The 144179-nt window shown below is 41.5% G+C and overlaps 1 protein-coding gene across 5 annotated transcripts; it reads right to left on the bottom strand.

The window, feature by feature from the left end:
* Positions 1 to 122865: 122865 nt before the first annotated feature.
* On the bottom strand, positions 122866 to 125242 carry LOC148031333 (uncharacterized). 5 transcript variants are annotated; one of them, XM_087684855.1, is made up of 5 exons: positions 125005 to 125242; positions 124867 to 124928; positions 124291 to 124382; positions 123710 to 124117; positions 122866 to 123576 (listed from the first exon to the last, which is right to left on the bottom strand). In XM_087684855.1, the coding sequence occupies exons 1-4, from the start codon at positions 125192 to 125194 to the stop codon at positions 123721 to 123723; spliced, it is 741 nt and encodes a 246-aa protein (XP_087540981.1). In that variant the 5' UTR covers positions 125195 to 125242; the 3' UTR covers positions 122866 to 123576; positions 123710 to 123720. The 5 variants fall into 5 exon arrangements, with proteins under 5 accessions (XP_087540981.1, XP_087540980.1, XP_087540982.1 ...); XM_087684854.1 differs by lacking the exon at positions 122866 to 123576 and having other exon boundaries at positions 123601 to 124117; positions 125005 to 125241; XM_087684856.1 differs by lacking the exon at positions 122866 to 123576 and having other exon boundaries at positions 123601 to 124117; positions 124873 to 124928; positions 125005 to 125241.
* Positions 125243 to 144179: the final 18937 nt, after the last annotated feature.

Genomic DNA, 144179 nt, shown 5'->3' with positions numbered 1-144179 from the left:
CACTGATATTAGCTACAGATAAACAAAAGGTGCGGTTATAAATCGGACCAGACTGGTTTTTGTAAGAAGCCAAGAAGGAGTAACAAAGTTTCTTATCCACAGATGGCAATGTGAGGGCAACAAATGGACGAAGGCCTGCACGTCAGATGCAATCCACCCCTAAAAGGAGGGAATAATCATGGACTATAAGGGGAACATGCTGTACCACAATCGGAGGGGTAGAAGTAGGTGCCATTCAGACTATAGCAAAAAACCCACACACACAAAACTAGGAAGAAAAAATTCCACATGACCTACGTACATATGCGACCGAAAGCTTCGTGCTATGCAACAAACATGCACCCAAGACCCCGTATCAAGTATGCAAAATAAAACAAAAATGGCACACATATCGTAGCCCAGACACGGACTTAAAAATCATGATTGAACCAAATATTTGAACAAAAAATAGAATAAACAACATATGGACCAAGGTCAGATCAATAATCCCAAATCCCACATAACGTTCAACATCCTACAGTGCCATGAAGTGGGTGGGTGAAACTAATGATTCATTTTTAGTAAATAATCCATTAAACACAATTCATTGTTAAGTTAATTCGTTAATGCATGGTGAGTCGGAAACGTAGCCTAGCCCCTCTCAGACTTGACACGACTTGACTTGACTTGGTCTCTACTGATGCAGTTCATTGTTACAATTACATGATGTGTGTCACTTGAGTGCATGAATGCGTGACTTTGGGGGGTTTATTTTAATTACAATTTAATGTGTGTGTAACGCGTGTGTGTATGCACTTGTGAATGGTTTTTAATTTACAAATTACATGACTTCAATTGCAAAGGTGTACGTTCAACGACGAGATTCCTTTTATAATTAATGTCCGGTTCATTTTAATTATAATTTTATGATGTGCATTCTGTTAATTGGGTATGTGCAACGGTCAATGGATTTTATTTACAATTAATGGTGTGTTATGGTGTAAGTGAGAGAGGGAAAAAGAAAGAAACTTGGCAATGTGTGGGTGGACACTTGCAAGCTCTGAAACCACATCCACCAAAATGGAATGCACAATCCACGCAAATCCACAAAACCGATGACTGACAATAGTCATCTTGTTAGATAGAAAAAAAAAAATGAAAACTAATTAATACCTTGGCTAAAAAATAATAATGATACACATGACCAAAATAAAGGAGAAGATGTGGATTGGAATTTTAGTGGGATATTTTGATTTGTATAGTTTTTTTGTTTTTATTTTTATTTTTATTTTTATAAATTTTATTTTTTTGGTTTGTTGTTGTTATTGTTTAAAAAAAAACAGTAAATTAAAAGGAGGGTTTGTTTTTGTTTGTTTCATTGGTTTGGTTTGTGTTGTTTTTGTATATTTTGTTTTGTTTTTGTTTGATTTTCTTTTTCAAAGAATAACCAAGAAACCAATTTGTCCCACTATGAGGGTTGAAAACCATTCTGTTTCAATGTGATGGAATTGTTATTATCATGTTTGGGAGTTTCAAAGGATGTGTTTATGATAATTATATTGTCATAAGATTTTTCCAAAAAGAAAAAAATTTCAAAAAATATTTTAGTAATTTTTTATTCAAAAAAATCCAAAATATGAAAAAAGTAAATGTGATTTTTTGGATTTTTTTTATTTTTAGGTTTTTTTTGGATTTTTTATCAATTTCCATCATTTTGTGAATATTTTTAGGCAATTTGGAATTTTTAGTAATTAATTAATGGCTTTTTCCACGAGGAAAAAGTTTTAAACTGTGGAAAAAAGTTTCAGTGATTTTTTTGGGGTACTTTTGGAGAAATTTTTTATGTTTTATGTTATTATTATTATTATGTTAAAAAATGATGTTTTGTTTTTGTTTGTGGAATGATTTGCGGGATCTTAAAAAATGAATACCCGGATGTGTGGGTGAACAATCCCGTCTGAACAGCAGCAATGACACATGCCCATGAACGAGTCCTCGTGCGTGAATGCCCGCAACAACCATCAACACCACAACCACGTAAAGGGAACCCACTCCAAAAAAACACGGCTGCAACCACGATACACGAAGGGGGGCTGAAGAGGGGTGAGGGAAAGGGGGGCTTAACAGGGGGTAAAGGAGGGGGGGTAGGAGAGGGGGCTTAGAAGGGGGGGCTTAGAAGGGGCATAGGAAGGGGGGTTTAGAAGGGGGGTAGGAGGGGGGCTTAGAAGGGGCATAGGAAGGGGGGTTACAAAGGAGGAGGGAGGTGGAGGAGGCAGGTGGTGGAGATGGAGCTGAAGGGTGGAGGCGGGGGGTGGAGAAGGAGGTGAAGAGGGAGATGGTGGAAGAAGACGGCGATGGCGGTGGAAGAAGGTGGTGGGGGAAGAAGGGAGGGGGGAAGCGGCAGAGGCGGACGTAGGAGGGACCAGGGCGTAGGGGGAGGCGCAAGGGGGGAGGGCTGAGGGCGGAGCAAGAAGGAAGGAGGGCGGGGGCAAAGGCGTATGGGCGGTCGAAGAGGAGCCGCAGGGAGAGGAGGGGCGCAAGGAGGCAGGGAGGAGGAATGAGGAGGAGGCGCAAGAGGAGGGAGGTGGGGGAGGAGAACGAGGAAGAAGAAGAAGAAAAGAAGAAAGAAGAAGAAGAGGAGGCGGTTGGTGCCCGGGGGGGGGGAGGGAGGGCCAACCGTTCTTTTTTTGTGTTTTTAAAATTGCTATTTGTTTGTGTGCGATTTTGTTTAAATATTATTATTATGATTTTTTTTGAAAATGAAAGAAAAAAAAGGCCCGAAAAAAAAGAGGGCGCCCTCATTCTATGCATATGCACAGGGGGGTAAATAATTTGCAGTGACGGGATTGAACACAGCTGGGACAACGGTACGAAAGGGCGTGAAGGCTATGGGGTGTCGCGACGCAAGTAAATTCAAAAACGTCAGTGTTCACGCGCGAGGCGAGGCACGTAGGAACACGATAAAACAAAGAAAAATTAACGACTCTCAAACTGTTCACCAGAACACAATGCCATAAAAAGAAGAAATGTGCCGGGCGATAAGGGGGAGGCTGCAAAAAAGTACAACAGGGTGTCTGGGATCAAATTAGGGCGTTCCCATGGGAAAAAGACAAAAAGTAAGCTCGAAAACCCATACGACAATTAATATCAAAAAATCCATGCACCAAAATGAAACATGAGAAAAAGGAAAATTATGAGAAAAGTTATATCAGACAGGCCTATCATGTCAAAACACAGTTCCGAAGGAGATAAGACACGTTCACATGGAAAAAACCCAAAAATCAACCCTGAAACGGAATACAAAAATTAATATAAAAAGAGCGGGGCACTGGAACAAAGGGTAGTTAAAATGAAAATCAACACGTAGTTTTGGGGGAATTAGGAGGGGTTCACATGCAAAAAACACAAAAAAGACACCCCGAAAACACATGGAAAAATTAATAACTAAAAATCCGATGGTTGAAAAACGGGGGACAAAAAATAAAAAAGGTGGGGAAAGGTGGGATGGACACTGTTGTCAAATTAAACTCAAAGGCTGGAGCAAACAGGGCATGTGCACATGGAAAGAATGTGAAAATTACGCACGAAAAGGACCCGATAACCCGCAAAAATTAATATCGGACCAACCTTGCATCGGAATGACATAGAGTAAAGACAAAAAATGTCAAGAGGAAGGGGGTTGTCAGGGTTGTCATGTTAAATCACGATTGTGAAGCAATAAAGGCGCGTTCACATGGAAAATTGTCGAATTTATGCGAAATGCGTAAGGGTGGATTGTGATTTCAATGAATCTAGGATGTGTTCACATGCAAAACGTCAAAACAAGGGGGAAAGGGAAAGAGTGAAGGAATGGCCCCAAGGGTGGAGTAAAGTTAGACGGGTGGGTGGGAAAGGGATCCCATGAGGTAAAAATAGGTTATGGCATACATGCATGATCAACTTGAGGCATATGCAGGGGGTATGCATATCAGACGTGCAGGGATGCGTTCCCATACTTAAAATCTTAACGAATAGAGTAAAATGCATCAAGAGAACCTAAGAATCGTAAACCGACTGGACTCTAACATCCCCACACTTAAAACATTACATACACTTGCAATCATAAAGATAGGGTTAGAAAAATTGGGCCCGTTTCACCGAGCATTGTAGTTGATGATTGATGTCATGTCCTGTGTCGCAATTGGCTTTGCAGGAGGTACCAAGGTATCTTCATAGCATACATCCAACATGGCAGGGACCACGCAACAACACCCAGGGAGGTAGCTGATTGATAAATCCCGTCTGGTAGAGGTGTCGTGGAAGAAGGATAGTCTCTTAGCTCACAGTACTCAGATGGGAATGAACGAACAGTCACTCGTTCCATTACTGACATCACACGAGATAGTATTGATGGTAACCCAGATTTCACACCCGGTTTAGAAATTGACAAGGGGTATGGTGTAGAGGGAGTATGCTAGGGTGCACAGTTGATGGTGCATTAGTGCGTCCAACCTTGTTTGGCATAAGTGCAAGAAGGAAGGCTAGGGAGCCTTGTAGTGTAGAGTGTATAGAATAGGGTGATGTGTCCTACAATGGCAATAGAGACCCATCCTATGTGTGCATAGGGAAACAGAAACATACCTGACTCTAATTATTGTAATGTCCCTCAATCTCACCTCTCGGAATTGATTGAGGAGAAACACCAGTCACACTTAGCCCACCATCTGTCTCACACTCTATTGAAAGATACAGAGAGCAACCCATTCCTGAAACCCATTGATGTAATCCTCACATTCACTTGTGCAGAGGTTGTATGCCTTGTGTACATTTGATGGTGCAATAGTGCATCCCGCCTTGTGCCGGCATACGGAGCAAGAAGGAAGGCTAGGGAACCTTATGGTGCAGTGCACACCAACAGATCGTGCGTTGTGCATTGAGAGGCCCAACTCATGCATGCAACACTCCATTTACATATTTCACCTCTCATTTGATTTGAAGGGAAAGACTAATCACTCATCCCACTCTCTGTCTCTGACTCTTTTGATAGATACAAAGGGTAGCCCATACTCATGTCCCCATCTTGTTAGGATGAAAGCTCGCATCACTTAGGGGGTTGTCGATGAAGATCACTTCATTTGTTGATGAAGAGGCATACCCAGGGAGATAGTCAACATATTGGAAATGTGTATCAGATATAGAACCTGTCGTCTGCTAGAAGACCGTCAGACGCTCTGCAGAGAGGCACATGACACAACGTACTAATGGAGGTAGCTTTGGAACTAGGTCCTAGAGATATCAACTAATGGATCAACTTTTTGGACTGATGGGTATTACCACCTTTTCCACAATGAGCTTCCCGCCCAAGGATGTTTGCCACCTTTTCTTGGAATGAGGCTTGCTATGACAGGGAATTTTTGCATTTTCTCTCATAACAAAAAAAATTAAAAATAAATAAATAAATAAATAAATAAATAAATAAATAAATATATTTCTCTTAACCTATTCTTGAGTGTGTCTCCACCTTTTTTCAAAGAAATAGGCCGGCATGGCAGGGACCACAGTCCTTTTCTCCCATAATCGTTATACATATATTTTTCCTCTTTTGTTTTTTTTTTTGGTTGCTTTCAGAAGGGAAATGGTAGAAACACCATTTGTCAGAACCATCCTCTCCATCGCGGCTGATTGAAAATAGAGGATAAGAGATTAGGGGCAGGAGGTGGGCCGGAGGGGACAGAGGGTTGCATGCATCTCTTCAAGAGTGGCAGAAGAACGGCTGTCAGAAGTAGCATTAGAAGAATTACACTGCCACGCCAATGGGGGAAAGAATGGGGTGATTGTGATTATCAAGATCCCCAAGGAGACAAGTACTTCTTCAGGCGACAACCATTAATCAAGAAGGGATCATCAGAGGCATAATTGGTCTGCACTTGAACAGAGCCATTAGGGTTGACAGGAAGCACCTTGTATGGGCCCATTCACCATTGTTGAAGCTTGCTAAATCTCAAATCATAGGCCAGAACCAAATCACATTCGTTGAACTCGTGCGCTTGATGAAGCTGTCATGATAGGCCTTATGCCATGCTTGAGTGGTTTCCATGCACTGCAAGCCATCCGCCGAATCTCGTCTAAACATTCCAAGTGTAGGATGTGGCATTGCAGTGACTCATAATCTCCCAAGCATTCTTTAACTGCCACTCGCAAAGAGGGCAACTCTAGCTCAATAGGAAAGTTAGCTTTTGTGCCATACACCAACTGGAAAGGGGTGTCCTGTAGCTGCCTTATAAGAGGTTCTGTATGCCCAGAGGGCCTCTGCAAGTTGATCGTCCCAATCATGATGATGTGCGGCAATCGTTCTTGTCAAGATCGAGGAGAGAATGCGGTTGGTGACTTCAACTTGGCCATTGGCTCTGGGGTAGTAAGGAGTCGACTTATGATGGGGGATCTTATACAACTCTGTCAGCTCTTCCATGATTTTGTTAAGAAAATGAGTACCTCTATGACTTACCAACTCTAAGGGATTGCCAAAACGGGTGATAATATTCTCGTACATGAACAGGGCTATGCTGTTACCATTGTCCTGCTCCAGAGCTTTAGCTTCACACAACTTTGTGATATAATCTGTACATACCATGATGTATATGTTTTGCTTCCGCTTGGTGGGTGGATCAATGGGACCCATAAATCAATCTTCCACTTCTCAAAAAGCTTTAGGGAAAGAATAGGTTGCAGTGGCATGGCACTTATTTTGGTAGGTTTTCCCATTCACTGACAAGCATCGCATCTCTTGCAGTAGTCATAGGCATCCTTGTGGAGGGTTGGCCACCCATATCCCGCTAACAGAGCCTTTCTGGCTGTTGCTTCTCTTGCGAACTATGCACCACATGGTTTGTCATGGCATACTTTCAATACTATGCCGATTTTGTCTCTTGCAACATATCTTTGCAACACTTCATCTTTGCCTCTCTTGTACAGTGCACCACCTAGCAAGGTGTAGGGGGCTGATTTCAACAAAAACTTCTTTTTCTCACGGCTTGAGATGCCAAGAGGATACTGTTGAGTTGCAAGGAGGTTGGCTATGTCTACATACCAGGGAGTAACTGTGTCGACTAGAAACAAGGAAGCATCAGGAAGGTCTTGATCATCTTGTTTCTCTTCTGCAGTTTGAGAGATCCGTGATAGATGATCGGCTAGGACATGGGGATGGCCAGGCTTAGTGACCACTCTAAAATCAAACTCTTGGAACAGGAGCAACCATCTCATCATTCGTCCTTTAACATCTGCTTTATTCATCAGGAAGGACAGTGTTGAGAGTGGAAAAAGACTGAAATTTTGGTTGACTTTTATTATTTTTGAGGTTTGAATGGTTGATTTTATGGATTTTGAGTGATGTTTAGTTGTTTTTGGAAGTGTTTGAGAGTGTTTTGGATGATATTGATTATGTTTTGGAAGCTCATGATAATTCTTAGTAGAAATATGAGGCTCTGTGATGTTCTGATAGGTTCTGTTGAGGTTCTTATTGGTTCTAATACCTTTTGTTTAGCTTCTGTTGTGTTTTGTTTTTCTTCTATATGAAGCATGGATTAATGATTGATGAATGTTGAAATATTTTGAAAGCTTATTGAATAGTTTTTGATAGTTTGGAATGGTTTTAGTATGAGTTATGAGGTTCTACTGTTCTTTGATGACCTTCTGTAACCTTCTGTAGAGCCTTTGTCTTTGCTCTCTCTCTATTCTATTCTGTAGATCTTCTGTAAGTGTTCTATAGAATGTATATGTGACTTTGGAAAAGTTTTCTAACTTTTGAAAAGGATGAATCTAAGTTCAAAAGAGCTAAAACAAATGGAAGAAGAAGCTCTGCTAAAGACTGAAGTGATAGTGACGATAGTGAGCTATGAAGATACACTGTAGTGGCTCTGGTGCCCTTTCATACCTTCCATACCTCTTGGGAGGTGCATCGATGACCTAAGAAGGATTATTAAGTGTCATTCTTGAGTACTGTAGTGAGGAGATGATGTACTATTGGTAGAGAGAGAGCTAGAGATAGTCAATTCTATCAAAATAATGTATATTTCTATGAGAGATTGAGAGAGAAAACTATGAAGACAATGAAGATGAAAACTATGTGATTGATTTCCATTCAAAAGTGGTGTATTATTTTGTGTTCTTTGTTCTATTGATGGATTCTATAAAGATGTTGAAGATTATGGTTGATTCTATCAAATCCATGGAAGATATCTACTATGATGGCACATGAAGATTTACTGTTTTCCTTATTTTGGTCATCAAAATAATGAATAAAAAGCTTGTTGATGTTATAAGATAGATTTTCTTGTAGTAGAATTTCCTTTTCCTTGGTGTCTCTCTTGGAGCTCCACGTTTTTGGTGCACAACCAGGGAAACTTGCCATCAACAAGTATTAGAAAAGGTTGAAAATGAAGGAAATGGCATTGCCAAGAAGAGGAGAATTCAATAGATGTTTGCAAAGTTTCTCCCTAAAAGCACTCTTTACAGAAGTCCCCATGGCGACTCAAGGTCCCCTTCTTAGTCAGATTTGTCTTGGAAATATTGATGACAGGCTAGTAAATGTAGTCCCATTGCCAATTTTTAAGGGAGAGTACAATGAAGATCCTGATCTTCATGTAGCAGAGTTTATGGTAGCATGTGTGGATAACAATGTCAGAACCCCTGAGCATTGGTTAGCGATATTCCTCGCAACTTTCAAGGGCGCGGCGTTTCAATGGTATGAGGGACAAGCAATAGGAACTTTTGGCACATGGGATGACTTGAAGTTGGCATTCCTCACTAGATTCAGGCGTGAAGGTTTTGAAGAGCGAATGCAAGAGGAGTTCACGAACCTAAGTGTCCTTTGGAGAAAGAGTAGAAGCTTATGTCTCGTGAATGGAATCCATCTTGAAGAGATGGACTAACCATCATTTGGACGAAGGTATCCAGAAAGGAGTGTTCCTCAGAGGCCTACAACCAGAAGTTTGCAAGTTCATGGAATTGAGAAGACCAGTCAATCCACAAGCTATAGTGGAAGGTACAAGATTGTATGACGAAGTTGAAGCAAGGTTGTCAATGACTCCAGGAAGAGGAGTCTTACCTCTTCCCATGCCAAGAAGGGTATACCCACCAAATGCAGTCCCATGGACAGTTCCCTACCCCTATTCCCAGATGCAAATAGTGCCACAGTACAGTGCACCTAATCCACTGTGATCGCTACAAACGATAGTGCCTCAAATGATGGTTCAACCACAACAATAGTGGCCTCAAACAGTTCCTCCAATGGCAACTCAACAACAGTGGAACCCTACCAACTCAAATCAACAACCCCAAGTCTCAATAGTAGCTCTGAATCAGAACAAGGACACAAGACCCTCTGGATCAACCCAACCAATATATGCAGTAATTACAGAAGCTTCCCAAAACCCTATTACAAGTACTCTAGGAGGTGAAAATCTGAAGGACTACTTATCCAACTCAGTCGCAAGTATCAAGAAAGAGCCTATGGATGTGATTATAGACTAATACAGACGCTGAAGGTAAATACTACAAATATATCCATTCCCGCGGGAGTTGGGAGAGATGTGATGTGCTCTAATACATGGTGTAGAAAGTGCCATCAAGTGGGACATTTAGCTGCTGAATGTACCCGAAAACCAACCATTCTTGAAGCCTTCTGTTCATACTATTTGAGGAAGAACCATACAGAGGATATCTACTCTCTGAGAGAGATGCATGAACAAAGACAGAAATATGAAAATGCAAGATTCAACTTGCTAGAATTCAAAATGACAACATAGGACATTGGACCAAAGCCTAGGGAGTTTGGTCCTAATTTTGGTCTAAGGAGGTTTCCCTCTCAAAGTTACAAAGGACGACAATCTGGCACTGGTCAGAGATCAGAGGTGGAATGTTACAGATGTGGAGAAAAGGGTGACATCTCCCCAAATTGTCCAAAGCCTAGTAGATCTGTGGATTACAAGCCCTTATGCAGTAGATGCAAAGGAGAAGGCCGCACTACAAAGGATTGTCCAAGTCCAGCCCCTGTAAAGGCCAATGCCACTGATAGCCAATAGAAGGCACAAGAGCGTGCCTCCAATTTGGTAGAGTTGGAAGTTTTTGCTATCACACGCGCTAAGAAGAAGGAACCAATTTTCCAAAAAGAGAACAACTCCTCTACCAAGACTGTGAAGTTCAACTTGCCTACAGAGAGACAGAGCAGCACAGGACAGAACAGTGCAGTACAGAGCACTGCAGTGCCACAAAGAGTCACAAAGACAGTCCCAGAAGAAATAGGACCAGAGGTCCAGGAGATAGACGATACACAAGCACCTCTAGAAACAGAGGAAGTACTGATGCTGCCATGCTAGAAGAAAAATGAAAGATGAAAATGGGTGTAGCCCCATTCCCCAGCAGGTTGGAGAAGCCCCTGGATCCTATCAAAGAATATGACTTGATAAAAGACCTAGATACTTTTAAACCAAACTTAATGTTCCAACAGTTGCTGATGTTTTCTCCCAGCTGCTGCTGAAAGAAATTCAAAAGCATCTTGACTCGAAGACGTGGATTAAGAATTGCTCCTTCAACAGTGACCAAGACTAATAAGACCCCAGAGCCTGTAAAGGAAGTAGATGTGGCTAACGCCTTCCTAGATCCTGGAACCCTAGAGATTAGTGTATGGATAGAAGGATGCTTTATTTTAGATGCATTGATTGATAGAGGCTCATCAGTAAACATAATGACGGATGTGATAATGAAGGACCTGGGCCTACAATGTATGCAACCTACACAGTGGCTTATCAGATTGGTAGATCAGAGCAGAATCAAGCCATTGGGCACCCTCCCGTACGTAAAAACAACCCTTGCAAGAAAAGATTATTGGCTAACCTATCTGGTGGTCAAACCAAAATCTTATGGGACCTCATACCCTCTACTATTGGGAAGACCTTGGCTTTTTGAAGCAAGAGCCAGGACGGATTAGTTCAAAGGCACCCAAACCCTAGACAGAGGACCCAATAAAGTGGTGTTAAAATTGTATGGATCTCAAAAAGGCAATGGATCCACATCCATCGAAGTCATAACCGACTCCTCCGATGAAGTAATAGATGGTACATCAGGAGATGAAGAGGCTGTTAAATAGATCTTTCCCAAGAAAACAAAGGCACAGTCTCTAACAATGGGCACTGTAAGTCAACTACCAAAGGAAGCCAAGTCTTTGTCCATGGGAGAATACCTCCTGCCTCAAGTAGAATTGACTTTTGAAATCACCTCTGATAGCAAAATAGAAGCATGGATATAATGTTCTCCCTATTACATGGCAGTCGCGCAGAGTCAGAAGCAAAGATAGAGCTAGAGACAGAAGCAGAGGCTGAGCCAGAAACAGAAGTAGATGCAGAGGTGGAAGATTTGTTCTTCTCCTACAGAGTCTCTACAGAAGCAGAGACAAAGTCTCCAAAGGAAGAGGATGGAAATGATGACGAAGAAAACAAAACAGATTATGAAAGTGCAGATGAAGAAGTTTCTCTAGTAGTGGGCGATCTTATTGATGTCCCTACAGAGACCTCAGAGGCTGAAGATCTTGAGGTGTTGGATAGAATGACCATGGTTCCATTTGGGTTGACCAATGGACCACAAAGTATGCAGAATCTGCATAAGGAATGGATCAAAGGCATAAAAATTAAGTTCACGAGTGGCTCTTGTTGCCTTGACTAGTCATTTTGGAGAAAAGATGATGATGATGCCCCTTGTCAATAGAAGCCAGAGCCATCAGAGCCATGACTTATAGAGGGTCCGTGCTATGTGACATTCTTGGATGCATCCTTTGAAGATGAATCCCTAAATCTAGAAGAATTCACCAATCACAAAGAAGCAAATAAAGCTCTGATACCCTTCCAGTAATCTCAACAGACAAATGAGTCATCTGTTTAGAAGGACATTGGTTCTAGTGGAATATCAGACGATGGCACTACTCCCTTGAAGGGGTCAAACCTTTATCCAGAAGCAATCCGTGGGATATTTATCTGTGAAGTAAAAGATGAAAGGCAAGTGATGTTCTTGGGTACTGACGATACTGAACGTCACCTGAAAGTGGGTCTTAATCTTCCAGAAGACAAACTAGTGGTCTTGGAGACCTATTAAAGGAAAACTTAGACGTGTTTGCTTGGTCATACAAAGACTTAAAGGGGATTGATCCCATAGTATGCCAATATCGCATTGACCTAGAGCCTGATGCCAAACTTGTGAGGTAGAGACAACGGCACATGAATCATAATTTTTTTGCTTTGGTGAATGTTGAATTATTGAAGCTTCTTGAAGCGGAGTTCATTTATCCCGTGGCTAATAGTGAATGGGTTTCGCCCATTGTGGTTGTATCCAAGAAGAACGGGAAACTTCGAATATGTTTGGACTTTCAAAAGTTGAACTCGAAGACGATTTCCCTATCCCGTTGATAGACCAACTGTTGGACACATTGGCACGCAATGAGCTCTATTCCCTCTTGAATGGATTTAGTGCATATAACAAAGTCCAAATTGTAGAAGAGGACCAATCCAAAACAACCTTCACCACAGAATGGGGGACCTATGCCTATAGAGTGATGTAGTTTGGTCTATGTAATGCTCCTTCCAGCTTCCAACGAGTAATGATGGCTGCCTTCTAGAATCGTCTACATGATTTCATTGAGGTGTATCTCGATGACTTCTGTATCTATAGCTTAATACATGAGCATTGGGAACACGTAGAGCAATGTTTTGACGAATGTCGTGAGTATGGGATTTCTCTCAACCTTGACAAATGTGTCTTTGGTGTCTCATTAGGAGTTCTTTTGGGCCATATTGTCCCTACACAAGGGATTGCAATAGACCCAGCGAAGATTACCACCTTGACAGCACCAACAAACCTCAAGTAACTGAGAGGATTTATTGGCCATGTGGGCTACTACTACAGAAGATTTATTGCACATTTTGCAACCAAGGCAGCTCCTCTACACAAGCTCTTAAGGAAAGATGTGGATTTCCTTTGGGTTGATGAATGCGAAGAAGCCTCTAATACCCTAAAACAATGACTCATTAGAGCACCCATCTTGCAGCCTCCTGATTGGACGAAGGAGTTCCATGTGCACACAGATGCATCAGTTGAAGGGCTAGGTGCTGTCGTATGTCAAAAGGGCCCCTCTAAATTAGATCAACCAATATATTATGCAAGTTGAAAGGTCACTGATAGAGAATGGAACTAGACAGTGATAGAGCTTGAGTGCTTAGCATTGGTGTTTGCACTAGAAAAGTTTTGACACTTTCTACTGTCAACGCATTTCAAGTCCTACGTGGACCATAAAGGCCTGTCCTTCTTGATGAACAAAGCAAATGTCAAAGGACGACTGATGAGATGGTTGCTCTTGTTCGAGGAGTTTGATTTTGAAGTGGTCACTAAGGCTGGCCATTCCCATGTCCTACATGGACCATGAAGCCCTATCCTTCCTGATGAACAAAGCAGATGTCAAAGGACAACTGATGAGATGGTTACTCTTGTTTTAGGAGTTTGATTTTGAAGTGGTCACTAGGCTTGGCCGTTCCCATATCCTAGCCGATCATCTGCTACGGATCCCTCAAACTGCAAAAGAGGAACGGAATGATCCAGACCTTCCTGGTGCTTCCTTGTTTCTAGTCAAAACAGTTATTCCATGGTATATAGACATAGCCAACCTCTTGGAAACTCAATAGTATCCTCATGGCATCACAAGCCATGAGAAAAAGAAGCTTCTAATAGAATCAGTCCCCTACACCTTGCTAGGCGGTGCACTATATAAGAAAGGCAAAGATGAAGTGTTGCGAAGATGTATTGCAAGAGATGGAATTGGCATAGTATTGAAAGCATGCCATGACAAATCATGTGGTGGACACTTCGTAGAAGAAGCAATAGCCAGGAAGGCTTTGTTAGCAGGATATTGGTGGCCGACCCTCCACAAGGATGCATATGACTACTGCAAGAGATGCGATGCTTGTCAGCGAATGGGGAAACCACCAAAACAAGTGCTATGCCACTGCAACCTATTCTTCCCCTAAAGCCACCTCCCTTGGTGCATTGTCTCTGCACTATCAGCCTGTCCGCCCTCCTTAACGAACGACCTTTCATATAAATCATTGAAGTACCAGACTTGTTGGCTGCCTCCCTAGGTATGTCTCATCTTCAACATCCTGATGACAACAACAGCTGACGTGATGTTCATCATCAATCCCTTGAGTGATGCGAGCTTTTATCCTAACAGGATGGGGATGTGAGTATGGCTACCCTCTGTATCTATCAAAAGAGTGTGAGATAGAGGGTGGAGTGAGTGACCAATCTTCCCCTTCAAATCAACTGAGAGACGAGATGTGTGAATGGAGTGTTGCATGCACGGGTTTTTGGACCTCTCAATGCATAAAGCACAATCTGTTCCTATGCACTGCCCCATAAGGCTCCCTGGCCTTCCTTCTTGCATTGTGTGCCGGCACAGGGCGGGATGCATTGTTGCACCATCAAATACATACAAGGCATACAATCTCTGCACAAGTGATAGTGAGGATTATATCAATGGGTTTTAGGAACGGATTGCCCTCCTGTATCTATTAACAAAGCGTGAGACAGAGGGGGAGTTCCGCATGATTGGTGTTTCTTTAATCAATTATTGAGAGATGAGGATTGAGGGACGTTACGACAATTGGAGTTAGATACGTTTCCATTTCCCTATGCACCCACGGGATGAGTCTTTGCCATCAGCACATGACACATCACTCTGTTCTGTACACTCCCTTGCAAGGCTCCCTAGCCTTCCTGCTTGCACCTATGCCAGACGGGTTGGATGCACTGATGCACCATCAACTGTGCACCCTAGCATACTTCCTCTATACCACCCCCTTGTTGATTCCTAAGCCGGGTGTGAGATCTAGGTTTCCATCAATATTCACTCGTGTGATGTAAGTTATGGGGCAAGTAATTGTTCTCTCATCCCATCTGAGTGCCCGTGAGTTGAGTGACTATCCTTCGTCGACGACACCTACTCGATGGGCTTTATCAACCAGCTACCTCCTTGGGTGTTGCAGTATGGTCCTTGCCATGCTAGCTAAATGCTGGAGCAAGCTATGGTACCTCCTACAGCCGACTCCAACCCTTATGTAGCAGTGGCAGTTCCCTTCGACCATCTATGAAATGGGCCAATTGTTCCTAACCCTACTTTTTATGATTGTAAGTGTATGTCATGTATTAAGTGTGGGGACGCCAAAGTCTAGTCGGTTGACGACTCCTAGGCTGTGTTGATGCATCTAACCCTGTCCATTAAGGTTTTAAGTGTGGGAACACATCCCTACGCGTTTATGATGCATACCCCTTGCATATGCCTCAGTTTAATCATGCATGTATGCCATGACTCGATTTTACCTTGATGGGGTCCCTTCCCCACCCACCCATCCATGTTCAACCCACCCTTGGGGCCGTTCCTTATCTTTTTCCCTTTATTTCTTGTTGTGATATTTTTCCATTTGAATACATCATACGTTCACCAAAATCCACATCCAACCTTATAGCTCTGTTCATCCTTTCGACTTGACCATTTTTCCTTTTTACAGCCCCTGTTACGGCCGACGGTTCTTGAGTTATCAAGTAGCTTGTTTATTCTTGGGATCGAATGCTTATTCTTGATTTTTTCTTGGTTTAGACCTCAGTAATCAATGCAAAGGTGAAGAGTTCCATCTTTTTTCTTTTGAAAGAATATTGGGGCTCCCCATGGCGAACTACTGGGTCTGATATCCTTGATCTAGTAACTGCTTGAGTTGCTCTTTCAACTCAATTGCTTTAGTGATAGATATTTTATATGGACTCTTAGCAATTAGAGCGGCTCTTGGTTCAACTATGATCTCATGATCAACTTCTCTTCAAGGTTGTAATTCAATCAGCCCTTCTAAGAAGATGTCATCATATTCCTTCAGTCAATATGGCTCTTCCTCGTCTTGATTATTCTACTCAACCTTATTTAATTCTATGAGATACACAAGTAATCCTTTTCTTAACCCTTTTATTATGCAAGATGATTTGGCTAGTTGAACCTTGGGTTTTCCTACCTCACCTTGGATCATCACTTTTTCCCCCTTTGGGTTTTGAAAAGTCACTTGGCCTTTTCTACACTAAATATGTGTGTCATTGGGGATTAGCTAGTCCATACCTAATAGACATTCGCATGCCCTTAAATTCATGATCCTAAATTCCATTTCAAAGAGATTAATTTCTAGGATAAATGTCACTTTGCAAATTTGCTGAGTAGATAAGATTTCTTTTCCATTGGCAAGTTCCACAAGCAACCTAGATGTAGGTATTGTGCCTATACCTAATTTATTGGCACACTTTGGTGACATGAATGACTGTGTGCTTCCACAGTCAATCAGAATTTTAAAGGACTTACCCTGATATTCTATTGGTGTTTGAGTCACCGAAAACTAGTGATTTGGGCATTTCTTATGGGAGGGTGGCATGAACTGATACCCTCTCCATATCGACTTCTATAGTTGGGTTTTCCTCTTCTTCAAGCTCTTTAAGAATTACAACAGATGCTTTTCCTCTTGCAATTGAAGCTTGGTTCTGACCTCTGTATTGTCCTTGGCGAGAAATTTGGCCAAGATTTGGGCACTATCTTTTAAAGTGGCATGGCTCATTACAATGGAAACACCTAGGTACTCCTCAATTACTTCTCGTAGGTATGAAGTTTTCAACCGCATTTGTTTTGGCCCTCTTTCCTTGACTAGGCGGACACTGACCTTGGGCTCACTTAACATAGCCCTGTGAAGTCCCTTTGTTTTGATTCCAAAGCCTATTATTCCTTGGCTTTGACTGAATCTCCTAAACAAGAGGTGTTACGTAAATCAAAGCATCTTGGAGATCAATTGGGTGCATAGATTCAAGGCATGTGTTCAGAATGTAGAGAAAACCGGGAACTTGTAGATAAGAGAATATTGTGCACAATAAGAGAAAGAGATAGAGGCAAGATAGAAATGGAGTGAATTGCAATTGAACATTTCATTACTAGTAGTTGTATAAATACATGGTACATTAAATGAGGTAGGTGAGCTTCATTTCTAAATATCTGAGATATTTACAAAGTGGATATCTATGAGATCCTTTTGTCTCCACATATTGACTTGTCCCTATCTTATCCAAACTTTTATCCTTATCAACAACTTTATCTTTCATTCCCCCTCAAAAGGATTTCATAGGTATTTGTAGAGAAATAAAAGATTGCATTTAATTCATCAATTCAGCTAGAATGTTTTCCTCTCCCCATCAGATCATGCAAAGGATTTGCATGGTAATTTTGTGCTTCAAGTGAGGAACTGATTTGGTGAGGAAATCAATAGCATTATCACATGATGGTACATATTGAAGGATGATATGGAAATTTTCAACTAATTCATGTACAAAATGATATCTCATACCAATATGGCAGAGTTTAATACTTAATTTTGAGCCTTGAATGACAGAGATTGATGCTTTATTGTCGGTGAAGATTGTAATTTGCTGAGGCCGATATCCAAAATTAATGTCTTCCAAGAGTTCCTTCAGGTAAATTATTTCTTGGGCAGCCATGCTGCATGACACATATTTGGCTTCAGTTGTAGAAAGTGCTACGGAGTGTTGTTGTTTGGTACTCCTACGTACCAAATTTATGCACGTCTAGTATATATTTTCCTATACAAATTTGCATTGATTTAATATATTGATTATTTCATGATATTATCTAAATTATTTTTCATAAATTATTAAAAAATTCATATTCGTCTATTTATCATTAGAAAAATAAAATAAAGATAGTCACTTTTAGGGAAAATTTGTAAAATATTCCCTTCTCTAACAATGTCTACCTTTTTTCTATTATTATGATCACATGCATCATTAATGAAATAACAATAAATATCGTGAAATAAACCATAATTAATATATTTTCTTAATGACATATATATATAATTTTTTTAAGTGAAAGAATCCTTTTACGAAATAGCTACTTATTATATTACTTAAGTTATTTTCCCAAGTGACAGTTCATATGCATTTTCATTAGAATGTGTTTATAATCATTTAAAGCCAAATATATCGATAAGATTATAAAACATTAATTTTTTCCAAACCGACGATATATTACCTCTCTTAGGTTTGTTATAATGGGGGTTTCACCAATTCCTACTGCGTCATTTTCTCCATCGACCGCGTTCCTTGCTTCCCTTGCATCAAATGGGCTTTTTGAATTTCTATAGCCATGGATGTTAGGTGAAATTAACTTCGTAGTTCAAAGAGAGTTGGTGGTCATCCACAAAAAATTCACCAGTGTTTCACTTAACAGTATGGTCGTATGGGGCAAAGGCATAACAGGGGCTAGAGAAAATAAAAATGAGGTAGAAGTTTAGCAAGAGGGGATCAAAATGTCCTCTTCCTCTAATGTTTGAGAAGGCCTATCTCTCTCCCACACTTTCTTACTCTCCAATTTCCACAATACGATGGCCTATGAATCTCTCTCTCTCTCTCTCTCTCTCTCTCTCCATGAAGAGGAGGGGGTATTTTTCTCTTTCAAGCTTCAAAGCTTCAATGGTTAAGAGAAGTAGAGAAAATTTTCCATCATCAAGAGGTATTCCTTCTTACTTTTTTTGTGAAGGAGAGAGGGTGTATTTATGGGCATGAGGGGAAGCATGCAGTTAACTCATTCTTTTAGCAACTTGTTAAGAGCCAATTGAGCTTTATTAAAAATGCATTTTGATTGCCATGGGGATGATTATTCTATGCTTTCTCTCCCTCCAGGCATAAAAAATTCATGAAATTTGGCCTATTTTTTCAAAAACTTCTTTTTTCTTCAAAACAACTTCATTTGGTGGTTTTTTGTCTAGTTACCTCATGACTTATCTAGTTTATAAAGTCATGTCATACTGTTTGACACTTAACTTACTCAATATCATGCTCATTCTTGTGTATTCTTCATCTACCGATTAAGGTTTTTGCGATTTGTCTTGGGGTTACAAAATCAATGTGATCTTTGATGCATTAAATGAAATTGGGAATGCCAAATCAAACATAATGCAGGAAAATTATATGATCAAGCCGTCATAATATTATTTGCGATGCATCTTTGCTTTTTGTTAGCTGGGAACATTGAGGTGTCTTCTTGTGTTGGATTGTGGAATTGATTTAATGCAAGACTCAATATTAAGAAAATTACGTGCGGTTACTTATGTGATGGCTCAATGAGTAATTTTTAATATTTCTCAAGTTCGAATTTGTTTCTTGATATGAAGCGCTATGGCGAGAATATTACAGAAATTCATAAAGTATGTAAATACCCTATTTGGGAATGCCTTCACAATCTTGATAACCATCAATGGGGAAATTATAGACTCCTTCCCCTCAGGAGGTCTATTAGACAAGGTTGCCCTTTGGCCCCTCTACTCTTTGTCGTTATTGTGCTAATGCACTAGGCTAGTTGGTGCAAGATGAGATAGAGAAAGGGAATGTTGGAGCAATTAAACTCCCAAAAAACAAGGATATGGCTCTCAATCTGTTTGCAAGTTGACACCAATGGTTCAATCATCAACAATGACTGAGTGTCACTAGTGGCCTTCTAGAATTGCCTATAGGCATTCTATAAAGCTTCAAGATCTCTCGTTAAATTAGCCAAAATAGGAATTAAATCCCTCATTAGACTATTGGGTATCCTTATGGGTTTTGATATCACCATGAAACAAAGGTGAGAATGGGTGCTTGAGAAGATTAGGAGTAAGCTCTAGAAAGATGAAAAGGAATGTAGGTGAATTTGGCAGGGAGATGCCTAGTTTTGAAACAATAATCATTCCATCCACCATATACTGCCTAAGCTACTGGCAAACACTAAAAGCTAGTTTTGAAACAATAATCATTCCATCCACCATATACTTCATAGTCTTTTGGCAAACACTAAAAGCTAGTTTTGAAACAATAATCATTCCATCCACCATATAATTCCTAGCCTACTAGCAAACACTAAAAGCTAGTTTGAAACAACTAGATCAGTTAAGCAAGAATTTTTATGCAGCACGGATGGAGGAGAAAGCTTTAAAATCCGTAAATTCTCCTAAGGTAGTTTCCACCCCCTTAAAAAATTTGGAGGCCTAGGTTTCCTAAATTTGCAAATAATGGCCATTAAACTAGCAATCAAATGAGTTGCTAGGAAATTAAGCAGTGAAGAGGAGTGCTAGATCACTCTATTGTATATTGCCACTAGGAATTTCTAGGTTGATGGATGTCCAAGATGGAAAAATCTAGATCCACCAACTATTATAATCATCCATATCAAACACAAAGCCAAGGATTGCTTAGCCTCGACCAAAGGGCTTTGGGAGGCCTGGTTCAAATATTTAAAAATTTTGATACTATCCCCACATCCAAATCAAACTCTCCCCTAATGTGCCTTAAACTCAATGTGGTTCAATTTCTTCCACAAACCAATTGCAAAATAAGATCCTAAGAAGGCATATAAACTTTATAAGAAAGGCATTAAAAAATGAGGGGACTTATGGGACTATGAAAGTAAAATTTGGCAACTTTGAAGAGCATCTCAAGCAATTATATAAGCTGAAGTAGCAAGAAGTGAAATTGTTAAGAGAAAGAATGGATAGTGGGGTCCCCATCTCTTATCAGCCACATTACTTTGCACCAACCCTTCAATCAAAGAGGAATATGTTTAGTGGGGGACAAACCTCTTCTCTCCATTCCTTACCTAATCAATAGTAACTCTCCCCCCTATGCAACAAACTCAATGAAAGATGACATATCCAATGGAGGCAAAAGTAATGCAACTACAAATTCACCAATCTATGTTCCCAAGCTATCCAACCTAGAATTCATGTCTAATGTGGCTAATAACTTTAAAAGGACTTTGGGATAATGATAAAGATCTAAATACTAGAATAGGTAATGGTCTATGCCCAAGATGCAACAATTAGGTAGAAACTATTCCCCACCCATTTATGAATTGCCCACATAATACTTATGCCTTTTGCTTTCTACAAATCTTGATAATACCTTATCATCCCACTAGGCTGACATGGAAATAGATTTTGTTAGGTGAAATTTATGGGATTCCCCCCACCTATGTGGAACTTGATGAGAAGTTACTACCTATGGAATATTTGGAAATGTAGAAATAGAAAGGTATTTAGTAACATTAATGAATATCACATCATTGGTTTTAAATCTAATCTTTCTTTGCAGATTGAATTGGATGCTAATAAACTCCAAAAGCTCGATGAAGCTACTCAACAAGGCAAAGCAAGTGGCTACTATACTACTAGAGATCAAGAAGAAGTCATATTTAAATGGCTAATAAGCCTCATAAAAAAATAGTTGTTTCTATTTTGTCACCTTTTGATAAAGGAGCTTCCTTGTTTTGAAGCATACTCTTCCTAAAATTAGCAATATAATATTTTTTACACTTTTTCAATATAATTTCATGGTTATGTTCTTTTTTCAAAAAATTCATGCAAAAGATGACAACATGGCCACTATCCAACCACGTGTCAATCATCTCAATATGTGTTAGGTGCTACTACATGGCAACACAAGGAAGAAGATACATGCAAGTTGCAACAGAGAAAGGCCCTTGATAAAAATTGCCACATAACTAAAAAATTACAATAGAGCTTCTTGTGGATGTCAATTAGAAAAGATAGAGAGCAACAAACATGCTACATTGTATAGTCATTTTATCTTGAGTGATCTATTTGCCAATATAGACTGTGAGTACTTCAGAATATCATCTCCAATTATTTTTCTCATTATGACCACAATTTTGAGCATAAGTTTAAAGAAAACATATATGTATTGTGTTGCTTGAAGCAACATAGATCAAGTTCATATGGTTCCTTGTGTGTGAACTTCTCATTAGCATTGCTCCAATCGCTCTCCAAATTCCAATGCCATGTGCTTCAGTTATATTTTAGAATAGTAATAAGTGTTCATATCATCTTGTAGATGCAAGATGGCACTAAGCCAACTCTCTTAACTTCTTGCAAAAGAGTCTAAATACCCAATGCATGGGCTTAATGGGACCTAGCAAAGCCAAAATTTCCACTTTTAATTGATTAACACCAACATCTGGGTGTCCCCCCAAGGGCTTCTTGAATACCATAGTGTTTCTTTTGATCCAAATGAACTTGAGAATTGCCCCACATAACAAAATAACTAATCTCCAGTTGCTATCATCCATGCCTACTTGATCTACAAAGAAGGCTATGGTCATGCCAAGTTGTTCCCCAAATTAGTTGATTTAAACTATCTTCCTCTTAATTCTTACCAAAGTGGGATCACATGGATGCAATTCCAAAATAGGTGCTCAACAAAGACAAATTGTCACACAAGTGAATTAGGTTCCAAGATTGAGACTTGGACTCATAAACACAATCTTGTGTATTGACAATGACAAGACACTTTACTCGAAAGAAAAGAGTACTATCATTGCATTAGAAAAAGAGTGCAAGTACAATGCTTTATAGGAATTGTGTGGTGGTACTTTCTCCTACTGTGCATATGGGATTCTGGTCTTGAGTCCTTAGTGCTCCTCACAAAGGGACTGAAGTAAGTGTGATTGCAAATATCTCAACACCCCTCCTCAACAATCATAACCAAAAGTACAAAGCTCATAGAGGCTTTAGCAAAAGCAACACCTGCAAAGTGTGGGCACACCATAAACATGGCAAAACACCAGAGGCTGTGCAGAAAAGGCTAAGTGTGGGTACCACAAACATGATGGACATCCAGAGGCTGTAGGAGGGACCTCACAAAGTGTACATAGGCTATAGTACAAGGCTAACTGAGGAGTTTACAAGTTTATGTCTAAGGCATTAGGGCTAGGAAATACAAAACTAAAAAATTCTATCTGAATAGAAGGACTGATGAGTTTTTTCATTCTCTTGGTGGTCTTCTTCTTCTTCTTCTGCTCTATTTTCTTCTTCTTCTTTGACTGCAACTAGATAGGCCTTTTGGGACCTCTTTCTAGCATGGCAAAACTTCTCAGTGTGTCCAGCCCTTTTGCAGAAGTCACAAAAGAGTTGATCCTTCTTGCCTTTGTACATGTTTCCAACATATAATGCATGTTCATCTCTAGAGGTACTTGGTTCTTCCTTAGTTTTTAGCTTATTTTCCTCCTCTAACAGTGATGCCTGGATATCAACAAGTTCAGGGTTTGGCATCTTAATTAGAGTTGTTGATATATTATCATATTCAGGAGGCAAACTCTTAAGTAGAATACCAATGCAAACATCTTCTTCCATTTTAATATTGATTCTTGCAAGTTCGGTTAGAAGTCCTTCCATGTAGTTTAGTTGTGTGGCAAGTGATGTGCTGGACTTCATTTCAAGCTTGAAAAACTCAATTAGGAGACCATGCTTTGATGATTTAGACTGTGCTCCGAACAAAGTGTCAAGTCTCTTCCATGTATCTTGTCCAGTCTCACAATTATCCACATGGTGGATATAATTGTCGTCTAGCTCTAGTTTGATAATGGCATGTGCTTTGTCATCAGCTTTCTGCCAGGTAGCTGCTAGGGCAGCATCTTGGGGCTTCTTCTCTTGTCCATTAGTAATGGCCCAGAGACCCTTCTTCATTAGGATGAGTTTGATGCAGGTCTGACAGGTATGAAACCCGACTCCTTTGAAACAGGTAGTTGGAGAGTCTTTTCTCATGTTAGACTTGCGGGAACAACAGCAAATCAGCTTCAGAATTATCATATTTAAGCAGCACAAGAGATAATCTTGAGTATGCTAACAAGCAAAAGTGCCAAAAAACACTAAGTGATCAGTATCGAGAGATAGTTGTGGAGCCAAATGCTTGGTAAATTCTCAACAGGTCTTCATTGGTCTTCTATTCCCCTCCTTGATTTGCTTGTTTAACTGCTTGTTGGGAACTCAAAGTGACAAAACTTTGAGTAGGGTAAGAAGAATGGGAAGAATAAGATGTTTGACTTCTTCAAGACCTCAAAGGATCTTCAAGCACTTCCCCTCCTCAATGATTGGATGGCCCAAAGTTTTGCTGAGACCTCTATTTTGAAGTAGATCAGAATGACAAGATGTTAGTTTTGCCCAATGGGAGTGAAGGAAGAAGTGGAGAATGAGCTTATGATAGAGTGGCTATATGGCAAACTGTTTCTAGGGTTTCAAACCCGTCTGTATTTTTTATTGCAGCGAGTCGCAGACGAAGGCATTTGCCAAAACACTTAGTGGTGGCCAAGGAGATTAAGCCATGGGCTACAATTGCCCTATGGTCAGTCGGGAGATTGCGCCTTGTAGTTCCATCAATAGGGCGCAGATCTGGGCTGCAGTGGAGAATGTCGCTAATGTCGGACCAAAACGGCACCAATGTCGTGATGTAATGTAATAGGATGATGTTCCCTGAGTAGAAGAACATATTCATAGAAGAAATCATGATGTATTACCGCCCCTAGAGTGAGAATAAGAGTCTCCAAGCAAGGTAGGTTCTATAGGCTATGGCTGCCATGGAAGGTCACTTGGAGATAGGGATAGAGATGAAGTTACATACACACCCTGAGCTTGGATTGAGCTGGAGAGGGACAAAGAGAATAGATAAGAAGCTTTTCCATGCCCAACTGGGCTCTGATACCATGTCACAATATGTAGGATCTAGAGCATGGCAGATGCTGAAGCTATGGGGGTTGAAAGAGAAAGAAGAAACTCATGTAGACATTGACCTCAACAAAGACAAATTGTCACACAAGTGAATTAGGTTCCAAGATTGAGACTTGGACTCATAAACACAATCTTATGTATTGACAGTGACAAGACACTTTACTGGAAAGAAAAGAGTACAATCATTGCATTAGAAAAAGAGTGCTAGTACAATGCTTTATAGGAATTGAGTGGTGGTACTTTCTCCTACTGTGCATATGGGATTCTGGTCATGAGCCCTTAGTGCTCCTCACAAAGGGACTGAAGTAGGTGTGATTGTAAATATCTCAACAAAAGGAACTTACTCTTGAAGGAGTTGGAAGCTGGAGAGTGATGGTGACTTGCAGCCTATGAAGAAGATTGCTCTGCAACATTAGTAGCAAGAGCTTGCACTTGATGTGGTATGTATTAATGATTTTTTGTGTCTACTCCTAACAAAGCCTATTGAGGCTTGCAAAGTTAGCTTATTTAGCATCCATTGGAGCTTCGAGAAGTGATTATAGTGGTCAACATCAGTAGCATCAAATCAGTGGGATGATCTGTCCTGATTTGCACCCTAATTTTATCTTAAAGCATTTTGCTAGAACAGGCAGCAAGAATTGTGTAGTTATTGCACTTCTTTTACTAAGCAACAACCTTGGCCATTGACTGAAGATTCTAAGCACCACTAAGTTCATAATATGCATCAATTAAATAGTAGGTTAAAATCCCTTCCAAACCAACATGAGTAGGCTAAAATTGTGTCTATGTCTCTACATAGAATACTTAGTTTCGGTACTCATCTACTATGTCTAAACAATACAAGCATGCTTGTCATTGAGTTTGGTAATATACTCATGCATTTTGTTGCTATTAAAAGGATTTGAAGGTTAGCTACTAACTAGATATATAGGCAGGGTGGTCTTAAGTCTGTGACGAAGCTTGTAACTTGATATTTGGAGCTCACTAGAGCTTATGCTTGGATGATGCCACAGGTCTATAGAATGGTTAATGGGCTGATTAAACACTGAATGCTTAGTTCTGGACTAAGCTACATTTGCTTCTACTAGAGAGCTGGCTGGTCTCACAGCCTATTTGCAGTCCTTTCTCTCGCTGCCACTTGAAGAGTATACAAGTATTGATGATCATATGTACATGTGTTGACATCTAGAGGTCATGGATGTAATATTTCCATGCAATTAAAAGTTAGTTGGTTACTTCGAAAGTTAGTTAGTCAATTAATAAGTTAGCAAGATTACCAACTAAAGACTACAACTACGGTCAAAACTAACTAACATTAATAACTAACTATTTTTATTTAATTAAAAATGTATCTTTAAAAAAACAAGAGTTGTAAATCTGATATTTTTCTCGGATTGACAAGGATTGTAAACACCCTTCACGGAAGTTACAACGTGAACAAGAGTTATGAGCCATATTAATCACTAGTGTTAATATGTATAGTATGGATGGTCCAAAAATATTAGATTTTGGACAAAACTAGCATATTCTAGATATTTTAGATATTATCCTAAAAAGATATGGAGATTTCTAGAACTGGATGCCATTTAAAAGAAAAGATAAGTGATGTTTTAGTTAGTTTTGGAGATTTTATAAAAAGAAAAGGTAAAGAGAGAAACTGGCGAAATCACGCATGCCGCGATCGTAGTCTACAGCAGTAGACAACACTTCGAACATGGAGAGAAAGGAATTATCTAAAAGATTTCTAACCAAGTGTCCTGGTGTTCTACCTCCCCTTTCGGAGCCAATGGAACCATCAAATTTATGATTTGAGCATCAGATCGTTGATTTTTCCAAGATCCCCTCCACAAAGAGCTCCTCTTCTCCACCACAATCCTTCTTCTCTAATTCACTATAAATATGAGGCATGGGAGGCATAAGGAAGCACAAGGAGACCCCGAGAGGATGCGAGAGAGAGGTAGAGAGAAGGATATCCCTCTAAGATATTGCAAGAAGGATCTTGAGAGAGAGAGAGAGAGAGAGAGAGAGAGAGAGAGAGAGAGAGAGAGAGAGAGAGAGAGAGAGAGAGAGAGAGAGGAGTTATCCCGAGAGGCTGCAAGGGAGAGAGTTAGCTCAATTCTCCCCTATCTTGGTCTTTGACTAAGCCATCTTCTCTTACACTCTCCTATCTCGAATCCATTCTGCCTTCTTTACCTCTTGAATCTACTTGCGGACGATGGCCTCCAAGCGAAGAATGTCATGTGCATATGGCAATCCTACAACTAGCAATAAAGCTTCGGGCAAAGGCATCACTGTTAATCCAACTGTGGTACTGGTCATAAGTAAAGTATTTCCAAATTGATAGATGCTTGTTTTGATTCTTGTATGAGATACATTAGGCCCCATACTATGATGCACGAGTATAGGTCATTGAAAATGATAAATTTCATCTCACATATTCAAAAGATGGAGCTAGCAAAGTGCATATATCAAGGGAAGTTAATTGCACCTAGTTGCATATGGCTTATTCATTGATAGAGTTATTAGAAGGAAGAATCGGTCAGGGGTTATGAATGGTATAATTGTAAAAAGAATGACATTATAAAAATTGTGCATATAAGTGTTAAGTAAATTTTATATAGAATTGCTATTTGATCCCAAGGGGGAGAGCATATATGAGATGAAAATGTTATCACAACTATTCTTGCATTAATTGGGAAGAATACAATTGGTTTTTTGTTGGTTGATCGAACAAGATCCTAAATGCTTTTACATTCAACTGGTTGTTGATTTGTTGTTTGGATGATTATTCCAAGTGCTTGTGATTTATGGTGAATGTATGACAAGGGTTTGTGATGACAAGTTGCCATGGGGATAAATGAATATTTTCCTGGAAGATGATATTAGGGCTGAATTCCTTGTTGTGCTTGATTCTTAAAGGATTTAATTAAGGAAGGATATATTGCATGAGTGGATCACCTCCATGATCGCACCACGGATTAACCCGATGATGGCACTGGTCAATTCATGGGCCGAAGGTCGAGTGGTGAAAAGGCCAAACCATGGGAATGATGTTTCGCTCCTAGATAGCTTGTGGGTCAAGTGGAGCTCTCGACACCCCCTGCTAGGTCTAGAATGGAGTTGAAGACCTCCATGGCCCCCAACGTTTGGCTATGTTGGGAGATCCTATTCTAGATACTGGATAGAATTTGTGGTGCCATGTGATTTGGAATAGTCTTAAAAAACAAGAAAAAAAGAAATTAAAGAACCACTACCACTACAAACAAGAAAATAAGAAATTAAATAACTGCTACTACTACCACCACTACTACTACCACTACAAACAAGAAAAGAAGAAATTAAATAACTACTACTACTACTACTACAAACAAGAAAAGAAGAAATTAAAGAATAAGATCTTACCCTCTCTTTGTTTTTTATCCATTCATTCTCCTCTCTCCCTCCCTCTCTCTCTCTTTCTCTCTTTCTCTCTTTCTTTATTATGTTTCATGTTTATTCACTCTCTCTCTTGTTCCTTCTTTCTTTTTCTCTCTTCCTTTCCCTCTCTCGTTTCCTCTTTTTCTCTCTCAATACAAATCATTTTTAACAAAAACAAGCAAAATAAAAGCATAAAAAATAAAAACAAACCAAGAGGGAGCAACGCACTCACCCCAAAGGTCTGCGGATGGATTCGGTGGCTCCTCTTCGCAATGGTGGCTCCTCTTTGCCCTTCATACACTTCCTTCTCTTCTTCGCAAACGGAGATGGTGGCGGTGAGAAGCTCTCCTTCTCCCTCTCAAACACACGATACAGTTCACTCCCTCTTTCGCTCTTACGCGCAAAATGCCACGCTTTGGTTTTGACCCACTTTTTTTCGTCTAAGTACCGTCACTATTTGCATCGCAAATAGCGACGCCACTAATATGCATCGAAAATGGCCATCGCTATTCTCCTATATCCTTGTAGTGTAAGAAAATATTTTGTCCTCTATCTCTCTTCTTATGTTCTTGAGTGAGCTTTATCTTGTGTGTATAGTGTGTTTAGTGTAGCAACTCAAGTAAGTCCCCTCACGATATGATTGTTGACATGGTATCAAAGCAGTGCCAGTGAGAGAGGTTGGTTTTGAAGGCTAAAGTGAAGAGAAGAAGCAAGAATTCAAGCAAGCAAGCAAGTGATAAGAAGCTCTCCCATTCTTCCACTCTTTCTCTTGGTGGATAGTGCTCGTGGAGGAATCGAAAGCAAGGGAGAGTGAAAATCTTAGATTTCTATGAGATTTGGTGTGTGAGCACATCACTGTATATGATGAAAATTGACTCTTTATTATCGCATAGGGTTTTTGTTCATATGAGGCTATTCTAGACCCCATTTTAAACACACAAGGTTGCGGATAGTAGTTTCATGGAATATTGCAATTTCAATTATGTAAAAGTGGGTGCATAGGTTGTAGATTCAAATCTGTAATTTTTGTGGTGTTTGCTAAGAAGCAAACATAAGTTTAATCTACAAACAATTGCAGATTACATGTACTATTAAGTAGTTAGTGAAAAAGGCTGCTTGGTGTATTACTGTGTACTGGTTGTGAAAGGTTGTAGAAGACTTGCTTGCTATTTTGTATAATTTTTGTGATACTGGTAGAGAACAACAAAAACCCTATCATTGAGAAGCTAGACAAGGACAACTATCCATCATGGAAGTTCCATGCCACGAACTTTCTTATTGGAAAATGACTTTATGAGTTCATTTCATCTTAGGAAAAGGAAGCTAGAGCCAAGTAACCATGTGACTACAGATGAATTAAAGGCAAGGAAAGAATTGAATGAAAATGATAAAAAAGTGATGTATTGGCTATCTACAAATAATATTATGCTGGGGTCGTATATCGGGAATGTCAAGATTGTGGGAGAGAAGGAAGGAGTCTCACTTGTAGCTTTCTTGCTTGCACAATGGGGGAATACACACACAGGTGGAGGCTGAAAACAGTTTTCCTCTTCTTAGTTGTGTAAGCCAAAAAGAAATCTAGTACATAGAAATAGAAGAACCCTATATATGGGTCTCAAACCAAACTCAACTAACTAAGGTTGCATACTAACTGAACCACGAACTAGAGTAGATAAGGATAGTTGTCATCTAGCTATTATTCATGGGCGGTGTACCAACCGCATCTGCAACTAACAAGTCGGTGACATAAATGCACAACGGTCACCCTGGCATATCACAAGTGGAGCTTGATATCTCAACACTCCCCTTCGAGCTCAATCCCAATTCTTGCACACCAAGCAGGTCTCTGAACTTGCGCAGCTTCTCTGCATCCAATGCCTTCGTAAATATGTCAGCTACCTGATCCTCTGTGCTGACATAAACTAGATCAATAAGACCTAGTAAAACTCTCTCTTGCACATAGTGATAATGCACCTCAATGTGCTTTGTTCTAGCATGATATACTGGGTTGTTTGCCAAGTGTATACTACTCATGTTGTCACAACAAATGACAATTGGCCCATCTGTAGGCTGATGCATATCATAAAGTAGCTTATGCAACCAAGCTACCTCACATGCAGCCATTACTACACCCCTGTACTCAGCCTCTGTGCTGGACAAGGCAACTGTAGGTTGTTTCTTACTACTCCAAGTGACTGCAGCACTCCCAAAAGAGAACGCATATCCACTGGTAGATCGTCTATCAGAAATACTACCAGCCCAATCAGCATCAGTATATCCATGCAACTGTATCTGAACCCCAGTCTCATAAAATAGTCTATACTGCAATGTGGACTTCACATACCTGAGTATGCATCTAGCCGCATCCAAATGTGGTTTCCTTGGAGCCTACATAAACTGACTTACCAATCCAATAGCATAGCTCAAATCTGGCCTGGTAATAGTCATATAGATCAAACTTCCTACTATGCGCCTGTACATAGTAGGGTCTTCCAGAAGCTCACTTGCATCTGCGCTCAGCTTCACATTCTGCTCCAAAGGAACTGAAATAAGCTTACAGCCTGTCATCCCATATTTGGACAGCATGTCCAATTCATACTGCCTCTGCAAGAGCCATATCCCACTTGGTGATCTAATCACCTCAATGCCCAAGAAATAACACAGCTCTCCCAAATCCTTCATCTCAAACTTCTGCTTCAATAGCATTTTCACATGAAGGATATCTTCATCACTATCATCTGTGATAATTAAATCATCAACATAAATGACAAGCAGCATAATATCTTTCTCTGTTTTTCTCACATAAAGTGAGAAATCTGCCTTGGAAATCTGAAAGCTAATAGTGACAAGATACTGTCCTATCTTGTCAGACCATGCTCTAGGTGCTTGCTTCAAGCCATACAAGGCTTTCTTCAACCTGCAAACAAACTCAGGATGAACAGCATGCACATAACCTGGTGGCTGCTCCATATAGACCTCTTCTTGCAAATCACCATGCAAGAAGGCATTCTTTACATCCATCTGATGTAAAGACCATCCCTTTGATGCAGCCATAGCAATGACTGCTCTTACGATTGCCATCCTTGCAACCGGACTAAATGTTTCTTCATAATCAATGCCATATGTTTGTGCATACCCCTTGACTACTAATCTTGCCTTGTATCTGTTCACAGAACCATCTACATTGTGCTTCACCTTATAAACCCACTTACAACCAATTGCATTCTTATCTTTAGGCAAAGGTACCAATTCCCATGTAGCATTTGCTTCCAAAGCATCCATTTCTTCATCCATAGCTTTCTCCCATTTTTCTTTTCCCATGGCTTTCTCAAAAGAAATGGGTTTTGGTTCCTGTATCACTTTGACTATATAGGCAAAGTGAATGGCTGTAAATCCATCGTATTTCAGCCTATCCATAGGATACCTAGCTCTGGTAGACCTGCGCAAAGTAGGCTCACTTCCAGATGCTCTCAAAACATCCCTGGTCTTCCTTACTCTAGGTGTAACAACAGAAGGAATACCCAACTCATCATCAATGGTCTGTTCATAGCCACTAGATTCACCATCCACATAAGAGTGACCTGCATTCACATCAAACATGGGCTGATCTACCTTCTCTTTTTCTTTTCGTGATACCTACATACCACTATCTGCATTGCTTTGAGAAGATTCTCCTGATCTCAATCTGCCTGTCCATGGCGAAGAATGTGAACCACTGCTAGAGGACACTCCAGGTCCACTAATATCTTGTGACTGCTGCTGTGAATTCTGTGCAGCATTACCATTTTGTGCATCTACATTATCAATCACATTTACTGGTTTATACCAGCTACTCATCTCATTAAAAAAAACATCTTTGCTCACTGTAAACTTACGAGTAGAAGGGTTATAGCATCTATACCCTTTCTCGCAAAGAGTAACCAATAAAGATGCACTTCTCAGCTTTTGGATCCAACTTGGATCTCAACTCATCTGGCACATGAACATAAGCAATGCAACCAAAAAATTTTAAATGAGAAATATCTGGTTTCCTACCAGTATGCCTTTCCTCTGGAGTCATCCCATGTATTGTTGCAGTGGAAGTCATGTTCATTATATAGACTGCTGTAGCAACTGTTTCAGCCCAATAAAAATCTGGCAAGTCTTTTTCGTTGAGCATGGCACGAGATACCTCTCCAATATGCCTGTTTTTTCTTTCTGCAATTCTATTTTGCTGTGGGGTCTGACTATATGAATATATCTGATTTATGCCATGCTCCTGCAAGAACCTTGCAAACTCATTTGAGAGGTACTCTCCCCCTCCATCTGACCTTAGGCATTTTATTTGTAGGCCTGTTTCTTTTTCAACCATAGCTTTAAGAGTTTTGAAATGCCCAAAAACTTCACTTTTCTTTTTCATAAAATACACCCAAATTTTTCTACTATAGTCATCAATAAAAGTTACAAAATAATGACAGCCTCCAAGAGATGCAGCTTTAGTAGTCCACACATCAGAGTGGATTAATTACAATGGCTTCTTACTCTCTTGAACATGTCTAGGAAATGGTTTCCTTGCCTGTTTTCCAAACTGATAGGCTTCACATACCTTATGCATTTCTGCAACCTTGAATTTAGGCAACCCTACAATAATATTTTGGGCTTGCATTGATTTAAGTTGTTGTACATTAACATGACCAATGCATTTATGCCAAATATCAATATCTGCAACTACACCGGTCCCATGAGCAAACATTGCTGCACTCAATTCAGCCATGTCTGCATCCAACATAAACATTCTGCCCTTCTTCTTTCCTTTTGCTATCAAGTGAACTTTATTTTTCATATCCTCAACAAAGCATCCATGAGGATTAAATCTGACCTGCAAGCCTTGCTCAACCATTTGACCAACAGAAACCAAGTTCTTGGTGATATTCGGGACATGAAATACATCCGATAGGTATTTCTTTTTCCCATCCTGCACATAGACAAAGGAAATTTTCCAATCTGCATAATAGGATGTGCAATATCATCACCAGTCTCCACAAATCTTGGTTTTTCCATTTTCCTTGTATCCTGCATCCATTCTACATGACCTGTCATGTGGTTTGACGTACGTGAGTCAACATACCACACTTCGTTGCTTTCTTCTACACTTGTCACAAAATTGTTCATGTGCCGCACCATAAACAAATGCTCATTTCTGTCATCACCTTGTCTACTAGAAGATGCATAATTCCCTTGTTACAATTTTCCATTCATGATATCATTCTGCTTTTTATAGCAGTCTTTAGCCATATGACCCATTTTACCACAGTAGTAGCATTCAACATTGCTGTTTGCATTTTGGCCTCTTTGCCATCCACTACGACCTCTTTGGCTCCCCCTGCCTCTAGAGTTACCATGTCCTCCTCCATAGGATTGGTTTTCTTGAGTTTGCTACATATTCTGATTTCTACCACGGCCTCCAGATCGGCCTCCTCTACCTCTGCCTCTACCTCTTCCAGCATTTGAGTAGAAGACGGTTTCTTTTGAAGTTCCTCCTGAAGAAGATGCACCACCATTTCTCTGCTCCTCAGAAATTAGAAGAGCAATCAACTCCTCAAAATCAGGAAATCTTTCACGGACGGAAATGGATGTTCGAAACTGTGCATAATCCTTTCCTAGACCATTCAAGGTCACAGAAACTAAATCATCATCTTCCACTGGCGACCCAATGGAAGCAAGTGCATCTGCAATCTTCTTCACCTTCATGTGGCAGTCATTGATGCTCATACTTTCTCTTTGCACATTGTGCAACTCTTACTTGAGCTGCATTTTCCTAGCTTGCATATTTGTGCTATACATTTTTGACAAAGTATCCCATGCCTCCTTTGGCGTACTTGCATCCTGAATATACACAATCATAGAGTCTGAAATAATGATATACAGCGAGTACATAACTTTTCTGGCTCTCTCATGCCATCCTTTAAATGCCTGCATTTGTTGTTGATTGGGAACATAAGGAAGAACTGGTTCTTCTTCATTTCCTGCAATAAATTCACAATATCCTTTTCCCATAAGGAAATTCGTCATTCTAAACTTCCATGCTTGGAAGTTGTTCTTGTCAAGCTTTTCAGTGACAATCTGTGAAAGAGAATCAGACGCCATTACAGAACACTACAAAAAATCCTGTCATTGTAAAAACACAGCTTCAGCCTCACAAGGGCAAATCTACAAAACTGACGAAAGTGGTATTTGACCACACAGTCACTTCCTAGTGACGATTTTGCATCAACAGGCAACAAGGATGATTCTATAACTCCCAATGTCTCTGCGCACAGGCATACGATGCAATTTCTACAGTAACTTTTCACCGACTTGTAGAACAGTGGTCGCACAGCAAAAAACAGGGCCTTTTCCTGAGTGCGTGCAGAAAACTTCCGCCTCCAAAACAGGCCCCAAAATGGCCTCAAATAAAAAAAACAGAGCAACCAAGGCCTAAAGCCTAGTCCGCAGCATATATTGTCCTCTTGCTACACTGTGAAGGGCATCTCAATCTGAGACAATGCACTCTTGCACTTTCCGGCTGTGCTACCTGCAGAGACTTGCTCCCAAAACAGAAGAATGAAAGCAACACTGGTCCTCTTACCAGAACATCGCGAACTTGGCTTGCTTTCTTGAGCTCCTTACCATGAACAAGGCTCTGATACCATGTCAAGATTGTGGGAGAGAAGGAAGGAGTCTCACTTGTAGCTTTCTTGCTTGCACAATGGGGGAATACACACACAGGTGGAGGCTGAAAATAGTTTTTCTCTTCTTAGTTGTGTAAGCCAAAAAGAACTCTAGTACATAGAAATAGAAGAACCCTATATATGGGTCTCAAACCAAACTCAACTAACTAAGGTAGCATACTAACTGAACCATGAACTAGAGCAGATAAGAATAGCTGTCATCTAACTATTATTCATGGGCGGTGTACCAACCGCATCTGCAACTAACAAGTCGGTGACATAAATGCACAACGGTCACCCTGGCATATCACGAGTGGAGCTCCATATCTCAACAGGGAACACAGAAACTTCACATGCAACTTGGACAATTATTGAGAACATGTTTTTAGTAAATACAAAGGCACAAAAGATTCAACTCAAGCAATAATTGAATACTTTGAAGAAACAAAAAATGATTGTCAATGAGTATGTTTTGAAGGTGAGGAGCATTGCAGATGCTTTGGCAGTGATTGATGCAATGCTTGATGATGATGATTTGATTTCATTTACTTTGGGTGGCCTTAATAATGAGAAGGCATGAAAATCATTTGTCACTTCTGTATATGTATGTAAGCCATTTCTAGATTTTGATGAGTTGGTCTCTCTCATGATTAACCAAAGACATCAATATGCAGGGTGACTCATCTGAAAGAAATGGTGAACATGTCCAAGCCTTTTACTCGAGTTCAAGAAGGGGATGTGGAAATTCAAGAGGCTGTAGTATGGGACATGTTGGTGATAACCAACAAAATGGGTTAAATCAGCAATTCGATGAAATGTAGGTTTCAAGAGGCCATGGAAACTTTAGAGGCAAGGGAGGCTATAAAGGAAGAGGTGGATGGCAGAACAAAGGTTCTAGAAATTTTGGTATTATTTTCATTATTATAGAAAACTTAATCATATTGTAGCCCATTGCTATGCTAAGAAGGATGATATCTATAGTGGTAAATTATAACAAGGAAACTATACATCATTGTAATATTCCTACCACAATACTTCATATCAATAAATGAATTCAGGATTGAGCTATTTTAAAATTTACTCATCGAGCTATCACATAAGTGACCACACATAATTTTCTTAATATTAAGTCTCTCATTAAATCAATTCCGCAATCCGACATGAGAAAACACCTCAATGTTCCCAGCCAACAAAAAGTAAAGATGCATCATAAATAATATTACCACGACTCGATCATAAAATTTTCCACATTATATTTGATTTAGAATTTTTGATTCAATTTAATGTGTCAAAGATCGCATTGATTTCATAACCGCAAGAGAAATCACAAAAGCCTTAATTGGTAGACAAAGACTGTTGAGTGTTGACATGACTTGTTTTTTGGCTGATTTTTGTTGTTTTTGAGAGCTGAATGGTTGATTTTATGGGATGATTGGTTGATTAGGAAGTGGTTTGAGAGTGTTTTGGATGATATTGATTGTGTTTTGGAAGATCATGATGTTTGTTGATGGTTCTGTGATGTTCTGTGATGTTCTGATAGGTTCTGTATACCTTCTGTTTTGCTCTGTTTTGGTCTGTTTTGTTCTGATTGTCTTCTGTAAGGAGGGATGGAGTATTGATTGATGAAGAATGAGATATTGTGAAAGCTTAGTGAATGTTTTGTGAGAGTTTGGAATGGGTTGAGAATGAGTTATGTAGTTTTGATGACCTTCTGTAACCTTCTGTAGGTCTTCTGTAGGGCTTCTGCTTCTGTTCTGTTTCTGTTCTGTTCTGTACTGTTTCTGTTCTGGTACTGTTCTGTAGACTGTTCTGTATGCTTCTGTAAGTGTTCTGTGGAATGTATGTGTGACTTTGGGGAACGTTTTCTAGCCTTGGAAAGAGGTGAATACAAGTGCAAAAGAGCTGAAAGAAGTGGAAGAAGTAGCTGCTGAAGACTCAAGTGAAGACTAGAGTGAAGTGACAGTAGTGAGCTGTGAAGAGACACTGTACTGGCTCTGGTGACTCTTCATATCAGACATACCTCTTGGGAGGGGTATCCACGACCTAAGAGTGATTATTGAGAGTGAATTTTGAGAGATTGTAGTGAGGATATGATGTATTATTGATGGAGTAAGATAGAGAGAGTCAGAGATAGCCAATTCTACTCAAACAGAGTGATTGTATATGAGAGATTGAGAGAGAAGACTATGAAGATATTGAAGATGAATACTATGTGATGTATTTCCATTCAAAGATGGTGTATTTCTTTGATTTCTTTGTTCTATTGATGGATTTTGTGAAGATGTTGAAGAATATGGTTGATTCTATTAAAAACCGTGGGAGATTTACATGATGCTGCATGAAGATTTGTTGTGCCTGGTGTTCTTTTCTTCATTGTGACAATATGAAATATGAAAAACAAGCTTGTTGATGTTACAAGATAGATTTTCTTGCAAGAGAATTCCCTTTTCCTTGGTGTTCTTCTCGGGGCTCCATGTTTTTGGTGCGCAGCCGGGGAAACTTGCCATCAACAAGCACCAAAAGAGGCTGAAAATGAAGGAAATGGCATTGCCAAAAAGAGAAGAATTCAATGGATGTTTGTAAAGTTCCTTCTTCCACTGAAGAGTTGGAATTTCTCATAATCAAAGCCACTTTCCACAAGAAGTTCATCCCACAATGGTGGAAACACATCACCATCATGATGCATGCTCTATGTGGTGGACAGTTTCCTCTTCCTATTGAAGCAGCAGAAACTTGCATCTTGGTGGCAAACTGTTTGGGAACAAACTGAAGAGCAGAAACAGAGAGAATGAACATCCATGGAAGATTTGGCATTCATTGAGAAGTTTCCAGACAACATCAAGTGGGAGATTGTGAAGAAGCTTCAGGAGTCTTGGTCTGTAGAGGTTCACAGGGACAAGAAGGAAAAGAGTTGGAATTTGTTCGTGGATGCTCAACAGCAAGATACATGGGATGCTTGGTGTACTGATAATCTTCTGTTTGTTCAATTAGCAACTCACTGGAAGTTGGTAGACAGAGTGTTTTTCACAACATACACTATTGAAACCATCAGAAGCTGGCATTACTATAATGATGGCACCACCACAATGCTCAGACGTATGCATTTTGACACCTTCAGAACCGAATACCTTCCTCTGTGCAGTGGCATGAAAGTGGAATTTAGGGACGTTGAGAGGAAAGAAGTAGAAGAAATGTTGGCAAGAGAGTCCTCCAGAGACTGAAGCCTTCTGTTAACCCTCTGTGGAGCACTAACAACATAGTGGAGCCAACCCCCTGATGAATGACGCAATAAAAAGGCAAGCGTTAGAACGAGTCCAGAGGTACGTGAGAAGAGAGAAAGCAAGAATCAGAGCCGAGAGCGAGCTCGCAGCAGAAGCCGCCTTTGACGCCCTTGCGGAACTCTTTACAGAAGTCCCAATGGCACATCAAGCCCTTCCTCCTCCTGCTGGAGGTCCACTTCCAAGCCAGATCCGTCCTGGAAATATTGATGACAGACCAGCAAATGTAGTCCCATTGCCAGTTTTTAAGGGAGAGTACAATGAAGACCCCGATCTTCATGTAGCAGAGTTTATGGTAGCATGTGTGGCTAACAATGCTAGAACCCCTGAGCATTGGTTAGCAATATTCCCTGCCACTTTCAAGGGCGCGGCGTTTCAGTGGTATGAGAGACAAGCAGCAGGAACTTTTGGCACATGGGACGACCTGAAGTTGGCATTCCTCACTAAATTCAGGCGTGAAGGTTTTGAAGAGCGGATGAGAGAGGAATTTATGAACCTAAGTCAGTCCTCTGGAGAAAGAGTGGAAGCCTATGTCTCACGAATGGAATCCATCCTGAAGAGATGGACTAACCATAATCTAGATGATGGCATTCAGAAGGGAGTGTTTCTCAAAGGATTACAACTAGAAGTCCGTAAGTTTGTGGAGCTGCAAAGACCAGCCACACTGCAAGCTGCAACAGAAGGTGCAAGACTGTACGATGAAGTGGAAGCTAGATTGGCGATGAATACAGGAAGAGGAGTCTTACCTCCTCTGATGCCAGGAATGATGTACCCACCAAATGCAGTTCCAGGGACTGTTCCCTATCCCTACCAACAGATGCCCCCGGTATCACAGTACAGTGCACCAAATCCACAGTGGCCACAATCCATGCCTCAAATGATGGCTCAACCACAACAACAGTGGTCCCAACCAATTTCCTCAATGCCAAATCAGCAGCAACAGTGGAACCCTACCAACTGGAGTCAACAGCCAACAGTTCAAACAGGAGCTCTGAATCAGAACCAGAACAGAGACCCCTCTGTACCAGCCCAACCCGTTTATGCAGTAATTACAGAGACTCCTCAAAACCCTCCTGCCAGTACGTCCGGAGGAGAAAGCTTGAAGGATTATTTATCCAACTCAGTTACAAACATCAAAAAGGAGTTGATGGATGTGATTACAGAACAACTACAGACGCTGAAAGTGAATACCGCTAGCATATCCAACGTTGCAGGAGCAGGAAGAGATGTGATGCGGTCAAATACTTGGTGTGGTAAGTGTCATCAAGCAGGCCATTTAGCCACTGAATGTACACGGAAACCAACCATCCCTGGAGCCTTCTGTTCCTACTGTTTGCGGAAGAATCATACAGAGGACATTTGCTCTCTGAAGGAGATGCATGATAGGAGAAGAAAGGAAGAAGACGCAAGATTTAACTTGCTGGAATCCAAAATGACAACACAAGATATTGGACCCAAGCCTAGAGAGTTTGGTCCTAATTTCGGACCCAGAAGATTTCCCTCTCAAAGTTACAGAGGAAGACAGTCTGGCGGTGGTCAGAGATCAGAAGTGGAGTGTTACAGATGTGGAGAAAAGGGACACATCTCACCAAATTGTCCAAATCCTCGAAGGTCAGTGGATTACAAGCCCTTATGCAGTCGTTGCAAAGGAGAAGGCCACACTGCAAAAGACTGTCCAAGCCCAGCCCCAGTGAAAAATAGTGCTACTGATAGTCCGTCTAAGGCCCAATAGCCTACCTCCAATTTGGTAGAATTGGAAGTTGCTGCCATCACGCGTGCAAAGCAGAAGGAACCACCTGTCCAGAAAGAGAATAACCCTCCTGCCAGAACAGTGAAGTTCAATCTTCCACCAGAAGAACAGAACAGAACAGGGCCTAACAGTGCCGTACAGAGCCCTACAGTGCCACAGAGAGTTACAGAGACAGTTACAGAGACAGGACCAGAGGTCCAGGAGACAGAAGAGGAGGAAGTGCCACAAGTGGCAGAAGAAGTTCCTGTAATTCCTCTGATGGAAGAAAGAGGGAAAATGAAAATGGGTGTTGCCCCATTCCCTAACCGATTAGAGAAGCCAGTGGATCCTATTAAGGAATACGATCTGGTCAGAGATCTAGATACCTTTAAACCAAACCTCACATTCCGACAATTATTGATGTTGTCTCCCAGTTGCCGGAAAAGATTCAAAAGTATACTGACAAAAAGACGTGGTTTAAGGATTGCTCCCTCAATAGTGACAAAGTCCAACAAGGCTCCAGAGCCTGTAAAAGAAGTGGATGTGGCTAATGCTTTTCTAGATCCGGGTACTCCAGAGACTGGCGTGTGGATAGAAGGTTGTTTCATTTCAAACGCACTGATTGATGGTGGTTCGTCAGTGAATATTATGACGGATGTGACGATGAAGGATCTAGGCCTACAAGGTGTGCAACCAACCCAATGGCTCATCAGACTGGCAGATCAGAGTAGAATCAAGCCTTTGGGCATTCTTCCATATGTGAAGACTACTGTGGCTGGAAAAGATTATTGGCTGACCTATTTGGTGGTGAAGCCAAACTCTTATGGTACATCCTATCCTCTGTTACTGGGCAGACCATGGCTTTTTGAAGCCCGAGCAAGGACGGATTGGTTCAAAGGAACTTTGACCTTGGGTAGAGGACCCAATAAAGTGGTGCTGAAACTGTATGGTTCTCAAAAAGGACATGGATCCACCTCCTTGGAATTATCTTCTGATTCCCCTAATGAGGCTATAGATGGAACATCAGCAGATGAAGATGCTGTCAAACAGATCCTTCCCAAGAAAATAATGGCACATTCCTTAACAGTGGATACTGTAAGCCGACTTCCAAAAGAGGCAAAGCCATTATCAATGGGTGAATACTTCCTGCCTGAACCAGGAATGACTTCTGAAATCACTTCTGACAGTGAGATAGAAGCATGGATGTACTGCTCTCCCTGTTACATGGTCACAGCAGGACCAGAAGCAGAAGCAGAGACAGAGGCAGGAGAGGAACCAGAGAATCTGTTCTTCTGTTACAGAGCTCCTACAGAGACAGAAGCAGAAGCAGAAGCAGAGACAGAGACAGATGAGGATGGATATGATATGGACGAAGAAGATTATGAAAGTGAGCCAGAAGAATCTATCCTACCTGAAGAGGATACATTTGAAGAAGAAGTTCCAGAAGTATCAGAAGCCAATGAGCTCATGCTATGGGACAGAATGGCGATGGTACCATTTGGTCTGGTAAATGGATCTTCTCATATGCAAAACCTTTATAAGAAATGGATTAAGAAGAACAAGCTGTCTTTTACGTATGGCTCCTGCCGTCCTAACCCATCCTTGCCAAAGAAAGATGATGATGATGCACCGTGCCAACAAGCACCAGTCCCACCAACCCAACAGGCATCAGAGGGTCCCTGTTATGTGACGTTCCTGGATGTGTCTTCAGAAGATGAGTTCTCAAGCCAAGAGGTAATTACTTTTGAAACCAAACCCGAAATGGCTCTTATCCCATTCCAACGTCTTAAGGATCAACCTAAGTCTCCACCAAAAGAAGAAGTTGGTTCTAGTGGGACATCAGAAGAGGACACCACTCCCTTGAAGGAGTCGGATCTGTACCTAGAAGCAGTCCGCGGGACCTTCATTCGTGAAGTAGAAGGTGAAAGGCAGTTAACCTTTGAGGATTCAGATGGCATTGAACGCCACTTGAAGGTGGGTAGCAGTCTCCCAGAAGAGGAGTTGTCAACCTTGTACAACTTGTTGAAAGAAAATTTGGACGTGTTTGCATGGTCTTACAAAGACCTAAAGGGGATTGATCCCACAATATGTCGACATCATATTGACTTGGAGCCTGATGCCAAGCCAGTACGGCAACGACAGAGGCGAATGAACCCGAATTATTCCACATTGGTGAAAGCGGAGCTGCTGAAGCTTCTAGAAGCCGAGTTCATTTATCCAGTGGCAAATAGTGAATGGGTTTCACCCATCGTGGTTGTACCCAAGAAGAATGGCAAATTGCGAATATGTGTGGATTTTCGAAAGCTTAATTCCAAGACAAAGAAGGATCACTTTCCTATCCCTTTCACAGACCAACTATTGGACACAGTGGCAGGACATGAACTTTATTCTCTTTTGGATGGATTCAGCGGATACAACCAAGTCCAAATCGCAGAAGAAGACCAATCCAAAACAACCTTCACCACAGAATGGGGGACCTACGCTTACCGAGTGATGCCATTTGGGCTCTGCAATGCCCCTGCTACTTTCCAACGAGTCATGATGGCTGCATTTCAAAATCATCTGCACGACTTTATTGAGGTATATTTGGATGACTTCTGTGTCTATAGTTTGATTCGTGAACATTGGGAACACCTGGAACAATGCTTTGACCGATGCCGGGAGTATGGGATTTCCCTCAACCCCGACAAATGCATCTTTGGGGTTTCTTCTGGAGTTCTGTTGGGCCACATTGTCTCAGCACAAGGGATATCAACAGACCCTGCAAAGATCGAAAAGATTGCAGCTCTGACAGCACCCATAAACCTCAAACAGTTGAGGGGATTCTTAGGCCATGTGGGTTACTACAGAAGGTTTATAGCCCATTTTGCAACAAAGGCAACTTCCTTGCACAAGCTTCTGAGGAAAGATGCAGAGTTTACTTGGACGGAAGAATGTGACAAAGCCTTCCACACTCTGAAGCAGTGTCTGATAGAGGCACCCATTCTGCAACCTCCTGATTGGACGAAAGAGTTCCATGTACACACTGATGCATCAATTGAAGGCTTAGGTGCTGTCCTCTGCCAAAAGGGCTCCTCAAAGTTGGATCAACCGATCTATTATGCAAGCCGAAAAGTCACTGATAGGGAACGGAACTATACAGTGACCGAGCTGGAGTGCTTGGCAATGGTGTTTGCCCTAGAGAAGTTTCGCCATTACCTCCTATCTACCCACTTTAAAATTTATGTGGATCATGAGGCCCTGTCCTTCTTGATGAACAAAGCAGATGTGAAGGAACGATTGATGAGATGGCTCCTTTTATTCCAGGAGTTCGACTTTGAGGTGATTACTAAGCCTGGTCGTTCCCGTGTTCTAGCTGATCATCTATCGCGTATCCCACAAACTGCAGACGAGGAGCAAGATGATCCAGACCTCCCTAATGCTTCCCTATTCTTGGTAGAAACTGTAACTCCCTGGTATGCAGACATTGCCAATCTGTTGGCAACCCAACAGTACCCTCCTGGTATTTCTAGTCGGGAAAGGAAGAAGCTCATGCTAGAATCATCCCCATACACCCTGCTAGGCGGTGCACTGTACAAGAAAGGCAAAGATGAAGTGCTCAGAAGATGTGTTGCAGGAGAAGAGATTGGGATTGTTCTGAAGGCTTGCCACGACGAGCCATGTGGAGGTCACTTTGCAGGAGAAGCTACAGCCAGGAAGGCTCTGCTAGCGGGATATTGGTGGCCTACCATCCACAAAGATTCCTATGATTACTGTAAAAGATGTGATGCTTGTCAAAGAATGGGGAAACCCACGAAGACAAGTGCCATGCCACTGCAACCTATCCTTCCGTTGAAGCCGTTTGAGAAGTGGGGTATTGACTTCGTAGGTCCAATCGATCCTCCTACCAGAAGGAAACAGAACCGATACATCCTCGTATGTACGGATTATGTTACAAAGTGGTGTGAAGCTAAAGCCCTAAAGCGGGACGATGGTAACATCGTGGCCCTGTTCATGTACGAGAATATCATCACCCGTTTTGGCAGTCCCTTAGAGCTGGTAAGTGACAGAGGCACTCATTTCCTTAACAAAGTCATGGAAGAGTTGACAGAGTTGTATAAGATCCACCATCGCAAGTCCACTCCTTATTACCCCAGAGCCAACGGCCAAGTCGAAGTCACCAATCGCATCCTCTGCTCGATTCTGACAAGAACAATTGCCGCACATCGTCGTGATTGGGACGATCGACTTACAGAGGCCCTCTGGGCATACAGAACCTCCCATAAAGCAGCAACAGGACAGACACCATTCCAGCTGGTGTATGGTACAGAAGCTGTTTTTCCTGTTGAACTGGAACTACCCTCTTTGAGAGTAGCTATCAAAGAGTGTTTGGGGGATGATGATTCACTACAACGCCGTCTCCTGCACTTGGAATGTTTGGACGAAATTCGTCGGATGGCTCTACAGTGCATGGAAGCCACGCAAGCTCGACGCAAGGCTTACCATGACAGTTTCATCAAGCACAAGGAGTTCAAAGAAGGTGATTTGGTCTTAGCCTATGATTCACGCTTTGGCAAGTTTCCTGGCAAGCTCCAACAGCGGTGGATGGGCCCCTATAAGGTACTTGCAGTCAACCCTAATGGTTCTGTTCAAGTGCAGACCGTTGATGCCTCTGATGATCCCTTTCTGATCAATGGATATCGCTTGAAGAAGTACTTTCCTCCTTGGGGATCTTGACAATTACGGACACTTGATCCTTTCCCTCGTTGGCGCGGCACTGTACTTCTTATGATGCTACTTCTGATAGCCGTTCTTCAGTCAGTCCTGATGAAGTGGACGCAACCCTCTGTCCCCTCAAAACCCCCTTTCAGCCTTGATCTCTTATCCTCTATTTTTCACCAGCGACAGTACAGAGGTTGGTCTTGACACATGGTTTTTCTACCATTCCCTTGCTCAATATTGAAAAAGAAAAAAAAAACCTATCGGTCATGGGAGAAAAGGACTAAGGTCCCTGTCATGCCGACCTATTCTTCGAGAAAAGGTGGAAACACCCTCGGGAATAGGGGAAAATAAGAAAAAGAACAAAAAAAAACCAAGGAAGAAAAAGAAAAAAAAAACAAACAAACAAATCTGTTATGAGAGAAAAGGAAGCAATTCCCTGTCATAGCAGGCCTCGTTCCAAGAAAAGGTGATAAACACCCTTGGGCGAGAAGCTGGCTGTGGAAAAGGTGGTAACACCCAGCAGTCCAGAAAGTGGATTCATTAATTGATATTCCTAGGATCCAATTCCGAAGCTGCCTCCCTTGGTACGCTGTGTCCTGGATCTCTCTGTAAAGTGACTACCTGTCCTCTAGCAGACAACATGTTCCTATCCAACACAATGTTCGATTTGATGGCTACCTCCCTGGGTACGCCTCTTCAACAACTGATGACGCGATCTTCATCGACAACCCCTTGAGTGATGTGAGCTTTCATCCTAACCGGATGGGGAAGTGCGTATGGGTTGCCCTCTGTATCTATCAACAGAGAGTGAGACAGAGGGTGGGTCGAGATACCAGTCTTTTCCCTTCAAATCAAATGAGAGGTGAGAAGTGTGAATGAAGTGTTGCACGCACGGGATGGGCCTCTCAATGCACAAAGCACAATTTGTTTCTGTGCACTGCACTGTAAGGCTCCCTGGCCTTCCTTCTCGCACCGTATGCCGGCACAGGGCGGGATGCACAGTTGCACCATCAAATGCACACAAGGCATACAATCTTTGCACAAGTGACTGTGAGGATTACATCAATGGGTTTCAGGAAAAGGCTGCCCTCCTGTATCTATCCACAGAGCGTGAGACAGAGGGTGGGTTGAGTGTGACTGGAGTTTCTTCAATCAAATACCGAGAGGTGAGATTGAGGGACGTTACGACACTTGGAGTCAGGTATGTTCCCGTTTCCCTATGCACCCACGGGATGGGTCTTTACTGTCAACACAAGACACGTCACCCTGTTCTGTACACGGCACTGTAAGGCTCCCTTGCCTTCCTCCTTGCACCTATGCCAGACGGGTTGGACGCACTAATGCACCATCAACCGTGCACCCTGGCATACTCTTTTTGCACCAATTCCCCCTTGATGATTCCTCAACCGGGTATGAGATATGGGTCTTAATCCTTATTCTTCAAGAGATATTAGTCATGGGGCGAGTGACTGATCTTTCATTCCAATTGAGTGACTGTGAGTTGAGTGCAATATCCCTCATCATCGACGAATTTCCTGTGATTCCTTCCATCAGCTACCTCCCTGGGTGCTGCGGCGTGGTCCCTGCCATGACGAACGTGTGCCGAGAAGATGCCTTGGTCCCTCCAGCGCCGACAACAACACTGGACGTGCCGTCGACACTCAACCTTGATTCTTGACGAAACGGGCCAAGTTTTTCTAACCCTACAAACTTCTGTTTCTTAGTGATGTTCATGTTTTAAGTGTGGGGAAGTTAGTGGATGGTCTGTGGTGTGGTCCTAGGTCCCTGTTGCTTGGTTAACCCTATCCGTTAAGGTCTTAAGTGTGGGGACGCGTCCCTGCGCGTCTATGTTGCATACCCCTCTGCATATGCCTTAACCTGTTCATCCATGAATGCCTTGCCTTGCTTTTACCCTAATGGGATTCCTTCCCACCCATCCGGTTATGTTCCACCCACCCTTGGGGCTGTTCCCTTCCAGTTTTTCTTCATTCCCTGATTTTGAGGTTTTTTCATGAGAATGCACCCTACGTTCACCAAAGTCCCCATCCAACCTTATAGCCCTGTTCCTTCCATTGAATTGACCATTTTTCCTTTTTACCTACCTTTGTTCCGGTGCACGGTTTTTGAGTTATTACTTTTTGAAGCATTTTACGCAATTTAGACGGTTTTCCATGTGAACGTGCTTTTCTTGCTACGGAACCATGATCTGACATCATAGCCTTGACAACCACTTTTCCCCTGACATTTTTCCTTTTTACTCCAAGTCATTTCGATACATGGTTTGTCTGTTATTAATTTTCCAGGTTTTCACGATTTTTTCGTGTGTATTTTTGACATTTTTCCATGTGAACCTGCCCTATTTGCATCGGAATTCCAATTTGATTTGACAACCCTGTCCCCTGTGCCTTCCCCCACCTTTTTCCTTTTTCCTCCACCCTTTTTCAACTTCCGGATTTTTACTTATTAATTTTTAAATGAGTTTTCGGGCGTATTTTTTGGAGTTTTTCACATGTGAACCCCTCCTATTTCTGCCGGAACTGCGTTTTAACGTGATTACCCTGTGCCACTCCTCCTTGCGGACATTTTTCCTTCTTACTGCATGTCATTCCGGTGAATGGTTTGTTCGATATTAATTTCTGATCCCATTTTTGGGTTTATTTTTTGGGTTTTTCCCATGTGAACGCGTCTTCTCTCAGTCGAGATTATGTTTTGACATGATAGGATTGTCGGGAACATCTTTCTGCACAGTTTTCCTTTTTTCTACACCTCATTCCGATGCACGGATCTTTCGATATTAATTTTTAAATTGCGTTTTTGGTTCGTTTTTTGTGTTTTTTGCACGTGACCGCCCTTTACCCCTCCCGGAACCCCCGTCCCGTATTTTCTTTGTTTTTCCCCTGTCGTCCTGCCCACTTTTTGTTTTTACGCTATTTCGTTTTGACGTCCGGATTGGGAGTTATTAATTTTTCTTTATTTTTATGTGTATTCGCACGCCCGTTTTACGCGTGAACGCGCCCTTTTTCGATTTTACGAGTCTCCACGCGCCTCGGTCGTGTCCGCGTAACCCGTACCGTCTTCCCCGTGCCATTTCAATCCCGTCACGGCAAATTTTTTTACCCCGCCCCGCGCACGAGCCCGGGACGGGGGTACGCGCCTTTGCCCCCATCCCATAGCCCCCCCATGGGCAACCACCCTTTCCCCCCACCCTTTCCCCCCCAACTGCCACCCCTTCCCCACCCGCCCGTGAGACTCTCTCTCTCTCTTTCTTTCTCTCTTTCTTTCTTCCTTCTTTCTCTCTCTCTTTCTTTCTCCTCGAGCCTCCCGCCCCGAGTTCCTCCTCCTCCCCCCACTCCTTCTCCTCCTCCTTGCGCCCTCCCCACTCCTTCTCCTCCCCCCACTCCTTCTCCTCCTCCCTGCGCTCCCCCCACTCCTTCTCCTCCCCCCAGTCCGCCGTCTCCGCCCGCGGCCTCTTCCTTCTCCACAGCGCCCGTGGCCTCAGCCTTCTCCACAGCGCCCGCGGCCTCAGCCTTCTCCACAGCGCCCGCGGCCTCTACCTCCTCCACCCTCCCGCCAGCGGACTCCTTCCTCCCCCTCTACGACCTCCTCCAGCGCTTCCTCTACCTCCTCCACCCTCCTGCCAGCGGACTCCTTTCTCCCCCTCTACGACCTCCTCCAGCGGCTCCTCCCCCTCTACTACCTCCGCCAGCGGACTCCTTCCTCCCCCTCTACGACCTCCTCCAGCGGCTCCTCCCCCTCTACTACCTCCGCCAGCGGACTCCTTCCTCCCCCTCTACCACCTCCGCCCGCGGCTGCCTCCAACCACCCTCCACCCTCCTCCTCCTCCTCCTCCTCCCCCACCCACCACCTCCACCTCCAACCCACCTCCTGGTTAGTCCTTCACTCTAGTTAGTTAGAATTAACTCTAGTATGGTTAATTAACCCCCCCATTAACTGCACCTTGGTTAATAAAACCCCCACCATTTAACTCGAGTTAGTAATAACCTAACCTTAGTTAGTCATTACCTAACCCTAGTTAGTTATTCATTAACTATAGTTAGTCCCACTAACCTAACTAAGGTTAGTTTACCCCTACCCACTAACCTAACTAAGGTTAGTTTACCCCTACCCACTAACCTAACCCCTAGTTAGTTTACACCCTACTAACTTAACCATGATTAGTTGACTACCCCCACTAACTAACCCTAGGTTAGTTAGTCTCACCTAGGTTAGTTAGAACTGACCCCAGACTAACCTAATTGACTTAGTCCACCCTAGACTAACCCAGACTAACCTAATCAACCTTGAATCACCTGACTAGACTTAGGTAGACTAACCTGACTTATCCCACTAACCTGACTTAATTGACTTATGTGATTAATGTGATTTAGGTGACTTAATTAATCACTACATTAATTTTTCCATAAAAAAATTTCAGAAAAATTTCTAAAAATTCCTTTTGCCTTTTTTCAATTTTTGAAAATTTGTCTGCTGGGAATTGCCTACCCTATAATTTCTGAAAATTCCACATTTCCTAAATTTACCCCTAAATTGCCAATAAATATAGAAAATTCATTTAAAAAATTGTGAAAAATCCTCAAAAATTCTAAAAAAATTCTAAAAAATTACCCTCACCTCCCTTGCTCATTTTCCATTTATTCAAACATAAAAAATCACAACTAAAAATAAAAAAATAAATTAAAAAAAAACCAACACAAACCAACTTAACACATCTGCTAAGGTGTTGTCATTGTTGTTTCACCAGTGTTCTTTACTTTTCCTTTACTGGAACTCTTCCGTGCGCATTTGTGCATTACATACACACCCCTTTCAGGTATTTATTTTATGTGCTTTATTTATTTATTTATTTTCCCCCTTAATCACAAATTAATTGTTAAAATGAACCCTTTAATTCACCCACAGTTTCCACGTGCATTCGCGCTAAACACACATACTTTTTAAATTACAATTAACCAGCCGTTCACTTAGCACATGCTACGTGCGCTACAGAGGCACTGTAAATTTTTAAATTACAATTAACCAGCCGTCACATGAGCACGCGCTGGCAAAAAAGCGCTCCACATCACCTTAAATTGTAATCAATGAATTGCATTTAGAGACCCAGTCGGGAATCGAAGTCCGGGAATCGCATAACTGCACCGTTTAACCTAATAATTGGTAATTAAATTTATAATAAGGAACCGCCGTTTTCTTGTTAAGGTTTATCACCTAATAAAAATTCACCCATTTTTAATAATTGATTAAAATCAACCCTTCATTAAATTAATTCCCCCCTCACTGCACTTAATTCCCCTTTTTAATGAAGCGTTTCGTGGGATGGGTATACGCAGTTATTAGTGTTATTTTCCATGGTCCAGTCTTGGTTCTATCACAGATTTAGTTTTGATTTGTGTCGGATATGGTATGGTTTTGGTTTCCTGTCTTAGTTACGGTTAAGGGTACGGTATGCAGTTTTTTTTTTTTTTTTTTTTTGCCTGATACGGGGTTCAGGGTGTTTGTCTGATGCATCGCATGAAGCTTTCGGTCGCACTTGTCTCAAGGTCATGTCAAATTTTTTCTAGGATGTGGTTTGCTTGGGGTTAGTAGGTCGTGTCACGTTTTGATTGGTAATTCTCTTATCCTTGGTTTTTGTTTGTTGCTTTGCAGGCATTCTCTTTGATTGTCTGTGATTGTGGTGTGTGTGTAACCATCTGAATGGCGCCTTCTCATGCTCCTCCCCCTATCCAGTACGTCCCATTAGTTAGTAGGGATTACTCGTCCCTACTTACTTTTGAGCCCCTCACGAAGGCAGGACTTGCTGCTTTTGTGGCCACTCCTTTTCCATTACTTCCAGAGGATCCGTCCTTATGTGATGAGTTCCTGGCCTCTTACAGCAAGAAGACAGGAGTAGTCCAAGGCATGTCTATGACATTGACGTCTCGAGGCTTAGGGAAGGCTCTGTCTTTACCCTTCAAAGGAGAACCTTTTGTGACCACTCGTCAGCTCTTCTCTAATGAAGAGATTCTCAAGCTGTTGCAGAAGCAGACAAGGGAAGTCCTTGATGTTAAGAAAGTGATAAACTCTTCAGGAGTTTCTTTTTCTATGATTACTGATCCCGTATGGAAGACGACGTGTCAGTTCCTTCAGGACAGGTTCATGCCTGCCAAAACGCCATCCCACTATTTGTCCAAAGAGCTTTTCACAGCTTCCAGGATGGTGCTGAAAGGAGTTGCTATTGATTGGAGCACATACCTCCTTAATAAAATGGATCAGCATTTTGTTAAAGTCACGAGGGGTAATGTTACCAATGTTACCTACGGATCATATTTGTCTGCCTTCTTGACCTATTCAGATTTACAGAAGACTGTACCTCCACCTCCTCCATTAGATCCAGTATCTCCTCCTCCACCTTTAGAAGAGTCAGCACCTATTGACATTGAGGATGATGATTCTCCGCCTCCCCTGGTCATACAGCGCAAACGCTTGAAGCGGGTAGCGGATAAAGCCCCTGCTGTACTTCCCTCAGTGCCTATCCCTGCTACTTCTGGCAGTGAACTCCCTGGGTATCTCACTTGCAATAACCTGTTCAGAGCACATCGAGAAGGATCCTTAGAGATCTCAGTTCCTTCCCTGAACAGTCTCGTCTAAGGAGATGCCATTCCTTTCCTCTGCAAGGATATTCAAAGTTCCATTGAGTTGTCAGTGACAGCCTGTGTTCAGCAGCTGTACGCATCTTTCTATGAGGAGCTCATGCAGTCCAAAGACCAGTTGCATAAGGCAACATCTGAGTTAGCTTCTGCTAAGGATACCCTCGCAGATCTATTTAAGCAAATGGAACAGCAAACCCAACTGGTTGCCACTCAAAGCGATGAGATTTCTTCATTGAAGACCCAGTTACTCGAGGCTCAGTCACAGGTTACTAGCCTTTTAGCAGAGAAGGAGAGGATGTCCAGCGAAGCGAAAGAATTCCAAGTTCTCTTAGATGACAAGCTTTCAGCTTTACAGATGGCTAATGACACAGTGGCCAACCAAGCCTCCCAAATCCAGCAGTTGCAAGATCAGCTGGCAAAGTCCCGCTCTGTTCCTCCAAGCCCTCCTGTTCCATTAATTCCTTCTCTTTCACAGCAGGACTTGGCTGCCCTACAGAGACAGGCTACTTTGTGCCCTCTATTCCAAGACAAAGTGGAAAGATTGCAGTCGAGAATGGACTTGTTATGGTCTACCTTTGAACAGTTTCAGGAATATGTCCTACCAGACCATTCTTTCTTTGTCCACTACCACTTGCAGAAGTTGGTCTTCTATATGAAGCTTTCCACGATGGATTTACCTTTTCCAGAGGATGGCTGGAGTGGAGCTTGGTCTGCTGAGTTGTTGACAGAGGTAGTTAGAATGCTCTTTGAAGATTCTGTCACGCCAAACACCATGTTGCTGTCATACATGTATCTCCGAGGAGATTTGTTAATTCCAGATGAGGTAGATATGGCATGGTATGTGGGGGATGTGGTCTTACAGGCTGTTCTATATGTCAATCATTTGGAGTTGCGCATAGCTGATATGTTTCAGAGTTATTCCTCCAAAGTAGCTGATTGTCAGGATAATTCGTGGCATTCCATGATTGATTCGGTGGTCCTAAATCAAAGACAAAACACAGCTCCTATCTTTGTCCAGAGTACTAACCAACTGAGGCTGGATCTCTTAACCTATCTTTCCAAACATAATCCGTTTGATGCTACTTTCTTTGATGCCTATCATAGATGATCTCTCTTAGGACCTTCTGTTCCTACCCTCCTTTATTACCAACAATTGGCTCACCGCTATGCTATATATATTTCCCTTTGTCAAACTAATTCCACAGTAATTTTACCACTTCTTTTCCAACCTTCATCTTTCCCTCAAATTCCCATTTTCACTTACTGTTCCTTTATTGAGGATAGGGTATTTTCCCCTTCTCCACCCTGTCCTTCACCCCTCATTAATGTACCCTCCACATTTCCTATTTATCAGTTAACACCGTTCCTTAGTGATTCCTTACAAATTTCTGCCACTCCTTCTTTAACCTTTTCTTCCTTTTATGATTTTTCCTATCCTTCCCTACATCCACTTTCCCTTATTCCACTACCCTCTCCTAACACTTCCATATCTCAACCACCTCAGTTGGTTAGTGACTGTGACGGTTTTGATAATCAGATTTCCAGAAGAAGGGGATGGAGTTCGGATGATTGCCTTACAGGACCGCAGATTAATTGGCCAGTAATTCCAGGAGAATGGACAGCTTCCAGTCAAGCTTATCAAAACTATGTTTATTTTGCCCAACAATATTCACAGTCTGCAGATCCCTCAGTGAGATTAACTGCTCACTTTGCTTGGTACCTGGCGTATATGCATAGGCACTCTCATACTGATTCAAAGCCTATTCCAAAGTTGTGCATGAATGTCAATGTTAGCATTGATTCCCAACAGCTGGAGATACTGTATTTTCATGCCCTTTGTTTGCCTAGCAGATACTTGGTCCTGTTGGAAAGGATGTGCTGTCTCCAAATTTTCCAAAATCCTCCTAAAAACTTTGTAGATGAATCCTTATCTATAGATCGCTTCCGACAACATCAATCTTTTAAGAGGGATCATCTTCATTGATACCTTTCCAATGTATGGTGAAAGCTTTTAATGCCAAACTTTTCTTTTTGAAGAAGTCATTCAGATGGTTATGTTGTGTATTAGTGTTTGTGTTATGAGTTCATTTATGTCAAACGAACGTGGTGGTTTCCTATTGGATTTTGTGTACGAGCTATGTTTTGGAGATTTGTAAGATGGGGTCGTGGTTGGAGAGTTGAAGCTGATGCTGATGAAGAAGAAGCAAACTCTTATATCCTTTACAAATTTGTGGTGATTTTTAGTTTGATAAGAGGTGTTAATTTCAAAAGAGTTTTCCTTTCTTTGTATTTTTATATCAGAAACAGGTTATAAGTTGGGGTCGTGGTGGATGGATTCTTTTTGAAAAGATATTGAAGATCAAAGTTGAGCTTTTCTATGAACTTGTATTCCCTTTTTCCTGGGTCGCGAGGACGCTTCCTTATTAAGTGTGGGGATATGTTGAGTGTTGACATGACTTGTTTTTTGGCTGATTTTTGTTGTTTTTGAGAGCTGAATGGTTTGATTTTATGGGATAATTGGTTGATTAGGAAGTGGTTTGAGAGTGTTTTGGATGATATTGATTGTGTTTTGGAAGATCATGATGTTTGTTGATGGTTCTGTGATGTTCTGTGATGTTCTGATAGGTTCTGTATACCTTCTGTTTTGCTCTATTTTGGTCTGTTTTGTTCTGATTGTCTTCTGTAAGGAGGGATGGAGTATTGATTGATGAAGAATGAGATATTGTGAAAGCTTAGTGAATGTTTTGTGAGAGTTTGGAATGGGTTGAGAATGAGTTATGTAGTTTTGATGACCTTCTGTAACCTTCTGTAGGTCTTCTGTAGAGCTTCTGCTTCTGTTCTGTTTCTGTTCTGTTCTGTACTGTTTCTGTTCTGGTACTGTTCTGTAGACTGTTCTGTATGCTTCTGTAAGTGTTCTGTGGAATGTATGTGTGACTTTGGGGAAAGTTTTCTAGCCTTGGAAAGAGGTGAATACAAGTGCAAAAGAGCTGAAAGAAGTGGAAGAAGTAGCTGCTGAAGACTCAAGTGAAGACTAGAGTGAAGTGACAGTAGTGAGCTGTGAAGAGACACTGTAGTGGCTCTGGTGACTCTTCATATCAGACATACCTCTTGGGAGGGGTATCCACGACCTAAGAGTGATTATTGAGAGTGAATTTTGAGAGATTGTAGTGAGGATATGATGTATTATTGATGGAGTAAGATAGAGAGAGTCAGAGATAGCCAATTCTACTCAAACAGAGTGATTGTATATGAGAGATTGAGAGAGAAGACTATGAAGATATTGAAGATGAATACTATGTGATGTATTTCCATTCAAAGATGGTGTATTTCTTTGATTTCTTTGTTCTATTGATGGATTTTGTGAAGATGTTGAAGAATATGGTTGATTCTATTAAAAACCGTGGGAGATTTACATGATGCTGCATGAAGATTTGTTGTGCCTGGTGTTCTTTTCTTCATTGTGACAATATGAAATATGAAAAACAAGCTTGTTGATGTTACAAGATAGATTTTCTTGCAAGAGAATTCCCTTTTCCTTGGTGTTCTTCTCGGGGCTCCAAAGACCGTGCAAGAACGAGCATGATAGTGGGTAAGTTAAGTATCAAAGAGTATGACATGACTTTATAAACTAGATAAGTCATGAGGTAACTTGACCAAAAACCACTAGATGAAGTCATTTTGAAAAAAAAAAAAAGACGTTTTTGAAAAAATAGGCCAAATTTTATGACTTTTTTACACCTAGATGGAGAGAAAGCATAAAATAATCATCCCTATGCCACCATCCAACAGGTAGGCAATCAAAATACATTTTTAATAAAGCTCAACTGGGTCTTGACAAGTAGCCAAAAGAATGAGTTGATTGTATGCTCCCTCTCATGTATATAAATACACCCCCTCTTCTTCACAAAAAAAGGCAAGAATGAAGACCTCGTGTTGCTAGTAAAATTTCTCTACTTCTCTTATCCATTGAATCTTTGAAGTTTGAAAGAGAAAAATACCCCTCTCCCTTCATGTAGAGAGAGAGAGAGAGAGAGAGAGAGAGATTCATAGGCTATCATATTGTGAAAATTGGAGAGTAAGAGAGTATGGGAGAGAGATAGGCCTTCTCAAAGGTCAGGGGCAAAGGCCATTTTGATTCCCCTTTGCTAAACTTCTACCTCATGTTATATCCCCTGTCACACCTATGCCCCATACGACCATACCACTAAGAAAAACACTGGCGAAATTTTTTTGGATGACACCAACTCTCCCTGAACTACCATGTCAATTTCACCTGACATCCATGGCTCCCTGAGGTTGCAAAAATTCAAAAAGTCCATTTGAAGCAAGGGAAGCAAGGAACGCGATCGATGGAGAAGATGATACAATAGGAATTGGCAAAACACTCATTATAGCAAATCTAAAAGAAGTAACATCTCATCGGTTTGAAAAAAATTAACGTTTTGTAAGCTTATCGCTATATTTGGCTTTAAACAATTATAAACATATTCTAATGAAAATGCATATGAACTATCACTTAAGAAAATAACCTAAGTAATACAATAATTAATTATTCAATGAAAAGACTCTTTCACTTGGAAAATAATTATATTTTTATCATTAAGAAAATATATTAATTATGTTTTATTTTGTGATATTTATTTTTATTTCATTAATGACACATGTGATCAAAATAACAAAAAAATGGTAGATGATGTTATAAAATGAAATATTTTATGAATTTTTTCCAAAAATGACTCTCTATTTCATTTTGCTAATGATAAATAGACACGTATGAATTTTATAATAATTTATGGAAAATCATTTAGATAATATCATGAAATAATCAATGCATTAAATCAATAAAAAATTGTATAGAAAAATATATACTAGACACACATAAATTAGGTGCATAGTAATATAATTCGATATGTGAAAGATGAAAAAAAAGTACATTTATGATTTTTGCATGCCTAGAATAAAGTTTTTAGAAAAGCAATCAGCATTGCACTTAGGACATAGCTAAATGAAAATTGATCTTTCTAGATAACGTTGAAAGTTCGAGGGCATCATCAATTAAACCATAGAATATGAGTAGAATAAAATAAAAAGTATTTTCTTACTAAAAATACACGCAATGTTAATATTAATTATATATTAGCAAGATCGTCAATATCATGAGTTGAGCCATATATAAATCAACGAGAAAACCTAACCTAAAATATCAAGAATATTGAAGCAAAAACAACTATGAAATACTCAACAACCCTAAAACTATCAATATCAGAAAATCAAATGAATATAATTGGAGGTTTGTAGGACTTGTTGGACATTGATAAGAATTTGTTGATACAAGTTCTAAAGTCTAAAGAGACTTGGAAAAGTGTTTGAAATCCTGCTAAGCACTGGCTAAGGTAGGGCAGCGCATGAATTGCATGCCATAGGTATAAATGCCCATATTATCTTTTAGGGTGAAAATACCAAATTTTTCATAAGGATAAAATAGACTTCAGATTCGTGAAATAACTTGTGGATCTCAAAAAAGAGTTGCAAGTAGGAAGTGAAACCCTAGCAATAAGGTGGGACCTTAAAAGAGAAACCCTAGATTTGGGTGGGGATGCTTCCTACGCTAAAAACACTTGCTGTTGTTTCTTTTTTATTTGTGCATGAATTGATGGTTACACAAGAAATATTGATTGTGCTTGTTACAACAATTAGATCTGATTGTAAATATATAATCAGGATAATAATAAGAAAGATCACGTCATGTCTCCCCCACGACTAGATGCGGAACCTTGTGCCAAGGGGGATTGTTTTGTACTGCTGCGAGGAGCTTTGGACCAGCCTCGATGGGGCGAGAGGTCACTTGGTGAGGAATCCGTCAGGGAGGAGGGGGCGGGAGTGTCAGGGGGGCTCTGGCCGTAAATCACTCGATTGCTCCTAGGAATTGCTTGACCCTGACACGAATCAAGATGGGATCTTAGAGTCCTCGGTATACTAATGAGAAGGGATGGAAATCTTGGAGGGTTTCTTTTCTTCTACACAGATAGAAGGGATTTTTCACTGAATGGAGGTTTATCTTCTACGTAGACACAAAAGGAGAAAATAATTGTAAATAGCTTTGTAAAATAATAAAATAAATATATTTTGTCAAAAGACTATTTTCTCTGTCTTTGTGTTGTGCAGTAAAATTATGCAAAGGAACCTGTGATAATGTGTTAATTAATGAAACTGCTTTTATATGCCATAAATTAATGTGATAAATAATTAGAAAATTAAAGAAAACCATTTACGGGAAGAGGGTGGGCAAGATCCCTTACGGCGGATCTGTCCTACGAGTGGGTGGTCCCAGTAAGCTGGAAGCTTCTCTCAAGAGATTGAATGAAGCGTTAATTAGGAAAAATTAGGTAGAGCCAAGCGCTGACTTACCTAGGGCCAAGTCTTAAAACCCTAATCAGAAATTATCTTAGGGGAAAGGTGCGACGATTATGCCAGAACTTCATTAAGGTTCTCTGAATCCTAACTAGTTACTGGAAAAAAGTGTTGCACTCCATGAACCAAGGGTAACTACGATCGCTCTAGTTGGACAAGAAGTCCTTGTGGGACACCTTCGATGGAGCTAGCTCATTATCGAGACCTCAGTTGTTAAATTAGGACCTTGAGCTTGCAAGTTGATCCTTGTGGGGGGGACCACCGGTACCTTCTGTTACAGGGTGGACTTTGGGAAACCTAGTAGATGATAGACCTTGTGCATTCTCGTGAGTGCCGGGTGAAGCCATCTGGGATAGTTTCCCGATGGACCACTAAAATGTGCTGCCAAGGAATTGCTAGGTAGGCACGTGACAATTGTCTTCATGATAGAATGAGACAAAAGTGAGCATCAATTTGTTATGTAGCATATGATAAAAGCTGCTATAGGAAAGGGACACATGATAATGTATGGTATATTGATTGAAGTGCATCTAATCATATGACCAACCATATTGAATGGTTTGGAGAGATGCAAGATTTACAAAATCTAGGTTATGTGTAAACAAGTGATGATACATGTCACCCAATCTCACACATTGGAAAGGTTTCTTTGTCCTTGCATGATAGCTAGACAAAGAGTTTATCATATGTATTGCATGTGCTATCAATCACAAAGAATTTAGTGTGGGTTGGAAAAATAGTAGAGCAAGGGGTGCAGGTTCAAATTAATGCAAAATGTTGTTTTGTAGAAGACTTTAAAGATAAGTGTAGGTTGGTCACAAAAGGAAGTAGAGTTGGTCACATGTTCACTTTAGATGTTGGAATTCGTATAATGAATGTTGCTTTGTATGCTAAAGGAAAAGGAGTGGTTGTAGATATTGAAATATTGCATAAATGCATTGGACATGAAAATATACAAATACTAAAATTCCAAAGTATTATTTATAAGGTTGTCTACTTTTAGAGCTGCAAAATTTCATAAAGTGTATAAAGCATATCAATTTGATAAGCATGCAAGACAACCCTTTTCACATGACAAAGATATGAGTAAAAACATGCTTAATGTTATACATATTAGTTTGATAAGCATGCAAGACAACCCTTTTCTCATGACAAAGATATGAGTGAAAACATAATGTTATACATATAGATGTTTGGGGGCCTACATAGAACATATCTCTTGGTGGCAGCAAATACTTTATCATGTTTATTGATGATTGTTCAAGGAAACTATGGGTATATTTCATGAAGGAAAAGAGTGATGTATTTGAGCACTTTAAAACTTTCAAGGTTGTTGTTGTATTAGAAACAAGCTTGAAAGTTAAGTACTTGAGATTAGACGGAGGGGAAGAGTACCTCTCTAATGAGTTTAGTGGGTTCTTGAGGTCTCATGGGATAAATAGACAGTTTACTTGTAAGTATATCCCACATCAAAATGGGATTATATGAAAAGAAAAAATAGGAATATTGCATAAGTTGCACAGACATTGATGGCTATAAAGAATATACCAAAACATGTTTGGTCTGAAGCTATTTATATTGATGTCTATATTATGAATAGAACTCCCACAATTGCAGTTCATGGGATGGCCCCCAAAGAATTCTTTACAAGCAACAAGCCTTATGTGTCACGCTTGAAAGTGTTTGGTTGTATTGCATATGTTTATGTGCTAGATGAGCTATGAAAGAAGCTTGATCCAAAGGCTTAAAAATGTAATTTTTTTGGATACTCTTTAGAAAAAAATGGGTATCATTGTTATAACCCTATCACAGGTGAGTTCAAAGTGAGTAGCAATGTTATTTTTTATGAGATGAGCAGTTGGTATGCATCTAATGGTGATGCATTAGATAATGATGATGAACATGACAGTTATGTGTAGGAAGAAACACAAGAATTACAAAGCCTTAGTGGACCAAAAATATCATCCAGTACTACATCTACAGTTAGCCTTTGGTCCGGGAAGACTGAGTAGCCCCACATCTTCAAGTGGATCTACAAGTGCTGCAAGTATAGACAAAGGAAAGAAAAAAGTGTTGGATGGTAATGATGCATCTACTAGTCATTTGGGATTTTATGAAGATTCTAGTGGTTCAGAGAGTTTGTTGATGAGCTTGGTATTCCTTCATTCAAGACATCAGGTGTACAAAGATCACATGGTAATATAAAGGCTTCGTTAACTGATCCAATGGTATGCATGTCTAGCAAGGTCAGGTACACTACTAAAAGATTTGGTTTTGAAGGTTACACAGCTCACCATTATGCTTATATGGTAAAGGTAGTTGAGGATGTTGAGTCCACTTGTTTTGAGGATTTTGTTGGTCATGCTCATTAGGATGAAGCAATGGATGAGGAGATGGCTGCATTGGAAGCCAATAAGACTTGGGATTTGGTACCCTTGCCTAAGGGCAAGAAGGCTATTGGCTATAAGTGGGTTTACAAAATCAAGCATAATGCAAATGGTTTGATTAACACATATAAAGCTAGGTTGGTTGCAAAAGGCTATGCTAAAATATATGGCATAGATTATAGAGAGATATTCAACCCAATTGCTAGGATGGAAACTATTAGATGTGTGATTGCTTTGGCAGTAGCTAAAGGTTGGAATTTGCGGCAAATGGATGCCAATAATACCTTCTTGCATGGTGAATTGCAAGAAGAGGTGTATATGAAGTAGTGTTGACAATGTAAGCATGTAAACTCTCCTTTATACTAGAGGGGATAAGGGTAGCTAAGTGTGAATGATCCTGAGGGAAAGGGAAAACCCTAACCCTAGCCAACTGGGGCTATATAAATAGCCCATGGGTCTATATCAACTCTTGAGTGAGAGTGATCCAAGTTGTACTTTCACGAGCAACTGAATAAGCAAGACTTGTTCTTGTACTTGTGAGCTCTTCTCTCCCTCTTGTGCACACTTCAATCTTTGCTTCCACTCTAATTTTCCACATGGTATCAGAGCCATCTCGGATCCTTCAACTTCCCTCAGCCTCTTTACACACTTAAGTGCACAAGAAGAACTATTGCCCTCTCATTTACCTTCCTTCCACCATAGCCAACTTTACCCACCTCTGTTGGAGGACCTGGGGAGAGCAAAGGAGAGAATTTCAGCTCATGATTCCTTTTGGAGATCTTCTTCCTAGCTCTGAGTGCTTCAGCATGGCACATTAAAGGTAGGGATTAGGCGATGTGGAGGGGAACATTGCATTTTTTCTGAAACTGGCACAGATTTGTAGGGGACACATCTCGAGGTGCTGTGTGTGCTGACAAAGGCGCAATGTTGGCAGCTACCATGGGGCTTTGTTAGTCTCCCCTAGTGAGCCATCTCCCTCTAAGAGGGTTTGAACTAATTCCTCCTCTATTGGCTGCTATGACCAAATCCCTAACTGTGGGTTTTTTGGCAACCATAGCCAAGAAGCTTCAAGCTTCCTATTTTCCACTTTTTTCAATCTGGGAATCATTACAATGATTTTAATCACTGAAGCACATGCTATAAAGTGCATTCCTAATTTTTGAATAGCTTCAACACTCGAAGGACATCAAAATCTCACAAAGAAGCCTGCTCTCAACACCGATAATGAGTCAAGTATCTCACCAAGCTTGACAAGGAAAATACCTAAACATCTCAATCTTGAGATGAGTGCTTCTAAGCATTGAAAAGGCATTTAGTGACATTAGTACTATTGCCTTATGTCGAAACACGAATATTGATGTGATTGATATCTCCTTGGACTCTTCATCAAGTGTCAAAGTTATTAATCAACCTTACTCAACCAAATGTTTGTTCACTAAACCATAAGGTGGGGAGGAGCCAAAAGTCCAGTAAAAGTTCACCTTATTGAAACCTAGGAAAACAATAAAACTTAAATCAAGGGTTGTTTGAAGGATAGGACCGCCAAAATCTTACCTTGAGATATTACATATGTATGATTTCCAACCGTTTTCATCCTTACAGCTTTAAAGTTGGTTATCATTTATAGGGCTATCAATTCTGTTATTTGGTTCATACTTGGCCACCTGTAAAGGACTAGACACTGCCATTGCCTAAGGCAATAGGTAAGACCTTCCTATAATTGCCATGGCCTATGTAGATGTAAGGCCTCAAATCAACAAGTTTAATGTAAAATATTCCATCCATGGCAAGTCCTAGTAAAATACAAAATGATGGAACGGGGCTACTGGCCCTTCATAAAAGGGACCAAAGTTATTGATCCATCAAATCCCCTTGATGTAGAAGACAGTGAAAGAGCTCAAGCCATCATCATGCTTCATTTGGATGAATCCTTAATTCATCATATTGACTAACTCTCCATTGCCAAGGAGAAGTGGGATGAGCTTGAAAGGCTATATGGCACTATAGGAAAGAACTCCAATATTTTTCTAAAGATTTAATTTTTTTAGCTTGGAGTATAAACAAGGAAAAGATCTAAGTAAGTTTATTTCACATATGAAGGGGCTCTTGGCACAGTTGGCCTCCGTTCAAGCACCAATTCATGATGAAAATGCCATTGCCATCCTTTTGAAGTCTCTAAAGAAGGTCTCTCCAAACCTTGTTACTACCCTTACTAATGTCCCGAACCCAACTTTGGCAAGTACCATCTAGTCATGCCTGGATGAAGAGAAGAGAAACCATAATGAAGGCACTCCAGCATCTACTTCCTATGAGCAAGTGTTAGTCCATACAATCTCTACAAAGTGCTCCTTCTTTCATAAAAAAGAGCATATTGTAAGTAATTGCTAGAAGAAGTAGCCTGAAGAAAAGAAGTGAAAAATAAATGTAAAAAGACTGGGCATATCACCAGTAAGTGTCCCAGTGTTCCAAAACCACCTAAGGATTTGGAGGCTAACTTTGCATCCCAATCCACTGAAGATCAACTCTTTTAAGTCTTGTAAACTCTCTACCTATAACCATCTTTTGTAGTCTGATTTATAAAGGCATCTCATTATGGATTAAGGGGGGGCATCCTATCATGTTTTTTCCCAATGCCACTTGGCATTGAGGGGGGTGTTGAGAATGTAAGCATGTGAAATCTCCTTATACTAGAGGGGATAAGGGTAGCTAAGTGTGAATGGTCTTAAGGGGAAGGGGAAACCCTAACCCTAGCTAACTCGGGCTATATAAATAGCCCATGCGTCTACATCAACTCTTGAGTGAGAATGACCCAAGTTGTACTTTCATGAGCAACTGAATAAGCAAGACTTGTTCTTGTACTTGTGAGATCTTCTCTCCCTCTTGTGCACACTTCAATCTTTGCTTCCACTCTAATTTTCCACACCCAAGTGGTACTTTCATGAGCATCTGAATAAGCAAGACTTGTTCTTGTACTTATGAGCTCTTCTCTCCCTCTTGTGCGCACTTCAATCTTTTCTTCCACTCTGATTTTCCACAAGTAGGCATCAGGTTATGAGGATCTAGAGCATCCCACATATGTGTGCAAGTTGAAGAAAGCACTCTATGGGTTGACACAAGTACCTAGACCATGTTCTAAAAAGATTGAAGAGTATCTTGTTAACATTGGCTTTTATGTTTTTGATGCTGACCACTCACTTTATGTGAGAAAGGGAGATGTAGGCTTGGTAATCATAGTCATCTATGTGGATGACTTGATTATTACAACTGACAGGATAGTGGCATTGTTGAAGTTAAGAAGTTTTTGAAGATGAAGTTTGAGATGAAGGATTTGGGTGAGTTGAGGTACTTTCTTGATGATCAAATGTGATGATGGTATATGGCTATATCAAGGATAGTATGGCTTGGATATGTTATCCAAGTATGGTATGATAGTATGTAAGCCTCTTTTAGTACCATTGGAGCAAAATGTGAAGTTGAGTGCTAATGTTGGAGATGAGATAGAATACCTTACTATGTTCAAAAGGATAGAATAGCTTACTATGTTGGGGATGAGTTAGAATACCTTACTATGTTCATAAGGATAGTAGTGAGTCTAATTTATATAACTATCACAAGGCCAGGACTTGAGCTATGTTGTTGGCCTTGTTAGTCAATTTATGCAGATGCTAAAAAGCCTCATTTGGATGTAGTTAGACATATATTGAGATATGTGAAGTCCACTTTACATTATGGACTTTCTTTTAGGTAGATAAGGATGTACAAGTATTTGGATACAGAGATGCAAATTGGGCTAGTAGCATGTCAATTAGAAGATCTACCAACAAATTCATGTTTTTCCTTGGTAGTGCAACAATTACATAGAGTAGCAAAAAATAACCTATAGTTTCTTTGTCGAGTACATAGGCTAAATATAGAGGTGCTGCTATGGCAACATGTGAGGTGGTATGGCTACAAAAGTTATTGGCTAATTTAGATGTGCAGGGAAATGGAGCAGTTGTCATCCACTATGACAACATGAACAGTATACAGTTAGCTACGAAGCCAGTGTTCCATGCTAAGACAAAACACATTGAGGTGCACTACCAATTTGTAAGAGAAAAGGTACTTGCAAGAGAGATTGACTTGGTACAGCACACAAACATGATCGAATAGTTAACTTAGTATATGTCAACATACACACAATATCGGATAGTTGACATTTTCACAAAGGCATTGGATGTAGAGAAGCTTCGAAAGTTTTTAAGCTTACTTGGAGTTGTAGAGAGACATATAAGCATGAGGGGGAGTGTTGAGATGGCAAGCTCACCACTTACAAACATTGAGGATGGAACCCCTAGCTAGATGGGACCAATTTAGTTTGTTGCACCTACCTATAGTTGGCATAGTTATAGCACTAGCTGATTATATAGTCAGTTATGCACTGTTTGACTTAGTGGGCCACTTTTCTTTATGTTGTTTTTTATCTATACTATATATACATTGTCTTATGAGTGAAAGAAGAATAAGAAACCAACAAGAAAACATTTTGGCCTCCATCTCTCTTCTTGTGATTGGTGTTATGCCTTATAGTTGTGTTTTTGCGCACGGCACTTGTGGTGTGCTGAGGTCATCGTGTCATGGGGTGTGGCACCATGATATTGTGATTTGGGTTGACACGATGTGGGGTGACACAGCGTGGGACATTTCCATGTGGTGTATCACAACACAATTTTGGAAAAGTGGATCTTCTCTCCTGCTCTCATGAGCACTCAACTCTAAGCAAGAGTTGCTTTGATATGAAGTGTAAAGCACCTACACTTAATCACTCACTCAACATGATATAGAAAGGGAACACGATGTGTGAGCGCAAGGTATACTCTTATATTATTCAATGAAAGAAATTGTACAACATATGCACATCCCAAGTCCATCCTCATAGTGTTGCACACCATTGGGTATAGGGAATCACATGTAGAGTGAAAACCAAGCAAAGCTCAATGTCATAGCTGTTTCGTAGGCAACACCATTGGGTATAGGGAATCACACGTAGAGTGGAAACCAAGCAAAGCTCAATGTCACTACGACTCCTTATATAGCTGTTTTTATAGGCAATGCCACGATATATCTACAAATCTCCCCCTTCTCCTGTTATTTTAGCAATTCAATGGATCTCCTATCTTTCCCCCAAATTTAATTAAAAATAAAAAATCCCCCATTCTCATAAAAAGTAAAAAACAAAGTGAACCATTTTATACTATATTAATTAGAAATTTTTTCTTTTAAAAACAAATTTAAAAATGAAAACCCTTCTCAAGTAATAAAAGAAAAATAGTTTCTCATTACTAATCCATACTAAAAGGCAAAACCCCTCCCTCTCCTTCGGCCTAAGAAACTATTTAAAGGAGGGCCTCTCTCCATATTTTCAACATATGATAATGACTAGTCTATTCTTGAGAGGAGGGAGGGGGTGGGAGGGAGTGAGAATTAATGAGTTAGAGATGATAAATTTTCACAAAAAGGAGTTAGCGACAATTCACACATTGACATCCTATCCAAAAATCCTTTCTTTTCTTGCTCTTTCCATTCACAATGGCCCTTTACAAGCATATTAGCATGACAAGATCCTCAAGTAATCGTAATACCAAAAATACGATCGTGCATACGATCAATAAGATTATTTTTAATTTTATTCATAAGAAATGACATTATTTTATTTTAAATTAAATTATTTTTAATTTTATTCATAAGAATCATTAAAAAAATAAATCTCATTTTTATTTCATGAATTTTTTTATATTTTTAGTTTAAAAATATAATCAAAATAATATCAAAATTTGTAGAAATATTTAATAGAGCCAAAAATAAAATAAACAAATTTAAAAGTTAAAACTAGTTAAGTATGGCTATAAATATTATTAAACTTATCGTTCAAAAAAGTAATGAAAAAATAAATTTAAAATTCTTATTAACACTTAGAATTATTAAAAATAGCATATAAAATAGTTAGTTATTTAAAGTACTAAATCATGATAAATTGAAATGATGTTTCATAAAAATGTATTTCCCTATATAATGTTAATTTAAATTTTCATTTCATTTATCTACTTAGAAAAAATAGGATATATGCACAAATTATAGTAAATTGTAATTTTTTCTATGATACATTTATTTAGCTCTTGTTTTTTTGTTAGAGTATGTTCACACTTATAAAAATACTAAAGTATGCTTTCACGAATTGAAAAAGGAAAATAAAGTGTTTTCACATACACATAGTGTTAAAGTATGTTCAAATGTATAAATATGAAATTTTTTGAATTTAATAAATTGAGAAATCATAGGAATTTTTCTACTGGATGATTTCGATTACTAAAAAATTTGTTTTGAAAATAATGATAATTAGACAAATTAAAAATTGAGTGTGTTTGCTTTAAGTATGAAAATAATTATACTAATTACGTTCATGGTTCCAGTAGTAGAGCCAACAACCAAGAATGAGGCATGATACCATCCCCAAGGCTACCTCATTTAGTCTTTACTCAGAGTACATATACACTACCTAAGGTGCTTGACCATCACTTAGGTACATTTATAGAAAGGCTCACCCTTATGATAGGTGAGGATTAACAAGGCTTTGGTTTCAGTTGTAATTTGAATCCCAGTCCCAAAATAGGTTGAAAACCTATACGCGCCCAGGGTGGTTGAGCGTTGGAAGGCTTGAGATGAAGAAGGCAAGGGTGGTAACCCCATTTAGGGTTGGTTTGCTCTTAAAGTGAGGGTATATATGAGAATAAATACAAAATTGTTATGTTTCCCAATTAGAATACTGAATGTCGATATCACAAAGACGTGCCAATGAAGCTTGTGTAAATAGTAACTTATATTTATCACAATGTAGTACCATACTTGTTTAAAACACTAAATTATGCCATTACATTATGAGAAGTAGATAGATGGTTTCGTGATGAAATTTCCTACTGTTGGTGGACTCAGTTAGCTAGGTGGCTTTGTCCTAAGCTTATAAAAAGACTGACAAGAATAACCTTCCTAAGAGTCAGTCCTAGAATTGGTTAAGCACCATTATAGGGGGCTAGTGTGAGACTATACCTAATGGATAGAGGATCGACACTCTACTTCCTCTCGTTTCTCACTCTCATTAAGCCAAGTGCATATGCTCACCCACCTCACTCTTTGATGATTCACAAAATGTATTCATTTTAAGCTCGATATTAGAATATTTCTAGATACTGTAGTTATGTCTTTAGAAATCTACGAATCAATACTCATGGGATGAGGCTAGACAATTCGTTGCGAGATAAACCTCAATAACACATAGTCACCTATATTCGCATGCTCAAAATAGCCCTAATGATGCTGACTAGGGTTGGTCCCTAAATGACTACCAAACTACCCTTCCTAAGAGGTTTAGGGTTTGGTATGTTTCACGTGGCATTAGAGCATAAAATTTTAACTATACTCCATCACTATGATGATATCAAAATTATTTGATATGGACTTTAAAGTTTTTTTAGCGCTATAATTAGTGGACTAAAATTGGATTTTTAAAAAAAGAATTTTCTTAACCAACTGTTAGGCTAGGAGATATTTTGAGGAAAATATTCTAGGACTTATGGACCCAATAACACTATATTAGGGAATTTGGGAATTTCCATGCACTTTGGGAATTCCCAATACCTTTATTATTTGACCACATGGTCAAATATTGTTGTCTTATGTAAAGGTGGAGTCTATCCTAAATGCTATATAAGCTACCTTCCCAAATCCCACTTTCAAATATGGATCAAGATTTAGCCATGTGATCAAATATTTATCACTTGTTTGAAATTGGGACTTGAAATTTTCCCAAATTCTCTAATATGGTGTTCAATAATTTTCAATTTATACATAATGTTGTCTTGATTACTTTTAAGATAGGATTGGCTGACAATCCAATAGGAAAGTTAGAAATTACATAACAGAAAATATCTAGTCAATGTTGAAAAGGTCAAGCACATTGAGCATGATATTGTGAGACCTCAAATTCTCGAATAACTTAACTTGGTCGAAGTATTTTGGTTCTTCAAAACCAAAGAATCAAAAGCCCTTGTTTTTATAAACAAGCAACTAATCAACCTGAATTAGTATGTGTATTCACGACTCACAAGAGGTGTAAATCCTAATCGCATTAGAATGCAACCTCATATCACTTTGATTATCACCTCTTAGTCATGGATATAAATAGAAATCCTCCCAAGAAATATATAGTTGAGCTTAGCAAAACAAATTATATAAGCAATGTAAATACAACCAAAATAAGCAAAAGAATGGGACTAGACTAGTATCATCTAGGGCATGAGCTAGTTAATTAAGGAAGCTACAACCAATCGTAAGGACTTGAGCACCAATGAGACCATGCAAGCATGCACCCTGTCTCAAAACAACTATAGGAGAGTTTTTATGAATTGGTGATTATCACCATATCCAAAGATATCACCATCAATAATTTGAAGGTTATTTGAAGACCCATAGGGGTTATCAAATAGAAGGCTACCAAGTAGCATGTAGGTGGGAAAAGAGTACAGTGGAACTACTACATTAATAGACAATCATATTTGCATCCAACTATTGGGGGAGGGATATAGTGACTTGAGGCATAATAAAGATTTAAGGAGTACTCCTATTTTTATTTATTCTTGGAGTCTCTAGTAGTAGCAATATTAGCCCTCCAATCTCAAGGAAAATTCTAAGGTATGTAGCTCAAATTAAACTTTGATATTTTTTAATACATTTATTTTGACTAGCATGCAAAGAAAGGTGTTCAAACAAAAAATCTAATATTGTTATAATATCAGAGATACATGCTCGACTTTCTTATATATTTAATATTTATACGATGAATATTATGCTGGCGCAGAGAGAGAACATATGAGAGAAAAGAAAGAAGTAGAGAGAGAGAGATATAGAGAAATTGACAACACACTAGGGACTAGAAGATGGGCCAGTCCCCCCCTTGTGGAGTTATATTATTGACAAGGAGCAAGCTCCTCCGTTACACATAAACTAGCTTTTACTTGTAGATCTTGGAAATAAGATCACGGTTCCTTGCACGGTATACAACCGGCTAACACTTGCACAACTTAGAAGTTGGCACCTTTTGATCCTTCTTGAGTCTTCTTCTCTCCTACAGAATATGTGTAGGGCTCTCCTCTTGGAGCTTGATTTTAGCAGAGCTTCTGCAGCACTTGCACCTTCTCTTCTCCTCTTGGAACTTGATTTTAGTAGAGCTTCCACATCACTTGATTTCAATAGAGTTTCCGCGTAGCACTTGATTTCAGTAGGGCTTCTGTAGCACTTGCACCTCTCTTCTCCTCTTGGATGCATGCAAAGTGATGCTTCCTTCACCTCTCTCACACCCAAGGAGAGCGTCCTCTTTTATAGGCTTTCAAGGGAATCTCTTCTTGGAGAGAGACTTGAGTTGATCTTCTTACGAGATGTGGTTGTTTCAGGACCTACTTTGCAGCATCAATTTCAGGATATCTCTCTGTGTGTTGCTCGGATGAAAAAACTTCCAACACAAAAGTTGTAGATCTCGTTGTGGTCCATGCAACCACCTTAAGGAGAGTTCACTAAATTGCCTTGGGCCTCAACTTTAAGATTGACTTCCACACAAAAGCTTGTGTCATTTTAGACCTTAGAAAGAGAAAATCGCTTCTCTCCTCACTTCCCAACCCCAAATGAATACAATGCTCATTTACAACAAGTAAACATTCCTAGGCGTCCTCGGATGCACACATAAATACATATACATAATGCTAATACACTTCCTCTTCTTAGAACTCAATCCATCTTCATTTATGTGTAACTCATTGGTTCTTGTGCACACTTACACTCGGCAAACACTTATTTCCCCCTTCATAACTTGTACTACCTATACTAGATATCCCCGTCACAATGCTCTGATCACCCCATTAAGTGATGCACTAGGAATATTAGTCTCTAAATGGTCTCATGGCCATGCTAGATCATCATCAATGCTTAAAGAAAAGTGAGTCATTAATTTATTGACATAATTTATTAAATAGAAAATAAGAAATCAATTTAGTGACAAATATAATACCCTTAGTCCATATGATGTGTATGTTTTACTTTTAGTGGCTCATTGATCAAGTTTGTGGATGTGTTACAAGTAATACTTCAAAGAATATCTAGAAATGGTTGGGCTAAGAGATCCATGAAAGAGTCAATATAAGACATGCTAGACACAAAGGGCATGTGGCCATAGCCAGTCATGTAAGAAAAGGGAGATAAGGGGATGACTGGCCAAAAGGGATTTAGGGTTTTGTATATAAAGTTTAAAAAGTGAATGAGAGCTCATTCTAGGCAAGTGGAAAAAAGCTTCTTCTTCTTCTTCTCTTCTCTTGTCTTCTTCCTTGTGCTTGAGTGAGGAAGTGAGTGAGTGTGAGAGAGCGAGGGAGTGAGTGTGTGAGAGTGAGGGATTGAGGAGAAGAAGTCCCCCCCATCTCTTCTCTTCTCTTCTCTCTCACGGCTATGGAGGATGGAGCTTGACGGAAAGGGATTGAAGTTGCTTGAGCTTGCCTCAAGGATCGTGGAGCTATCGATGTGTAAGAGAGAGGAAGGTACCCAATTGAGCATCATTATAAGATCACTACACCCCATGGGTAAGGATAGTGCATCGGCTATGTGAGAGGTAGCCATGGCTACTCACTTGGAACACTTGACCAATAAGTGGTCCATAGGTCTCGAGGGTTGAGCAAGAGACCTCCCTTCATTTTGGCTCCATTGGCGGGACCAATGAATTTGAGCCTTGAGCACCGCACGCTTCGAATCGAGCGTGGACGTAGGGTTTCATCCCTGAAATAGTGCTTGAGGTAGACAGGATATTTAGGCATTTTAATCTATGAAACAAGTAAGTATTTTGGATTTCTGATGTGTAGATGAGTAGGATGATTTAGCCCAAGCATTGTCTTGTGGTTTTTGTTTGCATTAAGGTAGGATAGGACTAAAAGATTGTGAGAAAATAGTAGGGTTTTGTTGCTATAAATAAGGCACAACCATGAAAGAGCGGGAAAAAGATAGGCTTTCAAGCCTAATGAGTAAGGAGGGTGAGTTGGGAGGTAAGGACTGAGTAAGGCAGAACCCTAAAATCCCAAGGATTGGGAGGAAAGATGATGGGACCTAAAATGGGCTAGCACATGCTACGTCACTAGTTGGGACCTCATGCACACAACAGACAACCCCTGTTAACCCCAACATGAAGAAAGCAAAAGGAAATAAAAAAGACGCAGGGCAAAGGCAGAAAAAAGATAGCCCGACTAAAGAAAGAATAGGAGAAAAGGCCAAAAGCGCAAGGGCAACCTTAAAAGTCCAAGGCAAATGCAAAGGGGGAAAGGCGCATTTTAAAATAAAAAGGTGCACCTTGAAATCTTGTAAAAGAGCGCCGGGCTCTCACCCATGCAATTTGTAAATGTAGACGGGCGGCGGAAAGGAATCTAGGAAGATAGAAGGATAATGGGAAAAAGGGCCTAGGCTACGGCCGGCCATGTAAAAAAGAGGAAAAGGGGATGACCGCCCAAAAGGGATATAGGGTTTTGTATATAAAGTTGAAAAGTGAATGAGAAGCTCATTCTTGTGTGTGGCCAAAAGTAGCTCTCTTCTTCTTCTTCTTTTTCTTGTTCTTGCTTGCTTGAGCTTGTGCTTGAGAGAGGGAGTGTGAGAGTGTGAGGGAGTGAGTGTGTGAGGGTGAGGGACCGAGGAGGAGAAGCTCTCCATCTTCTCCTCTCTTCTTCTCTTCTCTTCTCTTCTCTTGTTTTGCTCGTGGAAATGGAGCTTGGAGCATGGAGTTTGAGGATGGAGCTTGCTTGAAGCTTGCACTTGGATTGTGGAGCTACCGGAGTGCGCGGGAGAGGAGGTAACTTGAACGGCATGGAGGTAAGCTCACTACACCCGTAGATATGGATGGCACGTCGGTTATGTGAGAGGTAGCCATTAGTGCTCGGCTTGGAACACTTAAAACAATAAGCGGTCCGAGGGTCTTGGCGGTTGAGTGAAGGCTCCCACATTTTGGTTCCATTGCCGGGACCAACGGATTCAAGCCTTGAGTGCTTGCACGCTTTGAATCGAGCATCAAAGTAAGGGTTTCCCCCAACCAGTGCTTGAGATAGATAGGAAGTGAGGGGGTTGAAGATGGCATTTGATCTCCTTGGCAAGTAGGTTTTTTTCTTTTTTGAGATTTATGTTGTGAGATGGAGTAGTGTAGGCATTTACTTTGTGATTTGGATGCATTAGAGTAGGAGAAAATAAAGAAAATCAGCATTAGGGTTTCTGCTGTCAAAACAGGAAAAGAGGGTTTGATTTGCTTGCCGATTTGCATTTTGGAGTTTATTGGCTATTCCAGGTATATACAACTCTTCCCCTCCATCCATAGCTTTGATCTGGAGATGTGTATGACAGGCCGTGACCTGAATCATGTGATTTGGGCGATTTATCATCGTGCCGGCAAAAAACGCGCCACACTTGGCCTGTTCGAGTGACGGCGATTCTAAGCCGAGTCCCAGAATTGGCCCTCGGCCCACTATCACTCGGACCACTTGACTCGGCCCACCTGATTCAGTCCTCGGCCCGCCCGGCCGACTCGGCCCAAAAACACATTCGGCCCATCCAAGCGACCCACTTGGCCTGGCCGACTCGGCCCAAAAACTCAGTCGGCCCGTCCGAGCGACCCACTCGGCCCAGCCGACTCGGCCCAGCCGACTCGGCCCTCGGACATCTAGACTCGGACTGGCCAAATTTGAGATTCGGATCTCGGCCCTTCCTACTCGGCCCTCGGACGGTCCGAATCAGGCATTTGACCCCTGTAATTCGGACCTGTTGGGCCGAATTTAGATTTTCTTAAATTTTAACCTGAAGACAGTGAAAATAACCCAGAACCATACAAAGCTGAAACCATATCATAGATCGATCACACTGGGCTGAAACTTAGAGCAAGTAGTTCAAAATTTGGCTATAAATGGTCCTCAAAATTGCGCATGGTGTTTACCGTAACGACCACGCGGGCCTGGGGGGACTACCCCCACTGGACCCCCGCAGAGGGGACTCTGCCCCCTCCGCACCTCCCCCAAGTAGGTTGGAGGGAAAATGCGCACTGTGAAAGGTCCTCCAAATTGGACCCTAGTGTAGTAATGGCTCTACACAAGCATGGATTCTCACTTGCAAAAGAGCAACCAAAAGCCCATACCCGAATAGAGAGAAACAGAGACCCTAGAATGTCAATGGGCCAATCTAGCCATCAAGGGCAAAAATGCCACACCACGAAAACAAAAAGACATTGTGTTCATACCATGTCTAGTCAGAGTGAAATGCAACATCAGCAAGCTACAAATGCCAAGATGACTAGACATGACACTCTTGACGAGAGATGTATCCTGAATAGCACTGCACTGACAATCCAAGACATTAGTGGAGAATCCACATCTAGTCGTGCAGTTGAGAACTCAAGGGCATTTGTCAGAAGGCTTAAATTTACAAGCCAAGAACCAGAAGACGAAGACATAGTACCACCTGCTTATCTTAGGGTCAAGCTCACTGCGAAAAGAGAGCATACTATCGATGCTCTAATTGATGAAGGAGCAGATTTTAATATCTTGACCTATGAATCATGGACCCTACTAGGCCAACTAGAGCTCACACCGACTAGTGCAACTCTTAGTCCTTATGGGGGACACCCACAAGCACTCATAGGGAAGTGCAAAATCCTTGCGAAAATTGAAACGGAAAGCTTGCCTATCCTATTTCATGTTCCTCCAAAAAGTACTAACTACGGGAAAGAAACCCTCCTAGGAAGACCCTTCAAAATGGTGACCAAGTATGAGGCTGACACAAAGGATACACTTGACACTACCAGGTGTGAGGATAGTCACCACCTTTAGCAAGGGTGACCTCATCAAACCTCGAGGGAAAGGTAAGGAAGGTGATGACATAACAGTCAAGCCTACAAACGAGAGCAAGGACTTGTGGAAGAGTTTATACAAGCACAGGTCGAACAACGAGAACCAGTGAGTGAGGCCATGCCTGAAACAAGAAGGTCAAGAGACAATGCCAAGGACGGGCTTTGGACTTACAAATATCGTAGAAGACCCCAAAATAAGCCCAAGCCTTATAGACGTAGGCATCGATGGAGGGTCAGCACAACGCCGCGATGGAGATCCAAAGCATTGCTACGTGCTCAAGGGTACTACGTAGGTAACCGATGGATTTGGGTACCAAAATCGCTTGCCAAACCGCCTCCATCAACTGAAGGCCAGAGTGCATCAAAAGCAATGAAGCACAGGAGAAAATCTAAGAGAAACTCTAGGTCTCGAGGCAAAAAACCAGACATGATTGTTCGAAAGAAAGAGCCTCAGCCTAGCACGCTAAATAGACAGATGCCATATGTAGCCATTGAGCATGCACAAAAATCATTAGTGCCCAAAGAGCCTTTGATTTCCCAAGGGGAGAACAAGCATCATAAGCACAACATTGCTCAAGGCAAGGCTGATCGCTCAACAAAGCAAATGGCACAATCATCTAATAGCCTCGAGCAAATCATTTAGCCAGTGCCAAGCCCACCTAAGAGTCCTAGATCTCCTACATTCTCTTTTTCCAAAAGGACACAGGAAGCACAACAGCAATCGTCAAGGGCGGCTGCTCAATCCCAATCTCCATCTCCATCTAAGCTTCCAAATGTCCAAGAGGTGGGACATGACACCATCTGTAGCTCTCGGCCCAAGGATATACCTATGCAACCTAAGGTGACTAGATCAACTCATGCTTGATCTACAGAGGTGAATGTTCAAATGGAAACAAAAGACACGACCACTTCTGATTGCCTTAGGGACTTGACACCGCAATCCACCAAGGGTATCCAGTCCACTAAACTAGCTGCTACTACTTCCAATCAGGGATCACAGCAGTCACAGCCCTTGGCCGTGACAATGCCCCTTGTGGAATGTGTCCTTAATAGTTTACCTGTGGAGGAGGTGTCTGTTAGATATGATCAATGCCCCACCCTCATTAGGTGCTACCAATGATCCATGGTGCTCAAAGTTGTAAGGCCCCCATTATGAGGAGAAGCCAAATGTGAGCCCGGACATTGGTTGAGTCCTGACTTGTATATCAGATGAGGTCTATGTGACCGAATGGCAAAAAGGTGACTGTTGTGGGTCTAATCTTTGGGTTAGACGGAGTGGTTAAGCTGGTAGCAACTCGAGATGGTAAAGGGAATATTCCCTGGCCGAGTAGTGGAGGCTCATATGGTAGGTCGATCAGCAGGCCGACCTAACGACCTTCGCGGGCTATAAAAGCTAAACCCCTTCGCAGCCATCTCTCACTCATCTTTCACCCAGTCAGAGTTGTTGTTCCAGCTAGCCTTAAGCTCTTCACCTATCTTCTATCTAGATCGCCATCTAAGCTTCACACAGTGGAAGCGCACGGGTGGACAGAGCCATCTTTGTATCAGTTGTTTGGAGTTAAAGAATTTACTGATTCTCCTCTTATCTGTTGTGTACTCTCTATCTCTTTCTCAGATTCTATTCGTTGCGCCGTGTAATATTTTACAGTGTCGCAACCAACTTCCTCGACAACTCTAGCACTTTCAAAGTGCCTAGAGCCTAGGCTGGAGGATTTAAACACAAGGGAGTTGGTTGAGGAGCTAGACTCTCCGAAAAGGGAGGTAGTTGTACCCTCACAACCTGGCAAGGCTATTCCGCAGGCCACATCCATGTCTCGTAAGGACACACTAGAGCAAGAGAATGCTGAGGCCCAACCAAGCACATCAATAGTTGACCTAGTCTAGGGTCCTGAGTCGTTGAGAGATGCACCTTCATTGACCAAGAAAAAGAGGAGAAAGCATCGAAAACAAGAGCAGCTACAGGTGGTTGTGGACCCCAAGAATGTTGAGACCAAGAGCGCTGGAGAGTTGGGGAATGAAGCATCAAGTCCATCCACCAGTGAATCTATTGATGTCTCTCCTAATAGCAGTGAAACCTCAGACACATCCGTGTGCTCTGAAAAATCAAAGCAGCTGTTGCCATCAACAGTTGCTTTCAACACTCAATCCACCAACAATAGAACTCACATTGCACAATCAAGAGTGCATACAACACTCTGTCACGACGGGATGACGAATTCACACCAGTCACACCCAAGGAGAACCATGACGCAATAACGAAGCCTCAAGAGAAACATGGAAACCCCAAGAGCATGAGCAATCCTAGCGTTGACCAATCTTGCTCATATAGGCCTAAACCCCCAGCTATGCTAAAGCCTAGACAAACTCCTAGAACCTCGCATGAGATAGCAACTAAGAAAGCCTTCGTTGAACAGAGAAGTATCACAGAATGCTTAGCTAAGTTGGATGCTAAGCTCAAGGTGTTCACATAAGTTTACGTCCTTGCGGACATGGGCACAATCCCCAAGGAGCAGCTTGGAGATTACTTGCCCTTTCCTCTATCTTGGGAAGAGTAAGAACATCTTAACGAGCACTATGATACGCTCCTGCATGAACACATGTGACTCATCTTTGATGAGGAAGCCGACGAACTGCGCTTAATTGTCACATTCAATGATGTGCTCTACCAACCAAATCCCTTAGAGATAGAGCAACTAAAGCGACTAACAGAGGGCCGAAGTCAATTTGAACAACATTGGTGTGAGAACCGCATTGTAATGGCCGAACTAGGGGCTCAAATCATGACAGTCTCTGAGGAGCGATTGGCCAAATGGTGATCCCAAAGGGACCCAACCTATGTGGCACCAACTTCCCTTCGAGTGTTGACTGCCATTCGGGGTACGGACTTGGCTGAACCTAGCCAAGAAAACTCTCTGTTTAATAAGGTTCTCACTGAGGAGGAGTTACATGTTGCCAGTAGACTCGGACAAGGGTCCATGCTGCTCGATGTCGCAAAATATCTATCGGTACTAAGTAAGCTACCACGAGTGCTGGATGAGTGTGCCACGCTCCATTACAACCCCGAGTTCTACAATTGGTTCTTATCCTCATGAAGTGACATGGATTCATAAATATGTACATAAATAAATACTGATTTGTGTGTCACCGTGTATAAAAAATATCAACACACACAAGCAATGATAGTCAAGCACAGGGAGAAGAGTTGGGTCTGATAGGCTAAGCTCCTCAAGACCTTCTCTCATCACGAATTTAAAAGCCGTGTGACCACCCCCACCTCCAAGTGAAGGGCATACAACCCACATTACCACCATAGGAAGCCTTGACCAAAAACTCTGATGGTGTAGACAGGGTGCAGCCCCTTTTCTATACACCTTCTTCCCTTTCCGATCTATCCTTCCAAGGTTGAGCCCTACCTAAATTCATGACCACCAGCCGATGTAACTCAGCATGAGCCAATATCTGCTAATGGTAGGAGGCTAAATATACATCATGGGGGCCATCCCTCTACAACAAGGTCTGCATGCCCCACCCCTCCCCTTCTTGTCCTATGCACTTGATAACTTGCACTATAATCCCTTACATATGAATGGTCTTATCATGTGACAAATCCTAATCCTTGATTCGCATCTTATAGGCCCCCCACGAGGAAAACATGGAGAACCAAGGGTAGCTAGCTTGCAAGGACGCTCTCCGTAGCCGATGGGAACATGCAGCACATGCCCCTCCGCCGGTGCACTATGTGCCCACTCTTAAAAGGTACGCTAAGAAATGCGGCCCCAAGCGACATAGCCCCGGATGAAGGCCGAAGAATCCACGCGCCAGGGGAGTGGATGCTCAAGGAGGCGCACACAATGTGGCAACACCAGTGGCACAAACCCCCAACGTACGCTCAGGCACCAGATGCTCAAGGGCAGAAAAGGTGGCCCGAGACAGGGAAGAATTTAATGAACTGTTTAAAGACATTTTGGAAATGGTCGTGGCCCGGGACTACACCATTCATGTCCCAGCCAACATGTTTCCTACCCAACCTCACGGGAGCCCCGCACTAGCAACGGCCCGGTCGCCTAGCCAACCGGACTCACCCCGCCTATCACCTATCGACTAAGCCACTATGATGTACAAGAAGCTTGACAAGTCATCATGCCATAACTTTTTGTTCTTGATGAGTAAAGGGGCAAGATCCCCACTTGTACACACTTCCTTCACCTACCGTTCATGTATGCGATCTTAACAAGTAATGAGATAGGCATCATAGCATTCTGAAAAATTATGTCTTAACAGGATTGCATTGGTTTGATGTACTTAACGCAAGTGAGCATATACTCTCACGAAGTGACAAGTGGATGCAGAATGACACAGGTCAAGGTCTAGAAGCGTTTGATATCCAAGTCACCACAAGACCACCAACCCCACAAAGAACCATTATGGAGGAAGTGACAGGAATACCAAGAACCAAAAGTCACGACGAAAACGCCACTGGATGAGAACCCAATGACACCTCTGCAGAAAAAGCACATATGGCACCTGAAGCATGGCCAAAGCATAATCATCGATTACCTCCTCCTTCTTGGCTAAACTCTATGTTCGGGCAGGAGCCACACTCTCAACAAGGGTGAACATCTCTTCATCATCCAGGATTCAATTCGCAATATGCTCTGCCCTTGTCCATGCACAGCACACTCCAAGTGCTACCTCAATTGTTTGATGTCTCACATGTTACGAAGAGGTTTGCAAAATCTCAAGTGTATCTCTTCATCTCAACAACAGTTCCTCTAGCATCAAGGCTGGTAACACAATCATCTCTGTAATATCAATTCTTCATAGCCTTTGAATCCCAACATTTCTCAATCCAAATGAAAGGCTAATAGCCTCAATGTATGGCATTGATTGCATTCATTTTTTCCACAAAAAAAAAGAAAGAAAAAAAAAAGAAGAAAGAAAGAAAGAAAGAAAAGAAAATGAGAAAAAGAAAAAGAAAAAGAAGAAAAAAAAAAGCACACACGATCACATCACCACACCTAGGGGTCCTCAAATTAGGTATGTCCAGTGACCTTGGTCGGCTGGCTCTGTCCCTAATCCCCTAGCCCTTTGTACATCCCCCACAATTGTTCAGGGCATATTAAGGGCAGGATATACCTAGGGAGCTCGCCTCACCTATGGTTAGACCTGTCACCCTGGACCACTTGCACAATTCTTTTGCACTCCATCTCCATCCATTACAATCAACAGTGGTAAGCACGGTATGAAAGACAATGAAAAAGTACACCATACTTTTCAAGCACTACGAGTAGCCACTAGCTACCAAAAGCTAAGACATCACAGAGGTTAATTGTGCTACATTGCCTTGACAAGACCATAATGATGTCTCAAGCAATCTTCAAGTGTACTCCTCGTCTTCATCCACAAATTTTTCCATCAACTAAGCCCTTGCTTCACTGACCCATTGCTATACAAGGAACCAGGCCGACAGTCTTCTAACTAAGTAATACCTAAGTATGCACGTGTACTCACTTAGTATTCACACTATAACCTATACACGGTTTGGGTCCTCAAGTGCAGGACAATACTCCAGGCTTGCCTAGAGTTCAATCTGTCTCACAAACTAATCAAAATATGTCTTGTGCACGATACAAAGACTAGCACCACCCCTTAGGGCGAGACCACATGAGAGGTTTTTCAATTGCACGTATTGAAGACTCCAACGAAGGTGTCCTTCACTCTTCATCAACACTCAACTCTGAATTCCTATCCTTATCACCCTGTAAGCCTGCCAAGAATCATCATGTACAAAATCCCCAATAAACCGCCACTTGTACTCCATCAGTGCAATCCCCCCAAAATAACAGCCCTACCACCAACTCCCATTTCCCTACCACCTACCACTTAACCCATCGACATGCCCCCAACGACCTTCCTTCCCACCACTACCAACACTCTGCGATGGCAACCACAGACGCCCTTGCTACCCACGTCTTCGGTGCATGCTAACGCCTGCTACCTACGACGGTGAGTGCCATGGGACTAGCACTTGTCTAGGAGGGGGGTAATGTCAACCCCAACACGAAGAAAGCAAAAGGAAATAAAAAAGATGCATGGCAAAGGCGGAAAAAAGGTAGCCCGACTAAAAAAAGAATAGGAAAAAAGGCCAAAAGCGCAAGGGCAACCTTAAAAGTCCAAGGCAAATGCAAAAGGGGAAAGGCACATTTTAAAATAAAAAGGTGCACCCTAAAATCTTGTAAAAGAGCGCCGGGCTCTCACCCGTGCAATTTGTAAATGTAGACGGGTGGTGGAAAGGAATCTAGAAAGATAGAAGGACAATGGGAAAAAGGGTCTAGGCTACAACCAGCCATGTAAAAAAGAGGAAAAGGGGATGACCGCCCAAAAGGGATTTAGGGTCTTGTATATAAAGTTGAAAAGTGAATGAGAAGCTCATTCTTGTGTGTGGCCAAAAGTAGCTCTCTTCTTCTTTTTCTTTTTCTTGTTCTTGCTTGCTTGAGCTTGTGCTTGAGAGAGGGAGTGTGAGAGTGTGAGAGAGTGAGTGTGTGAGGGTGAGGGACTGAGGAGGAGAAGCTCTCCATCTTCTCCTCTCTTCTTCTCTTCTCTTTCTTGCGGCAATGGAGCTTGGAGCGTGGAGCTTGAGGATGGAGCTTGCTTGAAGCTTACACTTGGATTGTGGAGCTACCGGAGTGCACGGGAGAGGAGGTAACTTGAACGGCATGGAGGTAAGCTCACTACACCTGTAGGTATGGATGGCGTGTCGGTTATGTGAGAGGTAGCCATTAGTGCTTGGCTTGGAACGCTTGAAACAATAAGCGGTCCAAGGGTCTTGGCGGTTGAGTGAAGCCTCCCACAACCCCTTCACACGGCCTCGTGACAACTGATTTTTGACACTGAGAAGTGCTTAAAAATAGCCAAAAAATCTAAATTTCAAGGGAAAAATAGACTTCGTCGAAAGCGGCAACTGCAATCAGTAGGATCTTAAGCAACAATGCTCAAAAGTGCTTTAAAGACCCACCAAGTAGCAATTGGGAAATTTTCATAATTTCTCGGCTTGTCAAATGGGACTTCTAGAGATGCCCAGTAGTGGGGGACTTTGAGACGGATGCCTAAGAATTTTCACATTTCTCGGCTTGTCAAATGGGACTTCTAATAGCACAAGGTCCACCTTGGTGCTAGATTCTTGCAACGAAGCATATACGTATTAGTTGGAATTCATGAAAAGACTATTTGCGTACTAGCACATAGGCTGATTTAGAAACATAATTGTTTGTGCACGATGAGGCATCCACTATTGCATTGATCATACATATGGTATCAACTCTTGGAAATGCATAGCAATTGTTTGAATTATAGTTGATCCACACTTGAGAGGGTGAGATTCCCCTTGTCATAGGTTAGCCGTTCGTTTCTTGGGGGAAATTATTGGTGAGGAAACATGGTATCTCTTGGATCTTGTTGAAAAAAAAAAGGAGTCTTGTGCAAATGTGTTTATATATAAAAGCAACACATTGAGGGGCCAATGCCCAAGATGTAGGAGAGTTGCAATGGGGTCACGGAAATTAGCTGATGGGGTGCCTCCTATGTCTGTGATACATGACACTTATTGCCAATATGTGTGGGATACCCTCTTTGAGGGGTTTTGGGGAAGGTGACATTGGACTCTTATCCAGCTACAAATGCAATATTAGATGTATTTAGTGTGCATTTATTTATTACAGACGCTCCTGGCCTGCGAGGCCGTGTGGTGGTGGAGTTTTCTTTTGTGTGCATGAGGTCCGGTTAGTGCCATAGCCAGTGACGGCCCATTTTTGGTCCCATCACCTCGCAGGCCAGGAGCATCTGGAATACACCGATGTACACTATGTAGTAGTAGTAGTAGTAGCAGCTCTTCAAATTCTTCTTTTCTTGTTTTTTATGATAGTGGTACTGGTAGTGGTAGTGGTCTTTATTTATTTATTTATTTATTTATTTATTTATTTATAGTAGTAGTATTCTTATTTTCTTATTTTTTGTAGTAGTAGCAGGAGAGAGAGAGAGAGAGAGAGAGATGTTTTGTTAAAGATACACCTTTGGGTATGTTTGACGTGGTGGTAGTGGTGGTGGTAGTGATAGTGGTAGTGGTAGTAGAAGAAGGGAGATATATATATATATATATATATATATATATATATATATATATATATATATATATGTTTTGTTAAAGGTGCACATTGGGTGTGTTCAATGCTTCGGGAAGGCGAGTAGTAGTAGTAGCAGTGGCGGTGGTGGTGGTGGTGGTAGTAGAGAGAGAGAGAGAGAGAGGTTTTGTTAAAGGTACACCTTTGATGTGTTCAAGGTGGGTACCAGTAGTAGTAATGGTCTGGTGCAATACCATGGTGGGACGAGAAACACTTCGACATAGGGTAGCTACTCCCTCATCCCCATGCATAGTATATTAGACTTTACATACTGTAGGCCCAGGTGGAAACTTTATATACGTTAATTTTGTTGAGTTACAAGAGAAGAAATCCATCTTCAAACAATTTAAGAAAGAAAAAAAGAATGATAACAAAAACAAATTGTTTGTCGTAACGTAGACCAAATGGAAAATGATAAAGGCCGGGATGTTCAAGATCGTGAGATGTATATTAATCAACGTGTCCCATGTCCTTGCTCTCAATGTAAGTTGGCAATTAGATGAAAACGTCGATTGTCTATGGAACACGTACAACGCTTTGGTAAGTTTCAATCAAAGATCATTGATCAGGCGATCTCAGATTTTGAGTAAACGATAAGAAAAGTGTATATCAATCATGCATTGTATTCGCAAACTAATTGAATCTAATTGAATATCATATACAAAAGCATTGGATATAGTTGTCAAATTTATTACAGGAAGGTGACGTCTCATCCCAAGGAGGAGTGCACCCTTTGCGGCCAGTTAGAAGAGTTCGTGGACATGCAATGGATGGAGTGCTTGAGCCAATCTACCACTTGGAAGGTACTACCCAATCTATACCGTCAATACCAGAGGAGACAAACAGCCTTCCAGAAATTTCTACAATCTTGGAGCCTGAGATGGAGGCAATGATTGATGCATTGATGCCTATGGATGTCAAGACATCTGATCTGCTTAGAGAGAAAGCATTCATACCATTATATGATGGGTGCCAAGTATCTCACCTGAAGATACTGATTGCACTCCTAAGTATGCAAGCAAAATACGAGTAAAGCGATGCAAGTGTGACCGAGTTATTCAAGTACCTTCTACATACGCTTTGTTGATTTCTTTTTGGCACTATCATTTAAAAAAATTGTGTTTTTTCAAGGTGCTTTATAAATTTTTTTCAAGTTACTAAAGTATCATATATTACCACTTACAAATACCATTCCTGAGTCTTGTGATGATGTACGACATGTTTTACGAAAGCTTGGCATGGACTACAATAGCAACCTTGCATATATCAATGATTGCATACTATTTCGAGAAGAATACGAGACTATGGAGACATGTCCAAAGTGTGGTGCTCATAGATATTAATAGAACTTGCAAGGGTAAACCATCCCTCAAAAAGTTCTTAGACACTTTTCGCTTATCCCCCATACACATCACATGTTTCGTACATCTCGCATGGCGAGCTTAACAACGTGGCATGCGCAAAATAGATCCACAAATGGAGTCCAACGAATATGAGCGAATTCACGTGCATGGGGCTACATTGACTCTACCTTTCTAGGCTTTGCCCGAGAGCCAAGGAATCTTTGGCTTGGCCTTGCTATGGATGGTGTGAATCCATTCGATTTGCACTCAACTTCTTATAGTGTGTGGCTTGTATTCCTTGTTAACTACAACATCCCTCCATGGCTTTCTACGAAGAAAGGACACCTCATCCTTAGCTTGCTCGTTCCCGGCTGCTACAAAGTCAATAATATGGACATGTATCTTCATCCATTAGTTTATGTGCTTGAGATTTTGTGGGAGGAGAGGGTCGCGATGGAAGATATGAGCAAGCGCGATGGTTGACAATCCGCCAATATTCGAGCCATTCTCATGTGGACCATTCATGATTTTTTGAGATTCGAGGAGTGCTCAGGTAAGTAGGCTTCCGTTCTTGTTGGTAATATCTATCATAGCTTGTTCAAGTTTGTATTCACTAGATAGAGGTGTTGGGACAGGTCTAGTTATCTCAGGTTATCATGCATGTCCATTGAGTGGGCCACAGTTAGAGTCCTAAAGGTCACGAACCATAAAGAAGATGGCATATCAAGGACACGCCGCTTTCTTGTTGCCAAAGGGTCATGAATTGAGGGAAGGTTTTCTTGGATGACCTCCAATACGAATGAACGCCCAAAGCTGGTACGAGAAAAAAATGGTCCACACGGAGTCACATCCAAATGGAATGCGATAGTTCTCAGTTTTCTACGAGTTGTCGTATTGGACCCACTTACAAATCAACCACTTTTTGGATCCCACATATATTTTCAAGAATGTGGATAGCTTACTATGGGACCACATCGCAGGAAAGAGAAACACTACAAGGGCATGAATGGATTTGAAGGAGGTAGGCAAGATGGAAGCGCTTTGGCTGTAGTTGAGTGCTAATGGTCACTTGCAGTTACCTCGTGCTCCTTGGGTTTTGTCCACTAAAGAAGAGCACCTTGTGAAGTAAATAATCAAGTCTATCCATACTCCAACGGGTAGCTTGGAGCATGTAGAGGAGGCAAAATCGGGTAACAATGATGGAAAAACAAGAGTCTAAGAATTCTTTGAGAACGAGGTAGACTCATCCTTTTGTGGTGACCTGTCTATCGACCTTCCAATGTATGCGGAGTTGTGTCAGGAGATTGATATGGGGCCATAGGGTACTTCATACTTGGAGCATCCACCTACTCAATTCATTGATGAATAACTTATAAAGGTACATAAGATATGTGTTTTAAGTAAGATTATTTTGTGAAGATTTATATTACCATGATTTGCTTGATTTATATTGATTATGCTAACATCAATTTTTGTATGTGCAGGCAACCTTTGTGGATATTTGGATCTGCATGATAAGTCGAGGGATGAGCGGAAGCTACAGGAGATCATCACACGTATGTCTCCAGGTCAGATGGCTCGATTCAGAGATATGGCGTTGTCTCAGACACCATCAGGCCGACTGCTAGATCTACTTAGGTGCACTGTGATGCTTCAGTTTCCAGTAGATAAGGTCGATGCTCTAGACTTGGGCTGAATGGAGGGAGTGGTTCTGGGGAATGCTGCGGAGACGTGGATACAGTGAGCCCGTGGGTCGACTCGGGATACAGGTGCTACTCCTCGCTCTCGTATAGGTTTGAGAGAGCATGGCTCAGGTGGTTGTTGTGGAGGTACCAATGCAGTGTCTCCGTCTCGTCGTTATGTCGAAGTTACATCACCTATGGGATTTGTCATACCTGTGGGGACATCCACTCTAGTGACACCTTGCTCAGCCGTCCGCAGGTGGCACCCCTATGGATTCTACTCCGAAAGATACTACCCCTGTAGGTACACCAAATATACAGGGGTCTCATGGATATGCCCAGGAGTGTGGTTGCAGAGGACACATCTTAGGCATACCCCAGAGGGGTATGGATACCTTGTAGATGATAGGATAGGAGCCATCATCATGAATGATGAGGGGAGGAGGGTGATGGCTCATATGAGAGAGTTGTGCCAACAAGTTTTTTGGCACAACGTGTTGGATCATTGGAAGAACATACCGAAGGGGAGCAAAGACTACATAGTAGCATCCTTGCATGATGATTTTTCGGTACCCGCCGCAACAGATAGGTTTTCCACAGGCTGGATGATGGAGTGTATACGTGCATACATGTCACACAAATGATCGGATGCACGCAAGGCACTTAAGAGTGGGGCCTCAAAGCCCAAAGGCTAAATGCAGATGATTGGTGCTGACTCGGGGAGGAGGCTACAGATTCTCTAGGACGTTGGAGGCAGCAGCTCGAGGCGGTGAGGGCACGACTGGAGGCAGGAGTGGTCCATCATCTTGGAAGTGGCGGTCACAAGACTTATCTAGAGAACTTTGTAAGTTTTTCTTTTGTTCTGCTTGCTTATTTTTTTGCAATAATCCTTGTATTGACAATCGTGTTTCTAACAGTTGTATTTTGTTTTCTTTGCAGCACTCCATTACAAACCATAATCCCACCAGCCTAGAGACTCAATATGCAAAGAGACACGGTCTCATTGCATTGATCGACCGATTGTATGAAACCGGCGGCCCAGTAAGTCACTCATCCTTCTTGTCCATAATTACTAATTTTAATTAAAATGCATTATTGTACGATGGACTGATGTGTAGTTGTTTCTTTTTTTGCAGAGTCCGTTCAATGCTCCTTTGCGATGGGACGAGGTTTCGAATGGCGAGGATCTATAGCTCGCCCTTGGATCCATGGAAGGCACATCCTCTTCTTTTTTGGTCATGTGATTTATGTAGGCCTTTTTTATGCACTATCTTATTACCATCCTTTGTATCTTGCCATGATTGTACTGTCACTTTCATTACGCAATCTTGTATTTATTTTATGTATCAATCTTATGGATTCAAGTACACTTTGCCTTCATGGAGACAAGCATTGTACACTTTACTATAACTCTTTGGTATGGCCCAAATAAAGCACATAGTGCTATTTGTGGCAGGCCAACTTGCTGCCCTACCATAATTTTATTTTTTCCTTGTAACCGTCGCTATTAGCATTGCAAATTTACTACACGTGTCACTATTAGCATTGCAAATCGTCGCTATATGTGCTGCTATCGACGTCACATATGCGACGCTGATAGTAACGATAATAGCGACTGTTCTATGGCATCGCTAATACTGACATTTTTTTCGATGACGGGGGTAAATTTTTTAATGAACATTTTTGTCACTTTGAAGGTCAGTATGAGGCATGTATCTTGTAGTGTTACTAGTTTCTTCTTCTTCTTCTTTCACCCACGATACAATATACACAAAGTATATATAAGATACAATATAGAGGAAAGTGGCCTACTAAGTTAAACATTACATAACTGACTATACTAATTGACTGGTGTTATAACTAAGCCACCTATAGGTAGGTGCAACAAACTAAATATAATAAGTGATAAGTTAGTGACCATATGAGGATCATAATGTGATATCCTAACTTTAATTTCAAATATTCTTGACTTCTCAATGGACTTGAAGAACTCTAAATCATTAAATAGAGAATATCTTAAGAAAAATGGTCTGAGGTTCGTAACCCAACATTTTTCTAAATTGATAAGGATTGTATCCATCCATTACGGAAGTTACCACGTGAACATGAGTCATAGGCCATAAGTTGAATCAGACCAAACCCATTTAAAACTTGGCAAGTAAGATAAATTACAAAAACTTTTAGCTTTAAAAGCTTAAAAGCTTATGAAATAAAGAATAAGGAGAAGAAGATGTTAGGAACAGGCCGCCCCCCCCCCCTCTCCCCTCTTTTTTTATTGAAAAAAAAACGACGCCATGAACCCCCAATTTTGGCATTCCTGATTTTGAATGAAAAATCATGAACTCTCCTTCAATAATTCAGCAGTTAACTCGAGCGATCTCCCCCTCTTCTCAGCTCAACGAGAGGCTTAGATTGAAGCAAGATCGTTCGAGAGCCATGTGAATTAGTCATAGCATCTCTAACAGCCTCTCTAGGCCTCAAAGATCAAATCAACAACATCAAATTGCATCTTGAAAGCTTCTAGATTGTTGATTTGCCAAGATACTCTCCACAAAGAGCTCTTTTTCTTGGCCACAACCCTTCTTCTTCAATTTAGCTATAAATATGAGGCATGGGGAGCCATTGAGGGCAGCTCGAGCAAGAGAGCAAAGGCCCTTCTCAAGAGTATGGAGTAAGAGGAAGTGGAGCAAGAGAAGCGCAAGGACGGGAACCCTCATCACAAAGACAGGAAGGACATTCCGTGAACTCTCAGAATCAAATTTCCATCCCTTCTATCCAATTTCTCTTTGCAATCAAGACTCTTCTCGATTTTTCTAAAATTCTTGGTGATAGCCTTCCCCCATCAATCAAAATTCAATCAATCTAATTAACCCCAAGCTCCTTCGCCAAAAATTCCCTTCTCAATCTTGTGATTAAAGACTATGGTCTTGAAGAAGAAATTTACGAAGGTCGTGAAGGTAGGACTTGCCAATAACATTGTGGACACAATCGCTACAAGTGAAATGACAAATACTAGGGTTACAAACGAATCTCCAAATACCATCAACCAAGTGCCCATCTTGGATCCCCATGTAGTATATTTTATAATTAAGGCAGCTAGCATGATACCATTCCATGAATGGGCGACAAAAGCTGCATTTCTAAAATAATATTTTATTCAATTCCTGCATATAATCTTTTAAAAGAATTCTTAGGTGCAAATTCCAAGGGGTAACTTGGGTTTGAACAAGATGAACCTAAGTGAGTAGAAAGAATGTATGATGTTCCTAAAAGATTTAATATTTTTTATTTATTTTGATCGAATGAAACCTCTGATGGGTAATCATAGATGCTAATCCTCGATATATAAGAAACCTTGAGATGAAATTGCCAAAGAATATTGTTCGTAATTAAACTAACCAAGATTTTTTTAAATTGCAGGCAAGGACCCACAAAACTCCAAAGGGCTTATTCTGAAGAACAAAATTCTTGTTTAGATTCAATCCAATCAGAACCTAAAGAAGAAGGGAAAAATATGGAAAGACTATTTGAAGGTATTGCCACTTACACTAAGTTTTTCCTTGACGTTATTATTTTTGGAAGGAAAAGATTTGTCTTGGAAATAAATTCGTTAAAAGTAATGTATTCAAAATAAGATGTCTGTGATTGTAAGTTAGGTATTGATCTTTCTTAAAATCATTAGGCTAAAAGATGGATGACTAAATACAGATCGTCGATAGAGGCAGTACTCTAGCAAGCACAGAATGCTGACTGAGGTAGTGTTATTAATGGCACTAGACCTCCCCAAGGCCAGCATGAATGAAACCTGCTCCAAGGGGTCTTTTCCTTTTATTTCATTTTAGTGAGTATAGACCAATCATGATTTGAAAGGTCTTGTCATAGGGAACTCTAGTCGTCGACAACAGGAGGAGGTGAAGATACCAAGGGGCTCTTGTCATAAAACTCCTTTGGCTCTTACAGACTGCCAACTACCCTTCAATTTTCAATCTATGTCCTCGAAGTTCCAATACTAGTTGTGGAACAGAACTTGGAGAGAATAATACCTTTGAACATAAAACATTGTAAAAGTCTTTTTTTTTAAAGGAACTATGAAGGAATTGCTTTACTCTATTTTTTTGTGTCGTGCATTAAAGGCATGTAACGAACTTGTATCAGGAAATGATTCAAATAATTTGTTTTAATATGTTGAACCTAAAGTGGTAGGTAATTAGAAAATTAAAAATACACTCTCAAGGGAAGCAGGAGGATGGACCCCAACGGATCTAGACCCATGGTTGGGTGGTCTCAATAAGCCGAGAGCTTTCCTAAGAATGAATAAAAATCACATTTTAATAGACATTAGAGATCAAAGAGCCTGGCTTGCACCACTTAGAACCCTGGGCATAAGGAATTAAAGTGTAATACTTATCCCATTCTCTTTGAACCTAGCACAATGTAAGTCCATTTCAGCCAACAATTCCTATAGGGGATGAAATCTCAAACCGCTAGTACTAATCAAACATTAGTAATACATTTGACCAGAAAGACTCAGGTTGAATGCTCGTGGGAACAGCTGGAACTTCCGATGCGGGGTAGACTCAAGTGAGCCTAACTAGCCAACTTTGAGGGTTTTCATAAAAATCCTGGATGGCACTTCCTAGGACATCTCTTGATAAGCTCCTAAGAATGTACTGCTGCCAAGGTAAGCTCAAGCAAGCACATTACAGTTGGTATCAAAGTGCACATTGATCAAGGAAAGGATACAAGTAAATAAAACTAGTTATATTTACAACATAAAATATATTTTCCTTAAATAGTGAAAATCTTCTCTTGTTAATATATGTTCTTGATTTCTACCAAAAAGACGAACCTTGGGAACGATTCTTGATTTTCCAAGTTATGTTTATGTCAACAATACACTCCTCTAGTTAAGCTGGATAAACTAGATGATGTAAATATTAGATCAAATATACAATCCTTCACCCCTGTATTACGAAAGGCGATGGATGTTAAGTGGAGGGTATTGTTACATTGACGCAAATCATCTTGCTTATCTCCAAAATAATTTAAAGAGGTTAAGGTGGATGGAAGCCCTGAAGGTTGCCAAGATTTATCTCTTCTATGAGGCCACAGTAAAATCAAACATGTTCATTAGAGGATGACAGGTCAAATTAAACCGGTACATCTATGAGGAGACTACAAGGGTTATACCGGCTGATCAAGTCATGGTTGTAGGATGCTTTAGTTTCTACAACTATAAGAAAGATGGATTACCTAATCTTCCCCTATAATATAGATTTTTGGATATCTATTCTCAGAATCCTAATTACTATGCGATGGATGTATCGCAATGCCATGCCTAGATTGTGGTAGAATAACCTTTCACAAGAATAATATGAGTGCGAGAACCACTTGAATAATGTATTCCCTTCCTATTGATGTAAAGAATTATTTTTTTCCATGTGTTTGTCTCCTTTATAATTAGAAATAGTGGAAAGATATTATCCGTTTGATGAGATTTTTTTTTCTAATTAAAATTAAAACTCTCTCTTGTAGTGTAAACCCTGATCATTATTAGAATGACAAGTAGTACGTAATTTCTTTCCTAAAATAATAAGGTAGATTAAGCAAGTAAACATCTTTTTTTGAATATGGTTGGGGAAGAAAATTGATCATAAAATTATATAATTTTCCAAAACATCACCCCGAATCTCAATACTACGAAAGCTTAAGAGAAGAAATTTCTTCTCAAGTAGTACAAGACACTAGAGTTTAATGGTAAAGGGAGTGACGTTCCAATGGAAGTAAAAACATGAATAGAATCTATGGAAGACTATTTCACTCCTGCATGAACTGCACCATCAAATCAAGCGATGATCACCAAACTAAAACTCATAGGAGACGCTCGTCTTTGGTGGAAGCAGTGGTGCAAGGACCAAAGAACATCCCAAAGCACTATCACTTGGGACAAGATTAAGGATGCTACGCATGGGAGATATCTTCTGCCCACATATCAAGCCCAGAAGATGAACGAGTTCTTCAGTCTAAAACAATTAAGCCTAAGTCTAAAAGCCTACTACTCCAAATTCATAACACTTCTAAAATATGCACCTACGATGGATGTTTCACAACAATTATATCCAAATTTTGCAATGGTTTAAATCTGCTGCAAAATTCGGATATACACGTCTTGAATCAATGAGACCATCAAATTTATAGGATGCATTGATTTGAGCACTCCAATAGTTCAGGAGATTAAACACAGGCCAAGAAATGCAAAAATTTGAAACAGAAACAGTTAGAGTAAGACTTCCAAGGTTATGCAAAAAGAGCCTGAGGGCAATATCAACCAAACAAGATGAAAAAGGCCAAATCAAATGCAGTGGGAAGCTTTATACCCACATGAAGGAGCAATAAGACTCCAAGGTGCTTCTATTGCAAGGAACCGAGACATTTCAAGTGGCAGTGCTATCCGAAGCTGGCCAAGGTCAAATTTGCAAGTAAAGCCAAGATGCCAAGGGAAAGGTTATTGGTGTAAACCTAAAGGAGGTCAATAATGATAAAGATCCCACAATGGAATCCGATATGGAAAAAGCCAAAGTACATGCCACTCTCAATAAGAAGGGTCCAAATCGCTCATTCTCAGTAATTCAAACACCATCAAATTATCAAGGTAAACCCTTTCGAATTTTAATCGACTGTGGAAACCAAAATGTGTGAAAAGGATAGGCGTAAACACTACTCTTCCACCTAGATTGCTTGTGGAGTTAACAAATGGAAAAGAAGTTCTATCAACACAACAAACTAGCAAGGTTGAATTTAGCTTAGGTGGCAATTCTTCCAAAATGAACTTCCGAATTATGAACCTCGGGGCTTATGAATGTCTGCTAGTTAATTCCAAATAATGCCCATATCCATTGTGGAAAGGGCCAAATCACATTTCAAAACTCAAAGGGAGAACATGTAACCACTTAGGGAGAAGCAAGGAACCCTAAGGTTCAGCTGGCTAAAGCCTCCTGAATAGTAAAGGGACTGAAGAAAGGATTACCCATCTATCTAATTAAACTCAATAGGCCAAGCAAGATAGTGAAGCTAAGGACCAATCATCTTGGCTAAAAGAATATAATATGGATGTTTTTCCAAAAGACCTGACAGAGCTCCCACTAGCAAGAGAAGTAGATCACAAAATTCAACTCATTCCAGGCACTGCCCCCATCACCAAACGGCCCTACCGAATGTCAATCCTGAAGCCATTGAGCTAAAAGAACAACTCAAGTAGCTATTAGACCCCAACCAAGTAATTCAACATGGGGAGCCCCAATTTTATTTCAGAAAAGGAAAGACGAAACACTCTGCCTTTGTATCGATTACCATGGATTAAACTAGGTGATAGTGAAACATATATCCAATTCCTAGGATAGATGAGTTGCTTGACCAAATCCAAGGAGCAAATGTCTTTTCAAAGATCGATCTTAGATCAGGATATTATCAAATAAGAATTAGGGAGGAAGATATCCCTAAAACTACTTTTAACACAAGGTATGGTCATTATGAGTTGATTGTGATGTCGCTTGGATTAACAAATGCTCCTTCCACCTTCAACAAGTTGATGCAAGACCGACCCTACCTCGATGACTTCGTCCTTGTCTTATAATTTGATGATATCTTAACATATTCCAAGAATGAAAAGGACCATGGAACACAGCTACGAATAGTTCTTGAAACAATGAGAGCCCACAAACTGTATGCTAAAAACAAGAAATGTGACTTCTTCAAGAAGCAGATTGAATATCTAGGATTCATAGTATCAACATATGGCATTTCAGTGAATCCTGCCAAGGTCCAAGATGTGCAAGATTGGTCACTCCCAACAACGGTCAAGGAAGTGCAAAGCTTTCTAGGGTGAACGGGTTAGTATAGAGCCTTCATTAAAGACTATGCCTCAGTTGTCGCATCTCTCACCGACCTTCTAAAAAAATAGGTCTCCATTACATGGACATCCGCCGAACAATCTAGCTTTGATAAGCTTAAGTAGAGTTTGGTAACTGCCCCTATCTTAAGGCTACCTGACCTAAGTAAAGATTTCAAAGTCATAATTGGCACAAGCTCTCTTGCTTTGGGTTGTGTGCTTATGCAAGAAGGACATTGAGTAGCCTATGCTTCAAGAAAATTAAAGATCCATGAAAGAAACTATACCACACATGATCTAGAATTACTTGCTGTAATTCATACCTTTAAATTATGGAGACATTACCTACTTGGTAATAGGTTTTGTCTAGTCACTGATCACATAAAAGCCTAAAGTGGATTTTTAGTCAACTAGATCTCAATATGAGACAATGCCGATGGATTGAGACCCTGCAAAGATTTAACTTTGAAATCAAGTATAGACTAGGAAAGGAGAATGTGATTGCAGATGTCCTAAGCCATAAATCATTCCTTAATGCTCTAATCCTAGAAGAACCCTCTAGGGCTGGAACTCTTTTGCTACAATGATTTCCATGCCTAGTAACCCTTTCATAGAAATGGCTAAATAAGAGGTAGTGAAGGATCCAAGCTATCAGAGATTGTTAAGAGAAATTTATGTCAAGGATTTAAATCCAAAACTCAAGACTAAGTATCAAGATTTTTCCATAAACGAGGAACTTGCCTATAATAGGAAAGACTATGTATTCCTGCAAGTCAGGAACTCAAAAGGAAAATACTCTGGGAAGCTCATGATTCTCCATTTTTGGGTCATCCTGGTTATGCTAAGACTCTTAATACAGTCAGAAGAAGCTTCTATTGGGAAAGACTCAAGGGTGATGTACTCAAGTATATCATCAAATGCCTAAACTACCAATGAATTAAGGCCGAAAAGTGTCAAGTTGCTAGGAAATCTCTAGCCACTTGACATCTCTCAAATGAAATGGGAGTATATAGCATGGACTTCATAGTTGGATTACCCCCAGTACAAGGAGGGACTCCATAATGGTAGTCATTGAATATGTTAAGAAAATATGCACACCTTATTCTTATAAAAACCAGCTATAGGGCTTTCGATATTGCCAGGCTTTTCATTAAGAAAACTTTTAGGTTACATGGATTACCCCAAAGAATCATCAACAGCTGTGATTCTCTCTTCACCTCAAACTTTTGGAGGAGTTCTTTCAAAGCTCTAGGAACCCATCTTTGCTTCAAACTGCTTACCATCCCCAAACTGATGGTCAAACAGAGCGAGTCAACCAAGTTATTGAGGACATACTAAGAGCTTATTATAATAGGGAACCCAAATGGTGGATCCAATACCTACCCTTAGTTGAATTTGCCTACAATGCATCATACTATCAAAGTATTCAAATGACTTCTTTTCAGGCACTATATGGGCAAGATTATCTTACACCATTAAATTTTTTCGATCCTACCATATGGGTAGAAGCATTTAGACAAATGCTGGAAGAAATGGATCAGCAAGTGAAAGTTATAAGGCAAGATATTCAAGCCACCAAGGATCAATAGAAGTCATATGCCAATCAACAAAGGCAAGAACACATTTTCAAATAAGGTGACATGGTTTTCCTACAAGTTCGTCCAAAGAAAAGCTCTTATATTTGGGGGAATTCAAGAAGCTAAGTCCCAAGTATTGTGGGCCATATAAGGTGCTAAAGTATCTAGTCTCAAATGCCTACAAGCTGCAACTCACTAATAACTTGAAAGTACATAATGTATTTCATGTCAGTCTATTGAAAGCGTATGTTCCTAACCCAGGCCATGTACTTAACGACCAACAAATTATAATGCCGAGTCAAGGAGTCGAACTTCAACTAGAAAAGATACTTGACATGCAGGAGAAGACTTTAAGAAGCAAAACCCTTAGAGAGTATCTCGTCCAGTGGAAAGACTACCTTGAAGAGGATGCCACTTGGATTGACCAAAAATCACTATGTAACCAATATCCCCAATTTCATTCAAGAGATGAGGACATCTCGATTCCTCTAAGAGGGAGAGGATGTGATATCTTGACTTTAATTTCAAATCCTTCCGACTTTGCAATGTACTTGAAGAACTCTAAATCATTAAATAGAGAATATATCGAGAAAAATGATCCAAGGTTCATAACCCAACATTTTTCCAAATTGATACCGCATGAACGTGAGTCGTGGGCTATAAGTTGAATTTGAGAAAATCCATTTAAAACTTGGCAAGTAAGATAAATCACAAAATATTAAAGCTTTAAAAGCTTAAAAGCTTGTGAAATAAATAAGAAGGAGAAGAAGACCTTGCAAATAGGTCATCGCCGTCCCCCCCTTTTTTCCTCTTTTTGTTGAAAAAAAAGATGGCACCATGAACCCCCAATTTTAGCCTTCCTGATTTCGGATGAAAACCCTGAATTCTCCTTTAGTAATTTAGCAGTTAACTCCAACAATCTCTCCCTCTTCTTAGTTTGACAAGAGGCTTGGATTGAAGCTAGATCATCCAAGAGCCAGGAAAATTAGTCATGGCATCTTTGGCAACCTCTCTAGGCCTCAAAGATCAAATCACTAGCATCAGATTGCATCTTGAAAGATTCTAGATTGCTAAATTGCCAAGATACCCTCCATAAAGAGCTCTTCTTGGCCACGACCCTCCAATTTAGCTATAAATATGAGGCATGGGGATTCATTGAGGGCAATCCGAGCAAGAGAGGAGAGGCCCTTCTCAAGAGTATGAAATGAGAGGAAATGGGGCAAGAGAAGCATGAGGAGGAGAACCCTCGTCATGAAGATAAGAAGGACATTTCACAAAATCTTGGAATCAAATTCTCCATCCCTTCTATCCTATTTCTCTGTGCAATCAAGATTCTTCTCGATTCTTCTAAATTCTTGGTGATTGCCTTTCCCCATCAATCAAAATTCTATCAATCTAATTACCCCAAGCTCCTTCACCAAAAATTCCCTTTTCGATCTTGCAATTAAAGACCATGGCCGTGAAGAAGAAAGTTATGAAGGTTGTTGCAGAGGCAGGAGCTACCAATGACACTGCGAATGCAATCACTACAAATGGAATGACGAATACTGGGGTTACAAATGAAGCTCCCAATACCATGAACCAAGCACCCATCATGGATCCCTGGGTACTATATTTTATAATTAAGGCAGCTAGCTGTAGGCTACTATCCCATGAACAAGCAACAAAAGCTGCATTTGTAAAATAAGATTTTATTCAATTCTTGCATATAATCTTTTAAAAGAATTCTTAGCTGCAAATTCCAAGGGGTAACTTGGGGTTGGGTCTGTACAAGATGAACCTAACCAAGTACAAGGAAGGTACGGTGTCCTTAAAAGATTTAATATTTTTGAATTGTGTTGATCACGAACAAAACCTCTGATGGGTAATCACAGACACTAATCCTCGGTATATAAGAGACGTCGATATGAAATTTCCAAAGCATATTGTTCGTAATTAAACTAACCAAGATTTTCTTTTATTGCAGGCAAGGACCCATGAAACTCCAAAGGGGTTATTCTCAAGAATAAAATTCTTGTTTAGATTCAGTCCAACTAGATCCAGAGGAAGGGAAAAATCTGAGAAGACTATCGGAAGGTATTGGCACTTACATTAATTTTGCCACTTACACTAAGTTTTCCCTTGATGTTATTATTTTTGGAAGGAAAAAAATTGTCTTGGAAATAAATTAGTTAAAAGTAATGCATTGAAAATAAGATGTTTGTGATTGTAAGTTAGATACTGATCTTCCTAAAATCATTAGGCTAAAAGATGGGTGACTAAGTATAGATTGTCGACTAAGGTAGTACTCTAGCGAGCATAGAACGCCAACTGAGGCAATGTTCTTAAAGGCATTAGACCTCCCCAAGGCCAGTGTGAATAAAACCTACTCCATGGGGTTTTTACATTTTGTTTCATGTTAGTGAATATAGACCAATCATAGCATGAAATGTCTTGTCATAAGGGAACTCTAGTTGGCATGAGGAGGTGAGGATACCAAGGGGCTCTGGTCATAAAACTCCTTAGGCTCTTACAAACTGCCAACTACCCTTCAATTTCCAATCTATGTCCTGGAAGTTCCAATACTAGTTGCGGAACGAAACTTAGAGAGAATAATATATTCAAACAGAAAACATTGTAAAAGTCATTTTTTAAAAAAGGAACTATTAAGAAGGAATTGCTTTACTCTATTTTTTGTGTCGTGAATTAAAGGCGTGTAATGAATTTGTATCACGAGATGATTCAAAGAAGTTGTTTTAATATGTTGAACCTAAAGTGGTAGGTAATTAGAGAATTAAAAACACTCTCCCGAGGGAAGCAAGAGGATGGACCCTAATGGATCCAGACCTATGGTTGGGTAGTCTCGGTAAGTCGAGAGCTTTCCTAAGAAGGAATAAAAATCGTATTTTGATGGACCATTAGAGATCAAAGAACCTAACTCGCATCACTTAGAACCCTGAACATATGGAATTAAAGTGTCATACTTCTCCCATTCTATTTGAACCCAACACAACATAAGTCTGTAATACTAATCAATCGTTAGTAATAGATTTGACCAGAAAGACTCAAGTCGATCCTCATGGGAACGGTTGGAACTTTCCTTGAGGAGTAGACTCGAGTGAGCCTAGTTGGCAAACTTTGAGGGTTTTCATCAAAATCTAGGATGGCACTTCCTAGGATATATATTGATGGGCTACTAAGAATGTACTTCCAAGGCAAGCTCGGGCAGGCACATTACACATAATGACCATCGACATGCTAAGCGTAGACATGCAGACCCATCTAGCCAAGCGGTTTATCATTAATGTTTGCACATGTTGAGCTTTCCATCTCAACTTATCTTAGGAGAGAAAGAAATCAAAGTAGACCCCGAGAATGTTGAAGTAGTGAAGAAGTGGCCAGTCCTAAAAATAGTCTGAGAAGTTAGAGATTTCCTAGGCTTCCCTATATTTTATATTAGTTTTGCAAAGGATTAAAGTATGGTCACAACCCCACTATACCAATTGACCAAAGGAGAAGGAGAATTCACATGGAAGAGTGATCAACAAGCATGTTTTGACTTAATGAAGGAGCGTATGAGCCAAACCCTCATATTCAAAGTGCCAGACTTCACTAAGCCCTTCAAGATCTCAACAAATATATCTAATTATGGCATCAGGGAGTGTTGATATAGGATGGTCACCCTGCAGCCTATGAATCCAATAAATTCACATACAGAAAAACTAGGTGGAGTATCCATGAGAAGGAGATGCTAGCATTAATCCATTGCCTTAGAAAGTGAAAGCACTATATACAAGACAAGCACACAATCATCGTCACGAAAACATCTCTCTCAAATACTTCTAGTCCCAATCCAATTTGTCTACCAAACAAGCCAAATGGCAAGATTTCCAAGCAGAAGTTGACATGGAGATCAAAGATAAGACAAGTTCTACAAACAAGATAGTAGATACATGAAGTTAGAAAGCATATTTGAAAGCAATGAGTATAGCCAATAGCAACTTCCTAGAGCTAGTGAAGGAGGCCCTAGAGCATGACTAGGAGATGAATAACCTAATAGAAGATGTGCAAGATAAGAAAACATAACATGGCATGTATATACTAGAAGAGGGGTTTTTTTTCTGGGAAAGAAAATGTGCACCCCCAATAGTGTGGAGCTAAAGAAGATCATCTTACATAAGGTGCATGACATGAAACTAGGGGGACATAAAGGTCGAAGCAAGACCCTAGATGCCTTAGGGAAACAATTCTTCTCACCAAACATGAAGGAGGAGGTCATAGAGAATGTCAAAATATGTCCCATTTGCTAGCTAGTGGAAACTCCCAGCACCAAGCTAGCTAGCTTACTTCAACCAATGTCAGTGCCAAGCTGCCCACGGGACATCATCAACATTGATTAGATTGTAGTGGTGAACTAGTTTTCCAAGCAAGCAAACATACTTCATACCGCCAAACCACCATTGAATGCCAAGGAGGTAGCCCACCTCTTCTTCACTCATTTCTTCAAGTTACATGGGCTACCCTTAGCCATTCTATCAGACTGGGATGGTCACTTCATGAGTGACATGTGAAAGGAACTCTTCAAGACTTTGGAAACACAAATCAGATTTTTGTCATCCTTCCACCTAGAGACAGATGGACAAATAGAAGAAGTGAACCAATGCATTCATGGCTATCTCAGAAGCCATGCCCAAGTGGACCAAAAAGATTGGCCCTTGTACTTTGATGTGCTAGAGTTCCACTACAATAGTTTAATCCATTCAGCAAAACAATTTACACCCCCTTTGAGTTAGCCACATGAAAGGAATTCATCACACCATTGGCCTTAGCCTTAGGAGCCACCAAAGCAAAATATCAGGATGCAAATAGCTTCTTAAGGAAATGGAGAGAGAGAAATGCAAGAGCTAAGCATAGTTTGGAAAAGAGCTAAATCACCATCACTGAACAAGCCAACAAGAAGCCCAAATTAGTTCTCTTCACTAAGGGAGAGATGGTCCTTGTCAACTCCAAGCACATGCTCTTACAAGAGAATATGATTCCCAAGTTCAAATATCAATATTGTGGACCATATTGCATCACCCAAGTTTTGAATGAGGTCACCTACAAGTTGGACCTACTAGAGAACCTTTGTGTACACAATGCCTTTCATGCATGCCTTTTGCATTGGTTCTACCTAGATATCCAATGGGGGAAGCATGTTCCACTACTTCATCACAATGGCCCCTTCAAAGTAGAAGCAATCCTTTGGCACCCGGAGCACAAGGGCTACCTCGAATAACTTGCCAAGTGGAAAGGGCACCCTCTCAAAGAAGCCACTTGGATTTTCGAAAGTACAGGCTTGTGAATGCACCAAAGAGGCCTTCGCCTACTAATAAACATAAAGAACCTAGTGGGCAAACACTAGCCAGCTTGATAGGAAAAGTTGTGCTAAGACCCCCAAGTTGCAATGCAGCAAACACTAACCAACTTGATAGAAAAGGCTATATTAAGGCCCCGCTAATGAGTCCATAGACTGGTAGGCACTAACTTGATAGAACGAGCTATGTTAAGACCCTATAACAAGTCAATAAAAACCATCCTTTGATTTCCGAGGACAACAATCCATTGTGCAGGTGTGAGTGTAAGGGCTTTGTAGGTATATGCCTACAAACACACTTATATTGGGAGTAGTACTAGTGACTCTGAGCCCTGCTTAGTTTCCACTTTACATGTGATTCCCTATACCCAGTGGCAAACTCTCACATGTGTGGTGTCACAAGGGTGTAATCCTGGGATGTGCCTATGTTACACCATTTCTTTCATTGAATAATACAAGATTATTGGAGGGGAGCTTAGAGCTCTACCCCGAGACCTACGGACCACTTATTGCTCAAGTGTTTCGAACCGAGCGGCCATGGCTATCTCTCACATAGCCGACACGCAATGCCTACCTTACGGGCGTAGTGAGCTTACCTTGTTGCTCGATCGAGTACCCTCCTCTTTCTTGCACACCGGTAGCTCCACGATCCTTGAGGCAAACTCAAGAAACCTTAATCCCTCTCCCGTGAGCTTCATCCTCCATAGCCACAAGCGAGACAAGAGAAGAGGAGAGAGGAGGGGAAGATGAAGAGAGGAGAAGGAGAGCTTCTTCTCCAAGATCCCTCACTCCCACACAATCACTCTCTCACTCCCTCAAACTCTCTCAATCCCTCTCTCAAGCACAAGCAAGAAGGCAAGAAACAAGAGAAGAAGAAGAAGAAGCTTTGGCCACACGCAAGAATGAGCTTCCCATTCACTTTTCAACTTTATATACATGCCCTACTTTTCATGGGCGGTCATCCCCCTTTTTTACATGGCCGGCCATTAGCCTAGGCCCATTTCTCATTTCCCACCGTTCTAGTCTATCCTATCCCCAACTAATGCATACAATTTTCACAAGAGTGAGCCGGGCGCTCTCTTACAAGGTTTTGGAAGCGTTTTCATACTTAATGGTGCACTTTTTATTCTTTTACTCTCCTTGGGTGACTCTAAGACTTCTTGAGGATCGTGCCCGTGTGTTTAATTTTTTCCAAGGTCTAGTTGCCAGTTAAGGCATCTTTTTCTTCTTTTCTCTTTTCCATTTCCCGCTCTTCTGTGCTGCGGTAAACATTACCCCCCTCCTAGCCAAGTGCCAGTCCCATGGCACTGTGGTGGGAGGTAGTGGGATAGATGAAGCTGTCGCAAGGTGGACTGGTGAGTAGATGACGCTGATGCTTGTGAAGGAGAAGTGATGGGGTTTGATGATGATGATTAGGAGAGATTCCGTCGTGCTTTAGACTCCATGAAGATCCTAGGCATCTTTCACACGGTTGTGGCGCCCCTTCAGGTAGCAGGTTGTTCTTTGAGTATCTAAAACGCTTGAAGCAATAAGCAATCCCTTAGGAGGGTGGTATTGGAGGGATTTATTCTGGAAAAAACCCCCAAACGCTGTTGGCCTTGAAAATCCGTGACTGTGGTTGAAGATCCTTGTCTTTGAGTAGAAGGTTTTTAGTTTTGAGTTGAAGGTCTTCAGGCTTGTGGAATCAATAAGCGATCCATAGATCTTGAGGCGTTGGGCAGGGATCGTTGGATGATGAGGTTCCAAGATCTATGCGAATGGTAGATCCATCATTGGGGTTTTCTTCTGCTTGATTTGGTTCAGTCATGGCAGTCGTCAGTAGACGGATGTTTGGCCACATAAAGTGTGTGGAGCCCTTTAGACCTTTGCAGGGAAGCTTCAAAGTTGTGGGAATGGAGTCATATCTGAGTGATGGAAAAATTCATTGTCATTGAAGGATGTAGTGGACGACCTTCTTCAGCCAAGCAGCCCGTTCGAGAAACACGAACATAACATGCAAGAAAAGTTGTGCACTTCCTAGGTGGTGTGTCTGTCTCACTGTGTATTGCATGGTGCCCGTGCCAGTGGAACTGGGAAATGGGTCTAACCTTGGGCAAGCCCTTGGTAATGTCCCACTCTTGAGGACCCAATTCGTGCATCTTTGGAGGTGTGGTGCAAAACTTAGGGTGACAGGTCTGAAAGTCCTGCCCTTGATGTGCCCTAAGTGTGAAGTGGGGGAGGGGCTAGAGAGGACTCTAGATGCAGTGAGTGTGGTGCACAATAATAGTGAAGGAAGACTGCAAGCACATGTGAAGTGTCCTCCCTGTCAACCTGTTTAGTAGTAAATTCATCTTTCAGCTTTGTTGTTTTCGCTCTTGTCTGGCTCCCTTTTTTTTTTTTTTTGAGAATGGGAGAGAGTACATTTGGCAAGGTATATGGCACCTATTTAGTCACGGGGAGATCGCAGGCATTGTGATAAGAATGCGCGACTTTGTAGGTATTCTTTAATACCGGCTTTAGCTCTCAGAGGAGTGGTGGACAAGAAGGGGTGATTACACCTTGCAAAGCGGGTGTCACTCATATTTTCTAAGAGCTCTAGACAGAAGGCAAGGAGGAGAGTAGCCCGCATCATCAACCTAGTCATGGCTCTACTATCTATTCCTAGGTTAATATCAAAGAAGAGTGGGAGGAGATGGGCTTCCTCTGTTGCAGGTTTCTGGAGTAGCAGGAATTTGATAAGTCGGAGGTAATTACAAGTGGTAAAAAATGTTGGATCAGGGCAGGAAGGAAAGTCTACAAGAAAACCGTTTATAGAGGGAAGTATATCTTCTACCCTAAATACTAAGCACTCCTCAGGGCTCCTAGCATTTAGATTATATATTTTCGGGAAGTCATAATCCCCATGTAAATCTCTATCATAGTCAACTCCATGCCTACGGGGGTAGGGCATGTATATGGGATCGTTGCGCTCTTCGGGGAGTGAACTACAAAATGCGGTCCATGCATCAAAATTGGTGTCCCAAATCCTCCTTCGCCATTTCGGTTGTGCCTCTAGCCTTGGACGGTTTTGGGAACCAGATTGACCTTGTCTTCCCAGTACTCCTGTGGCTCTTGTTGCCACCTAATCATTATCATGCTCCTTTCTTCTATCCATCTGTTTGCAAGTTCGTTAGGCATATCTTTGATCTTGGCTACAACTCCTAGAGGCAGGGCCCGGTCTAGAGAGCGTGGGAAAGAAAACGAAAGCTCAAACGGCCTCTTATGTAACTCTCGCTGACGCTAGATGACCAACTCTTGGGGCCAGTCTACAGGATGTGTATCATTCCTCAGTGGCATGGGCTCCTCAGGGAGTTGTCGGGGAAGTGTGTGTGCTCGGCGTTGGGCCTCCTCAGCTAATTCTTGTCTCCTTCTCCTTGTTGCAACTATATGCAACTATGTGCAACTATTTCTCTTTGTCTATTGGCTTCCTGCCTTGAGACTTCGGGCCTAAGGGCCGCTGACGTTTCTTTTTCTTTCTCTAGCTCCAGCAAGGCCACTTTCTTCTCTTCTTTTGCCTTGTCCAGTTGTGTCAGTAGCTCGGCCACATATGCGTCATAGTCAGTGTCTGCAGGCATGGGAGTATGGGGCGTGGTGGTCGATGCCTCCAGCCTTTGTCGTTTAGGGTCTTTCCGTGACTCTATGTCTGCGGCAATGGGCCTTTTCAATCTGTTTTCTGGCACGATTTCAGCCACCTTGCTCACTAGCATCTGCACCATGGTCATGAGCTGTGCCATGTCGAGGGGATGTGTGGGTTGTGCGGTGGTTGTAGTCGTAGTTTCAGCCGTTGTCGGCACAAAGGAGGAAGGAAGTGGATGTAATAGGGACTTGGCCTTGCCTATGACCACTGGAGCTGCTTCCACACTTGCACTGGCTTCGGCTTTATGGCGGGGGCTTACGGGTTCGAGTTCTCCGCCCCCATGGGTCTCTTCCACAGATCTTCGTGTAGCTTCTGCCAATTCGGCCAGTTCCTTCAGTCGCTGCTCTTTGGCTTCTCCTCCCGCCTGTCTTTTCCTGTCCTCTTCTGCCTTCTTCAACTCCTCTCTTATCCTTGTAAGCTCCTCCTCCTCTTTCCTCCTACTTTCTTCCTCAGCCCTCCTAGACTCTCTTTGAGCCCTCTTGATGTCAGCCCGTTCTTCCTTACTTAATTTCTCTTTCTTCTCCTTCTGTCTCCTGTCACTTTTGTTTTGTTCTTTGGGTTTGCTCGCTCGTGTAGGCAGCACCTCCTATTCTCCCTTGTCACTTATTGTTCTTTCGCTTGATTCCCCTCCTTCGTGGTGAGGTGGGCTTTGATGCGGTGGGCTTTGGTGCGCAACTTGCTCCTCCATGATGCCCGCATCCTTTATTGCTTCATCTATGATGGCTGTCAGAATACCACCGTATCTGATTGTAGCTGCCTTTGACGCAGGTTTCTTCCTTGTGGAACGCGCGGTTGAGGCAGGGGATTCTCCTCCTGTTGGGGCTTCCGCCGGAGTGAGGACGGGAGCTGAACTTTGAATGGTTTTCTGTACAAACCCATTCCAGTCTATCTCTTCAAGGACTCCTGCTACGATGCTTTCCAATAGTGGGACCCCGATCCTGTTCATCAATGTATTGTACCGTTGGCTCGAGAAGAGGGTATGGATCATCTTCGCTTGTAATTTCACTGCTAGGTCCAGGATGTCAGCCAAGCTGATTCCATCCACGGTGTGCACCTCTTCTTTCTTTACCCCTAGCATGGCGTAAAAATCCTGTCTCGGCCATCTCTCTTTCTTGGGTACGAACCCCAGGGCCTTTTCTATGATTGTTGCATTAAGGGGCACTTCGATTCTTCTTTCCTGCTCCCCTGTCCTTACTGTGACAGTGCCATAGTTCCTGTTCTTGTCGAAGTTCCTCAGGAAATCCGCACACATGCCGTAATCCACGGCCTGCCCCACCTTTGCCACATACTTGTGGAGGTGGCATCTATCCACCAAGTCTTTGATTGCAGGTTCCTCCAGGATGGCCTCATCTAGATTCAGTGTGTGCTTGAAAGTGAATTGACTAAATCCTCGTGTCTCGATGCTGATGCCGAATTAGGTCATCTCTTCTTCAGAGAATGGGAGTTTTCCCCCTTTGTCTTGTCCTGTCATGGTGGTGACCTGTCAACACACCATGCCAACATTAATGCCTAACAATCGGCTTATTTCTAACCAAAACTCAGTTTGAGAGAAAAATGTATGTGCCCAAAATTGGTATACTTGCTTAGAGTCTTGAATTTTAGAGATCGGCCCACAACAGCAATTGCTATTGTTTTCCCTTGCAGTATTCTTCCGTAGAAACTTAATTAATTATAACATTCTGCTAGCTAGATAACATAACTCTCATTTTTGCTCTGCTCTTGCTCATATTGCTCCCCCCCTCCATCGCAGATCTTTCAAGGAATCTTTCCTAGGATTAGCACAGGAAAGACGAGGTAACCGCTGTTTCGCGTGGGTTGACTTACCTGGCCAATAGCCAATCATAGAAGCTTGGATTGTATTCGAGTTGGGCAAGACAATCAAGAGCAGATGGTTGGATGGAGGCTTGGGAAATGTAGGTCAAGACATCGTGGAAGGGATCTCCAGTATTGAGGCGACTAGCAACATGTAATTCTTCTTCGATGAGGAATTGGTCAATGTAGGGGTGAGCAAGCACCTGATCGTCTAAATGTTGGTTACGGCCAATAGCCAAAACCCTAAACGATATAGGTGCCACATAAGTAGGATCATATTCGAGGGTTTTAACGGCCCTGCATTGATCAGCATTGGTCATTATCCGGCAACCTTTTGTCTCCCATTGGATCCTTAGAGTAAACCACTGTTGCAAGAACATGGAAGGCGAGCCTGCCATCTGCATGAGCTCTTGCAACTCGTGTTCAGGAGCAGAACGAGGGGGCTTATGATACGAAGTGATAAGTCTTCTGAGGTTAGCTTGTTCCTTCGAGATTTCGTCGTTTGTTATCAGTTCGGCAACAATTTTGGGGAATTTAGTGGACATAAGTTCGTATTCTTCCCAAATGCATGGTAATGCACAAACATCCGAAGCAAGCGTTTTGTCAAGAAGACCTAGGTCTAGCCTCTCATAACTTCTAGAGAATGTAGTGAAAGTTTCGTCCAACATCTTAATGCAGGTTATTAAGTCATCCCCAGAAGTCGCGGTAAGGTCCTTAGCCAAGGAGAGAAAAGGTTGTATCGCATATGAAGGTTTAAGACCCACTAGTGGGGGTGGTGCAACTGGACTGGATAGTGGTGACTCCCTCATTGGTGGCATGGGTTGGGCCTTGCACTCTGAAGCACTTTGAGGTGCTGTAGGAAGCTCCGGGGGCATGGGGGTTGTGTTGGGTTCTGAGTGAGCAGTCATAGGGGTTTTTAAGTTCTCTGGATTAGGTAGGTTTAAGGCCTGTGGCATTTGCTTTGGTCGATAGAGGAGCTGAGACTTACTAGCCACAGCTGGCAATGGCATGCTGACTAAGTTCTGGGCACCACTTGTGCAAGCCTCCCTCACTAAGGTAAGATTGCTTGTAGATGAGCTTTTTAGCTGGCCATTTTTAGGCACCCAAATCCAGGGGTTGCCCTCGTAGTATCCTTGTGCCCGCAAGAGATCTTTGGGGATCCATCGCGACGTGGTTGTGTGTCTACGTCGATAGCGCCTAGACTGCCTCTTAGGTCGGGACGGCTGATGATTTTGGCGCGGTTAGGATAGCGTTTGGGTGGTGTACCCGAATGTGGTTTCTGTCATTTTGGCACCCACATAAGCTTGGACTCCTTGGCCTTGTGAGCACTTTTGGTGGGTTTGAGCCTGGGGTCGAGAGCCTAGCATGAGGCCGTCATTTCCTTCTATTCAAACTCGGGTTGAAGCGTGGTTGTAGGGGTTTCTACTGGTGGCTTCGTAATGGTGGAGGAATCAAAACAGCCCTTGCTGAAGGTCATCACTGTACGCACATTGCCGATAGCAAGATGTATGCGGTTTAGGTTGTAATCCACATTACAGTTTGTTTGCTTCTTGAAAGTGCGACCCAATAGTGACACATTACCGGCTTCTTTAGTGTCAGGCAACACATGGAAGAAGGCTGGTAAACTTTCAAACTCAATGGAAACGACCACCTTGCACTTCCCTAGGAGTGAATAAGCAGTACCCCCAAACGGGGTGAGTTTGGCCTTAGTGTGCTGTAGTTTCGGTTGACCAATGGGTGTCCAATGGTCATGCGTCAAGATGTTGTAGTTGGCACCTTCATCAATCAAGGCCTCGAAAGAATACACTGCTCCTACTGTGACTGTGATTCGTAGATACGCCGGTGCCACTGCTTCTTTGTCCTGATCTGTAAGGTCGGTTACAGTAGCCATGCGGATGTTCAGTGGGGGTTCTAGCATGGGTGGCTCATGTAATGGATGGGAAGGAGGATAGTACTTCTTTATGTGGCTGCCATTAAAAAAGCCTATTCCTCCACCATCAAGTGTCTCCAACTCAACATTCCCGGTCCTACCAATCATGTGTACTCTGAAAGGCCCTAGCCCCCGAAACTTCATCTTCTGTTTATGTCCTTTTACCGAGTATAGCAGAACAAGGTCCCCTTGTTTGAAGTCCCGTTGCTTGACATGCTTGTCAAACCACATCTTTTGTCGAGCCTTTTCACAAATCAAAGAGTGAGTGGCGAGGAGTCGGGTCTCCGTTAAATGCTCTAGCTCCACCAAGCGGTTCGTCCAAGCCTCTCTTCCCTCCCAACGCTCCTGGACTGCTAGCCTCAAGCTAGGGATGAAGAACTCTAAGGGTAAAATGGCTTCAGTTCCGTACGTCAGCCTAAAAGGCGTTTGTCCTACAGCCATTTTATAAGCTGTGTGATAGGCCCACAAGGCTGCCATTAGCTTGTTGTCCCAGTCACTTCTTAAAGTAGACATGACTTTTGTAAGCACGTTGACTAAGATTTTATTTGTGGATTCGGCTTGGCCATTAGCCTGAGGGTAATAGGGAGAGGACTTCTGATGAATTATTAGGAAGGTAGAGAGCAAGTGGGCAATCACTTCATTAATGAAGTGTGTGCCTTGGTCGCTTACAAGCTCGATTGGACAGCCAAACCGGGAAATGACCTGCTTCCACAAGAACTTTGTGGTGGTCCTAGCATCATTCTTCCTCGTGGCTCATGCCTCTACCCATTTCGTTAGATAGTCGGTTGCCACTATGATGTAGCGAGCTTGGGAATATTGTGCCACAGGACTGATAGGTCCAATAAAATCGATGCCCCTTTTTCAAAGGGTTGTCGGGCTATGACAGGGGCCAACTCCATCTTGTCCTTTCACACAGGCACTTTGGTCCTTTGGCACTCGTCGCAGTGCTTTACAAATTTAGCTACGTCGCAGTGCTTTACAAATTTAGCACTTTTCGGGCTATCATGTCCTCGCTAAAGTGTCCTCCAGCGATTCCTCCATGTGCTTTGTTCAATGCATCGTGCATCTCATGCTCACACACGTACCTACGCAATAAACCATCTTGTCCCAACCTGTGGAGTTGACCAGCTAATCAGTTGGTATGGCTGAATTTTCAAGATAAGTCTTTTCAGCTTGGCCTTCTCAATGGGTCGCTCTGGTAGTCCATTTTCTAGCACTTGCACTATGTCATCGGCCCAATATGGCATCAGATCAGCTTTAAATAATTCTCACTCACTAGACAGGTTAAAGAGATGGGCATCCGGCAAATCGTCAGGCACGCCTTGTCTAGTGGCTTCTCCTGTGGGTATGCGGGACATGTGGTCAGCCATGTAATGCTGCTTTCCTTTGCGTACAACCACAGATAAGTCAAACTCCAGTAAGAGGAGTAACCATCTAGCTATGCGGCCCGTAGCGCAAGGCTTGTTCACAAGATACAGCAAGGCTTGATGGTCAACAAAGAAGACAAAGGGAGTGGCCAACAAGTAATGCCTAAATTTCTTTACTGCAAATATCATGGCCAACCCCTCCCTTTCTATCGTGGAATAGTTCATCTCGGTCTCTGTGAGCTGCCTGCTAGCAAAACTCACCAAGTAATCCAAGTTATGTTCACCAGGCTAGCATAGCACGGCTCTAATAGCGAACTTAGAGGCGTCTATGTGTACATGAAACGTTATGTTCCAGTCTGGGGCTCGTAGGATTGGTGTAGTCGTAAGAGCATTTTTCAACTCCTCATATGCGCGCTGGCATTCCTCCGTCCACTCAAACACTATCAATAGCTTGTAAAATGGTCTAGCTATTAGTGCGTAATTTAGTACAAAACATCGATAATATCCAGTGTGTCCCAAGAAGCACTAAACTCCCTTGTAGTTATCGGGTGGCGGTAAGTCAACAACGACTCTGACTTTGGAAAAGTTAGTAGCAATGCCGTTCCTTGACACTACGTGCCCTAAGATGCATCCGTGTTTTACCCAGAACTGGCACTTCAAGGGGTTCAGCAAGAGGTGGTACAGTCTACATCTTTCAAAAAAAAATCCCAATTTCTCCAAGTGTTCGGCCCAACTAGAGTGTAAACATAAGTTGTCTACGAACACTTCTAGCTCGTGCCTGAGCATGTCCTCAAAGATAGTACACATTAGGCATTGGAAAGTTGCAGGTGCGTTCATTAGCCCAAAAGGCATGACAATGTAGGCGAACACGCCCCACAACCTCCATCCTACTACATCTAAGTCAATCAACTCCCAACAACCAGACTCCCATGTACCAAAAGCCAAAGCGAATACAACACCCTCCTCGGTCTCCAGTTGTCCCACAAGCGACACTAGAAAGTCCGACAGAAGGAATCCGTGATTTTTTCCTCCGCCCAGTAGAGCTGCTACGCTATGAAGGGGCCCAATCCATGTCCTCCTGCATCGGTACATGTCTACCGATCTTGTATGTGTACTCCAAGAACCTCAATGGCTTATTGGCAATCACAGTGGCCGGCCATAGCCACTCTCCAAGGTCCTCAAGTGGCGTGCTCTTCGATACATAAGGGTCCAATCGCCAGGTCTTCCCCTCGAGTCCAACCACACGAATCCTCCTCCAAGGAAGGACAACAATCTCCTCATTGTGTTGTCGTTTGTCAAGAACCAAATGCCCTCCATCTCCTGCACGATGAAGAAAGTCTCGTCGGGGGCACCACTCACTCTACCTACCACCTGTAAGGGGATACCTATCGATGAGAATCTACCAGCCCACACCTCACCATGCTCCACTGGCTCCTCAGATCAGGGGGTCTAGCCACTCCTAAGGGATCACTGAGTCAAACTCCCTCCTCACCTCAACTCCTCGCTAACAACCTAATGCCCGCTGCAACACCTCCTAATCCGCCATCCTATACACTTCCCGCCATGTCCTAATAGTACGAGTAGGGCTAGCCTCCCAGCCGTCCCACTAGATGTGGGGGCGCTCACAATCTGTATCACATCCCGATCTCCGACCTAGGGATTCCAGACCACTGACTGGTGGTCTATCTCCTCTTGGCATCTTGGGGGAATATGAACTAGGGCCTTTTGAAGTCCTTGCCACACTCGAAGTAAGCTGCGGAGGAAGGAAGATCCAAGTGACATGATCTGGGAAGTCGTGAAGATCCATCTCAAGGATGGCCTCCAACCACAGCCAAAGCCTCAATCTGCACTCCTAGAGATCCTCCTATAAAATGACCTTCTAGGTTTGTCCACTTGATGTGAGACCACGGACCACTAGCTTGGCCCAAAAGGACTACCCTATGGAACTTTGGGTCGATGATCCCAAGCCCTCCCTCAAACTAATGCCAAATGATGGTCACCCATGCCACCTTGGCTCAGGAATCCCTAGAACCATTTGAGCCAGCCCAAAGAAAATTCCGCTGCAAGTGGCGAAGTTGAACCACACAAAACAAGGAGAAGAACCAACAAGAGGCAATGTTCCAAGTCGTTGCTAGGAGGACCTGGTTGACCACCAGGGCTCGGCCTTCTAAGGAAAGGTGGACTGTGCTCCAATAGGTTAGCTCCCACCTAATAGAGTTGAGAACCGGAAGAAACCGTTGGATAGAAGTGATGTCAAGTCCCACATGAAACCCTAGATATCAAAGTGGTCACCCATCTAAACCCCAAGTGGACACCCCACTCCATGCTAGAGTCCGGATCTGTAAGAAAACCCATCAACTTTTGCCAATTTACTTTCACTCCAGCTACTATGTAAAATACCTCCAAATCTAGTCTCACTCTCTCCAACATCAGCTCATCATCCTCTACATAAAGAACTGTATCATCTGCATACTCTGAGTCCAGCACCTCAGTCTCCTCCCTCACTAGAAGTCGAAGGCCACGTAGCTTGCTCACTTATGAGCAGAGGTAGTAGGACATCACCTCCGCAAAGAGAAAGAACAAATACGGGGTAAAAAGGCAACCTTACCAAATAGATCTCTCTAGCCAAAACTCCTCCCTCGTCCTACCACCAATGAGAACCTTGTTAGTGGCTGATCTGTAAAGTGCATAAACTCCACTAATCCACGCCTGGGGGAAGCCCAAAACCTTGCCATGGTGCCCTCTAAGAAATCCGAGTCAACCTTGTCATAGTCCTTCTCAAAATCCAAGAGTATTGCCAATTCCTAACCACTGTGTTGAGCCCACTCGGTCGCCTCGAAGAAAGTGAAGACATTGCCTATGATGCTCTTATCGTAGACAAAACCTGTCTAGGTGTCATGAATGATGTCCAAAAGCACACTGCAAAGTCGACTACAAATCATCGTGGCCAGTGCCTTGTAAGCCACTGTCAACAAGGTGATTGGTCTCCACTGGGAGTGCTCCAACCAATCTCCCCCTTTGGGCAGACTGCATAGCCCTGTCCCAAGAGTGACTGTCACCCCTACGTATAGTCTCATCATAGATGAGAGGATCTCCTGCATTTGCTAAGAAATAATGCATTGAGGGCTCAAATTGATTAGGTGGATGTCTAGCTCTAGTAGATTGTCTCACTGTAGGCTCTGCTACATGTCTAGCAGCTACTGCAGGCTATCCAACTAGCTGTGCAAGAGCACGTGGCTCCTCCTGGAATATAACCATGCGTATCTCTACATCTTCTCAGGTTGCCTATGCATCTTGTCTTCATGGAAGACTATATCATGGCTGCGGATGAATTTCTGTGCCTGTGGATCCCAAAGGTGGTAACCTATCTCGCTTGCATCTCCATAGAGCCAATGAAAATGCATTTGACACTCTTAGAATTCAACTTAGTCCGCTTGTCCTTGGGCACACAGCAGAATGCCTCACATCCAAAGACACGTAGATACGCATAAGACAGAGGTTTCCCAATCCATACCTCCTCTACAACCTAGAAATCCAAACCACTAGAAGGTGATCTTTTGATGACATGCACAGTTGTACTAACTACCCAAAAGCTCTGTGGTATGGTTGGATGGCTAAGCATACTGTGTACATGCTCCTCGATGGTTCTATTCATCCGCTCAACCAAACCATTCTAGGGTGGGATATAGGGGGCAGTCAACTGACACTTGATACCCCCCTCATCACATAGCTAGTCAAAAGCACATGACACATATTCTCCCCCATTGTCAGTCCTAAGGCATTTCAGCCTATGTCCAGTCTGGTTCTCAACCAATGCAAGCCATCTTTGAAACATAGCTAAGATATTTGACTTAAGCTTAATGGGGTAAGCCCAGACTTTATGCGAAAAATCATCAATGAATATCACAAAATACTTTGCACCACCCATAGACTAACAAGGCATGGGCCCACAGACATCTAAATGTACCAATGCCAAGGGCTCACTCATGCGTGTCCTACCAGACTTCTTACGTGTATTCCTAGTCTGTCTACCATAAAGACAATGCTCACATGAATCAAAACATGCATAGTCAAGGGGTGATAAGTACTCCAAAAAACTAGAAAGCATTTTCATTCCCTTCAAAGACATATGGCCCAAATGGGCATGCCAAAGAGATACATGTGGACTGGAACTAACTGACAAAACATGGTCAACAAAGGACCCATCAACTACAAGAGGATTAAGGCTGCTAGCCTTAGCACCTCTAGCAAGCACAAGTCTGCCATGGGTGATCTTCTAGGAAAAATCCCCAAATGAAACATGAAATCTAGCATCATCAAGCTGCCATGCAGACATAAGATTGCATGTAAGCACAGGTACATGACATGCATCTTGTAACAAAAAAGTATTGCCAGTAGAGAATAGTAGCCATACATCCCCAATGCCAACAATAGCAAGCGACCTGTCATCACCCAAGCGAACTAAACCAGAGACAGTGTGGTAGGACTAGCACCACTCACGGCATGGTGTAACATGAAATGAAGCACTAGAATCCAAAAGCTAGCACTGCGCATACATAGAGAGAACCTCAGTCAACGGCGTAGCATCACAAGAACTAGTTGCAATTATGTACTCCCCATCGGAGTCATCAGTCTGCATGACATTTATCTCCTCAATTTTCACACTGGATTTCGCAGGCATAATGGTGCGATCAGAGGACTTTTCCTGTACTTTGTCTTTCCCCTTCTCTTTGCACTTCTCATTGCACAACTCATGACACTATGGGTGTATGTGACCCTTCTTGTCGCAATGATGACATGTTACATTAGCATTTCTTCCATGAGACGCTGCACGACTTACCACATGACTTAGACCTAGACTTTTGCAAGTCTTTGCCACGTCCATACCCACGGTCATTCTTTCCATTACCATCTTTGCCTCTAACAGTGAAAGCATGCAACACACGAGAGGCATCCAAGTTCTTACGGTTGATCCCTTTCTACAAAAGAGTACTCTCTACATCAAGCAAGTTCAAAATAGTAGCATGAGCACATAAGGCAGTGCAGAATACATCCCATGACTCACTCAGAGTCCCAAGCAAAAAAAATGGAGTAACCTCATCATTGAAGGTACGGCCCTCTGCAAAGTCAAGTTCTTGAGAATAGCATGAAATTGGCTAAAATGAGTAGATATCGTCATATTCTTCTTCATGCGCGGGTCCATTAGTTGCTTCAACCAATACTTTTGACTTATTGAACTTTTCTTGTCATAGAGGTTCTTAAATTTTATCCCAAAGCTATCAAGCACTCTGTGCTTCCTCAACCACATTGTAATGCACCTGTTCAATGAGAGACAAGATGAGGGTGGACTTGCATAACTCATCAAGCTCATCCCATTCGTCATCAATCATAGTTTTAGGCTACTCGCCATGCATCCTTAGTGGCTTGATCTGAGATTTCTACACCAATACCTGCCAAAATTGGCTCTTCCAAGTGATGTTGAAGATAGCACTGTCAGTGGAAGAATATGCCATACTCTAGTCCAAAATGGTGTAGATAGTTCAAAACTGCTTACTATTTTCTGTTGTAAACAACCAAAATACCACCAAAACCAGGGGAAAATGACCACGAATTGATAGCTAATGATGCTGCCCACCAAGTATCATCAAAAGTACAAAAAAACAGGACGATTCAGGATGAAAATTCCACATCATTCCATGCATAACTACTTGTTGTAATAAATTATAGCCAAGTACAATGAGAGCAAACTATAGGCAAAATGAATGCACCAAGTCAACCACGGACTATCAAAGCATAATCAACATCAAGCGGGCATAAATCAGCATCATGTGGCAGTCATATGGACATCAAGCAAACACCCAAGCATGTCAAATGAATCCATCAGTAAGCGGGCACACCCCCTGTGTAATAGGGAAAAGTGTACACAACACTTGAAAGACTTGACACAAAGAGGTGTATGCTCAAGGAGTGCAAAGCCCAAATCAGCCCAAGTACATATGTGAGGACCACTGCATATCAACCATGCAATATCCAAGTGAAGATCCCAATCTCAAGTATCCGAGTGCTTAAGTAGCATAAATAGCCTGCTCAATGTTTGTCAAGTATATCAAGACGCTCCCACTAGCATGAAAGCTGTAAATATCAAGCAAAGAAGCTCAACAAGGGCATATGATAGCACCAGTGCCAGAAGATCCAAGATCAAGCATCAATAAGGCCTCATAAGCATATAGCCAGTGTAGCATCCATAGACATCAAGTACATCCAAACTGTAATGTTGGCAAGCTGAAAAATAGCCAAAGTGAGCTCTAGGAAATCAAATGTCAAGCCAAAGCAAGGCTCAGTAGCATCCAACTCCAAACAATGTAATTGACATGTAGTAGTGGCATAGGCCAAGCATGTCAAGTCCAGTCAGACATAAGCAAAGTACATGCCATAAGTACATCATAGATGAAGATCCAAGTGCTATGCGAAGTGAGCTCAAGCTCAACGAATGATTCGAGAGCAAATCCAAGCTCTATGTCTATCCCCGAGAGTCACTACATCAATGTATACATCCAAGACATAGCTCGAATCCAACATGCATATCCAAACATAAGCAAATAAGCTTCAGCCCTGAATATTCCAGCAGCAAATAAATATTCAAAATTGAGGAAACAGTGGCTCAATCCAAGCTCAAATCCATAGACAAACCATAGGCATACTTTCCCATATGTATAGGCACCAACCGAGCATAATCGGGCATCAAATGACTATGTAGCATGAGCATAAAGTGTAATGACAAAGGGCTGCCCTATTTTGGGCTACCTATGGACTATGTAAAATATTGAATGACTAATTAAATTCAGTCTCGAAAGCATTTCACATCATAGGCATACATTCCCCTAGCATTCGAGGCGCATTCGCGACCCAATCGAGCAACCATTGTCAAATTCCAACCAAGCATAAACATAAAGTGACGATGTGACACTATTTGTGGCTGCTTGTGGACTATGGAAAATTGTCCCAGACAGAGGTAAATCAGTCCACAAATCAATGCCAATGATAACCACTAATGCTGAGCATCAAGGGGGTGTTCCCAAGTGCCAAATGAAGTGTTTTCAAGCTACCAATGAGGGCCAAGGGAGGGCTGAAGTAAAAAATGATTTTTTTCAAGTCTTAAAGCTGGCCCAAACTGATGTAGGGCATGTGGAAGGGCTGGGCAAGGTCAAGGCAAGGTTGGGCAAGGACCCCTAGGAGCTCCCTCTTGAAGAGCAAAGTCACCGGTAGAGAGTAGGCATCACAAGAAGCAAGAGGACATGGATGCCTTGCTTCACAAAACCTATGGACTGAAGTAAAATAACAAAAGAGAGCTCCAATACCTCTGAAGGAATGCCTTGAGGGTGCCCAAATGGGCCAGGTAGGTGCTTAGGAAGTTGGGGAGTGACAAGAGCTCAAGGGAGAGTTGGCTATGGATGCTGAGAAGGAGACTCAATGAGTGTAAGTAATCGATACGAATCTAAAGGAGTCACGAACCAAGTCGGAATGCTCGAGCAACCATGCTCTGATACCAGTTGAAAGGTGAGAAGGATCAAAGCTTGCTTGGAAGAGCTATGGCAGGAGAGCAAGAGCAAGAAAGAGAGAGAGACCAAATGGGAACTCCAATAGTCACAATGTGTCACTAGGCCTTCCTTTATTCAAATTGTCACTAAAAGAATAAATAATAAAGTGACAGTGATAGGCGCCCACCATCTGCAGTGTGTAGTAGCGGGTAATCTCAGTGTAGTAATACACTGGCGTCTAGGTAGAGGCACCTTTACCCCCAACAATTACTATGCTTAAAGGAAGTAAAAGTATAATTGGCTTATGTAAACAAGTTAAAAAAAGGAGACATATTTGTACTTTGTATATGCAAAGATTAGAATAATCAATAAGCTTCTTAGATCGCATCTTCACTATGCATATTCAATTAGACCAATGTGCTTATCAAATGAGTGCGTTGATACATGTGAGGTATTACTCTCAAGAATGGGGTTTCATGGGGGACAAGTTCAGTTGAGAAAGGACCTAGTAGCTTCAGGGAAAATAAGAGATATCTTAGCATATATCTCTATGGGAGGTGCAAAGGCCAGAAGCTTTGTAAAAAAGAACAATAAAAAAACAAGTAAATGTGGCATGGAGTATTGGAGAGAGTTGTGTGAGACCAAGTAATGTGATTAGCATGCCTCAAATTGCATTTCTACGAATGGAGGTTTGGAGACATCTCAATATCTTTCTGAAAGGGCTCAAGCAATAACAAACATTGTTCATGTATCCAAAAGAGTATACAAATCTTATTCAAGCAATGTAAGAAGCATGGGGAGAAAATGACATTCCTTTCTTTTTGGTAAGATAGAAAAAGAGCTCAATCGTATATTTTTGAAAATAACAAAACAAATGAAGAAACTAACTCTTTCTTCTTATATGATGTAGCAAATTCTTCTAATTCATGGGATTTATTTTGTGGAGGAGCACGGACCATTAGAAACTTTCAGTATAGCCAAGGAATGGAAAAATCCCACTATCAAGCTCATACATGTTACTTTCATAGCATAAGATACAGTGGGAGAGTAACAAAAAGAAATGCTATTGAAGAGTTATTCAAATGGTTTTTTCAAAGACAACTTCAAAGACTGAAGAATACAACAAATATTTATGATATTTAAACAACCAGATACACAAAGAGCTAGCTAGCTTTAAATAGCCTTTTTATCCTCTTCATCCATGGGCATCTTTCCTCTGTAACGCAAAAACTTTCTCCTCTTGTATCTAACAATAGATTTAATATATGTTTATTGTGCTTTCAAAGCATAAGAGGAGAATACTAGAAAGTATCCAACTCTGGAGGCAAAGCAGCTATCTACATATTAGCCAAAAATTCAAATGGCCACTGTCTTTTCAAGAAACATTACTTTGTGGGCATTGTACTATAATCCTAAGTAGCCAAGAACCCTTGTAAGAGCTTTTATACAAGGAATAGGCCATGAGGTATCATTTGAGAAAGTTCTATGTAACCATCCATGTCCACAAAGGCACAAATATGACATCTCGACCAACAAAACAAGGTCCCCTCATGTTGTAATGGCCTTGGTCCACAACGACGTGATTGTCTCTTTCCATTATGCTCTAAAATTTCTTCTTGCACCGTGAGTCCTTGCCCCTTATATCCTTATTCCCTACTTAATTTTTTCCTCCTTCTCTTGGCAATTTCCAATTGCTAGGGCCAAGTGGAGTACAAGGAAGGTGTATATCTAGCAGCCACAACCACAAGCCTCTAATATTTCTCCAAAGCATCTTGGCTAGTCCATCCTGGAACTTTCCCCACGGAGACTCTAGATGAAGCATCATCTTCAAGCGCTAGTCAAACACCAGCTTCTCCTAGTCCTCAAGCTTCAATCCCTCTTCCCTTGCTTGGCCAAGGAGAGCATTCACCTCCCCTTGTTGCTTCTGAGTTTGGTGAGCCTTTGGTTGTGCTAGTTGAGAAACCTTCCAAATCAACCCCAACCAAGAGGAAAAGGAAGTCAAGGTGGTTTTACATGCAAAGATGCTTCAGAGAAATAAGGAAAGCCTAGAAAGCGACTAACCATCTTATCCCAAAGGCCACATTTATCAGGGTGGTCAAGGATATATCAAATACTATTGTCTAGGGTTGCCACAATTGATGGACTCTAAAGGAAGTGATAGCTTTTAGCTATTTTGTATTTACAAGAGGCGGACTTCATCATAGATTTTATGAATGATGCTTGCATTGCTGCAACTCATACACATAGGGCCACACTGATGAACAAGGATTTCAATATGGTGAGTGGGCTTAGGTATAGGCTTGACAAAGTGTTGAAGCCAATGCCTTGGCACAGACTATAGAGCTTTTGAGATCCTCAATATTGCCCCAAAGTTGAGAAAGGTCACAGAGCCTATCATTGAAGATGTTACTCACTTATATTCAACTAGAATTGTAGCTCTCAGAGAGACACTACCATGGGGGAGAAAATCAAAGAGGAGGTGGAAAGTGAGAATGTTATTTGCAAGAGGAAGATTGATTTTTTTGGCATTGCTAACTATGAGAGGATATGCAATGTATTTGGCCAAATGGTTGTGAATGTCTCGAGAGATGTAGATAAAGAGATTTACCTTAGCATTTCTCCAAAAAGAAAGACTATGCAAGATAAAAAAGATATATAGCTATCAGATTTTGTTGTTTATTATTGTCTAAGGTGAGGTTTGTTGTTGGTTTTATGAACTTTTTCAAAGTACCTTGCACTTCCATATTCTCTTTTTCCTATAGGGCATACATTGCTTCTCTCAGCAATGAAATCGCAAAGAACATTTTCATTATTGACCCACTTCTCTATATGGATTTTTTTTCAAAGTCTGGTTCAAATATTGTAAAATTTCTTAGGTTTTTAATAGTACCACACACACAAACATTTTTTTGTTGTATGTTGAAAGGTAAATAAATCCTTTATACATAGTTACTTTTGGTGATTTTTTTCATATTTGTTGCTAACTAATTTTTTCTTTATAGTGGACATTGGAGCCCAATCTACTTCGATATTGTTTCTCGAGAGGTCATCCTTATGAATTCTCTTTTAGGAATTCATGGCATTGCAAAAATATATTATAAATAGTCTTCCCTTGTTTTCTAGAATTCTTGTAGGTAGTCTTTATTGTTTCCTAACAAGTTTTCACTTCCAATGCTACTCGACTTATTCCCATCTACTTGGATGCACACAATTGCGAATGGAAGTTATCTCGAATGGTTGCAAGACTATAGATTCAAAGTTATTGAACATAGATGGGGTGAATGTAAGTCTTTTGCCTTTTTGCTTTTAAGTTAATTCTCTTGTGTTCTCAACTAAGTTATTATGTGCTTTGTTTTAGTGCAAAGATTACCCTAAGTCATATATGTGGTGGATAAAGGAGAGGTATGTCGAGGTAATTTTGGATAGGGAAATCACACTAGTGGACCCTAACTCCCCTCTTCCTCCCAATTCTTCCATGGGCAAAGCCAAGAGAAAAGTGAAAGCTACATGCAATAAGGGCATAGCCAAGGCAACTACCAGAAAGCCTTCGACTACCTCTATAAAGATAGGTAATTATAGATCCAAGCCAACCACCAAAAAGACTTATGTTGCCTCCATAAAGAAGGGTATGTCAAAGCTTTTTCCTTTGAAGTTTGATCCATCTCCTTTGAAACCCCGCAAGAAGAGGGTGTCCATTAAATTCAAAAAATTTTAGCAACAAAGAAAACAACCTATAGTGAGAAAAGTAGTGATAAGGCAAATGAACATGATGAAGATGAACTCATTTCAAACATGGAGGAAAGTTCAAAGGAAGGAGAAATTGAATATAAAAAAGCTGACTAGCCTTGTATTTGTTTCTTTGTACATATACACCACAATTACATTGCTTTTATACATTTTTACTTCAATTTTGTAACTCACATAGAATTTTTCAATCTTGCTCCCACAAGTTCCTACAATGCTTATGCGTATCTACTGAAGAAAATAATTGGCAATAATGTGTGTGAGATAGAATAAGTTTTGAAAAAAATTATATATTCATAGTTTAAAACTCAAAATACTAGGAGACAAACACCTCATACAAGAGAAAGAGCATTTTTCTCTTCTTTCAATTGTGGTGCCATTGATCTTGAACTTATACCTAGGAGCTATATTGATACTCCAAGGTGTCTCTTACATCCTTTAGACTCCAATTAGAAACCTTCTTTGCTTCTGGTCTAGTTACTCGTACCTCCAATTTTATTGGAATATAATCAACATCAGAATCTAAAGGAACCCAAGTACCATACCTAAGTTTGTACCTCCTATAATCAAAACCTATAACAAGAGATTTCTGAGAGATACTACAAGATATAGCCAAAGACTTAGGATATACATTGCACCGTATAAAATTACCCTTGTGGTCACATTTGTAAGTTTCTAGGATAGTCTTAGAACATTGTTCAAATCCTCCTTTGAAATCTTTTTACTTAGCCATGAAACCTTTATCCTCTATAAATTTGCTAATTTAAAACAAGCTACAAAGACGTCGAAGGTTACAAAATACAAGATTTCACTTAAAACTAAACTTACAATGGCTTTGTTGAGAAAAAATTCATTTGGAAACAAGTATATTTCCTTTGCCATGCAAAAATGTTGCATCCTAGTAAACCACTCCTAAGCTGTGATTTTGAAACTAGTGATACATCCCTTCCCGTGACACTTAATATCTTCTCATTTTGCTTTCTTCACCTTGTGAGAGTCCCTACAAGATGGCAACATGGTACCAAGTCATTTATACTAAACATTTTCGGTTCCCATTTTTCATCTACACTTTTGTTAAAGATGGTGCAAGAGTTTATAGAATGAGAAGGATGCCTTCTGGAGCCATGAAAAAAAGGGAGTGTAGCCAATGTGCAAAGAAGGAAACTTAGAGAGAAAAGGTCGATGAACCCAAAACAAATGTCAATAAGGCTAATGAAAATACACTCGGTGCCAAGAAGAATGTTCAAATGTGTCTCGAAAGTTACAAAACCGATAGCATTAATTGGATCTCATTTTAATCTCATCTTTTACTAGCTTTCATTAGTTTTATGAGCTTTGGAACTACCAAAAGATGTCAGATCTTAGAGATTTTGGCCAGAAAAGAGGAGAAATCCATGAAATGGTCTCTACTATCTTCAAAGCAGAGGATACAAGAATATTGTATTTTTGCACATGTGGCAAACTCTTGTTAGCTCTTTCTTTAATCCAGTGATTAACAAAAGTGCTGTTTTTGACACATTTTAGCCTTAATGAGCCAATTATAAGATTCTCTTCCAACATTTCTAGGTGGCACAAAGGCAAGTGAGAGTCCCTAAGGTAAAGGCAAATAATAGCATAAGAAGTGGAAAAGAAACTAAATGAATATAGTATTGTATTAAAAATGTATCACGTGCATAAATATATGAAGTGAATGCAAGGACCCATTGGTCCATTAAAAAGTATAGGCGTTGTCCTTAGTAGTGGGAAATCATGGGAAAATCAATGGGGAGTTTTAAGTGGTAGAAATCCCTAGTTGAGGTTTGTTTTTGCAAAAGGCCAAGTAGGATCAATATTGTGGAGGGTGTTGTCATGGTGATATTAAATTAATACCATACTTTGGATTGCTTCAAATAGGGGCTTCCCCAGTATGCTTGCAAGTCACCACATGCGAGAGAGCATTGGGGAGGCAAAGGCTTTGTAGAGTTTTTAGGGTGTTAGGCATCCAAATGCTCAACAAGGGAGAGTCACGAGCTTATTAATTAAGATGACTTGAGCTCAAGACATGTGAGGGGGATATCAACACAATACTGTATGTTTTTGTAAGAATAAGTCAAGTGTAGTAGGCACAAAAGTAACATATATGAGACTTAATGTTTAGTACCATTATCCTCACTAGTTTAGCATCAAGGATGGGGGCTTGAGGCATAGTGAGCTTGATGAGGTGCAGACCTTTTGTACCTTCCCAAGAAGAGGTAGAGGAGCAATGGTAGGAGAAACAAAGGTATGGTTGAGAATACAAGATCTTGAGTAGAGGGTGTACTAAAAAGCAATGGTAGATTGGGGGATATCTAAACATTTATGGTTCATTAAACCTAGTCTCTAGCATGTCAACATCAACTAGCCAATGGTGTTAAGTAGTAACGTAAACCATCATCAGTTTCAATCCAAGTAAAGGGTTGGAGTAGATATAGGGGTGTATCCTCATCTTTAGCTAAGTTGATCTAGATATGCCTCTTTCAAGATTTGTTGAGCCACATCAATCATAGACCATAGCTTGTTTAAGGAGCTTGATTAATATTATCATTGTAGACGTTTTTTGATGATTCACTTCAATCTCTTATCATGACTTTTACCAAATGAATTGTAACTAATTTGAACATGGTATGAGATGGCATACTCCCATTCTCACCTCATCTAATCTCGTGTCTCCTCACACAACAGGGACCATACATCTCTCCAACAAAACTCATTTTCATTTGTAGCTCCAATTCCACACTTTATTCTCAAATTTAGCCCAACCAAAATTAGACCAATTACAAGTAAATAAATCTAGCATATCCAATTTTGATTGCACATCTAGAGCTTAGGGACATTCAAGATATTGGTCAACTTATGGCCTCAATCAATTTGACAAAGCTTGGAAGCCATTTCATTTTCATGGCAACTTTGCTAATTCAAAGATTGCTAGCTCGTACTTGATTATCATCCTCTTGCTACAACATAACTTGTGCATTCTTGTGCTCGTTCAACATTGTTAGCATGCAACTTCATAGTAGAAAATTACTAATGCAAAGTAACACATGAACTCATTACAAAATGTTTCTATACAAATCATCGATGTAGTGCTTCCCTGATATGTTAACATGCTCAAGCTTGGCATTTTCTCCTTGGAAAGGGATGTTTTGAGTCTAATTGGCAGCATTGACATTGTGCACCATAGTGTTGTTCATTATAACATTAGGGCTCCCTTTTGGGCACGTTCACGTGCAATCATCCTCTCTTGGCAACGTTAATCTTGGTCGTGGACATTCCACCATGGTGTTTCATGTATCCATTCTTAAGGACGGAAAAAGGAATATAGGACATCTGATCGTCCGTCATGCTTAACATCCATTCTTCATTTGAAACAAGATATGAGAGCATTAGCCTCATACAAACTGTCAACAAAACAGCCACTCGTGCTCTAGTATTCTCCTTGGAAAGGGATATTTTGAGCATTCAACAAGAACTAGAGCATTCATGCGATATAAATAACGCCATGTACAGCCAAGGGGGACTAAGTGCACCCATGTGTCCTTATATAGGCTTAAATTATGCCATATCCTCTCAAACAGAGCTTGTGCAATTCTTACCAGATGGAGTTTGATTGCACCCTGGGCTAAGTTCATAGCTCCTTCAGCAAGTTGAGTAAAGAATGGCACGAATTCCTTGTATAAAATTAAAGAGAGTCGTTCAGCATCAAGAAGCTGTTGGTATTGGATGGCAGGTTCAACAGTCATTCATTTGTCGAATGACAGACTTAATTATTTGTATTGTGTATCATCTGTGGCCTTGGCTTACTTTATAGAAGACTAGGTGTGCTTGGGAGAGTATAATGACAAATTAATCCGTTTTTTCCAAGCAGCATCTTCCTGATGTCTGTACCATGACAAGAAAACACTGTCAACAAGACAGAAGGTGTTGACATAGAGCAACTGATGCTGCACTGGCACCAAGCGGAAATTTACAGCTTGCACTGCTGGCCAGACCAACCCTTCAGCAACAAAGGCAGGAACAAAGTCTCTTTTGATCATGCCTTTGATATCCTCCCAGCTCTTACCAGATGCCACACCCATATATGTGAGGAATGCAAGTAGATGTAATGGACCAAATATTAGAGTATCTGCAATTAGCTTCAAACTAACAAGCTTGAGCGAAGCTGTTTGAAAGTGGAGCCTCTTCGAGACGACATGATCCAAGCTTTCATACCTGTTCTCATAAACATCCATCCCTTCAACTTTCGTCAACCACATAGAACTATCCTTTAGTCAGTCAAGAGCAAGCAAGCGCTAAAATATGGTTCTTCTTCTGGAATGTTGAGGCCAACATTGAACAGCATAAACCAAGATAATCGACTGTGATAAAAAGCAACGTTAGCATACCAGAAATGCCCCACTGGTGCAACAAATGCTGCTCCAAATGTACTGAGAGTGATTACTCTCCTCCAGTCAATATCGAATGTGTCAGAATCAACCTGTAACATGGGAAGACAGGAAGTCTACAATGGATAAGACCAGTAATAAAATGCAGTTTTGCAAAAGACCCCCCCTGCAGAAATAAATCTTCAAATAATGCCCAGTAACTGCAGTGGCCTAAGCTGACATACATAAGAAGTTGTAGACATTTTACCATGTGGGAGAAGGGGGATCTTTTCCCTTGCTTTTCACTGAAGTGTTCAACATCCTGCGCGCTTCTGCAAGGGAGGGATCGCATACCTAGCGAGGTGCGGTTGGGGGACTGGCTAGGTATGCAGAAGGATGGGGGCAAGCGGCCCCGTACCCCTAACCCCACCTAGGTATGTGGTCCCTCCCTCCCAGAAGTTTATGATGTTGTCATAATCCACAATGTGAGAATTATAGTGGGAATTTGTCTAAAACTTATGGTGATACAAAGCCCTGCATTGACAAATCATTGCTTTCACAAATGGCTGCCTGTAAAAGCAGTACAAGGGAACGTACTCTTACGCTGTCAGGAATCACACAGTTGCATTCTGAACACGGCATGAGAGAGGAGGGACGATCTGTCAGGGCGAATTTCGAGATCACACAATTTCATTATGAACATGGCATGAGAGGAGGGAGGATCTGTCTGCTTACATACTCGATGGTCATGCTTGTGAGCGAGGGGCGATGGTCTTTTGTTGCGTCGAAGGTGCGTCAAACCTTGCGCCGTGATGTCACCTGCGGCCCACAGGACGCCAGAAGTAACGACCTGCACTCGCAGGGGCTTGGCCGAGAGCTGCTCCTGGTACCATACCCATGCTCCGCGCAATGCAGTCCCCCCCATAGCCAACCTCAAGGCTCTATCAAACAATGATGATACATCGGTATACTGCCTTATCCTTTTTATTTAAAACGCTAATGCGAGTATTATCTATACTATTAGTTAAGGAGAGGTGGGGGCGGGTGCCACGTGGTAGCCCCCCACCTCCCCACAAAAAAGAAAGAGAACGTGGGGGCGGGTGCCATGCATCCAGCACCCGCCCCCTGGAAAAAATCGTGCCTGCCCCGGGCGAGTCTAGGCGCGGAGCACCTAGTTCATATTACTATCAGAAAATATTATATTTTCAAGTGCACATAAAGTGTATCGAGGGTTAGCTAGATAAAGGCTCGCCCCATCAAAAACAACATTACAAAACAACCTATTTTCAATGCTCTATAGGCTATCTTAAACATGTGGTGCCTTTTCCTCAACCTTCTTAGCAATGCAAGGCTTTCCCTAACAATCTTGCCAAAAATCAGGTTTGGGCGGAATGCTTTCCCCTGAAGTAACTAAATTCCTATTTGGCCATATTGCCTTCAGTGAGATAGCTCGGATGACATTCCACACTCTTTAAAATTTCATCATCCATTGTCCCCTTATCCCCCAAAAACGTTATCTTAAGCCTAATGTTGGAGTTTAGACTACCACCCAAAATCCACACTTTGACCCTCTTCCAAGTAGCTTGTGCAGTAGGGCAATGCCATAAGGCATGAGGGATAGTCTCTTTTGCCTTTCACACCATGGGCGAATCTTCTTAAACTTATCCAACCTGTCCAGCTTGTGAATCTTCTTAAATTATCTAACTTGGCCTTAGTGTTAAGTTTCTTCGTGCTAATCTTCCACAACAACACACGTTAAGTTTATTGAAGGGGATACTAGCTTGGACCCTCCTAATCCTAATTCTCCATGCTTTCCAATGTTCTCGAGGAAATTGAGTCTTTGATTCTACATGAATTTGGAGAGTGTTGTCATTCTTTCTCTTCTCGAAGTCTCTCCTTCCTTTGGCATGAAGAGCCATCTTTTTCCTGCTAGTTTGCAATAAACACATTATTAGTGAATTTGGGAATTTTCCATAAGTTTAGGACATCTCATGGTCAAAACTTTCTCTTTAGTATAACTCTTAGATCATTGCTCCAAATTTATTGTTCAATAGCTCAATAGATTCCATTTTTCATAAGGTTTCCAATGATGTGTTAGATGATAGCTTTGGGAAATTTAAATATGTCTTTTTGGAGCCCAATATTCTAAATAATGAAGAATGGGACTTTAAAGATTCCCATATTCACTAAAATTGTGTTAATAGCTTAATTAGGTATTCTAGGTACATGTCCTCTTATACATGGGTGAGTAATCTACACTTTATCCCTCGATTATCCTTGCAATAGGAATTTCAATATGCCTTTAGTAGGCGCTACCCTCCCCATTATTATCCCCACCAAACCCTGCCCCAATCCTCTAGTATTTAGAGTTTTCTTGTAAGTTGAGTTATGCCATCTTAGATCACTCTAGGCTCTATTTAGGGGCCCTCCCTCATTATCTTTCTCCTTTGATTTTCCCTTGGCGGAAATCATTATCACCTACCTCATGTATGATAAAAACAACTCTACCGCAGTTTGGATGACCACCGCTATCATGGGGTTATATTTTACCACAATGGCAACCCTAGTTTGCTATGACTAGTCACATGCTTGTGGGCAACTATGTTCTTGCCAATGAGTGTGGAAGGAGAACTCAGTAGACTTATGGGTTGGTCCTTAGATAGTGTTCCATCATTTTGATAGTTGGGTCATAAATATCGCTCTAAGGTTTATCTATTGATTGGGAATCCTTGGGGATAACCTAAGAAAGTTGACCTTCTTACTTGGAAAACTTTAAATTAGCCTAATTATCCACGTCATTATCTCAAGCAAATCGGAGCTTGTATGCCTTTCACGTATTATTGTAAATACATTTTTTAATGCTTCAATGAATCCAAGTAGTCTAATTCATGCACATTGCAATCATGCAATTTCTGTGAAAAGAGAAGAACACTTTTATCTCCTTCAATTCTTTCCTCTCTGCAAGTGAAGTGGAAGTTGAATACACTACTTACGCAAGCGAAGAAGAACTTAACTTTTTGCACGTGTAGTGAAGCAAGAATTTGATGCATTTGTTCCTTGCAGAAATGGATGCAAATATTTCTTTATTAACTAGGATGCTTAGGATTTTGCCTTGCAATCATAAGTATTCAACCATTTGGTTTCTTCATCTTTGAGGTTGAGGCTCCTTGCAATGTCTTCAATCTCAATGAATTTCCCCAACTAATGATCCCATAGGTCCTTGTAGGCAAATGGAAAAGGCCATAAGTGATGGCCCATGGAGGGGTCACCTCTTCTATCTTCCCTCTCTAGCCATTGCAATCCACTAATTATAAACTTCCAAGCTTGTGACAATGCATTGGCTACCTCAGAGCTCTTAATTTTGAAATCAAGTCCAACAAGCACTACATCAAGTGAATTCCATGAACCACTGACTACTCTAGGTTGTTTGATCCAATAGACCATTATTCCTCCCCGTGGAATATTGGAGTCATTCCTTGAAAAGTAATCTGCTTACTTTGACTCTTATCTTGTTTGCTCCCAAGCCCCCTTGGGCCCTTGAATCGCAGACTAATTCCTATGCTACAGAATGCTAGTTTGAGTTATTAGCATATCCCATATTTAATCTTTAGTCTTCCACTCTAGTGCTTCCCAATAAGCATTGGGAAAGGTGGTCACCATCGTGACAAATATAGCTTCAAGGCTTATCACTGCATACAACAAAATGATTCTACCACATGGCTGGATAGGCAAATTCTAAGATTTTGCAGTCTTTGTATTAAGCTTAGTGAGTAGTCAGTCAAATTTTTGTTTTGGAGTGACACCCACCCCAAGGGAGTAGCTTAAGTACGTAAAGGTTTGCCATGGTTTGTATAGTTTAAACCCATAATTACTCATCCAATATTCAATTTTATTCTTTGAGAATGACACGATTTCAGTCTTTTGGATACTAACCTCCAATCCTAAAAGAACACAAAAAAGCTCATCGATCTCCAAAAGAGAGTTAATGTTGTTCTATGAGGCCTCTAGGACATTCAAATTATCATTAGCAAACATTTGAGTGCCGAATGTAGACCCATTAGGAAGGGGGAGTCCCTTTAAGGTACCTTACTAAATCTCGAAGTCAATCGTTCTTAGCAAAGGATTGGTGATAATTGTGAACAACAAAGGGGCCAAAGGATAGCCTTGCCTCCTAGATCCCGAGATAGAAATTTTATTATTGCAAGCCATTGATATACATTGATGCATGTGTGTTTGCAAATATGCCACTAATCATACTGCAGAACTAATTTCCAAAATCCATATAGCAAGAGTGGCCATGATGAAATTCCCCCTTAGTCAATCGCAAGCCTTGTCCATATCCATGTTTATAATGATAAACATGCCATTTGGTTTCAATGCTAGATCTATTGGACATGCTAATTAAAAAATGGCATCCTAAATATGTCTTCCATGTGTAGGAACCCATATTGGTATCTATGCAATATTCTAGGCAAGATGAACTTAATCCTAAGTGCAGTTGCTTTGGTGATTATCTTGTAACGTGCATTCAACTTAGTTAGTGGCCTCCATTGAGAGATGCCCATTTTGTTTGTAGATTTTGGTATTAGTTTAATTAGCCTATGATTGATTGATTTCAAAAGAAAATTGACTCACCTAAAATGATTGGTGTAAGCATAAATGTCTCAACCACCATAGGCATCCCATATTTTGCTATACAACTCATTTAGCAATCCATTAGGCCCAAGTATCTTTCCCACATTCATATTCTTAATTACATACTCTAGCTTCGCTATGGAAAATGGCTTAGCTAAGAGTGTTGCTATACTGGTGTAACATACCCAAATTTCCTCAATCAAATACACAGTTTTGCCTTATTTTCCCATCCATTTCTACTTAAGAGTAGCTTAAACTAAGTGAATTAATGCTTTATCATATATAGTGACTTTTTGTAAATTGATCATGTTTTTTAGTTATTTAATTTATTTGTAATTTTAAGGATTTATTCTAGAATTTTTATAAATTATTTTTAAGAATTATTTTGATTTTTTAATGGATTTTATAAATTATCATAAATTAATTCAAAAAATTTCATAATTTTGTACCTTTTTAATTAGGCATAACCTTTGTTAAAATAATTGAGACCCTATCCTAAAATTTGACAACATTTTCTTAAATATATTTTCAAAAATGTTAATGTCTCAAAATAAACCCTCAGTTTCACACGCACACGCACACGCACACGCACACGCACACACACACACACACACACACACACACATGTATATGCATATATAAATAAGAAAAAAATGGGAAAAAAAACAATCATAAGGCTTTAAGCCTTAAAAGGAGACGTAAATGAATAAGGGGTTGCCAACTTGTGGCTACTGGCCTTCTCTCCATGTGGAACAGGCCCCACCTCTTCCCTCCCCTTTTGATGTTAAACAAAAAAACCTTAGAACCAACCCCCTCCCCCCCCCCCCCCCCCCCCGCCGCACATGCACTCAATCAGTCACTCAACATGGCAAGGAAAGATAGCATGATATGTGAGAGCAAGGTATAATTGTTTACCACAGCACAAAAGAGCGGGAAATGGAAAAAATAAAAGAAGAAAAAGGCGCCTTAATTGGCAACTAGACCCTGGAAAAAGTTAAACGCACGGGCACGATCCTCAAGAAGTCTTAGAGTCACCCAAGGAGAGTAAAAGAATAAAAAGCGCACCATTAAGTACGAAAACGCTTCCAAAACCTTGTAAGAGAGCGCCAGGCTCACTCCTGTGCAAATTGTACGCATTAGTTGGGGATAGGATAGACTAGAACGGTGGGAAATGAGAAATGGGCCTAGGCTAATGGCCGGCCATATAAAAAAGGGGGATGACCACCCATGAAAAGTAGGGCATGTATATAAAGTTGAAAAGTGAATGGGAAGCTCATTCTTGTATGTGGCCAAAGCTTCTTCTTCTTCTTCTCTTATTTCTTGCCTTCTTGCTTACGCTTGAGAGAGGGATTGAGAGAGTGTGAGGGAGTGAGGGAGTGATTGTGTGGGAGTGAGGGATCTTGGAGAAGAAGCTCTCCTTCTCCTCTCTTCATCTTCCCCTCCTCTCTCCTCTTCTCTTGTCTCGCGTGTGGCTATGGAGGATGAAGCTCATGGGAGAGGGATTGAGGTTGCTTGAGTTTGCCTCAAGGATCGTGGAGCTACCGGTGTGCAAGAAAGAGGATGATACTCGATCGAACAATAAGGTAAGCTCACTACGCCCGTAAGGTAGGCATTGTGCGTCGGCTATGTGAGAGGTAGCCATGGCTGCTCGGTTCGAAACACTTGAGCAATAAGTGGTCCATAGGTCTCGGGGTAGAGCTCTAAGCTCCCTTCCATTTTGGTTCCGTTGCCGGGATAGACGAAATCGAGCTTGGAGCGCCGCACGCATCAAATCGAGCATAGAAGTAGGGTTTGCAGCCTGAACCGGTGCTCGAGATAACTAGGAGATTTAGGAGGATTTAATCCGTGAAATAAGTAAGTATTTGGGTTTGTTGGAAGCATTAGATTAGGACTACTATTCTGCATTTCTGTTTTGCATGTTGGCTGCACTAGATTAATGTTAGATTAGGGTAAGAAAAGAGAAAACAGAGATTCTGGCCGCCCTTGCTGGAAACAGGAAAAGAAGGGACTAGATTCAAGTTTCTGGGTGAAACAGGAAAAGGGAACTGGCTGAAAGGTTTTGCAGTGCTGGGAAAGGACCTTAAGAGGCTTGGGAGGCCAGGACAAACCTCATTTCTTTGGTTAGCCTCGTGCGAGAGAGAGAGAGAGAGAGAGAGAGAGAGAGCTTCTGGTTCATAGGAAGAGGAAACACTACCACGATTCTAGGTGCCATCGATTCGTGCTGCTCCAAATGAGTCTGGTGTTTTCCAATAGTGCTCTAATTAAATATGGGAAGTCTGTAGTGATTGTGTGCAGCAGACATTAAGAGGGATTCAAACGCGTTGGAATCGCGCCCGCCAGCGATGCAGTCGGACCAACTCGCAGTGGCCCGAGTCCTGGAGTCAGACCTGTTCGATTCCCAGAATTGGACCGTCTGACTGAGGGAGTCGGACCATCCCTGTCCGAGTCCCAGAATCGGACACCCCGATCGGACGTGCCACGTGGCATTCGGATTGCCCATTAGAGTCTGACCATTATAGTTAGACCATCGTAGCCGAACTCGGACCAGGTCCATAGTCGGACCACTTTGAAAGTAGGACCACCCTCTTGGTCCGATTCCCAGAATCGGACCACCAGGGTTGGACGATTCCCAGAATCAGACCACCAGGATCAGACGATTCCCAGAATCGGACCACCAGGGTCGGACGAGTCCCAGAATCGGACCAACCCCGTCCGACTATTAGAGTCGGACCAGATCTGTCCGATTGTAAGAATCGGACCGTCCGACTCCCAGAGTCGGACCAGCTCTGTCCGATTCCCAAAATCGGACCATCCTGCCAGAAGGAAATGATAAGGATCTTTTGCTGGCCTTGCCACAGACCTGACCCCAGGATGCAACCCTGAACACCCCCAAGACCCAATTTGACCATTAGAACCTCAGAGACCAATCGAACTTAGGCCAGAACCGAAAACACAGCACAGACCCGCAGAAAGACTGTAGAATAGCCGGGAACCGAGTTGAGAACTCAAATTAGGCTGGGAATGTGGGTAGAAACAAGGTGGAGTTTGCATTAAACGCTTTCTGCATCGGCACTTCACTCTTGTGCTCCACTAAGTCTGCACAGCAAGAAAAGAGAAAATCATGTTTTCGCACCAAGCACCACGAAAGCACTAACCACAACGTGTGAGTAAGGATCGCAGCTGCTTTCGAATAACAAGGAACACACAAGGATATCTAATAACATTAAGAAACCCACTAGTAGGAGAAGACCCCAAGACTTAGACAGGTGCCTGAGTGCCCTACTAGTAGTACCTGGAGAAGACACGAAGACACGAGAAGCAACAAGATAGAGGAGTGGAAGCTGCCGGAGCTGATTGGATTCATTGACAACCTCGTGGATCTGGAAGCAAAAACAATGTCGGGATCAAGAGGCGAACAAGGGGAAGACCAATTAGACTTAGGAGAATTTCCAACCTCGGTCCAGGAACTGGTCCACGACTATGATCTACTCACCAAGACCGTGATCCAAGGCAGATCTGAAGAGGAAGTGGTAGCTAACCTGGAAGAAGAGAGAAGAGCTATCAAGAGGGCGTTGGAAGGCATAATTGCCTACAACCATGAGCAAAGGGCTAGAAGGCTACAGCAAGACATGGATATGTACGAGGCTAGACGAGTACTAGACCTAGTTGGGACAGCCAAGTTTGGACCGAACGTAGAGAGGGAACGGGCAGCAGAGGCTGGCATGACATTGAGTGAACTGGTGGCAAAGCGACTCATGGACAATACATCCGTGGAACAGAGTGCTACTGCCCTAGCCACCGCGCTACTATCAGGATTGGGAGTCACACAAGGGGCTAAAGGGCAGGCTAGAATCCCCATAGTAGCAAAACAACTAGCTCGATACAAACCTAGTAGTGACCCGTACAGCTTCATGGAGCAGTTCGAGCAAGTATGTGAGGCAAACAGTCTTACTGACCCTGCGCAGCGAGCTCAAGCCTTCGGCATGTGCTTAGGCGACAAGGGGAGGACCTGGTATTCTAGTCTGGATGATGCAGAACGTACAAACTTTGCTCGCCTTAAGAGCCTCTTCATTAAGAGGTTTTCGGAGGCGAGGTATTCAGATAAGCTCATTGTTAGGTTGATGAATATCAGTCAAAGGGAGAAGGAGGACGTTAGGGATTACGTCACTCAAGTGCGCAGCCTCTATAAGAGAATCCCTGCCAATGAGCGACCTACCGAGAGGGCAGTGTCTACAGTGTTCATGAACGGGATTCGGAGTGAGGAGCTCTACAAGGCTTTGGCCAGTAACTCCACCTTACAACGAGACGTGCTAGCTCGAGTCTTCGAGGAGGCAATATGCGTAGATGATCAACTCAAGGAACGTAGCATGAGGACTACCAACCGAGATAGTGCAAGCCAGAGGGACCTTGAGAGATCAACCACCTTGGGGGAAAAAGCAACTACTAGCGTGCAGGATAAGGGAAAGAGTGTAGACCACGACCAAGGGATGGTAGAGATGAGAATGGAGATTGCACGGTTGCAAGAGCTCATGAGAAAGCCTGTGAGATCGCATGTACAATGTGTGTACTGCAACGGCAATCACCTCCCAATTGAGTGCCAAGATCCTAGATCTTGGCCGTGCTCAAATTGCGGTAGATTCGGGCATGATGCAGTGCATTGTAGAATGCCGAGGAGATTCCCATACACGCAGCAGTACAACCCTCCATACTTAGGTAATAGGCCACCTAATTTCTTTGGCAGGGGAGCCCAGCTAGCTCTTCCAGCACCAACTGACTCAAGACCTGCCGTGCCTAGGCTGGAGATGAACCCAACTGGTATACCCAGGCCACCAGGGCCTTTTGTGACTCACCCATCTAGCGATGCTCCTGTTCACTTTGTGGAAGAGCCTAATGAGGAAGAGATATATGTCAATCCGTACATATCCTATGATGAGGAGGGAAACCCAGTCCTGATGGACTATTGACCAGTGCCGGTGATGGCTTTAGGAAGAGGAAGAGGCAGAGGCTTTGGAGGGCCCAGCCAGGATCCAGTCACATGCTGGACTTAAGGCCACCCAGGCCACATTTCATCACGCTGCCCAGAGAGAGAACAAGCTAACAAGGACAAAGCGGATCTCCGATGCACAGAGTGTGGAATCACACATCTATTTCCTGACTGTCCTAGGCGGAAGCCATCAACCAGCTCTGCCAACATGCCATCAGTGCCTTTGGGGCTCTTTGGAGTGGAAACTTTTGGTAGTGAGGATACGCCCATCCCACTACATGCTATGACGCGAGCTCAAACGAAACAAGCAGGCATCTCCTTACTAGGGCCAAGTAACCTTGATGCAACCTCAATGGGGAAGAAAAGCCGGAGGAGACAAAAAAAGAGAACCGATGCAAAGATAACCCTTAAAATCGAGGAAATGACTACGCTAGTAACGAGAAAGAAGGTCACAGACATAGAGGCAGAGACCTCGGCTCCTAAGACAGCAGAGCTAGGGAGTGCCAAGGTAGGGGAATATCCCCACCCCAAACGGCAACTCGAGGCTATAGCCAAGGTCAAGGAGTGGGTCAAGGATGCCCAAAAGCACCTCGAGGATGCTGAACCCATATTGGAAGATCCTATGGACGACTTCTCCAGTGTTAGCACACCAGTCTCACCCTCAAAACCATAGGCTGGGAGCATGCCTGCACCACTAGGAGCGACTCAGCAGCAAGGCCGGGGGGGAACTTACCAGGGTAGACAGAACGCATGGCCTAGAACTGCTAGCCTCAGAGGAAGACAAGGGTCCAGTAACCTCCTCACAACCTTGCTGTCCACTCCAGTAACTCTAAGCTTGGAGGATCTGCTTAGGCAAAATCACTCCTTGTGGCAGGAATTAAAAGACTTGATCGAGGGACACACAGGACTTACGGGTGCTGATCTGCAAGATCATGATGCAATAACACGGATTCCAAGTCTAACTCTACACTCAAATCCTAAGTCTTTGCACATCAATGGTTTTTGGAAAGGCACTGAAATGCATGCAGTTTTGGCCGTCCTAGCCTTAGGAGACATGACTTGAAAAGGAATTGTAGACAAAGGCGCCGGTGTTAGTGTGCTAAACCATGTAGTCCTAGAGGCATGGGGAAACCCTCCTGTAGAGACTACTAGATTTAATGTCACGTTAGCAAACGGAATGAGAGTAAGACCATTTGGGGTCTTAAAGAATTGGCCGGTAAAGATTGTCGATGTGCAATTTTCAGTAAACTTCATTGTCATGAAGGGAGTGGATTACTACATACTATTAGGCCGACCTTGGATGAGGCATGCACGTGTCATAGAGGACTGGGGCAATGGGTTGATTTTCCTAGGGAATAGAACTAGTGCAGTAAGGGTAGAGATGGACACTTCGACGACGGCACCTGTTGACCTAGCTGCCATCTCGGCTATGCTAAAAGGCGATACTCAAACGACCAAACCCTATGGATCGCTCGCTAGATATATTCCTTGCCCTGAGGATGAGAGGGATTGGATGCACGTTTTGGCAACCATTGACCTACCATTCTTGGATGAGGAAGAACCACATCAGCAAGCTGCTAAAGCCGCAACCATGCCAACTGAGGAGCCAGTCGTGCCACTTTGCATGATGACAGGAAGCTCACTCAACCCGGGAAAACTGGCCTCGTCCCACATCCCCAACAACAAATTAGAGCTTCAGGAAATCGTAGAGTATCTGACCAATAAATTGGATGGCAATTTGGCTGCTAACTTAAAACCTCTACGTGACCTTTTAGCTAAACCAGAATGGAAATGGACCAAGGTCCACGACTTGAACTTGTTATATAACTGGTCTTTAGTTACTAACGACAAGGAGATTGAAGAGGGAAGCTTAGGGGATGATGAGCAGTCAGAAGGACAGGACCCGGATGATGAGGAGTATGAGGACTGTGACTGTACGGGAGAAGAGAGTGAAGAAGAGATAGACACAATAGAGTACGACATGGAGGGAAAAGCGATAGAACAAATCAGGGCAGACTCGAGGCCTAGGAAATAAGGGATCAGTCGGAATGAAAAAGGAGTCATGCGAATGGAGTGTGACAGATCCTGGCTAGAACACATAGGAGCCGTGGATTACGAGCAAGCCGGAGTAGCACAACCATGGGTAATCCCAGTGCTCAAGACAGATGCACCTATAGAACTACGACCCCTTGGGGAAACACCTTCCTCAAGTGAGGGATGCGAGTTTAACTCAGAGTCGGAAGTTAGCATTAAGAGTGATCCCGAGATACCGCAACCCTTTAAGGTCAAACGCACCAAGGGAGACTTGCCAGTCCACCTGAGGTGCAGGAGGCTAAAAGAGGAGGCCAAAAAGCAAGCAAGGGACTTAGAAGGAGAAAGGTAGAACAAACCACAGGATCTGCCCAAACGGTTTACAAAATTTAAAAAGGGTGACAGAGTGGTGATTCTGTTAGGTGCAAAAAGACAAGGTCTGACTAGTGAATCGATCGAGGGACCTGCCAAAGTCAAAGAGGTTAACCTAGCTGGGGAGGGTGAAAAACCAAGACCGGTGTTCGTGGCAAATGACTTGGCGGAGGATGAAGAGACCAGACTCATTGCGCTCCTGCAAGAGTACATTGACGTATTTTCCTGGACGAACGTAAGGGAGTCAACCCTAGGGTCGTGACTCATAATATCCCAATGATCCCAAATGCAGTGCCAACAAAACAACGACCTTACCCCATGAATCCCAAGCACGCCCATGCAGTAAAAGAGGAGATTGATAAACTCATGAGGGCAGGTTTCATATATGAGATCGAGCACACGGACTGGGTATCACCTATCGTGATTGTCATGAAAAAAAATGGAAAAATCCGAGTGTGCGTGAACTACAAAAAAGTGAATGCCGCTACGAAGAGGGATAACTATCCTTTACCTTACACCGAGCACATGCTTGAGAGGGTAGTAGGAAAGGAAGCCTGTAGTTTTATGGATGGTTTCTCGAGCTACAATCAAGTGCAAGTGCACCCCGACGACAGGCACAAGACTGCCTTTGCCACAGAATCAATGAATTCCAAAAGTTAATGTTTAACTCTCAAATTTTAAAGATGAAGGACACTTGATGATGTTCTTTAATATGACTCTAAAAGGACAATGAGCTGCAGCATGGCATCACAACCTAGAAGCTGGAACCATAACTACGATTGATCTATTCTTTGTATCATTTCAAAGAGAGTTTTCCCCTAAAAAGGGAGGTCAGTATTGGCTACGTGTCCTCAACGTAACATGTCAAGAACCTCACGAGAATGTTCGTGGTTATGCCAAGAAACTAAATGAAGTGTTCTGTAAGTTGCAAACCTATATTCCCATTCCAGCTACTACTACTCAACTGCAATACTTTTTGAATGGGTTAGACTTTAACATTCAAGTGCAGTTGAGCAGTGTTGCTCTTGCTGACATTGATATGACTATTACAAGAGAGCAGAAGAGGTGGAATCACGATTGTAAGCAGCTTATACCTCTAGGGAAAACTAGAACCCAAGTTTAGGGTTTGGAAATACATTAGCACTGACAAATGGAGGTTAAGGAATACCTATGAGTCCTCCCAATGGGAGAGGAAGCCTGATTCAAAATGCATCCATGTTGCCCACTCCCATTGTGACCATGACTATGGCTAGTCAAATGGCCCATCTAATGTTGGAAGCCAAATGATAAATCCTACCATTGTTCTAGGAAACCAACAACTAATTCCTAACCAAGTGGTTAGGCCAATGGAACGACAAGTAGAGGATCATGGCTATAAATCAAGTGCGTCAAATGTCCTTGGCAAAGTTAAGGATATGAGGAAGCACTATACTGATATGATTAGCAAACAATATAGACAAATAGCCATTAATGTCGATTTCCTTAAGAAACAACAAAATTTGATAGGGAGTCGATGCCGTAAAGAGGGTGCCCCCTCAAGATTCAAGTGTAACTGGTGTGGTGGCCAACATTTCCCTAGGAATTCTCCAAATGTTAAATGTGACATATGCGAAAAATCCCCGACCATTTAGCTAGTACCTATTGGAGTAAGATAATTCACACTTAGCAAAGTTCTTGGAATTGCGAAGTGTGAATTTCATGATGCAACCATTGATATGTTGAAAAGAAAAGGACAGTTTGATGGTGAAGTTTTGCAAGCATTGATGCAAGTTGACAAAGACAAAGAAACAACTTCAGAGGGAATATGATGATGCATGTAATGTTGATTTAGAGCAAGCTAATATTGAAAATGGTTTAAATGGGAGTGTAGACAACAAGCTTGTGGCTGAAATTTGTCTTATGGGTAGCAATAAGCATAGAGAGAGGCCGTGTGGCACCCAACCTTGGATGTATCTCGTGGGGGGTTTTTTGCTGGTAGGCAGCCAGCCAAGGCCATCACCTTTTGTATGAGGCTGGGTTGCAGGACACAATTTTTCTCATCGAGGCTGGGTCTTTTGCAGTGGTCGACTTAGAGGCTTTACCTAGCCACCCAAGTATTGGAGCCCACAGCAGAGTGCTCAAAGGTATGGGAGATCATAGGGAGTCTTACAGGATGGCACATTTGGAAGGCATGCTGTCATGTGGTTTTTGGCGGGGTGTGCCTTTCAGTAATGCAACTTTAGACCTCCATCATCCACTCCCTTCCTGGCCATTGGGACCAGGTGCAGAGCGCGAGTCTCGAGCTCATCAGGAGCTCCATGTTCACTATCTGTTGACTTGGGGTAGCCATGACCTATTCTTCACAATGCAGGTGAGTAGCCCCAGATGGTGATACACCCCCCCTCCATGGCTTCTTGCCTCCATCCCCCCTAGACTGCCTTGAGAGGCTTGTATACATGATAGATTTGTGATTTTCATAAGCTCAAGCTAGTTTGTTGAGCATGTGCACTTTGTTGTAATCAACCTTCTACGTAATATAATTAGCCATATTTTACTTGCAAAAAAATGTATCATATCCATCAAGTATATTATGCTAGGTATACCTATGTATACCAAATGTGTCCCCATGTAGCCTATGTGGAAGTCCACATAATCTAAGGAGAAGGGCCACTATTTGGAACAAGGCCTTGATCACTAGTGGATTTGCTTGTATTTTCTCATGTGAGATTGAAAGCTTATTGCTAATAAAACGGGAGATAATCATAGTTGATGGCTTAAAATTGCAAGTTGGATGGCAAGTAATCATAATTAGTGGTCATCTCATCACCTCAAACCATCATATATTTATGTGCTTCATGCCCTCGATGTACTCCCCCATTCCTTGTGATATATGCTCCATCCATCATGTAAATATGTGGGAGCGACCAATTCTCAAATCTAGAACTTCATTCATGCCATGTAAAACTAGATGTGGGTGATTGCTTGGTACCCACTGTGTCCTTTCCCTCGTTTTCTACGATATGTGGTCAATCTGCATATGGTTTCACCATGTAAAAATGTGAGTGACCAACATTCCAAAGATAGAGTTTTGTTCACGGCCCTTGGAATTGGCCATGGGCAATTCTAGGAGCTGGGAGAAAATCTCTAGCTCATAGAAGTTTATTTGTTTGTGGCCCCTAGAATATGGGTATCAATTCTCCTACCAATGTTACACTTATCCCTCCAATTCTCTCTATCTAATATGACACCTTGTGAATGTAGATGCGAATGAGGGTGAGGGTGGTGATAGAGAAAGGCATTCCTACACTTCTATGGTGGTATTATTGCTAAGAGACCTCTCAATCCTTGACATTGCTAATGATTGACTCAAAAACACACCCCATATTTTCTACCCTAGTCCTTGTAGCCTCCTTTTCAATCCAGGCTTAAGGGCAACATCAAAGATTTTATGGAAGCTTACAAAGTGGAAATAGATCATGTGACATGTGTCTATCTCCTTCAATAATTCCTTGCAATGTAAGAACATTTGCTAGCATGGACTGTCCTCTTTGAAAACTTGCATGCCTTGTGGAGTCCATGTCTCTTAGCCCAACAACTTAGCTTGTGTGCTAAGATTGAGCCAAACATCGTGTCCAAGGAGGGGCCAATCATGATGATTGTATAACTAGATTTGTCGAATCTCTACTTTCAAGATAGGCATAATGGTAGTGGAATATGTTACTGATCTACAACCAAGTCACAATGATCACGTGCTCTCCCATTTTGGAGTTTGTTGGTAACATCTTGTCCCATCTCTAATGTGATGAAGGATGATGGGCATAGCTTAGGCAAGGAGGAGGTGGCAATTGTATAGGGGCATGGTAGGCAGTTAACACATAGGTATACTATGTCTTTGGTTAGGTAATCAACATTGGTGAGTGAGATATTGTAAGAGCACGCCTCCTTATAGTTGCATCCCAAGAATTGTTGGTATAACTCTTGCTCCGTTTTTCTCATATATGATTGTTTCTTCCATCATACTAGATTTTGGAATGCAATTCACAATGTCTTACCAACTACGATGTGGTACATTCTTGCTTGGTGTGATCTACTAGTGGCATTGATGTGTGCAAAAGAGGTGGTTACACATGTATGTTGTAGGTACAACTACTATTGTAAGGTCCTCTAGAGGGTAATAAGGGATCCAAATATGACAAAGTGCATCAAACATGGTTGGAATAATACATAGGAGATGTCTATTGGGGAAGATAATAGCAAGGATGGCAAGGAAATGATAGTGGACAATCTTAACATGGTTTTGACATGAGATGGACGTATATGTGTGACCTTTTAAGACTCCAATTGGGTGTTGCGAGGTAGAAAATCATGTCATAGGTAGGAAGACACATCCAATAACCATAATACTATTGTTGGGGGTTAAAGGCCGCATATGCCTAGCTACCTATATTTGCCTTGTATTCAGTGCTGCTCACACACCTATACATTGCAAGTGGCAGTTGCCCATCATTGTAAATCTTTATTTCTTATTCTTTACTATAATAGAATAATAAAGGGAAGGCATGTCACACATTGTGACTATTGTAGCTCCCACACACTAGCCTTTGCTCTCTTGAGTTTAAATCTCCATAACCGTTGCTCTTTGATTTTGCTTGTGCTCTTCTCTCACACACTCTTACTCAGCCTTTCAAGTGGTATCAGAATGGGCATTCGGGGAGCTTCAACCATTTCACTTCAGCCTCGAAAAGAGAGCTTTAACCCCAGCTTCCATGGCAACCATGTATTCAATCATCCAAGGTAGATATCTACTCCCCACCTTCTCGACCTTATTCCTTAGCTTCAACACAACCTTTGGTTAGTGCAAGTGACCTTTGAGAGTTAGGAGAAACCCCAAGATAGTAGCCCACACTTTTTGGCACATTTTTAGTGGGCTATCTTGCTCAGTTCCCCTCAGGCATTTGGCTGTAGCACTTCTGCTCTTGTTAGCTATTTGATACTTCTCTTAGCACTTTTGGCTCCATCTTGGGTATCATTTGGGGAAGAGATTATCAGTCGTTGATTGTCATTTTTGGACAAACCTATTGTTCATAGTTTTGGATAGTAAGAATTTGAATATTTATGCTTCATTAATGCTAATTTAATGAGATTTTAATGCTCGGATGATGTATTTATACTTGGAGATGCTCTATAGATTGACTAGAGCTCATTTTGTTCAGCCGTTGGAAGAATATTTACTATCATAAACAATGGATAGCAAGCATGTGCTTTGAATGTCTGTGCAATCTATACATACATCCCATCTCAAAATGCTCTTTGATTATATGTATGCTTGACATTATTGGTCATGTAGGGAGCTTTGGTTCTAAGCTCTCTTACATCTATATTTACAAAGGTTGCATGGTTCAGTGATTTTTTATTTACGGGCTTGGATGTTTATGCTATTTACATGCTCCCAGATGTATTATTTGAGCCTTGAGCTTTGTTTCTAAGCACTCTTACATCTATATTTACAAAGGTTGCATGGTTTAGTGATTTCTTATTTATGGGCTTGGATGTTTATGCTATTTACATGCTCCTAGATGTATTATTTGGTCTTTTTGGGCTTCCAATTGTTATGACAAACATATATTGATCTTGATTTGCTCTTCGATACTCTGGTTTGTTTCCAACGAGAGAACTTTTAGGTATTATTGTAGCACTTGTTTTTAGAGACTATGGGAGTCTCTCATGTATGCTCATTAGTTTATGTAGATATTGTCTTTGCAATCATTAATCACAATGGGTTGATCTTCATTTATTTATTTTTGGTTAACTAGCACTTCCTTTTGTCAAATGGCTTGTTAGTTATGGATACCTAGTTTGTTATGTGCTAAGCTTCAGTATTCGTGGTACTAAGTTGGTTGTAGCTTGGTAGATCTCTCTATTGCCGAGATATCTTTTATGCACAATTATCTCATATACTTTGTTACCCCTTGGTTCGGGATGCACCTTTGTATTTAATACTCTTTGGTTCTCTAAAAGTATTTAGTAGTTGTTGTATGCTCTTCATTGGTCATTGCTAGTTGCATTGTAAGTCTTGTTGACATCCAAACTTCTCTGCCCCTGGACTTCCTTGGCAGTGGGACCATTTTATATTGGATATTGGCTTACAGTTGAGCTCTCATTTACTATAGTTTTATGGACATCAATGATGTACTTTATCTTTGAACTATTTTATTGAGGGCAGTCACTTGTTTTGGGTACTTCAATGCTTCTATTTTGTGGATAGCAGCACATTGCTTTGTACACCTCCTTTTATGTATAATTTTAGCTTAGTTTTGGGGTTGTTTTACTAAAATTATAGCAGTAGATATTCTCTTTGTTTTGTAGTCATTAGAGCAGGTGCTTCTAGTGCTTCTAGTCATAGTACTATCTTTAATATTGATAAGTTGAATATCAACAATTTTGCTTCTAGTGCTTCTAGTCATAGTACTATCTTTAATATTGATAAGTTGAATATCAACAATTTTAACTATGGGAAGGCACATATTTGGTAATTCTTGATCTAAGAAGTAAGTTAAGCCATTGAAATGCACATGTATAAAGCCAGAAGATCTTGACATTGACACTTGGGAGCAACTTGATGAGCTATGCAAGTCCATGATTATTTTGTCTTTGTCTAGGCAAGCTTATTTTAATGTCATTAAGACTATTTATGGTGCATGTCAGTTATGGAAAAAAATATGCAATCTTTATGATAAGTAGAGTTTGGCTTTGTAGCTATACTGGATTAAGAAGCTTGTCAACCTTCATATGAAGAAATGAACTTCTATGTTTATTCATTATAATGACTTTCATTCTATTTACAGCTAACTTGCATTGCAAAAGATTATCTTTGATGACAATATTAAGTGTATGTTCACGATTGTCACTCTCCCTAAGTCATGGGATACAGTTCATATTGTCATTAGAACTAATGCTCGTTAAGGTGATTTTACATGCTTAGATGCAAAGGGAGATTTACTTAGTGAAGAGATTAACATGAAGAATATTGACGCAACCCATGTCTCTCATGCTCTTACAGTTTGAGGTAGGAATGATGCTAGAGCCAGTTATGACTATCATGGTAGAGACTAATATGAGAATATGTCTAAGTCTACATCTTGTAGGTAGGCTCATGGTAAATTTCAAGTAGCAGGGACACATACGGCCATAATGCCATAATGTATGCTAGGATAGGCAAATAAAAGCAAAGAAAAATTACAAAGTAATGCTAATTCATTGGATGATCAATGAATCACTAGATCCACTATCAAGATTAAAGATATTAATGCATTCGAGTACATTTGAGATGACTACATATTGGTTACTTCTTTACTTCGTGTCACACAGTTGAGTGATGGTGGTCCTCATTCTCTTAGTGTGAGTTACTTGATTCAAGGGCTTTTTTTCATGTGATCTTACATCATAGTTGGTTTTATATCTATCGTATCATTTCAAGTTTTATGCGATTGAGAGATGATCATGTATGTGATATTATTGGCATCAATTATACTTCATGTACTTTTTTTATTTTGTATAATGTGTTGGAGGTAAAGGCACCTCTGCCTAGCAGCTCGTGTATTACTATATTGACAGCACCCTCCAATTGCGCCCATCACCGTCACTTTATTCTTTATTCTTTTAGTGACAGTTTGAATAAAGGAAGGCCCGGTCACACATTGTGATTGTTGAAGTTCCCATTTTGTGTCTCTCTCTTTCTTGCTTTTGCTCTCCCATCATAGCTCTTCCAACCAAGCTTTGATCCTTCTCACCTTTCAACTGGTATCAGAGATGTGGTTGCTTGAGCATTCAAGCTTGGTCCATGACTCCTTCAGCTTTCTATTGATTACCTATACTCATTGGGTCTCCTTCCCGATAGCCATAGCCGACT

This window comes from Lygodium microphyllum, chromosome 9, assembly GCF_053477565.2.
Source record: "Lygodium microphyllum isolate KBCC chromosome 9, Lygodium_microphyllum_v1.1.10, whole genome shotgun sequence".
NCBI classification, from domain to species: domain Eukaryota; kingdom Viridiplantae; phylum Streptophyta; class Polypodiopsida; order Schizaeales; family Lygodiaceae; genus Lygodium; species Lygodium microphyllum.
This window is presented reverse-complemented; position numbering and strand designations above follow the sequence as displayed.

Excerpts from the sequence above, each read along its gene's own strand:
- LOC148031333 (XM_087684855.1), bottom strand. The coding sequence starts at position 125,194 with ATGGGGGGGACTGCATTGCGCGGAGCATGGGTATGGTACCAGGAGCAG. Across the intron at positions 124,383-124,866 it reads TGATTCCTGACAGCGTAAGA|GTTGATTCTGACACATTCGA; the intron begins GTACGTTCCCTT and ends CCCATGTTACAG. Across the intron at positions 124,118-124,290 it reads GCACCAGTGGGGCATTTCTG|GTATGAAAGCTTGGATCATG; the intron begins GTATGCTAACGT and ends TTATGAGAACAG.